Source organism: Poecile atricapillus, chromosome 1 (genome assembly GCF_030490865.1).
Source record: "Poecile atricapillus isolate bPoeAtr1 chromosome 1, bPoeAtr1.hap1, whole genome shotgun sequence".
NCBI classification, from domain to species: Eukaryota; Metazoa; Chordata; class Aves; order Passeriformes; family Paridae; genus Poecile; species Poecile atricapillus.
Window position 1 is genome coordinate 28,403,062 of NC_081249.1, and position 122,182 is coordinate 28,525,243.

At 40.5% G+C, this 122,182-nt stretch overlaps 3 protein-coding genes across 8 annotated transcripts; 2 read left to right on the forward strand and 1 right to left on the reverse strand.

Annotated features, from left to right (window-relative positions):
• Nucleotides 1–5,319: 5,319 nt before the first annotated feature.
• FHL2 (four and a half LIM domains 2) lies at nucleotides 5,320–49,769 on the forward strand. Of its 4 annotated transcripts, none has more exons than XM_058829266.1 (6): nucleotides 5,320–5,457; nucleotides 30,139–30,313; nucleotides 43,375–43,549; nucleotides 47,130–47,299; nucleotides 47,937–48,123; nucleotides 48,885–49,769. In XM_058829266.1, exons 2-6 carry the CDS (start codon nucleotides 30,158–30,160, stop codon nucleotides 49,034–49,036), a joined length of 840 nt encoding a protein of 279 aa, XP_058685249.1. In that variant the 5' UTR covers nucleotides 5,320–5,457; nucleotides 30,139–30,157; the 3' UTR covers nucleotides 49,037–49,769. The 4 variants fall into 4 exon arrangements, with proteins under 4 accessions (XP_058685249.1, XP_058685251.1, XP_058685248.1 ...); XM_058829265.1 differs by having other exon boundaries at nucleotides 5,352–5,457; nucleotides 30,134–30,313; XM_058829267.1 differs by lacking the exon at nucleotides 5,320–5,457 and adding an exon at nucleotides 18,884–19,204 and having other exon boundaries at nucleotides 30,134–30,313.
• Nucleotides 49,770–51,830: 2,061 nt separating this feature from the next.
• On the reverse strand, nucleotides 51,831–60,441 carry C1H2orf49 (chromosome 1 C2orf49 homolog). Its single transcript, XM_058855950.1, has 4 exons — nucleotides 60,247–60,441; nucleotides 58,225–58,391; nucleotides 55,510–55,882; nucleotides 51,831–53,343 (listed from the first exon to the last, which is right to left on the reverse strand). Exons 1-4 carry the CDS (start codon nucleotides 60,385–60,387, stop codon nucleotides 53,287–53,289), a joined length of 738 nt encoding a protein of 245 aa, XP_058711933.1. The 5' UTR covers nucleotides 60,388–60,441; the 3' UTR covers nucleotides 51,831–53,286.
• A 3,597-nt stretch (nucleotides 60,442–64,038) lies between these two features.
• TGFBRAP1 (transforming growth factor beta receptor associated protein 1) lies at nucleotides 64,039–96,824 on the forward strand. Of its 3 annotated transcripts, XM_058841340.1 has the most exons (13): nucleotides 64,039–64,354; nucleotides 65,328–65,467; nucleotides 66,873–67,574; nucleotides 74,456–74,650; nucleotides 75,636–75,790; nucleotides 81,439–81,521; nucleotides 87,152–87,493; nucleotides 88,851–88,908; nucleotides 90,212–90,355; nucleotides 91,309–91,455; nucleotides 92,618–92,777; nucleotides 94,346–94,779; nucleotides 95,401–96,824. In XM_058841340.1, exons 3-13 carry the CDS (start codon nucleotides 66,890–66,892, stop codon nucleotides 95,587–95,589), a joined length of 2,592 nt encoding a protein of 863 aa, XP_058697323.1. In that variant the 5' UTR covers nucleotides 64,039–64,354; nucleotides 65,328–65,467; nucleotides 66,873–66,889; the 3' UTR covers nucleotides 95,590–96,824. The 3 variants fall into 3 exon arrangements, with proteins under 3 accessions (XP_058697323.1, XP_058697316.1, XP_058697331.1); XM_058841333.1 differs by lacking the exon at nucleotides 65,328–65,467; XM_058841348.1 differs by lacking the exon at nucleotides 65,328–65,467 and having other exon boundaries at nucleotides 64,062–64,154.
• Nucleotides 96,825–122,182: the final 25,358 nt, after the last annotated feature.

The window sequence follows — 122,182 nt, forward strand, 5'->3', positions numbered from 1 at the left end:
TGTTTGGTTTTTTTTCAAAGTGCTTGGCACTTGTACCATCTCTCTCCGTCACTGGGACTTGCATTTACTTGCCAGGTTGGATAACATGGATGTGAGTGTCAAATCCAAGGTCACACCATGAATTAATGTCAGAACTGGGATTATTATTACTTATTATGGGCAGGCTTGTGATTACACCTATGCTTAAGGCAATCTACAGTTTCTATTACAAAAATCTGCTTTTGTGTTTGTGCATGCCAAAATAAAACTGCTTAGTCTAAAATTCCTGATCCATACAAGCAGCCTCATACTTGGAGGCAGGCGAAGCAGACTGGGCTCTTGATTTCTTCATTTTGCTAGCGGCAGCTCCTGACTCCTGCTGCTGGGGTCACAGCACTGTACTTCTCTGAGATAAGAGTTACCTCAGGAGAAAATTCCTCTCTTCTAAAAGGAGTCCTGAAACAATTTTTTGCATGTGTACTCGTACTCACTGGTGGAGTTAGGTAGAGTGGGGTAAAGGCATTAGTTCAAACAGGCAGGTAAGTGGGCAAACAGGGCACCAAAATTCAGTGTTACTGGGATTGCTTATCTCATCTGCTTTGAACTCAGGCAGTTACTTAGATCCTTTTGTCACTATAAACCACAAAAGATTTTATTGTTGTTAAGTGAAGCCTGCTTAGCTTTGTAAGGACTTATTTTGGTGGATGATGAGGGTAGATTTAGTTTGGGACTGAAGAAACCTTAACGTGATCCAAAAACAGCAGCTAAAGTATACTGAATGACTATTTCAGCCAAAATGGGAAAGGGCAGAGATGGGGCCATGAAACAGCTGCTAAGAGCAGTGGCCTTTTGTGAGCTGTTATATTTGCTGGACAGATAGGTGGAAGAGTGAAGAATAAATGATTTCTGCTTTTCCAGTTTTGTTTGTACTCTGAAAATATATCCAGATCTCCCTCTGGCTCAAGAGTGGTGATATTCTCTCCTCACTCAGGGCATTTGTCAGTGCTGTCATCAGGTCTGCAGAGTGAACCCTGAGGCATGGGGCTATTAAGTAGGCACAGAAAGGCAGCCTGGGGACTGGATTCATCTCCCTCAGTGTGAGTGGGACACAGGATGGAAAGGGGAGAAATGGAAAATCGCCTTAGGCTTTTCTTGCAAAGTTTGGTTTTAGAGGTTTTGGAGAGTTCTGACAACCACCAGGCCCAAGGCGTACAAGCTGCAGAGACTGGGCATGGGACAGAACAAACACCTCAAGTGTTTGGGATAAGAAGCAGCAGAAAATTCATGGAAAGAAAAGAAAAAGAAATGCTTCAAGGTCATTAAATATAATTTGCTTCTGTCTCAGCGTTCCCAACCCAAAACCTGTGGGAATTCGGACAACTGTTCTGGGATATATATATTCACGAGCACAAACTGCTGGCAAGAGGCAAGAAAATAGGCTAGGTTAACCTACATCTCGTCCAACAGAGGCATTTTTGTGGCACACTACTCAAAGCAAGGGCACTCTTGTGCTGAGTGAGGCACAGTTCACATAAATTCAGTGATCAGAAGTTAGCTGATGACAAAATTTATGTGAAGGAAAGTCTGGTGTGAGCCATCTTCTGTCACTAGGTGGTCAGCAGGAGGAGATGGGCACCTCCAGCCCCCATAGAAAGCACACAAATAACTGGCTTACATCAGATGCCAAAACCTTTGAGAGGTGAACTGCTGATGAGAGCATGCATGGAAAACATGCAGGTCACAGGGCTCTGAGTGTTCCAACCTGCTTTCAAGCCTGAGCATATCTTTGCAGCAATGACTTCTTCTTGGAGCTTCAGCTCGAAACACAGGGCAGGAGGGGAAATCAGGCAGAGATGAGGCCCTTGGAAATCACAGTGCTTTGCTACTTCATACGAAAGCACCTACATCTCACCTGTGCTCCATAGTCTGGGCACAACGGTGTCAGTGAGGACAGCTGCCCACCAGGAGGGAGGTGGGGTTGGGATCCTCCAGGTACTCCCCCAGGTGTGGCGGGGGCTGGGTGCAGAGTTTTATGTGCAGGTGTCTAATTTGGAAGGCACTGGTGTGACCTGTAGCTGTGAAGGGCTAGAAGAAGCTGACAGTCTTGCTTCTGATGTCTTGCTAACACAGCCGAATCCCCTGTTCACAACAGCGAGTGCTAATCCAGTCTTTCTCACTGTGAGGACCTGAGCGTGAAGTGTTCACAAAATATTGGCTACCAACACAATCCCCACAGGTGCCCTCTTCCCCTCTGGCTCTGCTGCTAAGTTTCTGGCAGTCAATATCATATGTACCGAACCCATGTCTAAATCCCCCAAATTAGATCAAAGGCTCAACAACATCATAACACAGTTTTAATCGCTGTGCTGCCTACCATGAACACAAATGTCTGAACAGCAAGGGCAGATTCCCATGAATATCTGTTAGTAGAGCTCTTCTTCTTTCTTTTACACTACCAGTGCAAGCTGGTTAGATTTTGGTTTGTTGAACCTATCCTGAACATTTATGTTTTCTTTGGATGCCCACACTCTGGCATCTTCTGTGACTTGCAGAGAATGGCAGGGTAAATCCTGATTGTGAGGGATTAGTGGTTAAACCTCTAACCTCACTGCAATGGATGGCTGATGGCACCTTGGTATGGTTTTCAAGGGAGCTGTGCTTTACTACTTGCAGCATTTCATTTCTAAAGCACATTTGGACTCAATGATCTTAAAGATCTTTTCCAGACTAAATGATTCTGTGATTGTAAAGCAGCCCTTCTTGTACATACACATCCTGTTGCCTTGGAGTAGGGAACTGGTTGAAATTCTTGATTTGCTTCCTGCCTGTGCCTCAGTCATGGAAGCATCAGGGCTATAGCCCCATGGAAATGGCAAGGGGGACTGTGCCAAGCAATGCCATCACTGCTATGGGATAGAGAGCCTCAGCCTCCATCCCTTTTCATAAAGCCTAAATTCCAATACCACTGTATAGTTGAGACACCTGGAGAAGTCTCTGCTTCTGACAATATCCACAGGAATACCTCTCCTCTTCTGCTAGCCTGCCACCTTTCTGTATCTTAGAAGTGCTGGTCCCTAGGTGTGGGGGCATTCTCCTGCCTTTCTGAAGGAAGTGGCTCAGCTGTTACCTGCTGCCAGGAGCACAGGATCAAGGCCTGACATGTTGCTGGTGATTTAGCTTTCTGGCAGCATCCTTTTTCAGGAAGTCCTTTCCCTGGTGAGAGTCCTCGAGAGTAAAGCAACACCCAGAATGAAACTGGGACAATTGAACTAGCAGGACAATGTGGGGTAACCAGTTTTAGAGCATTGACTCTTATCAGAGAGAAAAGCAGTAAAGTTTGCATTAGCAGATCTGTAATCCACCTTCTCTCATTTTTAGATTAAGTGTTCTGGAAGGCAACATTTACCCCAAGCTGGTACCTGGTTGCTGGATGTGTACACCAAATCCAAAAATGTTCTGCAGTTGGGCTGACACCTGGGGATTAAGGACGTCATTAGTGCCCAGAACATCCTGGACTGGGGCAGGGGACAACCATCATTTATCCAGGTTGTTTCTACAACATCAACCGGACCTTTGAATCATGGAAACAAAAAAATTGGCTAACATAAAAAGGTTGAGGCTTTCCAGAGCAGTCCAAACATATGTCTTAACTACCCCACTTTTGCTGCTTAAACAGCTTTTCATAACTGTTTATTGTTCTGGGAAATGTTCTGGAAAAGGTTGTTTACATGGTGGCTAAAGAAATATGAGGCAAAAGGCCACTAGATCTAGGAAGAACAATACTTTCTCAAGCAATCTGCGGGATATTTCTCTTATCTCCCTAACCAAAGTCTCTAGGCCATGCTCCTCATCCATGGTGCTTGGAAGCTAGGCATTTCTGCAGGGATAAAAGGAGATGTGTGAAAGTAATTTTCTGCCAGAGGCTTGACTCAGGTTGTCTAATCATTTTGCTTGGCAGAGGCTGGGGACATGCTGTTGCGAGCTTTTTGATGGTAGGATGGATGCCTCAGATGCCAGCTTCTCATTGGTTTGGAGTTAAAACCATAAAACCTGACTGGGCTCCACATCAAGCAATAAATCAGTTTGTCATGCCAAAAAGCCTGGCACACAGTTTGTGTTAGTATCCAGTCTTTGCAGCTTGACCTACACTTGCTGTCCAAACTGCTCAGAGACAAGCTGGGAGGTGACACTCTCTCCTAAGGACTATTGCTCAACCAGAGCTCTGAAGAAGAGAGAGAAAAGGGGGAGATGAAGGGCATGAAGTGTTCTTCAGGATCATGGAAGTAATAAAAAAATCAGCAAAGGAATTTAATCCCTTGTCAAGTACTGCTGATTCAGCCAGGGGGAGGAACAACCGGCAACCTCAGTTCAACAGCACGGTACTTCTTCAGATGAGTATGTTGCTGTGGAGAGTCATTTGCCTGCACACGGAGTCTGCCTGATGTTCACGCCCCACATCTTACAGAGAGGTTTTCCTTTTCCTCCCCCTAAAATAGTTTGTCTTTGTACCAAGGACCATGCCTCTGCTGCAACTTTCTCTGCAGAAGTACATTGAAAGGCAGAGATGGACCCCATATTGGCAAGGAGGTAGGCAGGTTGTAACCCCACCTCTACACTGAGCCTTGTTTAGACAGGTTTTCCTCCCCAGCCAGCAAGACTATCCCTGTGGGAGCTACTAGAAGAGCTTTTTTCCACCTCAAACATCTTGGTTTATTTTAATGTACAAGTGTCCCCTTCACCCAGCATCACACTTACCTTGCAGCAGGAAGGGTACGATAAGTCCTGAGCAGAAAGTTCACCCCTGAGCTACAGTCCGGCTGCCAACACAGACTTTGTGACCTCAGGCTAACCTCTAAAGCTGCTGCCTTTTGTAGTGAGGTGGTACTACAGCTTCCTGCATGAGGAGGTGCAGGGCAAAAACAAGGCAGGACACAAGACACAAACTACTCTGCAACAGGGCTGCACACCTGGCATGGACAGATGGACAGATTAAGGAGTGTTGGAGTTTGTTACATCCACAGAACAGTCAGCATGTCTTAAGGTGTTTCTGTCAATCCCAAAGGCCTGACAAATAATCTGATTGATAAATTGGAGTTGCTCATATCTCAGACAAAATATTGAGCCCTGAAATATTGCCATCTCCTCGGGGTGCCTTGCAGCACCCCCTGAAGGCACTCCCAAATGCAGCAAAGCCATGGGCTGGCACTACTCAAGAGCACAAAACCCTTTCCATCAGGGCCCTCATGCAGCTCTAGCTGTGATACCTTAAAAGGCTGGTTAGCACAGAGATGCTGCAGTCCTTATCTCCTGCCCATGGCTGCTGCTTTGGAGATATTATATTTATAGCTCCCCCGAAGCACAGATGCCCAACAGTCTAATTACGAAACATAGAGTTTGGGCAATGCAATAGGGGCAGGTCTGTCCTGTCCTCTCTCGTTCACAGACTCATGAGCAGAGGCAGCACTGAGCTGCAGCAAGGTAAGATAGTGTCTTGTTTTGGTTTTCACTGTCTTTTGAGCCCTTTTCTCTTTTCCACCTGACATTTGCCATCACTTCTCAAGGCTCTGCGTAGACATCTTGAGGGGAGTGCTTCTTTCTCAGGGGAAGAGTGCACTTTAAGATGTTTGTTCTTCTCTTGCTACCAGGGCACACACAGAGAGTCTCTCTTTGTATTCCCAGTCTGTTGTTGGGAACCAGGTGCTAACTAACAGCTGCTCTTTCATTTCTTCACTAAGAATATAGTCATGTTTTCATGTTCTCAAGGAACACAACCATATCTAACTACAGACACTTCCCTGAATAACAAACTGAATTACTTAAGGCAGAAAGATTTTAATTAGTTTTTGGAGGTTTTTTTTCCCCTCTATCAGCATTTTCTTCTTTATGTTGAATGCTTGGAAAATGAATAGATAGTGGGGAAAAAAAAGGTGGACAGACAGAAGGAGTATTTTACTTTTCTCCTATTTCAGACCATTTTCTAGTGGCCATGAAAGAAAAAAAGGAAAATTACAGGTGATGCTTGTTGATCTCGTGTTTTAAACAATTACTTGTTATGGATTACAGCAGTTGAGGGAAAAAGGAAAAGAAAGCAAAGCACTGAATCATAACTGTGTTTCAAAGCAGGAATTAATCAAAACTAGCCTGTAAAATAGCATTAGCAATAACTGCCAAATGCCAATTATCAGGATATTGTTACATTAAATTACTTTTAACCTCATCTCATGAGAGCATTAATTTTCAAATAAAGCAAATAAAAGAACACCTTGTAGGGAAAATAATATTATGTGTGCATGTGCTTGCATTTGCTTGGATGCATTTAGTTACATTTTTATTATAAATATTCTTATAACCAAAGGCTTTGAAATCCAAGGATCACAAAATATGACACAAAGGTAAGAAATATTTATTTACTGTTAGTCTAAAAGCTAAAGCTATCACACATTGCACTAGAGTTGGTTTACTATTCCATTATTCAAGAACTTAAATGAATGAAGGGCTTTTTCAGATGCTGAGTTCTTCATGGGCTTTGACAGGATCTCAGGTCTGTGGTATCCTGAGGAGCAGGACTCCTTAGACCTGACACAAAGCCAGTGCTTATAGGAAAGAGCCCACTTCAAAGTGTTTAAGATGGTGGCCAGATCCTATGTGAGGATTTCAAAGGCAGGAGGCCAGATGATTACTTGGTCTAAAGCTGCTAGAGATGCAGGGACTGGAGATGAGAGGTAGGTGTTTACATCAGTGCACTTGGTGCAGCACTTTGGTCTGGTCCCAGGGCTGTCTCTTGGGCTCTGCCATGACAACACGTGCCTAGCAGTGCTCCTGCAGGAAATGCAGCCCTGTGGCTGTGCCCAGGCCATTACACAGTCATAGCGTCTGAAATCAAGTGAACACATCCAAAACCCATCCTAGGGATAGGATTTGCCCTTAGACCATGTCCAGAGGGGAGAGCCCTACATGTCAGGTCAACAGACCAGCATAGGTGACTGAATCTCAGTGCCTGGGAGCATCCTGCTGTCCTATCTGATTTATGAGTAAAGACATGGCCTCTGAGGTTGCCCCCAGGTATCCAACCTCATCTGTGACAGGCACTCACTACTGTGGTTGATGACCTCAGGTAATATGTCATGTCTGGCTTAGCTTTCCTGGGTTATGCTGGTGTGGGCTGTGACAGTCAGTGTAGATAGTGCTGAGAAAACATGCTTAGGGACAAGTTTTCTCCACCTTTCATGTTAAGAACAGCACATTAGTGGAAGAATAAAGTAATGTAAAATACCAAATTATCTGCACATACATTTATCTTATCTTGGGGCTTACTGTCCCCACATGGATGCCTTGGAAGGCTTAACATCTCCAGACAGTGCAGCCAGCACCTCCACACATCTCCCTGCTCTCCAGCTGCAACTGTCTTGCCACTACACCATGGTCTGCTCAGATCTGCACAGAGCTCCAATCTTCTGCTCCCCAGCACTGGTGAGATGAGTTTCCTGTTACCTGGAGCCCAAAGGCAGCGTGTCCTACCAGAGAATGCACTGTTTTAGAGGGACACCAGTGGGACATGGCAGCTGCCTTCACTCGTCACAAGATCTTGCTATTAATCTAAGCTGATGTGCCTCCACAATAAATTGTGAAATAAAGAAATCATGTACAAAACCAGAATTTTTTAATAGCCTCACTTCTCACACACTAAGAATTTTCTAATGTCCTCAAATTCTTTGTCTATTTTCCAAGCCTCTGGCTAAAACAATAAAAATGAGAAAATTGTCCTGGTTGGGCACTTAGTGTTAAAATATTGCAGCCACCAGTGTATTGACAGTGTTCCCTTTTAAAAACAAGAAGCAGAAGCAGCATTCCAATCATGTAGAACAAAGCATTAGCTTTTTAAAAAACCTCTGTTGGCCAAAAGTCTTTAGCTGGAACAAAATGCAGGAACATACATACTAATGCTGTGATTTTTCACAGAATTTGAATTTGAAAGTGAAGTTAAACAAAAAGACCCAAAGCCTGTTTCCAAAGTGAAACCATTTTAAGGCAATCTCCAACAATAATACTTTGTTCTTACCTATGATTTAAAAATATGATTAATGGATGAATAACTTTACTTTTTCCCTTGATAAAAGCAAGCCATCACAACAAGGCAGACCTTTGACTGCAGCTGGCAAGAGGCTGTGAGGGGGAAGCCTCATCCAAACATTTCTTTAATACAGAAAATGTAAAAGGCTATTTTACAAGGAAGAAAGCCAGAGAAGGAAGTGGATGTGAATACTGACTTGGGGTGAAATCCTGGTCCCACAGATATCAATAGGAGTTCTCTCAGATGCATCCACAGATTACTTTAACAAAACTCAGATCACTTTCTTTTTCTTCTAATTTTAATAGTGCCATACTTGTGTAGATTTGTACCACAAAAGTGTATTTGCATATTTTTTCTTACCTTTTTCCTTCTTTGTGGCTATGTGCTGTCTAACCAAACCACAGACACTCTGACACAGTTGTTTTTCAGTGAGATGAATTATTACTGACTGCAATATTTTATCTTTGGCTTTATATCACAGTGAGTACAGTTTTATGCTGATAAATCTCAGGCTGTTTCAACAATGTTCATCATCTAATGCTGATCAGCTTTGAGAAGCATAGGTCATATTGCACCGAGTCCTAGTTTTTCTGAAAGCAGCTGGAGCAATTTTGCCTGGTTTTGCTCAGTTCCCTCTGACAAACATGGAAGGAGAACTACCATGGACATTGCAAAGGGATTCATCCACTTCATAAAACTCAAAATGTTTCTGCTGCAGGTTGATTTACTGGCTACTGTTAGGACACTCTTACCAAGAATTAGTAAAACTGAAAGGAAACTAGAAGAAAAAATATTCTCCCTCAATTTCATTTCATACTTTCAGCAGTATTTTTTTATGAAGCCATTTGTACAGGCTATCTTCTATAATATTCTTTCCTTTTCCTGCAGCGTCCGTGGAACTCCCATATCACAACAAATTAGAGTAGAGCTCTCCTTTAAAAAGGGAAATAAGTACTTTGTCATGAGAAGAAAATGGGCACATAAGTGGGGACAGAAGCTGTCTCACACACCCCATAAACAAAGCTAGTGGGCTTTCAGATCAGCATATTCCCTGTCAAACTGAACAGATTTTCACCAGTCTTCCTAGAAATTTGCATGCTTTCTGTAGGAGGGAAGCATTGACAGCATTGACTAGTGCTCCTTTTTGGTAGTCTGTGGCTAGGGAAGCAAAGCCCAACATGCCTTGAGATTACCATATGACAACAGAAATACAGGCAAGGCGCAGATGCCATCACACAGAAGCCCATTATCCTGTTATTTAACCCATTTTTTTTCAATGCTTGGTATTCAAATTCCCTATGCATGGTTTCCATTGCAACACATCTCCCAGCCCCCAGCTCTGGGTGTAGAAGGCAGCAGGACACTCAGGGGCCTAGAATACTAATTATAATACAAAGAGAAAGAGACAGCATGACAGTTTTGGTACAAAACAATGATAGAGAGGAAGTTCTCAGAACAAACTCTGTTGTAATTTTCAACTCCACCACATGAGCCCCAGTGAGTGAGCACAGGTCAAACATGTTACGTGTTTCGTGCTTGCATGACCTGCCTTTCACTGTTGAGTATTTCTTCTCTCAACATCCTTTTAGGAGAGAAAAATAGCACTTTTTCCTAATTCAGAAAAAAGAAGTAAGGGTCCTCTAAGGACCAGATCTGAGGCCAGCCATGCCTCCTTTCTGCCTTTTTGCCCTGTGTTTACTAATATAAATGTAGGGTGGATCTGCAGCTTACTAAAGGAAATAGCAAAGAGCACTGGCTCCAGGGCATGCTCATGGAGAAGGCTGGCAGGAGAAGCAGTGTGGGCATGGCTGTGAAAGTGCTATAAGCACTCAGGCAGAGCAGTCTGCCTTCCTCACAGGTCTTCCTCTGCCCTCTCCTGCAATGAAGTTCCCATTGCCTGCCAGTGCTGTGTCTGCTGCCAGACAAGCCAGCCCCTTCCCCACATTTTTTGCTGGATATCCAAGCGTTTGAAACTCTTGCAAATGAGGAGTCTGGGTTCCTGAAAATCCTTCTGGATATAAGGAAGAGTAAGCATCATTGTGGAGAGGCTTTTCAGGGGCGGACAGATGGGCAGTGCTCAGTCATGTAAGGCATTTACATTGTAGCAACTCAGCCAGGACTCACTGGACTTCATGGTTAGACATTAGGGGTAAGCAAAAGGACTAGCACTGCTTCATAATGTGAGTTCTGACTCCCCTCTAATGATTCATAAAAATTACTTATCTTCCAGCAAGAGACACTTCATCTTCAAGACAAGCCATTGTTACAAGTCTTTCCTTCGTTTTACTCACAACATTCAAATTTCATTCACATTAAGACAGCAACTCCACTAGACAGCCATGTGAATATAAACTTGGCAGGCACAAACAAAACCCATATGCCTATCAGGCTGAGAATGGATGGTATATTTTTTCAGCTCTATGTGAAGCGGTAGACACGAAATTCACATCAGCAACCAAATGATTACTTTAATCCTATTATTTAAAGGGCCTGAGCACTTATAGGGTTCAAAGTAAGCACAGGCCTAAGAGGATCAACAGCAAGGACTCTACTTCAAAGTGCACATTCTAAGCTCATATACTCAATCATAATATATGTCTGAGCCTACACCCAGACCCTCTCAGTTTATCTGTAGCATATACAAACAGTAGCTGGGAAGAAAAATAATTGTTACCATACAGAAGGATCTTTTTTCAAAGCAGAATGTCCCCAATCATGGTCAGACTGGAGAGAGTGACTGTTTCTACTTACATCAAAATATTGTGAGTCTGAAGTAATTTGGGAAGTGATTTGTAACTGTATGCTTCGTTTGAATATTAGGCAAGTTGAAGGGTTTGGGGAATGATAGGTCTAACAGATAACCAGTCCTTGAAGTCCTTGATGGTTGGAACAGAAGAGGCTAAATGATCTCTTTTTTTTGCTTCTGTGTTCATTGTGGGGAGCTTGGAGAGCTTCCTGCAGCAGAATTCTTCCTTATGGGTATCGTCAGAGGATCTATTTCAAGCTGAAGTGTCTGTCAAAGAGGTATGGAGCAAATAAACAAAATGAATAGGAAGAAAATGTTAGAACTAGATGGTGTTCACACAACAGATTTAAAGGGACTGAGGATGAATTAGCTGAAATAATAATTGCCCATGGCCTCTTATTTAAAACAGACTTAGAACTGAGCACCTGAATGTATCCAATACAACATCAGCTTTTTTAAATGCTTCCAAGAGAAAGTGGGAGAAATAGAGCCTGGTAATACTGAGAAATTTAGTAGAAATCACCACACAGGGTAGAGAAGATGGGTGAATATGATACACTGTGAGAAATTCAATATAGCTTGGTAAGGAGAAATCATGCTCTACAGATCCCTCAGGTTCCTATAAGATAAACAGCATGGAGATACAGGAGATCTTTGCTTGACAGCATCTGCTTATTTGACCTTTTCCATGTATTCACTAAGGGCCCTCACCATAAAACCTTAAAAGCAGAGTGACAGGATAAGAAGGAAGATATTTGCATGTATCATGTAAAATCTATTGAAAGATAGACAGGTTTTACAGCAAAGAGATTGATAGGAGATTATTAGTGGAAATTCTTCTAAGACTGAGGAACCAGATGAGAGAAAAGGATCTTAGGCAACAGAATGAGTGGGCACTACAGTAGCCTCTCAAACTGAATGTAGATGTGCATAAAACAGTGAATGTGGGGGGAAAACGTAACTTTAGATATAAAGTAATGGTTTTGTCTAGCTGGATGTGAAATTTAGAGGTTATAGAGGTTTACAAAAAAACCCAAAACAACAGAACACAAGCAGCCAAAATGCAAACTGAATGGTAAAGTTTTGGCTACATCACCTGAAAACCTAAACTGCCATATTGAAAAAGTTTGAGGAGGAATGATAAAACACGAGAAGTAGCATTTGTACAGACTGAACAGGTAGACTAAGGCTCCCTGGCCTAGGAGAGATGGCTGAGGGGAGATATGATAAAGATTGACAAAGACAGCATAGAACATGTAGCGTATGAATAAAGATCACTTTTTCATTATATCTCCAAGGGTAAGACCTAGGAGGCCTCAGATGAAACTGGTAGGTAATATGTTCAAAATTAACACAAGGAAGATGGTTCTTCAGCAACACAGAGTAGAGCTACCTGTTACTGGAAACTGTGAATTTCCTTTCAGGCAACCAGGAGGGAACTGCAAGTTCATGAAGTGATATTCAGTATGGATACTGCCTCCAGGTTGAGAAATCCCCAAGCCAAAAGTTGCTGGAGGCTGGCAGAGTATTATGAAGAGATATCATTTCATTCTCTTCTCCCTTTCCTCCCAAGACATTTCCCAAGAGCTGCATAACAAATTGGAGGAACAAAGTTTTCAGTGACTCTTATATTGCTATGGTGTGATCCGAATAACTAACTACAAATGACAAGTTCTGCCTGACACTTCATCCTTTACAGGCATGAATGTTAGAATGAAAACTTCCTTCCTCCCTTCCTCCCTCCCTCCCTTCCTCCCTCCCTCCCTTCCTCCCTCCCTCCCTCCCTCCCTCCCTCCCTCCCTCCCTCCCTCCCTCCCTCCCTCCCTCCCTCCCTCCCTCCCTCCCTCCCTCCCTCCCTCCCTTCCTTCCTTCCTTCCTTCCTTCCTTCCTTCCTTCCTTCCTTCCTTCCTTCCTTCCTTCCTTCCTTCCTTCCTTCCTTCCTTCCTTCCTTCCTTCCTTCCTTCCTTCCTTCCTTCCTTCCTTCCTTCCTTCCTTCCTTCCTTCCTTCCTTCCTTCCTTCCTTCCTTCCTTCCTTCCTTCCTTCCTTCCTTCCTTCCTTCCTTCCTTCCTTCCTTCCTTCCTTCCTTCCTTCCTTCCTTCCTTCCTTCCTTCCTTCCTTCCTTCCTTCCTTCCTTCCTTCCTTCCTTCCTTCCTTCCTTCCTTCCTTCCTTCCTTCCTTCCTTCCTTCCTTCCTTCCTTCCTTCCTTCCTTCCCTCCTTCCCTCCTTCCCCCCTTCCCCCCTTCCCCCCTTCCCCCCTTCCCCCCTTTCTCCCTCCCTTCCTCCCTTCCTCCCTCACTTCCCCACTTCCTTCCTGTCCTAATCTTAACCCTTAAAGGCAAGTTAGACAGGAATGACTTTGACATTGCCACTTCTGCCTTGGAAATGAGTTAAGTTCTTAACGTGTCTGCCAACTGCTCAGTTTTTCAAGCCTGTCTTTGCTCAGAAGTTCCTGAGGCCTCTGGCTGTCTGATAAAGTGAAATGGTAGTTTCAGATGTTGTTATTTATTTCCAGAGGGTGATAACAGCTATCAGGAACGCAGGCAGAAAAAGTGCGAAGGGGAGCAGAAGCAAATAATACACACAGGAGTAAGGTTTTGGAGAAGAAGCCATGAACAGTGGGTCAGTGGGAGGGGGAAAGACTATGGAAAGGGGATTTTGCCTAAAAATGCTGAAGTGTGCTGCTGGGAACGCCACAGGGAATGGGAGCTACTTTTTACAGAATAGCAAGTCTCTGGTGCTGTTGGAAACACAGAGTGATTAGTTTCTTGGAACAATCACAGTGTGTTTGTTTCATGCATCTGGAACAGGGAATGATAAATCATGATTATACTAAAAGTAATGAATCCTAAATTAAGGGGTAGTATTTACCAGCTCAGAAGACCAGCAATTACTGCAACCTCTGTAGTAATCTGACATCCCAGATTCCATCTGCAGGGGTAGGAAACCCAAAAGGTTCTTCCCATCTGTCATATTCAGGCCCCACATGGCAGCCAAGTTGAACCCAGAGAAAAGAAGCAAGAGCTCCTCTGCATAGGTCCTTGCACTATTGTCATTTAGTCATATGAAGACCCCTCACATGTTGTTGGGGGTTGTCTTTCTATCCCAAAGCACTTCCAAAAACATGCCATCAAGATCTCTGCCCTTGGTTACAGATGAGCAAACTATGGAGCTGAGGGGTTTAGCAAACACTTAGAAGCCAAAGAAATGTGAAGATGGCAAAGACCAAAATGTTTCATTCTAGTTTCCTTAAAATTAAAGGCACCACCTGTTCCTTAGTGAGGGGAAAGAATGAGAAATAATGCAGGGAAAGTAGATGAAAAGACTGTATTCCATAAGAATTGTTGTCTTCCACTCTCTTTGTTGTAAATCTTCATTATTTCTTCACGCAGTTCACAGCCTGGTGAGGGCTGTTCAGGATGGCTGCCCCACGTGCTACAGGCAGCTAACTGCTTGGGGAGTTTGATGGGCTGCCTCTAACCTGCAATGGCCTGTATAGCTTTTTATAAAATCCATGAGGTCCTGGGATAGATTTTCTGACAATACTGCTTGTCCAGTGAAGGACTTGTCAGTCCTGTAACACAGTGCCTCAGCTTTCCAAGCTTTTGGAAACTTATCTGTCAACAAGAGGGATTTTCCTTGGCAGATACCATTCCTTTAAGCCCTGGGTTGATGCATGAAGTTTCCTCCGGTTCTGTCTGCTTCTTCAAGCACCAATATACTTCTCCTCTGTGATCAAATTTTGTTCCTCTGCACATCAGTGATAAAAGCTGTTTGTCTACTCAGCTGGGAGAGAGGAAAGCAGCAGAAAAAGGGACACAGCTGTCTTTCTGCCTGGGTCATCCACTGCAAGCCCTCTCTTACATCTCAATTGTCCACAGAAGGAAGGGTATGGGAGCAATTACGCAGACAGTGACAGACCACATCCTGACAGGTGTCTCACTGCCATATCCACTTTGGGACATCTCTTTCAGGAGATAGATTTCTCTGAATGAAACTGGGGCTAACTGGATTGAAAGTCCTGACTAACTTAAAAAAAATAATGAAATCTTTGTCCAAACTGCCCAAAATGGTCTAAAATGCTTTCGTCTTTATCCCAGACCATGCTGTCATAGAGACACTTGTATTTGAGTCTCAATGATCTGTATTATCACATAGCATCATGTTATCCTTCTAAAGATAACTTTTCCTGTGGAAAACTGAAGTTCTTTGATGCTACTGAACCATGGCATCTTTCTCTAAATTCCTGAAGAAATTGTTTAGCACTGCATGTGAAAACTATTTAAACATATTAAGAAAGTAAACATGGAAGAATTTTTTTTTACAGATTAGATTGGAGTTTCTAAATGACTAATGTTTCCACATTGATTTAGGCTAAACATCAGTTATAGAAGTCTTGCATGATCCCAAAGCAGACAGACTTTCTCTATCTGCCTTTCAAGGGGTGGTTTCAATGGATTGTCCAAAGATGTCTGTAATTTCCTCATCAGAATCTGCAAAACTGATATTTCTTACCTGATGTGTCTTTCTACTTGAGGTTCAAGTCTCCTAGGGGAAGAAATGAAGATCAGAATATTGCAAAAAGCCTTGTGACTTGGAAACTGAATTGGGAAAGAAAATACATGGTGAAAATATCTTTTTATCCTTTGTAAATTCCTCATAATCTTGGGGAAAATACTTATCTGTGAGCATTTTATAAGAATGAAATTTCAGAGAGATTTCATATTGCCTAGCTGTTATTTTAGGTTTAATGAACTAAAATGCAACATCTGCACTAGTCTACACTCCTTCCTAAGTAGTAGTGCCAAAAATAGCAGCTCTCCTAAATGCACCCTCTCATATTCAATTGAAGCTTGTGTTACACAGACTCAAGCATCAAAAAGGGAATTAGTTGAATTCTGATAAAGTAACTTAACAGTTTCCATGATAAATTGGTGGAGTAAGGAGTCAGCCAGTAGCTTAGCCATTTTCAAACTTAAAAGTGTATTATTTTCCCCCTCCCCTGCTCTCAGAGACATTCTATTTCTCTGTGTCTCAAACTGGGGGAAATAAAAATATTCCACTTCCAGCTGTCTCTTTCTACTACTTTTCTTTGTTCATTCTTTTCAGCCAGAAAAGGAGATAAGTGCTGAAATTACAGTTATTCCAGCATCAGTCCAGTAGCTGAAGTGAGACATGAGGGCTTAGTAAAATCATTGAGAAGTCCTGCTATGAAAATGGTACTATTCCCATCTTTTTTCCTCATATGGAGGTACAGCATTCTACACATAAAATTAACCCACTAAACACACACACACACACCACTGAAGAACAAGCAATATATGCTATGTAAATGCCATATACATGAGGAAAATATAAATCATAGGATGTTTATAAATCACTGTGTGGTACTTGTATTTCCACTCTTGATTTAGGCTCCCTATTGGAAGCACTGCCCTTGTTTTCATTGCATTCTGAAGCCTTGAAGATGCCTGATCTCTGCTGGGTTCTTGAGAGAACCAATGAAGTAAAAATTAAATATAAAATACATATACTGAGAAATAAGAACTGGGTTACATAATAAATTTGTTAGTGAAAGGTCCTCTGCCCTTTCTTTCCCATCTCTCTGAAAATTAATGAAATTTGTGGCTCTCCCACCCACCCACACCTGTTGGATTTGATTCTGGTGGGAAAGGGGCTAGGAAGGGCTGCCAATCACTGATGAATATTTACTTGCTAGATAAATGTGGGGTGAGTGGTCCTGAAGGAGGGTAAGAGGTCTGGCACTCCCTATACCTTCCTTAGAAGTGTTTGATGGAATGCATACACCTCATTATGGGATGAGGGAAGGTGCTGCCTGGTAACCTTCCGCATCCCTTTCACAGCTTCAAATAGTCTTGAGGTGGCTGCTGAGTGTCAAGTCCCATAGTGAGCTCACAAATCAGTGGGTTTTAAATTGGCAGAGGTTCTTCTGCCTCCAAGGAGTCAGAGGTGATATATTAAATTAGGCAAAAATTACCTTATCTTCCTTAGTCAACCCAGACCTGCAACAGAAAAACTAAAACATTTCAGCCCAAGTCAGTATATATTTAAACATATAATTGTGGAAAACACTTGCCTTGTATGACAAGGATCATCAAAAAATCTCTGTCAGACTTTCTGCAGTAGCTGTCAATGGACAGATGGGGAAATAAAAATATCAGGAATATTGAAATACATATTGATGTTTTTCTGACACATTCAGAATAGTTTGTTTAGAAAAGTTTGGAATCAAATAGCCCAATTCTAATCATCTTCAAGGCCTTTCTCCTTTTCAGTGTACACTATTAAATTAGAGCTAAGAACAGTAACTAAGATGAAAATAAATAATTATTGTTGCCACTATGTAACAGTTTAACCTAGAAGAGAGAAACTATTCCTCCTAATACATTCATACTCTAGCTAGTCCTTGGTAAATTTCCTAGCAACTTACATGTGAGTTTGGCTGTCCTGAGCTTTATATTTACAGACAGTGAAGCTAATGAACAGAAAGATAAAATGTTCTGTCCAAGGGCATCCAGGAAGTCACTGATGGGACTGGAAACCCAGCCAGTATAGCTCTCCCAAGACATAGGTGCAGCTTCAAGGTAGCTCATGGGTTCAATGAAAATTTTTCACTCTCTGGTTTAATTAATTTTACAGTGCCACTGCAAATTCAAGGGAAGAATCAAGGACTCCCAATGTGGCTGGGGGGTGCAGCAGCTTTGATTTAAATAAGATTTAATTGCCATGGCATTCTTAATCCTGTATGTCCACTGTTGGTCCTCCAGGGCATGATGTCTGTGTTTTGAGAACTCAACAGCAAAGGCTGGATCAACTGACAAACAGATCATTGCTGGTCACCAAAATAACTCACACCTGTAAATGAAAGTTGGTTTCTTATAAAAGAACCAGGAATGGCCCCTCCCCACCATTTTATTCCGTGCTTTTCTAGATTTGGAGTAGCACTGAGACTAACCAACACATTTAACCCCCGTTTCAAATCTGGCTATATTTGGGTGGATAAGAGGACAGAAAGTACAGGGCAGGGTTCTGGCATAAGTTCGTTTTGCAGGAGAAACCCTTATCTAGCCCATGTCCACATTTACACCACCGCTGAGGCACACGCCAGAACCCAGTATCCAAAACTGGACTACCTGGCATCTTCTGGATGCAAAACAACAGTAAGACTCTCTTGGGATAATGGGCTTTACATATTTATCCTTCTGGTATCCCTTGAGGTTGGAAGCGTTCATATTAAAGCACCTCCCTTTGGCAAGCACCAGTCATTACTGAAGAATTACCCTGAATTGCCTTCCCAGCCTAGCCCTCAAGCTGCAGAGAGCAGACATCTCCCATGTGCTTCTCATCCAAATTCTTCCCTCTGGGAGGTTTCCCAGGACCCTCACTGTTTTGATTAGCAGAATGTGTTTCTGCTAGAATGGTTGATAAATGAAATTGGATTTTGTAGCAGGAAAAGTAGTTCCTGATTATAGCAGGATTAATAGTTCCCTCTCTTCTTACCATGTGCACGCTGGCAAGGCTCTCGGCTGGGTACTGAGCATGTGCTGAGACAGGCTGTTCCTTTGGCTTTCTCTTACAAAGAGATGGTTGGTTTTGGTTTCATTGATTTCCCCTGCTTTTGTTCGTTTTCCTCCTGATCATGGGGAAGCTTGGTAAGAAAGAAGGGTGAAGAGAAACTAGACTGGGGTCTGAATGCTCATAAAGAAATGCCTGCACACTTGGTCTTTGTAAAAATGTGCACCTCTCCACAAAGGAAAAGAGAGACAGGTTGTTTCACTCTTCTTTGGCAAGACACTCAGCAGGCAAAACTACCAAAGCAAATAAAGCCTGATGCCAATTTTAACCAAGGACTTTATTCTCTCAGCCCGGTGAGGAGCCTTACAAATGTTTGGTCTTGAGCTGCTGTTAAAACCTCTCCTTCTGTAAAGAGCGAGCTCTCCGATTTAGCAAAGCCGTGTTATTAATGAGCATCACGGCTTTAGAGAAACAAAGGCTGGAGGAGGGGAGAGGGAGCCTTGTTTTAGGAAGGGGGCCAAGAAAGACAAGATGTTTAGGAGGGGGAAGTATCGACACCCTTGCAATAGAGAAAGTGTCGAATGCCAGCTGCAGATCTCCTCAAAGAACGAGAGTCTCCGATGCTTTTGTGTCCTTATATGGTAAAATGATAGCGAGGGGTTTCACTGGGCTGGGGAAGGCAGCAGCCTCTTTCCACACAGCGCTGACTGCAGAGCTGCCATCGGCACAGCCGCTCTGTGCAGGCAGCAGAAAGCCCGGCTGGCAGTACCGCTGAGCGCTGCAGGCAGGCCAGCGTGCTCCTTGCACATCTGTTCATGGATGTGAGCCCCTGTCCCCGCTCCAGGAGGTGGCATTAACTGCCCGCTGCTGCTCTGTAAGTAAATATCCCTTTTTCCCCTTCCCTCCCACTACCCACAGAACATATCTTTGGAGGTGTCGCTTTAAACAAAGGGTGCGGAGAGGAGGAGGGGGCTGTTTAATATCCCAGTGGGTTTTTGGGGAAGGATGCGAGGAGAGAGGTTGCCGGTCCCCCTTTCTCCTGAGTGCGCGGGGAGGGGTGTGAAGAGGACAAAAAGACAAATTTCTTATCACAGCAATTACTGCTGCATGTCCGTCAGTAAAGTGACACATCAGCGAGCTGATGAGGCGCTGGGTCTTTTCATGTGTAACTATTTTTAATGACTGGATTGTGCTGAGTGTGTAATCCCCTGGGGAGGTGATAAAAAGTACAGGATGGGGTCTTAGATTCCTTACACCTCCGTGCAGTCCTGCTACCGAGCTCAACAAAGGAGCAATTTTGTACTGTAGCAAGAGCAGATACACATGAAACTAAGGTAGCCTCTCCTTTTTGCAGGCAGTGAGGACAGATTGTGTATGGGAAAAACGGGAAACCATCAGCATCTGTTTCTTCTTTTTCTGTGGAGAGAATAAATTAGAATACAAATCCCAATTAATAGCACTGCACTCCTTCTTTTTGTGCTTCTCTCTGTGTGCATGTGTGTGCAGCTACAATAACCCAGTCCTTACTGTATGCTAACGTGGATTTCCCTGTGTACATAATAAAGGAAATACTTTCATTGTCTGCACTGACGGCTGTTCCAAACTTTTTACTCCCTCCAAGGGATGTGGCTTTTATTTAGTTGACCAAATACCTGCATATTCCAGCTTTTCTGTGTAGAGACACACACAGCTTTGCTGAGTACACGAGACAATAAATGTTATAGAAATATACACACCAGCAAGTCAGTCAGCCTGTGATTGCCACTCCCCTGACTCCAATCTAGAGGTACATTAGCTAAGATTGCTAATTAACATTGAGATTACCAGGGTCAGTAACCATAACATTTATTGATGGTTATGAGTATTTATACGTTGTCTTGAATAGGAATTGTTCTAAAAGGGACTAATATAAGGCTGTGTTATTAGATAGACAAATGAATACAAATGTGAAAGAATACTACAATTAAGGTTGTCTCTGTGTTTCTGCCATGAACCCTATTTTTATCAGTTCATAAATTTATGGGACTCCCAGCTTTCTGGCTAAAATCTTCTGTGCCTTTTATCAGCCAGATAGTAAACTTTGAACATGATTGCCTCAGGCATTTGGATATGGAAGGCAAAGAAAAAAAAAAAGGTTGGTATTTGTTTCTTTTACAAAAAATTATGTCTGTTTTGTGCACCTGTAGACGTAACTGGGAAAGGATGGATTCTAAAAGTTGCTTTTTCAATAGAACCTGATCAATTCTTGGTCACATAGGGAGAATTTTTTTTTAAAAGGATACACTGTATTGAAAACTCAGCTCCTGAGATACCATAACATTAATATCTAAATCTGACCAGAGTACCAATAAAACTGTCTTTTACCCTAGCCATAGGTTAAAATGATCTCTGGCTTGTGAACCAACATGTGGTTGAGGTGACTGGGGCAGCTGAAAAGACATAAAATGCTGTTGTTGAGGATTCAACTTTGTAAAAGTTACCTGGGGTTCCCACCTGGCATCTCCATCTAACTAGCACACCTGACACTAGGGGGTGGACCAGTTATGGTGGTCTTTTGAAAAAGCCCAAGATGGCTAAAGTGATGGGATAAAATATAATTATTTTTAGTTCTCACCATTTTGTCAAATGTGCTCCCACAGAAATCAGCAGTGGTTGACAAATCAGAAAGCACCAAATAGATGCTTCCAGGCCGTTTGGATTTACAGGATAATATTACTAATTTTTGTGAAATCACTTTTATCTCACAGGAGTGGCTATATTGTGTCAGATATTGTTTGTCTATGTGAAGCTTGTACCATGTAGAGCATGTAATGGTGATTCCCAACTGAAGAACTCAGGTACAAATAATGATCTATTTCCCACTTCTTAGAGAAGTCTAGGGATAGCACTTCCCTGAAATCACATCTTTCCTGTCCATGCAGACATCAGCTCTCCCAGATTCTTGCATTAGAAAAGAAATCAGACAATTCCTTTGATCACACACAACACAGTCTGCCAGGATTCCATCATGCTTTGAAAGTCAGAAGCCAAAAAAACCCCACAACCCCAGAACACTGGTGACAAAATACAACTTCTACAATTGTAAGGGCTAATGACAGTTTCTACTGTACTGTAAATTCAAACGTTCATCCCAAAAGAAAGGGATGAGGAAGGCTGCAAAGACCTATATTCAGGAGAGACCTCTGGCTCAGTTCTCCAGGGCATTGAGCTCTGAGCCTCAGAGCCAAGCAGTGTGTTACCTGCTGGTGTCCTCACCTCCCTGCCTTGCCTCATCCCACAGGGGCCAGGATACTCAGAGTTAAGGGAAGGTCAGATAAGTGTTAACATCTTTGGCCACAAGTAATGCCTGTTGCTGCTGGCCAGCATGCTCACAGTCTTTCAAGGTCCCCATGGACCAGGAACATTCAGGTCTAAGTCTCATTCATGTTTCTCTAATGGGTAAATCTGTCCTGAGCATCCCTGGACACTCTGAATGGTGTAGTGTTGTAGGCAATCATCTTTCCTCACTTGGATACTGCTTCAGAGAGTGGGGGAATCTCATAATTTGCATTTTTAGACTGATTAATTCTAATGGTGTAGTTTTAATATTTAATTTACATATGCACAGTTATTTGTGATGCAGATTCACCCTAAGTGAGAGAGTAAAATGGCAGGGTAATGACAGGTTTCATGAAAATAAATCTTGGATACATTGACAGCCACTGAAGCATTAACATTTCAACAATATTAATTAGCTATATATAGACAGAGTTTGATTATAAACCACTAGAGCCTTCTCCTAAGGATGAACATCAAAATACTCATGCCAGGTGAAAAAGTTAGTTTTGTTCCTCTTCACATACCCTTCTATATTATATTGGATTATATCAACTAGGATGCTGAATGGTTTCTGTACATATAATAATATGCCATAAGAGGAATGCAGGTGGGCATAACACTGACATAAGCATATTCACTTCTCCCTTCTACAGGAAATTTTTGAATTTAAAGTTTCAAATATATCAATCATTGCAGAGAAAGGTCTAAAGTATCACTCTGATGGTGTTAGTTCTAGACCCTCAGGGTGGCTCAAAACCCACCACTGTTTCTTCACTTCATCTTACATAATAAAAGCAGTAAATTGCATAAAGTAATGACATACCTGTAAGCATTTACATAGATATATTTTGTCATTACTCTGAAGCACTTTGAGATTTAGAGCAGAAATGTCTCCAGAAACCAGGATATTGCCTTTGATGAATTCCACCTCTCCGTACTATGCCATGCAGTTCTCCATGGTCGATTCATCATCTTCCTTCTTCAGCTGGAAATAATCTTGCCCACAAAAAGATTGCCTGTGTCTATGTCACCAGGCTTTCTATGTCTTTGTACTTTCTTCTGTACATCTCACGCACTGTGGGTACTTTGGCTCAACCTTAGCAGATGTCCTCTCTGCTCTCTTGTGCCAGTCTCCAGCCACAAACCTCCCCAAAACTGTGTCTGACTGGTTTCACCCAGGTGCAATCCATCTGGTTTGCTAAGATGTATCCAGCTGAACAGGTGCCCCCAAGGTTTACACAGCCTCCTTTGCCAAGTTTTGGAAGGCCAGGGACATGGCAGCTGAGCAGGGAAGTTTGGATACCTCACAGCCCAGAGGCATCCACTGCCACAGCAGTTTTATACAGCAGCTGTAAGACATGCATTAACTGATCCCCCAAACCAGGCATGCCAATTATCTTAGACACAGGGGGGCTTTGTGGTCTTACCTCAGTAAGCAGAACCAGAGCTGTGCTGCTAGAGGCCAGAACAAATAACAAAGCATTCTTCTTCCACAGAATCATCCCTACTTTCCTTCTATCCTTTCTGTAAAGAAAGAAACACAGGCTATTTGGGACACTGTTCTGGTTTTGTGCCCTGGGTAGTAGTATGAAGGATTTCAAAAATACAGAAAAATTTGGAAACATGACTGCATGGTGGCACATGGCATTTCTGGGTATTTTTATCTTAAAGACTAATTTCTCTGAGATTAGCAGTGTTCGTGTCAGTAAGAGAAAGCAATCCTTTTCTAGGAAAAGAAACCTTTGTTGGAGTTTAGTGTCTGCAGACATTTAGCTTAAACACTACTTTTGCAGGATAGTACCAGAAATAATAACAAGGTTTATTAGTCTTACACTATTTTTCTCCTCTATCACTTTTGTTATCTGCTTAAATGCTCTTATTAGAAATATAAACTTTTATGCTTATGCAGGATCAAGTACTTGACCTTTCATTTGAGCAAGCTTTTTGCTTATTTTGCAAGAGAAAGAAGGAGGACAGCAATTTCAAAAGGCTTTAAAATAGAAAATAAAAGCAAGCCTTTCCACTTGAACTGTGCTCCTCTTTGCTGTGGCAGATTTAAGTCATGCTTCATGTTTTTTCAATACCCTTCTTTTGCAAATGAATTATGTGCAGGAATATGGGTAAGACCATAGACCCTCCAGTAATTTCAGTATCAGCTGGAGAAAACAAGAGAGGAAACCCTGTGGGGTACACTTTCAAAGTGTCATTGCTCAGTTTTTCTGTGGCATTTGCAGATATTACCACTGGTTCTTGCGCTGCCACTGCTGGAATGGCTCTAGACTGGAGCAGAACTTTATTGACTGCCAAACACAATAAACCACACAGAAACCACAAGTGGAGTGTTCCTTCTCCACTGCTGTAATTGGGATTACTTTGCATGAGGAACCTTGCCACACAAGAAATATTTTCTATTTCATTTTTTTATTATTTATGTTCTGCTAAGGAGTACAATCTTAACGAGCAAGCTATCCACTTTCCAGGTCATGATAGGCTGACTGTGCAATCCAGGCAGAAACCAGGTATGCTTTGGTTATCTGCATATGTTAATGCAGTCTGTTGGGTCAGAAAATTGCTCTAAAGAGATTTAAAAAAAAATGTAAAAAAGAGATCAGAATGTTATACCATACGCAAAATAAGTCAGCCATTTCCAAGGAAGGTGAGTCCTTGGAAAAATCCAAATATAATTTTGAAGAATATTTTAAGGTAATTTTATTAAAAATAAAATACTTTTTCTTTCTTTTAAAATTTACCATCTAAAGGCATGACTGGGATATTTTACTTGGGGTGGATTTTTTATTTTTTTTTTTTTTGTTTATTATTATTATTATTATTTTCAAATATTAAACCAAATTTTCCTGGCATTTGATGAAGAGCTTTTCTGACATCTGTAAATATCTACTCTGAGCTTAAGAAACAGCAATGAACACCTTTGTAACCAAGTACTTTTAATATCCCAACTTTGATGTGGACAGTGGTAAAGCACTGGGTTTGTTAACAGGGCTGTTCTGGGAGAGAGATGATATATCATAAGGGTCTTGTTTTCTTGAAGACAGGGTGCCAAATTCTTTTTGTTGTGCTTACTTCAGGATTGCAAGAGAAAAAGTCTTCTGCTTTCTTCTCAGCTTAAAAATTTAAAAGACAAGGAGTGCAGCCACATCTGCCTAAACATCCCTGTCTCATTTACAAGCTAAGAATAAACCCCAGACCACTTGTTCCTCATAGCCTGGTTAGCCTTTTCATTGGCCATCTTTAGTGTAAGGCAGCAAATGTCCTTCTGTGGCCCATGGAGGGAGACCTGCCTTTTGTGCATCAGCTGGCTTGGCTTCCCCGTGGCCAGGAGCTGCTGCTGAAGGGTCACAGCTCCGAGCAACTCAAAGCATCAACACTCGTCCTATGGCCAGCATCACCTCCAAGCACTCAAGTTCCAACCTTTGCTCCATTGTGACAATGTTTGTGGCACTCAGTGAAGAGGGTAAGATACATCTGGAAAGCCAAACAAAGAGGGCTACCAGCCCTTAGTATGTTTTCATAAATCCAAACACACAGGAGTGCTTTGGGTATCTGTGGTGTACATCTACCACCAGCTAACTTTTTTACAATGCAGTTCAGGTGAATTCTGACCATACATAACTTTCCCCCAACCCCTCACCTCTCATCAGTATTACAAGAAAATAGCTATTTCTTATTTTTTTAGGGTAAATTTTAAAAAAATTAAATTAGGTTTCCCTCTTTTCCCCTTGCATGACCTTATGGTCTGGTTTGGAAAGATGCTTAGTTCTCCCAAGAGTGTTTTCCTGTTGCTGCAACAAGGTGATAGATAATGAATGTGGTAAGAGCAGCTAAGTTACAGGAAAAAAAAATCACCTTTTGCCAGAAAGGCCAGCATAGTTTGAACTATCAGTTCATGGTTATAAATAAATCTTTTCATTTTAGCCATTGCAGCATTAACATAAATTGTTTCCAAATGCTCTAGACAGGCATGGCTCATGTCACTGGAGTTGCCAGACACAAATCTTCCTTCTCAGGGGAAGAGAAATAAACACATAGAAAATTCTCCATGGGTACTCTCCTTCTGGAAAAACAGTCAGGTGGGAGAAGTGTCTGTACATCTTGAAGGAAGAGTTTTTGTTTCCTGTGCAGGTGGACAACACAACACATCAGCCCAGGGGCACAGGTAGAGAGAGCCCCAGCACTACTGACCTAATTAAGTCAACAGCAAGGCCCCCTTTGGCATCTACAGGGGCTTAATTCTGTGTCTCCAGATGCTGTTACAACAGGAGATCAGAACTTCACTGAATAAACTAAACAACTCCTACATGTTTTAGATAGTTTCCCTTGGCCTCTTTCTTGTGCGTGTGCATCTGCACCTCCCACTGCTCAACACCCCCTAAGAAGATTTGAAGTAAGAGATGGACACAATAGCATTAACTAGGTTTACAGACATAGCTGAAGAAGCAGGCAAAGTCTGCTTTTTCAGTAGTCAATAGTGTCATGGGATGGGGGAACACTGGATAATTTCTTAATGACATGATGAACCCTAATACTTATGCAGTAATATGACAAATTTAGGAATTTCTGCCAGTAAAATGAGACTGAGCTAATGGGGAAAGAAGAGGAAAGAAGCATAGATTTTGAGTCAGTCTACTAACTTTTTTGGTAATTTTTCTGCCAATTCTTACTTCCTGTGAGACACAGTGTGGGTAGTAATAACATTTGGCATAAGATGTAGCTTCTCTGTTGGGCATGCGACAGAAAGCTCTTTTCCTTTTGGAGATGTACTTGTTATGTCTGATGCTGTAGGAGGGAGACTGAATGGCAGAAAAAAATCAGTTTCTCTGTCATGATTATGTTAAGAGCAATCTGAAAAAGCATAAGTATAGAAGGACTAACGTGATAAAATCTAAAGCACTTTTACCACAAAGAGCTATAATAATGATGAGCCTCTGCCCTGCAACACTTTATAGTCAACAAGTATCAAACACAAGAGAAAGAAATAGATCAATGGCAAGGAGGTTGAATTGCAATTTGTGTCCATTCACAGCTGTGCAAGTCTCCTGTTTTGTCTTTTTTCCCTTAAAGTCCAAAACAGTGCATAAAGCCTGCGGTAAGCTAAACATGAGGGGATTTTATATAACAGGAATTAATGGACTGGCAACGTAGAGAACCACGTGTTCCAAGTGACAGGCAATAATGTTGCTCAGGTATTGAAAGATCACGGTGAAATTATTTGTTTGAAATTCCTTCTAGTATTTAGTAGATAGGACCCATTATTACCTCACATTTAAATCTCTCTGGGCAGAAAAAGCCCGGTACAGTATGCTCAAAATACCACATAGTAGATCAGTCCAAGGTCTGAATTTAAACAGCCTGGACATTTTGGGATGCTTCACCCTTACTTCCAGCTTACCAAATGAAACCACATGAACCTGAATTCCTAACTTTAAGAGCTATTGGATCCAAAATTGGTCCCAGATCCGATAAGAGATTCACATAACTAAAGCCAAAATGCAGATCTTTTTCTTTAGGTTTCCCAGATCTCTAGAGTTGTTCCTCAAATCTCATCTAGATCTGCCCCTGCAGTGTCTTCATAGAGCAGAGTTCATCCCTAAATCTGTTCGAGATATAGAAATGAGGACTGCCTCTCTGCTCAGGGTGAGGGGAACAATCCCCTGGGGCAACCTTAGAGCACATTTAACAAAACAAGATCCCTTTCAGGATAGGAGGGCAGTGCCCAGGTATTTTTTGAAATAGTGGCAGCAACAATTAAATAATTGCTGAATTATTTTGAATTGTTATATTATTGCATTATTATATAAATTAATAAATACATATATTACATAATGCTTGCCTCTGCTGCTGTGAAATGCACCCAGAAGACAATACAGCACTCAAGAGGGAAAGTCCTGTAACCAAGAGACAGGAACGTCCACCTCTAAGGGAGCAGTCCTTCTTCCAGTCCCAATGCATTTCTGTATTTTACATTTAGCAGCTTTGGATTAAATGGTATAAACCTGTAGAGGAATCACTCCCTATAGTTTTTGCTTTTGCACATCATGACTGCAGAGAGATTTTTCACTCTTCAGTATCACACATCTACTTTTAAATCAGGGCTAGAAGTTGTTCTGAAGAAGGGTGACAAATGCAAGTTCATAAGTGGTTTCTGCTCATATTTTAACTTAGCAATAATGTATATTAAATGGACAACAAAATTCAATAATTTAGAAAAAAATACCTGATATAGTTGGTAAAAAGTACAGATTTCTGTCCTAAATACAGACTATTTGAACAAAAGCTACCACTCCACTCAGACTTAGTCATGTGTCTACACATATAATTCAGTGTACATTGGTCTGACTCCATTCATTTTGCTGAGATTACTCCAGAAGGAAACTAAGTCCTGACTAGTCCTTTGCCAGGAAAGTCCAAATCTATTATGTAGTTTAGGGGTGCAAACAGGCTCAAAACAGAGAGGATAATCCATGATAATTTTTTAAATGTTCTGGTAAAGACTGCAGGTGTACTTCAAGAGAAGACTAACTTGCTGGAAGAAATTGTTAAGGAAATCTCCCTTTGTAGTGTCCCTGTTCTCTTGCCTTATGCTCCCTTTGCTGTTGGAAATGGGCTGGAGAGGAGCTTTGGGTAGTCATTGCACTGCTCTCTCCAGCACAGCCTCTTACTTTCTGTCTTCTTATCAGTCCTATGATCCTCTCTACTCCTTGAGGACAGAGAGCGCCCTACATACTCCCAGTTCCCCTCTGGGATAAGAAAGATAATTAGTTCCTAGACCATCTTTAAGGCCAAATCAGTTGCACTGCTTGTGCTGGGTTGTCATAAGCACAGATGACCAGCTGCCAGGATTTGTGCTTCCTCCAAGCACATTTTGGGGTTTGCTAATTTGTCTCTCCTTAGTAGTTACTTGGAATTCATAAGTCTTTCCAGCAGTTGAGACATCACTTACCTACTTCACACATGTAAAAGCACTCACCCCTCAGTCTGTGCTACCAAATTCAGTAGTGGATTGACCATTAATTAAAAAAAAAAAAAAAAAAAAGCTTTTGAGTTATCAAAATAAAATTTGTCCATTCAGACAGCCCTAAAACCTTCATCACATTCCAGCTAGACAGAATGAAAGATAATAATGAAAACTCAAAGCCTGGAGGAGAACTCAGGATCTCAGAACACCCTATGGGTGGCTCCCACTGCCAGAGGGAGAGGACAAACTCCAGAAATCAGCAACCTGTGCCAAGAACAGTAAGCAAGTAACATTTTGTTTAAAACTGAGAGTTGAAGTTTGCAACAGGACTGCAGCTGCTGTAAATGTCACTTGTGCATGAAAGACAGAGGTAGCCACTTAAGCTATCAGCACTCAAAACATTTGAGGATTTATAGATCAGATGTGGCTGAAAGAAGAGATGCAGCCTGGCAGGCAGTGAAGACCATGCAGTCCAGGCGGCACATACTTTCTGATTGGGAGATTCCCTTTCCTAAGCAGGCAGCTATGCCCTACTCCAGCTGTAACCTCCAAATAGATTTCAGGTGTAACACATGCTGCAAGCCTCAGGTTAAGAAAGAGGGTGATGACTGTAATGAAACCTAAAATAAATTGTCCCAGGCAATAATAAATATTCATCAAAGGCATTTGTGTCATCTTTGCTTATGTGTGTATGCAGAAAATGATAGAGATATAACAAAACCTGAGGAGCAAACATCAATTGTCCCTAATTCAGACAAGCTCAAACATCTCATACAGTTTCTTCTGCTTACTTTTTCCCTTCCATAATCATTGTTTGACATTTGTCTGAGCCAGGAAACCTGAAAGTCAGCCCCCATTTGTGTTCCAAAATACTACAAATGTTGGATAACTCCTTCAGTTGCACTAGAGGAGAATTAGATAGACAATCACTGACCCAATGCCTCCCGTGCCCATAGTCCCCTACATGAGCAGAGATGGGGGGTTGGTGTCTGCCTGTGGAGGAATGACTGCCAGACAATGACTTACTGAGAATGCAGAAAAAGAAGGTGTATAACTGTGGTGCCTGATAGGATGTGCTTGACCAAAATCTACTAGCAACATAAATTTTCTTTTGCCTCATGCAGGAGATATTGCTTCTGAAGATCAGCTGGATCATCCTCTTAATGGGCTTTACTCCCTCCATCCCCTAGAGAAACACCTTCCTGTTGCAGACCTATAGGTCAAATTCCATTTACAAATCCCAAGACAATTCTTCAGACTCAGGGTTTACTCCTCCCTCTCATCTCTAACACTAGGTCTGGTCAAAGATGGATCACCAGATGGCTAATTTAGATGGGTTTCACTGCAAAATTTATAGCCCAGTTTCTTCCTATTGTGCTCCTTTATTTGACTGAAAGTTGGAGTAAAACTGAGGTACAATGTGATAAACATTGAGAATTGACAAACCTTTCCTGGGGGATCGGGTCAAGCATAGCTCAGTCTGACGTGTGCCTGTTCCTGTTTTTGTGGCAGGACAGCTGGACACCAGGCACCAACATGACTGAACGCTTTGATTGCCACTACTGCAAAGAGTCTCTGTTTGGTAAGAAGTACATCCTGAAGGAGGACAGCCCCTACTGTGTGAAATGTTATGAAAATCTTTATTCCAACACCTGTGAGGAATGCAAAAAACCTATTGGCGCTGACTGCAAGGTATGTCAGATTTGTGTCTTGTTACAGAAATCTTGACAGAGCAGCCTGGATACAGAGCTCTGAGATCTGGAAGGATCCAGCCTAACAGCTACACAGGGGTTTCTTTTGATGGGAGAACATGTTCTCTGGACCTCTGTATCTGTTTTGTATTGTTTCACTCAGCAAACCCTTCTTTACCTGGTATGGTAATAGAAACGCTCTCCTGTAAAGCACTGAGTGATCTATTGCTCTGATGTAAGAAATTCTCTTTAATTCATTGGCAGAGCCTTTCCTCAGGGCCAGATGGGATCTGAAAGGGTGACAGAAGCTGGTTGTGCCTAACTTTTGGGTCAGAGGGAGCTAAGCCACCGCTGGCTTTGCAGTGACCACACTTGTGTGGTCATCAAGAGACACTCAAGCCAAGGTGCTAACTTGGAGGTCACAGAAATCTAGCTAGTGCTGACCCGAGCAATAAATCAAATGGAGTTAGAAAAACTAGAATTTTGATTACAGAATGATAATAGTGGAGTCTAATTAAAGAATGGGATGGTGTCTTAGTTTAGGGCAAATTAGGGAGGAAAACTCTGGATGGGGATTTCCCCAGGGAAATGCCCCTCCCCACCAACCGGTCCGGGAAAGGGAAAAAATTTCTTTGGAGAGAAGTGGAAAAAGCTGTTTATTTAACAGAAAATTGAATAATATTAAATAATAAAACCTCTTGCTGTTCGATGGGATGGCAAATCTAGGAAGAAAAGTCCTTTTCATGTGGTGTGTAGCTCGGCTTGCTCAGGTTCTTATCAGTCCCTCCAGCGCTGGAAAGTGCCGAGGCCCAGGCCCTGGTGGGCCACAGGCGTGGGCTCCCGGGGTTTAGCTGGGTGTTCAGTCCAGAGCAGGCTTGCACAGATCCAAGAAAAAGGAAAAAAAAACCAAAGGTCCGGGGAATTCTTCTGCCTCAGCTAGCTAAAACTAACTAAAAGCCAGGGAGAAGCTCTGTCCCGCTGTCTGTCTGTGCTGCAGACAACACAGTCCAGGAGCGAGATGTGTGGGAGTTATATTTTCTTTAACACAAACGGCGGCTTCTTTTTCCCCCTCTTTTGCTCTCAGAGCCAGTCTTAAAGGTACAGAGCTTAATATATAACATAAACCAGACGATTGGGGATACCAGTATCATAAAGTCACCCCAGGACATTCCACCCCTTATCCCCATATCGTCAACTTATTATCAAAATTAATATATATATATATTTTAACTCTACAACACATACATTATACAGACAAGGGAATTAATTCACGATCTTCACCCAACCATCAGATCTCCCTGAGGTACACATTGTGTTGTTCCATCTTTCCGCATTATCCACCATGTGCAACCCGGTCCCTGAGCAAAAACAACCCCACGAATGGGTTTGTTTGCACTCGAAGTAGAATTGATCCAAACTGTCTTTCCTAACAAACCTCTGAGATGTACCGCTGGGACTTTGTCTCTGTCTACTATATACAGGGCCTCGGACTGGGCTGGGCCTGCTCGGTTGGTGGAACCTCGGGTGTTAACTATCCAGGTGGCCTTTGCTAGATGCTGCTCCCAATTTTTGAAAGATCCCCCACCCAATGCTTTCAAGGTAGTCTTTAACAGTCCATTGTACCTCTCCACTTTCCCTGCAGCAGGTGCATGGTAGGGGATATGGTACACCCACTCAATGCCATGTTCCCTAGCCCAGCTGTTTATAAGGTTATTCTTGAAATGAGTCCCATTGTCTGACTCAATCCTCTCAGGGGTGCCGTGCCTCCAAAGGACCTGCTTCTCAAGTCCCAGGATGGTGTTCCGGGCTGTAGCATGAGGCACAGGGTAGGTTTCCAACCATCCAGTGGTGGCTTCTACCATCGTGAGCACGTAGCGCTTTCCTTGGCGGGTTTGGGGCAGTGTGATGTAGTCAATCTGCCAGGCCTCCCCATACTTGTATCTGGACCACCGCCCACCGTACCAGAGGGGCTTCAACCGCTTGGCTTGCTTGATCGTGGCACACGTCTCACAGTCATGGATAACCTGGGAAATACTGTCCATGGTTAGATCCACCCCTCGGTCTCGTGCCCACTTATAGGTGGCATCTCTACCCTGATGGCCTGAGGCGTCATGGGCCCATCGAGCTAGGAACAACTCTCCCTTGTGTTGCCAATCTAAGTCTATCTTTGACACCTCTATCTTTGCAGCCTGATCCACCTGCTCATTGTTTCGGTGCTCTTCATTAGCCCTACTCTTGGGGACATGGGCATCTACATGACGGACCCTCACAGACAGTTTCTCTACCCTGGTGGCGATGTCTTTCCACTCATCAGCAGCCCAGATTGGCTTTCCTCTGCGTTGCCAGTTGGCTCTTTTCCACCTTTCCAGCCATCCCCACAGAGCATTGGCTACCATCCATGAATCAGTGTAGAGATAGAGTTTTGGCCACTTCTCTCTTTCAGCAATGTCCAGGGCCAGTTGAACAGCTTTGAGTTCAGCAAGTTGGCTTGATCCACCTTCTCCTTCAGTGGCCTCTGCGACCTGTCGTGTGGGGCTCCATACGGCTGCTTTCCACTTCCGGTTCATCCCTATGATGCGACAGGAACCATCAGTGAACAGAGCGTAGCGTGTTTCTTCTGCTGGAAGTTGGTTATATGGTGGAGCTTCTTCAGCCCGTGTCACTTGTTCCTGCTCCTCTTCATCAGTGAGATCAAAGTTTTCACCTTCAGGCCAGTTTGTAATTATCTCCAAAATCCCAGGGCGATTTGGGTTTCCAATACGGGCGCGCTGCGTGATGAGGGCGATCCACTTGCTCCATGTAGCGTCGGTGGCGTGGTGGGTAGAGGGAACCTTTCCTTTAAACATCCACCCCAGCACTGGCAGTCGGGGTGCCAGGAGGAGTTGTGCTTCTGTGCCAATCGCTTCTGAGGCAGCTTGAACTCCTTCATAGGCAGCTAAGATTTCCTTCTCTGTGGGAGTGTAGTTGGCTTCGGACCCTCTGTAGCTTCGGCTCCAGAATCCCAGTGGTCGGCCTCGAGTCTCCCCAGGCACTTTCTGCCACAGGCTCCAGGACAGACCATGGCTCCCGGCTGCAGAGTAGAGCACGTTCTTCACATCTGGTCCTGTCCTGACTGGGCCAAGGGCTACTGCATGAGCGATCTCCTGCTTAATCTGAGCAAAGGCTTGTTGTTGTTCAGGGCCCCACTGGAAAGTGTTCTTTTTGCGGGTGACCAGGTAAAGAGGGCTCACAATCTGACTGTACTCAGGAATGTGCATCCTCCAAAAACCTATGGCACCTAGGAAAGCTTGTGTTTCCTTCTTGTTGGCTGGTGGAGACATTGCTGTGATCTTGTTGATGACATCAGTAGGGATCTGACGCCGTCCATCTTGCCACTTTACCCCCAGAAACTGAATCTCACGAGCTGGTCCCTTAACTTTGCTCTTCTTGATGGCAAAACCGGCTTTCAGGAGAACTTGGATGATTTTCTCTCCTTTCTTAAAGACCTCTTCAGCCGTCTTTCCCCAAACAATGATGTCATCAATGTACTGCAGATGTTCCGGAGCCTCACTCTTTTCCAGGGCAGCCTGGATCAGTCCATGGCAGATGGTGGGGCTGTGCTTCCACCCCTGGGGCAGTCGGTTCCAGGTGTACTGCACTCCCCTCCACGTGAAAGCAAACTGAGGCCTACATTCTGCTGCCAGGGGAATGGAGAAAAATGCATTGGCAATGTCAATAGTGGCATACCACTTTGCTGCTTTGGACTCCAGCTCGTACTGGAGCTCTAGCATGTCCGGCACGGCAGCGCTCAGCGGTGGAGTTACTTCATTCAATGCACGATAGTCCACAGTCAGTCTCCATTCTCCTTCAGATTTACGCACAGGCCAGATGGGGCTGTTGAAGGGTGAGTGGGTTTTGCTGACCACCCCTTGGCTCTCCAGCTCTCGGATCATCTTGTGGATGGGGATCACAGCATCTCGAGTTGTTCTATACTGTCGGCGGTGCACTGTCGAGGTGGCAATTGGTACTCGCTGTTCTTCCACTTTCAGGAGTCCTACTGCAGATGGGTTCTCTGACAGTCCAGGCAAGGTGTTCAGTTGCTGGACACCCTCTGTCTCTACAGCTGCTATCCCAAATGCCCACCTAAGCCCCTTTGGGTCCTTAAAATACCCACTTCGGAGGTAGTCTATGCCCAAAATGCACGGGGCCTCTGGGCCAGTCACAATGGGGTGTTTCTTCCACTCATTTCCAGTCAGGCTCACATCAGCTTCCACTAAAGTAAAGTCCTGTGATCCCCCTGTCACACCAGCAATAGAAACAGATTCTGCCCCTACATATTTTGATGGGATTAGGGTGCACTGGGCACCAGTGTCAACCAAGGCCTCATATTTTCGTGGTTCAGATGTGCCAGGCCAACGAATCCACACAGTCCAAAAGACACGGTTTTCCCTAGCCTCTACCTGGCTAGAGGCAGGGCCCCTCTAAGCCTGGTTATCCTTCTTTCCTTGGGTATATGTCTTGGAGGTTCCTTCAAGAGAATCAGACATGTCATCATCATACTTGTCAGTTTGACTACAGGCTACTGGAGCGGCTTTCTTTTTGGTGGAGTATCCCCCCTGAGTCTTGCTGTCTTCTAATTCACGCACTCGTTGTGCCAGAGCACCAGTAGATTTTCCATCCCATCTTTTCATGTTTTCTCCACAGTCACGTAGGAAAAACCACAGCTCAGCTCGTAGCTTTTTCTCTCTATCTGGGGAATTTCTGCGTTGGGTCCCGGGGCTCTTGGACTGTACTGCCGAGACTGGAAGAAGATCTTCCTTGAGTTTCTTGAAATTCTCTTCCATTTTGTCTTGGAGGTTTCGCATATCTGTTCTCACAGCTGCAATTGTTGCCTGCATGGGGCCATGCACGGTATCTGCATATGTTCGAAGTTTCTTCGCCATATCCAGCACAGTCTCCTCTCGGTCATCCCGCTTCATTGTTGCTAAAGCAGAAGCGTATTCTTGTGGCCCAAGTCGAACAAGTTTTCGCCACATCACAGATGTACATGGCACCAAATCTGGATTTCTAGTACCTAAGTCACCCACGAAGACAATCTCTACTATTGCCATTTCTCTCAAGCGCTGAATCCCTTGTTCTATGGTTTTCCAACGAGTTTGCTGTATATAGAGATCGTCTGCACACAGATATCTTTGTGCCACACTTCTTAGGACCCGTTCCCAGAGACTGTAAGGGTCAGCCCCCCTCATCACTTCTTGATCGATAACCGGATCATGTGACAGGGATCCCAGATGCCTCGCTTCAGTGCCATCCAGAACTGTAGCCTCACCTGCAGCATCCCACAGACGGACTAACCAACTAATTATAGATTCATCAGGTCGTCGAGTGTAATCTTTTCTCAGGCCACGAAGGTCCTTCAGGGAGAAAGGTTCACCAGCGCCTTCTGATTTCTGATCAGTTGCTGGTCTTGAGGGTCCTTCCCCCTCATCGCCATTATCATCATCTACTGGCCGATCGGTTTTGGTTTTGAATTTCATACCTCTCGTGGTAGGAGCAACAGACACTGGCTTAGGTTCACTGTCTGGTGTGGCCACTGGCTTAGGCTCACTGTCTGGTTTGGCTGCTGGCTTAGGCTCACTGTCTGGTTTGGCTGCTGGCTTAGGCTCACTGTCTGGTTTGGCTGCTGACTTGGCTGCAGCCTGAGTGACTGGGGTAGCTGCTGATTTATCTGCCTGCCCTACAGTATCTAGCAGCGTGCGATAAGCATACACTAGGGCCCAGCTTATTGCAATGAAATTTTTCTTCTTAGAATCATCACAGCAATTCTCTTCCAGATATTTCCCTACTTCATCTGGGTTCTGAATTTGTTCACGTGAAAATTCCCAGGCTGGGGAATCGGAAAATTCCTCCAGAGTTCGGCCAATTCTTTCCCATTCTCTACTCCACTCAGGATTTTTCACACCTGAGCCTACTTCTGGGACAGGGGTTTCATTGGCTCCTCTGGATATCTCAGCCCTCACTCTAGAGAAGTTACAGGCCGTATAGAGGAAGCTTAACAGCTGAACTACCAGGAAAGTAGTATCCTTAACACTCAGGGGAAACTGGATATTCTCAAAGAGGGACATAACAGATTCAAAGGAGAAAAAGGAAAGAAAAGGCTGAAAAGCCTCATCCCCTGCTCTTCCTCTAACAAACTGGGTACAATTACCAATAAACTCCCAAAATGTGCTACTGGGACTGGGAGGCAGGGTCGGGCGAAGAAACCATAAGCCAAACATACCTGACAGAAACTTCAGTAGTTCTATAAACTTCCTACAAATAATTATCACCAAGCCCAGCACAATAACCATTCTAATCCATGCCCCTCTATTGTGAAAGAGGGAAAAGACAAGTATTAAAACCTCAAAAAATTCTAGGGACCAGATCGACATGAAGGCTTCCACCCCGAGAGATATTATGTATCCAAACAACATGGCTACTGACTGCTTTATCTTAACACAGAATAAATACAACCAAAAATACAACCAACAATCAGTACAGGTTTTTCCACTTTCTCTCGCCCCGCACTGGGCGCCAAAAGCTGTATATGTCTTAGTTTAGGGCAAATTAGGGAGGAAAACTCTGGATGGGGATTTCCCCAGGGAAATGCCCCTCCCCACCAACCGGTCCGGGAAAGGGAAAAAATTTCTTTGGAGAGAAGTGGAAAAAGCTGTTTATTTAACAGAAAATTGAATAATATTAAATAATAAAACCTCTTGCTGTTCGATGGGATGGCAAATCTAGGAAGAAAAGTCCTTTTCATGTGGTGTGTAGCTCGGCTTGCTCAGGTTCTTATCAGTCCCTCCAGCGCTGGAAAGTGCCGAGGCCCAGGCCCCGGTGGGCCACAGGCGTGGGCTCCCGGGGTTTAGCTGGGTGTTCAGTCCAGAGCAGGCTTGCACAGATCCAAGAAAAAGGAAAAAAAAACCAAAGGTCCGGGGAATTCTTCTGCCTCAGCTAGCTAAAACTAACTAAAAGCCAGGGAGAAGCTCTGTCCCGCTGTCTGTCTGTGCTGCAGACAACACAGTCCAGGAGCGAGATGTGTGGGAGTTATATTTTCTTTAACACAAACGGCGGCTTCTTTTTCCCCCTCTTTTGCTCTCAGAGCCAGTCTTAAAGGTACAGAGCTTAATATATAACATAAACCAGACGATTGGGGATACCAGTATCATAAAGTCACCCCAGGACAGATGGACAGAACAGAGGCCTTGCTTGCTTGAGTTATGCACTGCTACAACACATAGAAGCACCTGCCTGGTACAGATTAGGTGTGATGACCTGTGTTTCTTTTAAATTAATTAAAACCACTGGAGCTCATGCCAGTTTCAGCCTGCCTGAATGGGGGCAGAGGAGCCATCCAGTGAAGTGTTTGTTATACAGCTACCAACAGATTTCATCCTCTTGCATAAAATTGACCTGTTCAAAGCTGGGCAAGATTTTCACTGACAGAGTAAGGTTGCAGTAGAACTGCAATTTGCATTGCATGGTCACAAGATTCTTCACTGACCCAAGGATATCTGATTTTTGATTTTCCACTGCTGATCTGTACCTCTAGGAAGACAAACTAATTCCCATTAGTGATACTATCACTCAATAATTACTTCAGAGGTATAAAAATATATGCTTACTCAGATTGGAAAAAATAAATGTCTCATACCTTCCAAAATGATCTACAGTACCCTATTAGCAAATCAGTAGGAAAGTCCCTTTCAGAAGCCTTAGAAAGGTAAATATGTTTCACAACCAAGACAGGGAACTGGCAATAATCTGTAAGAAGGTATAAAATTACCAGCTTTCCTACAGCTCATAAATATTCAGGTTAGAGATGAGATACAGCTGGCCTGGCCTGACCTGAAAAAGCAAAATATTCCTGCCTCATTCCAGAATTTGCTTTTGTTTTAAGGTCTCTTTCTAATCCCCTGAGAAGATATTTCCATGTGCTGATAGTCAAGAATTTAAAAACTTGGACCAGCTTCAACAAATCTTGGTCAAAGTATTCAGGAATTAATCGGGCTGAACTTTTCAACCCAGTTTTATGTATTTAGGGAGTGTGGGTGTTATCCGATATACTGCTTTGCTTTGCTTTCAAGTGAAACACACTCTAATATCAGATAGGAAAAAAACAGAAAAAGCCCCAACTCTCTGCAATCTAAGAATATTTTATCTATGTAAAGAACCAAAACTATATGTGGAAAACACAACTTAGAGATAGTAAATAAAGATTTCTTAAAGAGCTATAAATTGTGCCAAAAGCAAACATGTCATTTTTTGTTTCTGTGCTGTTTGTGCCTGTCCATGCTTCATGCTGTAGCTTTGGAAGCTGTTGAACAATTTGAAGCAAATTCTGACAGATGGATAAAAGTTGAAAGTTAAATTCCTGCAAGTTTACTGGAAAAATCCCATGTTTGAGTAGAAAAAGAGATCCTATGAATGTTCTCATTGAGAAGAAAACTAGAGCACTTTTTCAATGACTGTAACAGACACTATAGAACACATTTGAGAGAGCCCTTACAAGTGCCTCAGCCACAAGATAAGTTTCAGATGAAGTGTGTGCACTGTATGACTGAGAATAATTCACCCATGAAACAGTCACCAAAAAAACAGGCTTCTCCTCATCAAACTGTATGAATACATAGGTATATAAATACATAAGAAATACATGCACACACACATATATGTATGCATTTTTACATAAATCTTTTTACACATTGCATTTACTTTTTCGCCTGAACAAAGAAAAGAAATTGTACTATGTTTGGGAATGAAACCAATGTGTTTACTGCACGTACAAAGCGGACTCAAATGTATTTGTTTGCTCATCATAACCTAAAAATGTAAAATTTGGAATAAAAAACCTAATGGAGTGACAGTGTCATGAGAAAAGGCCACATCCAGGCCTTTGCATCTGGCAGTGGCATCCACACTTACATCCACATTACAACCTGGAAAATCCCTTCTTGGCCACCATTATCTACACAGAGAAAAGCTGCACTGAGAACCTGACGCTCGTAATTTCCTTCTTTCCCACTCTCCCAATTACAGTCAAACCTCCTGTGGCTGACAGGGTGACAGCAAAGTGAAACCACAGGTGCTGAGGACACCTGTAACACTCGAATTCTGACAGCACTGGATTCTGAGAGGGTGACATTGATGCTGGAGTTTCACATTGTGTTTTAGCTATAGCACAGAGAGCCTGCAAGATAGCAATGCTGTAGAGAAACTTACCTTGAATTCAAGTCAGGGGAGAATTTTCTTCACTATCTTTCTAGTTTTTAACGTAGTTTATGGGTAACTGTGAACATAACTGAGTAATAATTAATTTGTTCTTTATTTTAAAAGAACAAGACTTTCCCCACCAAAAAAAATCCCTGAATGACACCTTGGGCATAGACCATTTCATTAACTGTCTATAGTTCATGCTTACAAAACTTTCACAGACAAAAGCTTCGTATACTGAGTGGTAGGAGACACCAGCAGGCAGTATGAAAACACAATGCCATTTCTCTCACACGTATTACACATTATCCATGTACCAACAAGATATGGGAGAAATTTTCCGTTTCTAGAAAAAATTGGCATTTTATTGGCTAAGTCCCTGGTGAATGCTCACCATACCTACAGTTTCATACTTATTTCTGGAAATCCTTACATCTTGTACCCATTTGTTTAACCACTGAAGGGTTACTTTTAATCCTGTGTTTAATGCAGTCCACAAGTTTGCCTTGGCAGGCAGAAGGCAGTGAAAACTGTCTCTGTGAAATGTGAAAATTAAATTATGAGTGGATTGTGAGATACAGCTACTGTGTCAGCACGCAGGCCAAAAATGGCTCAAAAGGGTCATTCTAACACATTAACTAAACAAAAAAAAAACCAAACAAGCAAAAAACCCAACTCCAGTAATGAGGATCAGGAAAGGAAAAATATAATTATTTTTCTCATTTTTAATATTTCAACCCTGCCCCAACATGCAACACTTTTTCGGCTCATGACTGAATCTCAGGCTAGTTGTTGTAAAGTGAAATGGTAAAAGAAGTGGATACCTTAATATCTTCTCATACATGTAAGGGGCTGAGTACAGCAAAATATCACTTGTTTTTATCTTTTCTCAACATACTTTTATAGGTATGTGCCAGCCTAACATACTTAAGTGTTTTGCTACAGGGTATGTGCAGCTAAAATCTGCACGACATCTAGTTGGAGTAGCCCATTTCCTACATTCAACCTTCTGAAAAGACCATCGTGGCAGGCAAAAAAGCCATGAACAACATATACAGTTACTGTGCTACTAATAAGCTCTCTAATCTCCTACTTCCTACTGGGTGCCTGTTGAAACCCCGTTGAAGAGAAATGGTAGTGCATAATGGCTTCAGTTTGCTTAGACTTCAAAAGCCTGAGGAGAAGACAATATAAATGCAGGGTATGAGGAGCCCACGTTTAACCCAGGTAACTGGTAACCCCAGTCTAAGGGGTCTTCTGGGTTTTTTAAAAGACACACGCTTTTTCACATGCAGTCCTGCCCTAGAAGCCAAATAAACCATGCTGGAACAAAACAATACAGAGTTATGGAGAAGCTGTAAAACTTGTTCTTGCCAATGTTAAGAGTTATCTTGTTGAAGTTTCCTTTGTGGGTGTCATAATGAAAATAAGTGAAAATACAACAGGAATTAGTTGCATATCACTTGTACCTTCTGCTGGGATGGATTTATTTGGGTCACAATCAGCTAGCATAAACTAGAACTCACATGCCTAGACTAAACCTGATGTTCTTTCAGCTTAACAGAGGAGCAGCCTGACATTAAGAAAGCTTTAACTCAGTTTTTGCACATGCTTTTCCAGTGTAAAATTTGCTCCAGGTCAATATACCTGCAGCTTATGGACAAGTGAAAGTCTCCAGTAATACTTACAACATGCTGAAATAGACCAAACCTCCTTTTCAGTGACCTAAGAAGACTCATGAGGCGTAAATGGTTTTGTCAGTACCTTGAACTTCCTTGCTTTCCGATGTGACAGATTCAGAGAGAGAAAGCAATATCCATTTCATCAGTCTAATATTCTACTGTCAAAGCCAAAAATCTTGGATTCTCTCTACATTCAATGACAATAGTTATAGTAATCCAGAGTAGCTAAAGATTATTCAATCCACTTTTTATGTTGGGTACTTTTTGTTGTAGCTTTGCTTCATGACTTCGTCATGACTGCTGTTGTCACCTTCCCAGCTAATGCCTATAAAATCTTGCCATCATCACTGATTCAGGGATCAAATCTTTCATCATTGACACCTAATCTTTGTCTTCATTACTCCTCTTCTAAAAGACATGCACTTTCTTCAGGGTATAATTTCATTGATAAAATAAGCATACATCAGCACATATATTTTGAATATTAGAAAATAGCTTGCTGAAAATTGCAAAACCAGGAAGTGACAGCTAGTGAGGAAAAATAATCAAATACATCATGTTACAAGAGGAAGAAAATCAAATCTCTTGTTCTACTTCCTAAAAGGCAAATTTCAGTTCTTTTGAAAGCAGTGTATATTGTGTTTTTTTCTGTTGAAAGATAATATGAGACCAGATTTAGGCTATTTGACCTCACCTAAAAAGAGGTCTTCCTAAAGAGAAGAAAAAAACCATAAGTAACTTTCAAAGAAGATTGGTTTGAATTTGAAATCTCAGAGATGAAAGACACATTGGGTATCAATTGTTACTCACAATGATTCAAAAAATTTAGGTGAGTACCTAAATGGTGAGTACAGATGTCCAAACAGAAATGCTTAATTGCATGGTCAAATTCTGACAGAATTTGAAAGAAGTTTAACAAGTTACCACATATCAGCTGAGCTGAATGAAACTGTTTCAGTGTTTCCTGCTAGCTGTTTATGAGAACAAGGCTCCCAAAGACACAATATTGGTTTAGGTTAAGCTAAATCTGTGGTATCTTTTGTTTGTTCCTGGCTAAGATTGCACACTTGAAGTTACCTGTGACTGCTCTGACTGACATAGTACAGTTTATGCCAGATCAGGTACGAACCCTTTGTGATGCTTCACACAAGTGAAAAATTGGAATTCATTATTCTACCACTCACTCTTTTCCTTCAGTTAACCCAATTAGTTTAGTGCCTGCAATAAATACACAGTAGATCTTGAGCTAGAACCTGAGAACTTATTTTGGCTGAATTTTTATGCTCCCTATTCATGACAATTGTAGCCTGTCACACTCCCAACCTAAACCAGAGCCTCTGTATTTTGGGGTAGACACTGTTTCTTGTAATCATCCAAGCTCTATTTTGTTTGAAGTCCAACGACATAGTTCAAGTGTTACATGAACAGGCCACCTTAATTTAAATGCTAAAAAGCACAATCCACCCTTTTAGGTTCCAATTTTGAGAAGGACTGTTTCTTTTAAATAATAAAAAGAACCACTGTGAGGAGTATTTTAAATACTAACACACCCACGCTAATCCCTTGGCCAGAACTCTGGATCACTGGATGCAAGTACAATGTGACCTTGTACCTTTCGGTACAATCCACATCTGAAATATAGGTAAACCAAAACACAAGAGTCAGTAAAAATTTATTGTAGTGAAAAAAACCCAAAGAGATCAGACTCATTCCACCCTTGGTGTAAATCTGTCAAAAAAATACCAGAATGCAATTGGGAAAAAATATTTCTATTCAAGAGTAAATATGAAATGAACTAGAAATCAGCAATAGTTAAGGCAAATAGGGGAAGTCTATCATTCCTATCCTAACAAGTTTTAATCCAACTCAAAAGCAGGGCTTTATTCTCAAAGGAAATATCTAAGTGAAATTAGCTGTTCCTCTGTCACATACAAAAAGGGTTACCTTGAACTGAAAAAGGGTTGACAGTTGTCATGAGCTGCTCTTGGTTATCACAGCAAAATAAGTTCACCTTCACCAGAACATTTTGTTTTCTTCAAATTAGCCCCAGTCCTGGCTGGAGTTCAGATTTGGATGTGTTTGCATGCTCTGAGCTTCCAGTTGTGCAAACTATTCATTCCACTTACTCTGTGGTTTTGGATTTCCACAGGATCTGTCTTACAAGGACCGCCACTGGCATGAAACCTGTTTCCAGTGCTTCCAGTGCAAGAATTCATTGGTGGACAAACCTTTTGCTGCAAAAGAGGAACATCTACTTTGCACTGACTGCTACTCCAATGAATACTCCTCCAAATGTAATGAGTGCAAGAAGACTATTATGCCAGGTTAGGATGCTCATTTCTTTGGACTAAATATCAACCCCAAACTCAGCAACATTTGTGAGAAATGTTTCTCCTTGACTATTTCTACTAAGTCATGCTGAACTGTGTAAAAAACTGGTGAGGGTGCATTCTAGGCCACTTCCATGACCAGAACATGTCATGTTCATAATGGCTCATGGAAGAACTTTCATTCAAATGAAACTTTTTTTGTCTAATTACTCTAAATTTAGTTTCTCTCAAACAGATGAAATATTGGTCAAAGTGCCTCTGAGGTCTTTCTTGAGAACAAAGATAAGAAACAGGAAAAGAGCTATTTTCTTTCTCAACATGAAACATGAGGTTACAGTAATAGATTGATAAAACCTGGTCTTCTCACATCAATACTATAGTATTCTGTGATGATTTGAGGGCTTTAAAGTTGAAGTGCTATCACTGCAGAAATAAAATGTTAAATGGCAGTTTGAAGAATCCTCGTACACACTCCGGAATGATTAGTAGTTACTTTGTCAGCTCGTTCTGACATTGGTCGTCTTAGATAAAAGGGGAAAACCACAATATTTTGCTCCTGGGGTGTAAAAATGAAGGCTTGATGATGAAATAAGACAACAATATTTAAAATCAGATGAACCTATCTAGCTATGACTGGGTTTAGGCATCTCCTATAATTCCATATGCACCCATTTTGCTGACACAGCAATAAAAACTGACATGCTTGGGAATAGCCAGTGCTAGTTTTAAAGCTGGAACTACATGACACAAAAAGTCCACTCACATCTCAGAAAGCCAGTTGTATCCTGGACTGCATCCAAAGCAGTGTGGGCAGCAGGTCAAAGGAGGTGGTTCTGCCCCACAACTTTGCTCTTGAGAGATCCCACCTGGGAGCTGCATTCAGCTCTGGGGACCCCAGCACAAGAATAACATGGAACTGTTGGAGGAGGGCCACAAAGAGGGCTGGAGCACTTCACTTATAAAGACCAGTCAAGAGAGTTAGGATTGTTCACCCAGAAAAAGAGAAGGCTCTGGGGAAACCCAGTTGCAGCCTTTCAGTACTGAAAGGGGACCTTTAACAAAGATGGAGACAAACTCTTCAGTGGGGCCTGTTACAATAGAACAAAGTGTAGCAGTTTTAAAGTAAAAGAGTGTTGACTTAGATTAGGTATAAGGAATAAGTTTTCAATTATGAGCGGGTAAGGTAAAACACTGGAACAGGTTTCCCAGAGAGGTGGTGGATTCCCCATGCCTGGAAAAATTCAAGGTCAGTTTGGATGGGCTTCTGAGCAACCTCATCAAGTGGAAGGCGTCCCTGTTTACTGTGAGGGCTTGGACTATATGTTCTTTTCAACCAGAACTATTCTACAAGTCTATGATTCTATAATTTTATGTGCATATATATTCTTAGAACTGTCCATTGGATTCATCACCTTGTCAGTGATTTACTTAAAGGATCTCTTTTTTGCCTACGGCAGCTATACATTGATCTGTAGTAATGGAGGCTGGATTCAGTGACACAGAATCCCTTCTTCCCTTATAACCCAAAAGAGAAGAAATTAATTTTTGTAAGCTTTACAACTACCCACTGGTCTCTAGCTGCTTACCCAAGATAGCAGAGATGCCACCACATTGGAAGAGCAGTACACTCAGCATGGTTTTCCTACTCAGCACACCGTGGTACTACAGGAGCTACAGCAGAGGAGTATGGTCACCAGTAGAAACATAATTCATTTTGAAAGAACCAGCAAGTGGTTGGATACCCTTTATGGAGACTGTTAATGCTAAACTTGACCTTTGCTTTGAGCCACTAAATGTAAAATGTAGATTTAATGAAGCTTAATCATGATGTGCCCATATAGGTGATTACAAGCTTGGTCTTTCAGTCCTTCTGCAAACTCAACTCATGCTGGCTTCAGCCTAGTAGCTAACAAAACAGGGCTCTCCCTGCCTTGACAGTGACAACAGCAGCCCAAAGAGCAGAGCTGAAAATGTGAAAATAAAATTCTAGACTATTAAAAAAAAATATCCACATCTCATTTCTCCAGAATATTATTCTTTCAAGGACTGATTTGTTTTCTCCTTGACGTGATGTAGGAAGTTACCAGCACAGAGAAGGCAAAATTTGTAGAATGGAGCAGAAATATTCAAGAATGTAAGCACCAAAAAGAAAGATAATTAATATTTCACTTACTACTGATTCAAATCAATTAAAAAAAAAATAAACCACCAAATGAATCCTGAAGTATGCCTCTCAGCAGAATTTAATGAGATCATAAAAGAAGAAAAATATGCAACTAGTAAACAAAGATGAACTGCTAGAGAAGGGGAAGAATGGTGAAACTTCACCCTGCAGTAATAGGGGTGGGCAGAATTGGCATCAAAGGCATTAGTGTGGTTTTTCATCATTAGCCAACTCAATCAGCTTGTCAGTCTTCCAAGTATTTGACTTCATGTTTGCTGTTACAGGCTCCAAGAGTGATGCAAAACTGCAGGAACAACATTTGTTTGTTTATCCTTCTGGCCAGTATAAAATATTCTAACTCAAACTGGTACATAGTATGGTAGATAGGAAACCATACCTTGTGCAAAGAAATTTATCCATATAATAGTTCATCTCCAATTTCCTGGAATGGCTCAGGGTCCACCTGACATACCGTGGACTGAATCTGCAAAGAACACTGTCTGAACCCTAAATCTTTGTTCTAGAGGAGTGCATTTATTTCCTAACTACCATACCACTTTTCTGATTTTCAATAAAGGATTGTTTAAATTCCACATTTCAACCACATTTTCAATTCAGCTGAAAACAGAGAGAAAGCTTCTTTCTTACTGAAAGGTTCAAGAGACCAAAAATCATTTAGGATAGGTGTTGCTGAGCTGGAAACCATTGCAATGCAATGTTCTCAATGAGAACAAGAGAAAAAGCCCCTGAGCAGGGAATATAGGAAATAACCCATTGTCTCAAGATAGTGACTATATTTTATTGGGAAAGGAGGCAAGATGTTTGCCAAGAATGGCACGCCCCATCCCTGGCAGTGTTCAAAGCCAGGTTGGATCAGGCTCTGAGAATCTGGTCTCATGAAAGGTGTCCCTGTCTATGGAAGGGAGTTTAAAACTATATGATCTTTAAGGTGTCTTCCAGTCCAATCTATTCCTTGAGTCTGTAATTAACCAGGTACCTTGCTGCTATTTGAAAAAGAAACAAAACAGATGTGGAATGAATGAGGTCAACCTTTAACGAGGAATGGCCTTACCTCCACTCAGCACTAACAGCAGCTTACACTGGTTTCTGTCCCATTCACTTGAATCTTCCGGTGCATTGGAATTCATTATTTGCCTAATAATGCCACAAAAAGCTGTTCTAGGCTATAGCTATTTGCAATAAATGTTTCTCTTTGCAGGAGAAGAACCACTTGCTCTCCAAAAACCTAAAATGGTACCAAATGTCATGCAAAGTTGGTAGGAACATGAAATAACCTCTAGATCATAGCTGCAATTCTTCTTGACTGGCAGTCAGCTGCCCAGCAATCAAGAGTTATGAACTGAATCTATCTCACCCAGAAGTTCAGCTGATGCTCTGGTCTCATTACAGGTACTCGGAAGATGGAATACAAAGGCAACAGCTGGCACGAGACCTGCTTTATCTGCTACCGCTGCCAGCAGCCTATTGGGACAAAGAGCTTCATCCCTAAGGACAATCAAAACTTTTGTGTACCGTGCTATGAAAAGCAGTTTGCCATGCAATGCGTCCACTGCAAGAAGGTAGAGTTCTTATTTTGCTTACAGGTAACCTAAGGCATTGAAGTCCACCCCATTTTATATCCAAGTAGGCAGAATATCTCATTTTGGTATGCCTAAAAAGATTAAGTCTTAACTGGTTTTAAGAGATGATATAATTTCAGTTCCACTTGTAAGAGAAAACTTGCTGACATAGTCTGGAGAAGCAGAAAGTAAATACTTCATCTGAAATATGAAATAAAGTAGTGTTTCCCAAAGAAAGTAACAGGGAAGTTGAAGCACATCAGGTAATTCCTTCACCATGAAGAAAGGAACAGGTGAAGGAACAGCAATGAGACAAACTCTAGTATGTGCATACGAAAAACAACATACAAAGAGTAGCTTGAAGAACAGAGTACAACTGAGAGTGAGATTTTAAAATATATGCAGAATAAAGTACTTTTAGCATGGGGCTTCTTTTTATAAATAAGGAAATTACAAAAAAGCACTTCCATGATTTTCTCAAGGTCAACTCCAAGCAAAATTATAATCTTTCTGTTGCTAAGCCTTCTTCTCCTCCTCCCACCCACTAAAATGTCATCACCCTTCCTCTTTACCAAATCATAATACAAACCTGCCTCTTTTAAGAAAACACTTTTTTGTCTTTTTTCTCCTGAAACAGGCTATCACCACAGGAGGTGTGACCTACCGGGAGCAGCCATGGCATAAGGAGTGCTTTGTGTGTACTGCATGCAAGAAGCAGTTGTCTGGACAGCGCTTTACCTCCAGGGATGAGTTTGCATACTGCTTGAGCTGCTTCTGCAACCTCTACGCCAAAAAGTGTGCTGGATGCACAAACCCAATCAGTGGTAGGTCTCCCATGGTTGGTGCCTTTGCATTTTGTGGAAGTTTTGTGTATTGAGTTGCTACTAAAGGCAAAACTAAACAAAAAGTCTGACCTAGTACAAGAGATGCCCAACTAAACTTTTTCATGGAACTCCAGCTACTGCAACTACTCCAGCTCCTCATTTTTGAGGTTAAGCAAAAGACAATTACTACTAAGAGGCATTTCTCCTTTCTCCTTTTTTTTTTTTTTCATTTGTACAACTTCAATATACCTGATGATAACTGCCATAGCCTCAAACTCTGGAATGCTTTTTTACTAAACTGCTTCTTTTCCTGAGGAATTCTTCCTTCAGAGCTCTGAATCAAGTCATGACACATGACAGACTTCTTTTTTAATTATCTAAATGCACCTCTACAAAACATAAATTATGCTCAGGCACCATAAAACATTCTGTAAAAAACTACCAAAATTCTGTTCAGAGGCAGGTGCTTTGCTTTTCTTCTTCTGTGTGTTGCAGGGCCATCCCTTGGAAGTTCATTTCTGCCATTATCACTAGGGATAAGAGCCTTGCTCATTAACTTTGCTGAAAGCAACAGAAGTATTTGAGGATGAAAATATTAGTCACTAGAGAATAAGGGTGGCAAAATTAGCACAGCAACAAACAGATTTGTCACAATGGCATTTTGTCACTGCTGTATGTCGGATGTCCATGTCAGTCTGCATGACCTGATGGCTGACCTGCTATTCTCTTCTTGTAACAGAACGATTTTGCTTTTCAAACAGGACTTGGAGGAACCAAGTACATCTCTTTTGAAGAACGGCAGTGGCATAATGATTGCTTTAACTGTAAGAAGTGCTCCCTTTCACTGGTGGGTCGTGGCTTCCTCACAGAAAGGGATGACATCCTTTGCCCTGAATGTGGAAAGGATATTTAAAGCTCAAACTAAGAGGTGAGGAAGAAGGGAGGAAAGCCGTGCTCACAATATATAGTCTGAAACACATGGATGTTCAGAGTTAGTTTTGCCACTCTGTGTCTCACTGTATATTAACATTTCTTAACATTTTTCTTTATACTCTCCAAATCTGGAGGGAAAACAGTTTGAAAATCTCTAATAGCAGTGTCAGTGTTTAAGATTTCTACCAATAGCAGAAACTAATGCAAAATTCATGATGTAAAACTATCTGGCTGTTTTTGACATAACATACTATTTCTAAGGTTTTTTATTTTATTTTTCCTAAAAAATATTCCAGTTACGAGCAAGTGATACAGTTCAAGGATTACAATGGCCATACACAATACATTCATAGGTGGATATTCAGGGTGAAGCCTTCAGCCCACTGAAATCAATGGAAAAGGCCATTCAAAAGGCCTTTCATAAGGCTGGTGTAACCCCAGTGTTCTTGAGCTATGTGACTAGTGTGTTCTGTCAAGTCCGTAGAAAGACTGCAAAAGTAGAGTGTGTTTCAATGTACATGGATTTGTGACATGGCACAAAGAGATAATGATGAAACAGTGGAAGTGGGAGTGCTTCATGACATACACATTTTATTGCATGTCTAGCTGATCATTGTGTGAAGTACAAGTTCTGATTGACAGTGTCAGTATCACAGTTAGTTGACATTACACTGCACATTGTATTTTTCAAAATAAAATTATTTAAAACAAAACTTTGATTCTGGCTTAATTGTATTTACATAATATTTACAAAAATGTTTTCACATTCTGAAGAAACACAATGCATACAAACACAACCCTTTTTGCACCCAGTTTTGTGGGGTGTGAAGTTCATACAATTCTCAGAAGGGCCCTGCTGTACAACATAGTCTTTTACTAATTGAAGTCAGCGGGAAAACTATCAGCAAAAATGAACAAGTGTGTGTAAACACACACTGAAATGACTGCAGCTGATAAAAGTGTGTTCATAGGCTCTAAACTCAAGCCCAAAATATTTTTCTTCTCAGCAAGCAAGGAGGTCAAGACAACTCAAAAGGCAGCTATCTTCCTGAAAGTCAGAAGTTTAACTTCTAGTAGGGCATGCTTTAATTTTGTTCTCTATTGGGATACATAATACCTTTTGTTGTAGCATAATTTCTGCTACATGTTTGCCACCACAGCAACTGTCAGCAACAGCATGCTGGCAGGACAGTAACATCAAAAGGAAATAATACAAAGGAAGAGAAACCTTTTCTCAACTTCAAGAAATATGGCCATCTTATGCAATGTACAATCCCAGTACACCTTCCAGATGGAATTCATTTGTGTTCAGAAGAAGGAGGAAAGAAATATGTCACACCTCCAACAGGAATCTTCAGATGTGAAATTAAGATTTAGGAATATACTTACTCTGTGTGCTACTGGGCAGGGAAAGTTTGCTCCTAGCTTCTGCCACCACTCTTGAGTTTGTCTCTTTGTACCAAGTGCAAAGCACTCACAGGTCATTCCCTTTTCATTAATTCAACAATTGAAATAGATGAATCAGATCAGATTTAGTTTATTGCACACCGTGAAGAACTTGGCTGGCTGACATTTTTGAAGTGCACACTGTGCTAATCAGAATTCAGTGAATGATTAAATTCCATTCCTTGGTGATTTCATTCTATGATGAAAGCTGTAACAAATAGCCACAAAAAACCCTCTTTATCCATACCTCCAAAATGAGGGCAAAGCCCTCTCTCTCCTCAGGGGTCTGCCAATCCCCCAGCACACTGCTGCTCTGCTCTAGTACTTTGCTGAGAGAAGAAAGATTCCTTTGAGCTAAAGGGGTAGTGGCCCTGTACTTGGCACTGATGAGAAGCCACATCTTGAGTCATGTGCTCAGTTTTAGGTGCCTCACTAAAATCAGGACAGAGGTGCTGGAGAGCATCCAGAGAATAGCAATGGAGCTGGTGAAGCGGCTGAAGCTGGGAGTTGCTTAGCATGGAGAAAAGAAGGCTGAGGTGTACAACTGCCCGAAAGGAGATCATAGCAATGTGGGGCTTGGCCTCTTTCTCTCAGGCAGCTTGTGATAAGACAAGGGGAAACAGCCTCAGATTTTGATAAGGGAAGTTCAGGCCAGGTATTAGGAAAATTTTCTTGATTGGATGTGGTAAAACGGGCTCCCAGGGAATGGTGGAGTCACCCACCATCCTTGGAAGTATTCAGAAAACATGCAGACCTGGCACTTTGTGATACAACTTAATGTGCACGTGGAATTAAGTTGAAGGTTGAACTTGATGATCTTGGAAGTATTTACCAACCCTGATGATTCTAAGGCAGTAGGAGCAGCACAGCTTGTACCTTGCCTCCCAAGTGGTACAGCAGATGGTAAAATGGCCCCAGCTTTGGGGGAAGGTAGGAAACATGGCAAGGCTGGAAAGCATCCCAGCCTTTCCTCCTGGAAACAGGACTGCTACCATGCAAGAGCAGCATCATGCTATTATTCCAGTGCAATTCTGCATATCCCTCCTTGACACATACCAATACACATGTGCTCCCATCAACTGGAACTACACAAAATACATCCCCGACCCTAGACCACTGACAAGAAGCCAGCCAAAACCAAAATTCCCATCAAACTGTTGCACAAGTGCAAAAAACAGCATTTCACATGATACTAACTGTTGCTACAGCTGCAAAGCAGCTACTGACCATTTTACCCTCTAAGTACTGATCACTTCAAGTCCACTGAAATATAACTGTATAAAATGAACAGCTTAATTACCTCACAAAAACAAGGCAGCACTGTTTTGTTTGCTTTTAATTTATTTAAATAGGATAAGGCTACTTAAAAGACAAGTCTTTACATACAAAATGTACATTACATTAAAGTTTGCTGTACTCAAGTACAAAAACTGCACAAGTGTTTAGTAAAAGGGAAGGAGCACACCATTTCAAAACACACATTCTTACCATTTTACAGCATTCGAGAAGTGCCTTTTACATCATAACAGTGAATGGAGAACTTCTGTAAAGAACTAAGCTAGTTTTTGGTTTCAATATAAACCAGTGTTAAAAATGGAAACAAGCTTTCAGATCACTACCAAGCTTCTTTTACCGGGTTAATTAAATGGATTAAGAAGCTGATTCTTTTTTCCTTTTACCAGGTCTGGGAGCATTGTTATTATTCCTGTTTACCATCCATATCTAAAACTGATCTAAACTGGCTTCACTCTGAGCCAATGAGTTTTAATAGAAATGTTTTCATCAACTTAATTGGATTTTTGCCCTGTGAGGCACTACCAACAATCCAGATGAAACACCAAATTTCACAGAAAATCAAAATCCATCTTAAATTATCAAACAAAGGGAAAACAGGTTTGTAGGTTTTTTTCTGGAGTGCAATTATGTGTGTTATTCTCTCAAGGTACTTCTGTCTTCCTATTCACGTCCCTCTCCAACTGTCTGTAAACTGACAAAACACTGGTCTGCATTCCACTGGTTTTCCCCATATTTTATAAGCATGATTGTAACCAGGAAAACAATCAAATTTGCTACATTGGCAGATTTTTACACTTACGCATGTATAAAACATGCCTGTGTACTTAAGAGAACATGGCACTAATCCATTCACTACTTCCTCTCGAAGTTTCATGTCAAACACTCTAGTCACAAATTTCCATCTGTGCATTCCTTGTTTCATATATCAAGAGAAACTTCAATTTGAAGTAATGCTGTTAAAATAGTTCATCTCTTATTACCAACCTAACTTGCACTGCAAATTCTACACTCCTGTGCAACAAAGAGGAAAAAGATTATCAGCAGAATGGCCAGTTTTCTCACCTAAATTAATTACCTTTTTAAAGCCAAGAAGGCTCTAGAGATCACTCTAAATTTCAATACCTATTTTAACTATTTAACCAGATGTGGAATAAAACTGAATCTTAGTGAAACAATGTGTGAATCACAGTGACATGGAGGAGATGAACTATAATAATCTTGAAAACTAAGAGTGGGGGGTTTAGTATAGTGTAATATCATTACCTTTTAAAGAAGTAATTAACTACTTTCAAGAGTGGATACTTTTAAGGTGACTGGTGATAGTGATTCCAGCTTTACAACAGGGAGCTGTTAAACTTATTAAAACTTCACAGCAATCTGAATCTCTGTAAGTTTGTAAATCTTAAAACCATTTTATTTAAACTGTTTAAATATGACCTATCTGAAAATATGGAAGCAATATTTATGTTTCAAGCACCATTAGCTACTTCATGGCCATGTAACATGCTGGATTTTCTTCTTTGCTTCTGAAGGCTTTAGGTCATTCTGGAATACAAGAAAATATATAATTATTCTTAGAGATATTGTGCAAATAGGAGTCAGTCATTAATCTACATATTTCAATCTGGTACTATTACAGTATTCAACAACAGGCTACTACAACAGCTTTCTATTGCCATCTTGTGGAGAAAGCTAAATATCACAGAACTTCTCTGGTGAAGATAAAAAATAGAGCCTATGAATTTAACTACCTGCAATTCATACATGTGTTTTGGTTTTCAGCAACCTACAATTAAATATTCTTAAACATTCAAAAATTTGTTTTAGTTATGCAGCTTAGAAATGGGTACAATTGGAGTTTCAAAATATACTTCTGAAGTTATTTCAGGTTGTCTTCTTAAAATACATGTTGAAGTATATGTTGAAATGGAATTGTGTAAGGAAAAATCCTCAAATACACAACTAGGAAACCAATTTGCTTTTGTCAAATAGTAAAAACATTTAAAAAAAGAAAAAGAAAATTTGGTCTTCCTTTGTAATGACCTGGATAAAAAGAAGAGAAATAATTGCCAAAGCCTCAGATGAACTCATCTTTCAAGTCCCTCTCCCCAAAGAAACCTGCAAAAATCAAGAAATCCCAAAGCAAAGCATGGCAGATGAAGTGGTGAAATAATTCCCGTTCACCATCTAAAATAATAATAAAAAAAAAAAAAATCTGAGACATTAGAGCTTTAATAGTTCACATGAACAGAGTAAAGACAGGTTTTCAAGGACATAATCTCTCTTCTCTTTTAAAAGACTTTCAGTGTTTGTTTACTTACAGGAATCCTGTGGACTACAACCACTGAAAGGTTTAAGGGAATTAGACCCAAAGATAACAGGGATGGTTCTGTGCTATTCATTAAATTTTTCTTTAAAGTCAAGGGACAATGACTTGCTTGGAGCCACAACTGTCTTTACTGTCACTACACTAAAAATAGATCAGGGTTTACAGCATCTGCCAAGTACACTGATTCTTCCTGACAGCATCACTTACTATTCAATAGCACATTCTTTAATTTCTGATGGTAGACTAACATCCATAGAACACACCTGCCTACCCTCACATGTCTAACCAGCATCAACCAAGGCATGACTGAACTCACAGGTATTAACTGGAACAACCTAAACTGTTGCTAACTGTAGAAAGTCAAACGTCAAAGGTCATAGTTTCTGAGTGTCAGTCATACAGTGGTGCTTAAAAATGTCATCATTGTGCCTACAGAACATTTAAATTAAATACAAAGAAGTTGTGAGGTATACACTAAACAAGTTTCAAAAGCTCTGTAGGTTCAGATCTGACCAATAATATTTGGAAGAGTTTTAAATACTGAAAGAAGTTAGTAATACTGGTAGTAGGAAGCACACCTCTCAAGCATAAATTCCATTCAGAGCCTCAGCCATGATTCTTTTAAAAGCTGCTACAGCTATCTTTCACAACAGCCACATATTTTGGTACTCGTGTTTAACAGAAGTCTGATGGAATGTACCAATCCACACAGCAGAATATTATCTGCATTCTTTCCTTAAAGGAAATAATACATTATTACTTTATTTATTAATATTAATATTTTTATTAATTAATATTAATGTTTTATTGCATCTCATGAGGCAATATTGAGAAAACAAAGTTCAGTGTCATGTCTTGGGAAAATTCTCATCAATGTAGCTGCACACTGTATATCTAAAGCTCCCCCTGCAGTTCAACTGAGAATAGATATTTCTATTTCTTCCTTTGAAGCCCACATTTATTCCAAATATTCCCATATTCCAGTGGAAATGTGAAAACTCCTTCATTTGTGTCATGAAGGAACACAACACAAATGTTAAGACCTATCCCTATATTGTGGCATGTTTTTAAGAGATGGCCCATTGCTCCTTGCTCACTGACAAGCCCTGTAATCACACCACTGTCAAAACTAACCACTATTCTTTGTCCCCATCTGGCACTCAGTGCCATTACCTACACAGAAGCCTCTTATTGACAAGAACAAATTTCTTTCGTTCTGATATTTCCCAAACTAGCTACATTTTTATCTGTTTCTAAACACTCAACTATTACTCCAAAATAAAATCATCCTGAAAACTCTTGCAAAGCTCTAACTTTGGCTCCTGTAAATCTCATTTAAAAACAAAAAAAAAGCTGCAAAACAAGATACTGCACAAACATACCGGCAAATCAGATTCCTCTTTTGGAACAGACCTCTTTAACTTCACAACAGTAGTTCCTGCTATTGGAGACAAAGGGTAAACCTTCAGACCAGTCAACACACTGCTGTCAGTCTTTGAAATATTGTTCTGCTGAGCCTCGTTATTCCTTATGCCCAGTTTAGCGTCCTCTGACAAACTGGAAGCTGAAATGTATGTTGAGGCATTTGAAGGAACTGATAATCTTCTAACTGTGTTGGTGGTGCTTCCAGCTGGAGGAGGCTTCAGGCGATCGGCAGCTCCATTCTCCGTCTTCTTCACCTTTATGCTTGTACTTGTTGAATTGCCATCAAATACAATTAATGGCCTTTTCCTTAAACCTTCCACTGTTGTAACACTGAAAACACAAATCATAAAATTCTCAGAAACATAGGTTAGGTGATCAAAAAATAGTGTATCCATTACATGAGTAGCAAAAATTAATTTTATCCTACCTAAAGTAAATATATATCCCAAAATATTAATATTAAACTCTGAGATGCTGCAAACTTAAATAAAAATAAATATATTTATATAAGCTTACATATACATACATAAATAAAAATAAAAAGCAGTAAAAGTCACTTCCAAAATATAAAGGCACAAGGGGCTGTGTGAGGACCAGCGTTCCTCAGCAAGAAGAGCCGTGTGAGGAACTATCTAAGCAGACAATTACAGTTGTACAACCAAAGGCACTATGCTTCTATCACTGTAGCTGTTCTGGAGATAACTACAGAGATAATAAGTGTTAAGTATTTCAAAATATGAAAGGGTGTCCTGCCTTACCTGCAGGAACAGCATCTCATATTCTGATAAGTCTAAATTTTGCTATTTCCACTCTTAGTCAAAATCATAATGTTAAGGTAAGTCCAAAAGATTGTTAGCCAAGGAATGAAAAACATTAAGCAAAAATCCCACACCTTTTTAAAGTAAGATTTCTTTGAACAGGAACCCTAAGTAGATCTAGTGACATTTTTTTAATAGTTTGTGTCTTTAAGCATATGTGTAGTCAGAGCAGGCCAGTTTAGTCACCACTAATTAATGAAAAGGAATACTAACAAGCTAATATCAAAACAGTATTATCAGAAAACATCTTGACTGAGAAGAAATAAAGTACAAAGTTAATATAATTCACACTATATGAATTCAGAGTTTTAAAAATGCAATGCTCAATAATGACAAAGTATTTGGAAAGTTCACATTTAACAAATATAAAACCCAAACCACCATTAAGAGATATAATATTCCTGTTTAAAAACTTCAGTTTGCAGTTTTGATAAAAAGCTCTTTTGCACCTATTTCAGCACGCTAACAGTTTCCTACCCAAACACTAGCCTCACAGTTCCATCCTCAAGTTTACAGATGTAAACAAACAGAGATACTATAACCTCTTATGCACATGGAAAATAAACCTGACAAAAGACAGTTCAGTGTTTTAGCCACAGCTACAATTAAAAAAAAAAAACTAAAAAAACACCTAAAAAATCCCCAAATCACTTGAAGGAATTTGTTTAGCTCTTCACAGTTAGAAACCTCAGTAAAGCTAAAAAATACTCAAGACATCAACAAGCTGTAATACTGAAAAACTACAGCAATTTCCATCCACCTTTCCTTAAGATTTACTGTTGAAGGTATCAGAACACCACTCATGCATATCACATGTCAAAGTCTTGGACAGGGGGAAGGTTGACTGAAGAGATTCAATAAAACAAACTTTTGAAGATGATTTTGCTTTCTGAGCAAATACAAACAGAAAGATTTTTAAAACAAGATGGAATACTTCTTTCAGGAAACAAATGTTAGTTTTGAAACAGACACATAAAATTGCTGCAGCATGCACCTCTCACTCTAGATAGACTAGCTGACCCCTGTCCAGGAGCAAGAATAGTTAAATATGCTTTTAGTACTTCCCTTACATACTGCAAACATGATTATTAATTAGTAATTATACAGTGAAACAAAAAATATTTCTGTTCTCCTCATTATAAAGTACTTTGAAATGTACCAATAACTCATTATCAACACACGCTGGGGGATGAAGGAACAATACCAATTCCCGGGGATCAATACAGACAGGGGGTGAAGGCATTTAGAGTAGCCCTGCTGAGAAGGACTTGGAGATGCTGGTGTATGAGAGGCTGGACATGAGCCAGCAATGTGTGCTTGCAGCCCAGAAAGCCAAACATCTCCAAAGCACAGTGGCTAGCAGGTCAAGGGAAGTGATTGTGCAACCCCTACTCTGCTCTGGTAAGACCACACCTGCAGTGCTGCATCCAGATCTGGAGCCTCTGGAAGAAGGACATGGAGCAGTTCCAGAGGAGGGTCATAAAAATGATCATAAGGAAAGGCTTGAGAGAGTTGAGGCTGCTCATCCTGGAGAAGAGAAGCCTCCAGGAAGACCTTACTAAGCCTTTCTGTACTTAAAGGGGATGTGTAAAAAAGACAGTTCTGTGAAAAGAAGCACTGTAAGTTAGATAGCATTAACAACATTTAGATGACAAAAGGAAAAAAAATTATCTTCCCCTTTTTCTATTTTTGCAGTAATGGAATCTAACACTTCTGACACAGGGAAACTAACATGGCATTCTCTGTAAACTGTAACAATATCCAAAAGCTCTACAAGCTTCATTCACCAGGCAAAGATTTAACTAAATGCATTGCCCTAAATTGTCCAAGTCTGGCCCAATAAAGCTAAATTACCTTTTATTCTCACTTTTCAAGTCATTTTGCTGTCTTTTCTTTTCCATCATTTTCCCCCATCTACTTTTTGGCAAGTCACGCTGAGGCAGGGGAATGGCATGTTGAATGTAGAGATCAGTGAGCCCATCTTTGTCCATCTTTACATCATTTTCGACTAATATATTTTTCTGTGGGAAGAAGACTTGTTATTTTTATGACAAAATAAATGTTCAACCATCTGAGTGGCATTATTTCTTATCTCAAAACCCACTGTAAAGTACTGTACTAGGCCAGGGTTCCAGCAGTAAAGGGGTGGCTGGGGTGATCAGATTGGGGAGGCCATGAATTGCTCAGTGACAACAACAGCCTGGTCTCCTACCTTCCTACTGTCAACTTCCTTCATTTTCTGTGTGGATTACACTCAGCCTGTCCCTTCAGTGAGGCAATGGGAAACACTGGATGATTTGGTCAGTGCATAGTGGTTTGTTTTTCCACCACTTGCAAGTGCACTTCTTCACAGGTTTCCTCATGTGCCTCTTCCTGTGTGTCCTTTGGAGTCTCCTGCCTCAAAGTGTCTGCTGCTGTTTTAAGTGCATTTGAGCACAGATGCCATGAGCAACTCTGCTTCAGATTCTGGGGTGTGATCATCTGCTTTCTTCAACAGTGTGAGAGACATATGGATCCAGCTGTGGGCAGTTATTCAACTTTGCACACACAGGTTAACCCTGCAACCCCTCTCTACCCAAAACACTGTATGTTTTCCCAAGGAAAACAACAGCCAAAAAAGGGAAAAGTTATGATAGACCTAACGGTGATGACTGATGTTTTCATGCACTCTTAAACACACTTCCCTGAATCCAACTACAATACCAGAGCTCTTTTTCACACTTCTAGAAAACAGACAACTAGAATGTAATGCAAGTGAAACTTTGAGATGCAGAGCTGTGCTTTCTTCCACGGTTCCCAAAGAACAATGGAGGTAAGTTTCATGCCAACATGAGGAAGAACTTCCTTAGGTTAAGGATGGCAGAACAATGGAACAAGCTGCCCAGGGAGGTAATGGGTAATGGAGTCTCCCTCTCTGGAGACATTCAAAATCCATGTGGATGTGTTCCTGCTCTTGTTGACCCTCCCTCGGCAGGGGAGTTGGACAAAATAACCTCCAGAGGTCCCTTTAAACCCTAACTGTTCTGTGATCCCAGGAACCATCAGTTAGAACACCAGTTTTCTTTCTAATTGTGTATCAGGCTGCGAACATTTCTTGGTATCTCATGCCAAATTTATGGAATGAGAAAAAAACTCCACTAACATCCTATAAATCAAGGTCACTAAGAGCAGGTCAAGCCTCTGCCACTACCAATTCTGGCAACACTTCATGACTTCTGATGTTAGTCTGAAACCCGTACATATAGACCACAAAGGCATATGAAAATTCTGAGCTTATACAAAACCCTGAAACTTTGATTACTATTGTTTCATGCACCTGGAATTTTCAGCCAAGGCAGTAACTAGCATTCCAAACAACATCAACTGTAGCTTTGTATGGTCCTAAAATGTTTATAACTCAGAGTCAAACTCAATTATTTTTCAATTATCAACTATCAATGCTTACACATTAAAGCATTAGCTTGACTGATTACATAGGCTGCATTTCTTTAACTCCCAGAATCACACAATTATTAGTGTTGGAAGGGACCTCTGGAGATGAACTAGCCCAACCGACCTACCAAGGCAGGGTCACCTACAGCAGGATACACTGCGTATGGACACGGCAACTTTAACAGTGCAAAGCTCATCCTTCCACGGCCAGTTTTACTGTATGCAGACGCTGCCCCGATTTGGGCAAACTGCTCTTTAACAGCCTCGGTGTTCAAACACAGCCCCTTTGTAAACACGGAGACATCTCCCACGTCAGAGCCTCCTCTCTGCGAGTTCGTGGTGTCCAGAGCACCGGCTTGGTGCCTGCTCTTCCCTGAGCGCCGTGACTCTCCTCGCCCCGCCTGAGGGGCCGCCGCTCCGCCCGGCCCGGCTCCCCGGACGCACCTGCCCCAGGGTGAGCCGCAGGAATTCCTCCGAGAGCAGCTCCGGGTGCAGCAGCAGCAACTCCGACTCCGAGCGTCCAGATCCCCGCTCCTCCTCCCCACAGCCGTCGCCGCCCGCTCGGGCTTTCCCCTGCGCCGCCATCTTCTTTCCCCGGCGGCCCCTTCCCGGACTCCCAGAATCCAGCGCGCGGAGGGAAACGCGTTCCCAGAGGAGCCGCGCGCCGCGGTGGCGTCACAGGCTGGAGAGGGACGGCCGGGACAGCGGGGACAGCCGGGACAGGGGGGACAGCGGGGCCGGGACAGCGGGGACAGCCGGGACAGCGGGGACAGCGGGGACGGCCGGGACAGCGGGGACAGCGGGGCCGGGACAGCGGGGACAGCCGGGACAGCGGGGCCAGCCGGGACAGCGGGGCCAGCCGGGACAGCGGGGCCAGGACAGCGGGGACAGCCGGGACAGCGGGGCCGGGACAGCGGGGATGCGCCCTGCCGGGGCGGCACCGATCCGCGGAGCAGGCGGGTCAAGGGAAACGCACAGAATGCCACCGAATCACAGAATATTCTGAATCAGCAAGGATCATCGAAGTCCAGCTCCTGGCCCTACACAGGACAGTCCCAAGTATTACACCCCACGTCTGAGAGCGTTTTCCAAATGCTTCTTGAACTCAGGCTTAGTGCTGTGACCACTTCGCTGGGCAGCTTGTTCCAGCGCCCAGCCACCCTCTGGGTGAAGAACCTTTTTTTTCCTTATCCAACTTAAACCTCCCCTGACATGGCCTCAGGCCATTCCCGTGGCTTCTGATCACCAGAAAGATCAGTGTCTGCCCCTCATGAGGAACCTGTAGATTGTGATAAGGCGAGAGACTGAAAAAGCTCAGTCTCCTCCAGGCTGAACAGACAAAATAACTTCAGCTAGTACTCATACGGCTTCTACTCAAGGCCCTTCACCTTCGTGGCCCTACTTTGGATGCTTTCCAATAGTTTTATGTCTTTTTTGTATTGTGGCACCCAGAACTGTCCCCAGCACTCGAGGTGAGGCTGTCCCAGCTCAGAGCAGAGCAGGACAATCCCCTCCCTTGCCCAGCTGGCCATGCTGTGCCTGATGCCCCCAGGACAGGGTTGTCCCTCCTGGCTGCCAGGGCACTGCTGGCTCTGTTCGATTTTCCATTGACCGCCAGGTTCCTTTCCATGGCACTGCTGTCCAGCCTCTTGTTCCCCAGTCTCTCCATACATCCAGGTGCAGAATCCAGCACTCGCCCCTGTTAAACTTCATACAGCTGGTGATTGCACAGCTCTCTAACTTGTCCAGGTTTCTCTGTAAGGCTTCTCTGCAAGGCTTCTCTGCCCTTAAGGGAGTTAGGTTTTGCTGGTAAGGTGAAGTCACAGCCCAGCTGATAGCATGGAACCGGGAGAACATCTATTTTACTGTCATTCTGTCAGCATACAAGAGGATGAACTCTTTGTGCTGCTGCATGCCGGAACTTTGCTTCGGAATTAAACATGATCTCCGTCCTGCCCATAGCTGCTTGATAGGCAACGGCAAAAGTTGCTTTGTAATTCCAAAGTACCGTAGCTGCCTGCCCATTGAAGTTTGTTACCCGCTTACATGTTTAAAAGCAGAACAGGGAATTACAAGTGGTTACATGAGTAAATAGCCATGTACTTGTTACAACATAAAATTACAAGGTAATTTGAAGTACTTAATGCATTTTACAGAATTGCAAGGCACAGGCAACAATGTAACACAATAAAAGTACATCCACCTGGAAGGAGTTGCAGATACGTGGTTATGTATGTCACATTACAGCTGCACATATGCAGCACTTCAAAAGGCATAAATTCAAGTTTTCAATATTAAAAATCATTTAAGTGTACAAGTAAGTAGCAACATTATATCACATGGCTTCCTCAAAAGTGTCTGCTGGCAGTATATACAATTTGTTTCTTTGTGCTTTTTCTCTTCAGGGCACCTGTGTCCGAGGGGAAACCCAGGCTGGGTGCCAGGGCTGCCCAAAGCACCAACCTTATAGTTCTCTGCCCAGCAGGCACACAGCTATAGACTAGTTCTATTTTAATTTTCTCATCCATTTCTCACTTCAGCCAATTATGTCAGAAAATCAACTGAACTCAAGTAATCTTGTAAATGAATATAGCTTCTAGGGTGAATGTTCAGCCTGTATTTTGGTGCTTATTTCAATGAATGAAATTACTTTATTGTAAATTACACAGATCATCTCCCTCTCTCTAAAGTGCCTTGTAAGTTCTGTCTGACAGAAATATATCCTTGCTAACCAAATTACTTGTGCACTGTGATTTTCTTATGTTACTGTTTACTTTGTAGGCATTTGTACCCAAAATTATAGTTCCTCTTTGATTAACCAAAGCATGTCCTCTCACAGTAAAGTTTTGAAAGGGATGAAATGTAAACAGTCTGATAAAGATGAAATGTTTCTTTTCCAATTGCTGCAAAAATAATAGAATTTTAGTGAGTTATATTGCTTCCATTTGTTAATGATCCTATTGCATTTTGTACTAGAGATATTTTTTTGCATTTTTTTGTCAATGCAATAGGGTGATTTTAAATAAATGATAACCAGGTACCATTTTCAATAATTTTTCTTTTTAAGATTTTACAGTTAGAAAAAGAATGCTTTGCATCAGTTCTGATACATTCCTCTTTACTTTGTTCATTAGCTGTATATGTTGTCCCAAAATAGCTTCTTTCACCCAGTGTGCAAGAGGACAATCCACACAGAGAATTGACATATTTGAATTATTTACAGTTCTGTGCAGAAAGACGTGATGGGTGGCAAATACACAAAGCCAGCACGAAGACCATCAAAATTTACCTTTTACATATTTTAGCAAACAAAGACACTAATGTTCATTGGCTATAAGTTACATAGTTCTTTCATTAATTAGTCTTCCATTGGTCAATGATTCCCTCGCTTCTCATGCTAATTAGCCCACAGGCTCATTCTTTCTCTTCTCTTGAGCCAGTGGGACTCTTGGGTCGGTGACCGTGAGTCAGTGATCGCAGCTCTCTCCCTGACAGAATTACCTTTTACCCAGTTGGAGCTGATTTCAGCGGAGTGGATGAACAGGCTTTGTTAGTTTCTTCCTTATCTTGAGAATTCTGCAAATATTTTTGTGGCCCATAAAGTCTGCATTCTTTGTGTCCACTATCAGTAGCACACCCTTCTCGCCAAGCTTTGTTAACCTCCTCCTAGGTCACTGAGGCATGTCAAACTCTAAACTTTTAACACAGCAATTCTACCGAAAAGTAATGTGTCTTTTTAACACATAATAGTTGAGAGTTTATATATATATATATATATATATATATATAAAATAGTAATAGTATAAGTCTCTTTTAATATATGAGACTTATACAATACGTAAAATACTATATACAAATAACATTACTGCAAGTCTCATATAATAGATATGAGAAATACTATTACTAAATCAAATTTGACTGAGGGCACTTTCTGGGAATCTGAAGAAGGCACCTCTCATATATGTACCTCTGTGTATATATACATATCCCAAGGCTTTGGACTCTCTTATGTATCTATTTTCTGTAAGTAAGTAAATAAATGAATAAATAAGTAAATTACTGCTCCTATAGATCAAAAATAGCTGTATTAGTCTGTTCTCCCGGCTGCAGAGTTGTAGAGCTCCCTGAGGCGCGCCCGGGCTGTTTTCCCGCACGTGACCGGACGCGGCCTCCCGCCGCTGCCGGGCCCGGTGACGCGAGCTGGGGGCGGGGCCGGCGCCGCACCGGAAGCGGCGCGTTCCCCCCGCCCGCCGCCGGCGGATCCCAGCGCGCCCCGAGGCGGCCCTGGCCGCCGCTACCACCGCACCGCGAGGCCTCGGAGCGGCGGGCCCGGCTCCGCTGTGCGCCGGCAGGTGCTGGGGGAGGGCGGCGGGAGAGGCCCCGTGCCCGGCCGGGCGGAGGCGGGCGCACCGGGGCCGGTCGGTGGCGGGCCTGGCTGCGCGCGGTGTGTGTGAGGGGACGGGCGGCGCATCCCGGTCCTCCCGAGGGCTCGGGAGAATTGTATCCACGGGCTGGCTAGAGCAGCCCGCGCAGGGTGTGGGAGTGCGTGCAGGTGAGGGAGCGGTGCGGAGGTGAGGGAGGCGGGGTGTTGCTCTCCAAGGCCGGGAAAGCACAGTGTAAGGCAAGGTTATTGCTTAACTGGAGCGGGGGAGAGCTGCTTCCCACTTCTTGCAGGAAATGAGTGCGTGCGGGGTTATTACTGCACTTAGCAATCAGTGTCTGCTAGACTGATAATTTTCTTGACCATTGTTTTATTTTTCTTTGACAGCAAAACATCCCCATTATCTTGTTTTCCAGACTTCTGAACATCTAAATGTAGTATAAAAAATACTATCTGCAACTATGGGGTGGCCTATTCCACTTCAAAGGAACAGAATATTCTGCAGAACCTGTTCATTTACAGTGCTCACTGGCCCCTAAGGTTTCATAAATGAGAACAAGATAAATGCTAAAAAAGTTATGTCCAGGTCACGAGTGTTGGCATTGTTTATTCCCAAAAGCTTTTTCTCACACCTTTTTTTTTTTCTAGAAAGAATGTTTTCTTTTATTTGCTACCAGACTTACGTAGTACTATGGATTTTTTTTCTTTTTTTCTTCCTATCCAGGAGTCATGTATCTATTAAGATTTCTTTCCTACTTTTAATTTTCATCAACTTTGGTTTAGGAAATTATTTTTGACTTTTAAACACATCTTGGTCAGGAGCAAAATTCTACGTTTCTGTCGGTGGCACATATTAACATTTTTACTTTGGGCTACAGGAACATTGAATAAGTCCTTGGCAAATTCAGGTATGAAAGCTGCCTGAGCTCTGCACATGGTAGCAGGCTACACACTGGCTGTTAAGAACTGTTGAGGTTGTTTTTGCAGTCAACCTTTGGACAGCCCTCTCTAACTTAAAATGCTGTGTTTCTTTTGATCATGTTGGAGGATAAGGTGGCTGTGTTGCCAGACTTGCATTATCATTTTACCCTTGTTTATTTCTCTAGTGATTCCTGAGTTTGTTTGTTTGTTTGCTTTATTCAAGGTCATAACACTAATTTGCACTCCAGGTGAGGATGGAAGTTGAAAATGTCATGAAAACCCAAACTAAAATATTTTTCTGAGAAAGAACCCCAAAAAACCGAACTCTGAAGCCTTTGGCACTAACACTTACTACTGTATTTGGTAATATGGTTTGCTTCTAGCCATAATCCTAGTTTTATATAGTTTTATTTCATGGCTACCTGCAAGTTGTGTAACTTATCTTTTCTGACTCAGTTATAGAATTTTTTGACTATAGTTTTTAGTGTTCTCTTGCAAAAAAATAAAGGGTTTTGTTAGATGTAATAATTGGAAATAAAATTTGTTTTGACCTTGTTTAGTTTCAGTTTTGTTTACAGGAACATTTTGATGATGTTGGTTTCTTTGTTGGTCCACAGAGATTTCATTTGATGTTTTGTATCACCACTGTACATGTGGACTAGAAGTAATTGTGTATGTTTGAGGTGTTTAGTGTTGTGTCTTCTTCTGCCTTGGCTAAGTGACCATTACAGACCAGTCATGACAAATTAAAAGGTGATCAAACAGGGTCAGCAGTTTCTCATCTGCTCTTCTTTGGAGTATTGAGCACAATAGTCTGCTGCTTTTTTATAAAAATAACACAAGTCTGGAGTATAATATAATTGCATGGACTGTTTTTAAAACAGCATTAACACTATTATCTGCTTCACAAAATCTGTCCCTTGACGGCACTTGATTGGAGAAGGATAGGTATAGTTTGTAGACTAAATATTAGAAGTGCTGGTTAGCACTTAAAGACAGACTTTTGGAATTATTGTGGTAGTGGAGAACAGAAACACTGAATTTCTCTGACACTGCATCTTGAGCTTAATGAATGCTTTATGGGCCATGCGCTCTGCGTATGTTTAAAAAATACCCAAACCAATGTAGAGACCCAAACCAACAACTTTTATTATGAGTTGGATGATACCTTGTCTAAGTTATTATTTAACTGGCATGGAAAGTATGTATTCCTGATTGCTAGATACTAAGGAATGTATAATACGTGTTAAAATGGAATATACCTGTGATACTTTGTGAAAAAACTAGGTATTACTAGGCCTAGAGTGGAGTGTAAAGCAACATGACATGTTAACTAGTAGCACTAAATGCCTTGTGGCCTCTCAGGAAGTCTAAGACCTGAAGCTTCTCTGTTTTCATGTACAGGTGATAGAAACCAGTGCATGACAGGGTTTTTAAGTAACTAAGCACTGTCAGTAACTTCTTGTCATACCAGTGTCTGAGAGAGCCAATAACATGCTGGTTACTTGTGGAGAAAGCATCACTTCAGTGTAGCTGTGTGCGCTGTTGTCAGTCTGTTTCAGAATAGGTTAGAAGTGGAAGCATACAATTTGATTAATTTCTGTGGTTATTAATGTGCTTGCTCTGGCTTGTGTATTCAGGTTGGAAGTAGAGTATAGACTTAAAAAATGCAGTAGTTAAATTTTTGTATCAGTGAATGTTAAATTGCTGTCTGATATTTGAGTCCATGTGCAGAGGTAAATGGTAGTGTTTTTTTCTCTTTAATTAGATCGCCCAGAAGACACAATGAGCGTTAAAGCTTTCAAGCTCGTTTCTGCTGTTGAGCGGGAGATGTTAATGGGAGACAAAAATTACATCAACATAGAGTGCATTGAGTGTTGTGGGAAGAACCTCTATATTGGAACCAATGACTGCTTTATCTATCACTTTCTCTTGGATGAAAAGGTATCAACAGCTGGAAAAATAACTTTTGCTGCCACCAAGCAACTACACAAATACCTGGGTTTGAAGAAACCTGTGAGCGAGTTGAAAGCAGCCTCTGCCCTTACCAGACTGCTTGTGCTTTGTGACAACACGATAACACTAGTGAACATGATCAACTTGGAACCTGTCCCCACTGGTGCTAGGATCAAAGGAGCTGTGACATTCACACTGAATGAAAACCCTGTGAGTGGGGATCCTTTCTGCGTTGAAGTTTGCATTATCTCAGTCAAGCGTCGGACCATTCAAATGTTCATGGTGTTTGAAGACAGAGTCCAGATAGTGAAGGAAGTGTTTACTCCAGAACAACCCTGTGCTGTGGCTGTAGATGGTTACTACTTATGCCTTGCCCTTACTACACAGTATATAATTTTGAATTATAATACTGGCGTCTCCCAGGACCTGTTTCCTTATTGCAGTGATGAGAAACGGCCAATTGTGAAAAGAATAGGCAGACAAGAGTTTCTGTTGGCTGGCCCTGGAGGCCTAGGTGAGACTAAGGATTTTAATTTTTTGCAATTTTTTTAACTTCTCTTTATTTATCTAAATTTTTGAAGCAACGCTTTACTAATTAAGTGTTATGCATAATAATGATGCTTTCCTTCACAGGTCTATATTGGAATGCTGAGATAAAAAGGGGAATGGTAAATTTTTGATACTTAGTACTATTATAACTATAATGCTATTATAACTGTAAAAAACCACACCAAGTGTTTTTTTAATGCACAAGATTTTATGATTATTTTTATTCTAAGCATGTGTTTTATTTTAATCAAAGCTTCATTTCATTGAATCTTGAAGCCCTTAGCAAAAAAATTGTTGGATACAAAGTGAAATTTCAGAGATTGGCAGCCTGTAGTGACTAGACGGGGTGGGTTTGTGGAGCCCCACATTGCTACAAAATTGTTCAATTAGTGTAGATGAATTAATTTTTTCCTCTGTCCCTATTCAGAGGAGCTCATATGAAGTCCATTTTATAGATTTTAACAGATTCACAAGAAGGTATGTTGTACTACAGTGTTAGTAAGAAATTTTACTGGAAGTAAGTTGCATCCTAACTCTATAATGGTAAACACTGTCCTAACTGGAGGGATTATCAGATACTACCCAGTTTTTATGCTTCCATTTTCTTAATGTATTTAGTGTTTTTCAGCTTTGTGTTACATAAAATGATAGTTTATGTATTGCAAAGTTAGATCATGTGAAATCATGCTCTTGTCTAAGAGATGATTGTAAGGACTACTGTAATCTGTCTAAATCGATAATGTGCTGTGAGGTCGGTATATGCTTGGTACTCTCGAGCTTTTTTTGGAAAAGCTGCAATGTCCCAGAGCTGACAGACCACAGGCAGAGTGCATTCATGCTGTTTGCCATATGACTCTCCTTTCAGGAGACACAGTTTATGTATTTTTACTGAAACATTAGGAATAGCATGGCACAAAGTTCACAGCTACTTAGGTTCTTAATTCGGGTTTTCGCTTTTTAATATAAATTCCAAAGAAAATCAAGTGTGCAATGTAAATTCCAAAGAAAATCAATTGCTTATATTGAAATTTTGCTTTGTGACCAGAATGCAAGACGTACATCAACTCACCAGCTTTCCTCTAAAGAAGTAGACTCTTAGTCGAATTTCAGTTTAAGTGAGTTAAAGATGTTCCAAGATGAACTTGGGTTTTTTTTCAGATACAGGGCTTTTCTAAGTCACTTTGGCTGCCCACTTCCTATTAAAGCTCTAAGTTGTTTTAAATACGGACATGTATTTTTGTATATTAACAATTTTAGTAGTGCTAGGAAAGTCGAAATTTGTGAATTAGCTGATTTTCTCAGAAGCTTCCATTCTTACTTTAATTTTTAAAATTTTTTTAGGCATGTGAAACCAGATTCCATTCAAGTAATTTCTCTCTTTTTTTTTTTTTCTTTAATAATATAATTTCAAAAGCATAATTGCATCTCGTTAGGAATCAGAATTTTGTTTAATCTGACTTTTGCTTTTGTCAGGTGTAGTGTAAGAGAGTTACATGAAAAAAAGGTTACTTATAAAGTCCAACATGCTTGTGTAAGTAGAATGTCCTGGGGTTAAAATGTCAAGTACGGGAGATCTTAAGCAAGTGCACTTTGCTGCTGTAAACTTGCTATAAACCACTCTTTTCTTCATGATACAGGCAAAGTCTTTCTTGTCTTCTCAGAGACCTTTTAGAGTATTTGCTATCAATTGTATAGTTTTTCCTTGCATAATTAAACTCTTTTTAGCTTTTGTTCTCTATCCCCTCTCCATTGATGTTTTTATTAAGTATTATCCATCTTGCTGGTCTTCCTTGGTAGAATTCCTAGTGTTAACACTTGTCTCTTTGAAGTTATGAAGATGGTTGGGCACCTTTGTAGATACGTAGATAAGTGTTGTGTATCTTGGTATCCCAGGTGGGTCTCTGCTGTGGAATGCATGGACTTGAAAAGGCTTGATGTAAATCTTCAGGTCTAATTTTGATTTGCTTTCGCATGTCTCATTGATCTGGACATGCTGATTTGGCACTCAGTAGAGCATCAATGCTAAGTTCAGCTTCATTTGCAGAGGTGGAGATATTCTGCATTAATGAATTTGGCTTTAGAGTATTTGTAGTGATATTCATTTATATTAATTTTCTTTTGAGTTAAGACTGGAACTTAGATTGGCAAAAAGCAAGTGCTCAAAATAATGATAAAGTAAAACATTTCTGAGTTAACTGTGTATATAACCTTTTTCTTTATCTGGACACTGGATTTTAAACTGATTGTTAGAATTGTTCATACCAGATCTTCAGCCATTTGATACTTTGTTGTCTTTACTTGCAGTTAGTATTTAGATTGTTCTTTCAAAAGGAGGAGGAACTTCATTTTTGGTGCTTCTTTGTGCTATGCAGTAATTAGTTAATTTATTATTCAAAAATCAGTTATTTCTGATCTGTATGAAACTGCTTACCAAAATTCAGTTTTTGAGTTTGTGAAGCTCTGGTTGCATGTTTTTAATCAGATACCCTGCTTTACAGAGGCTTTAAGTGTTTAAAATTACAGCCATCACTTCTTGATATTGGCACAGGATATGCTTCCCAGCTCCAGCTGGAGCAACTGCGCCAAACGGTCTGAGGTATTGACTCAAGCTGAGCTCCCAGTGGAGGGTGCAGCTCCTCACACCTTGAGCCGAACAAAATGGCTCCTGCCTCTTGCTGAGACTTGACCAAGTAAAAATGTTGTCCTTGCTCATAGGAGGTGTGTGCTTGGTTGAGGATTTCTGTTGCCAAGTAAACAAGATGCAGTAGGAGGAGGTCAGCAGAGTATGTGGCAACAGAGATGGCAAAAAGGAAATGGAATCTTCTCCTGGACCCAGACATGAGCCTTCAACCTCCAGCTGTACAGAGGGGAAGGACAGGCTGAGTCTCTGCTGTTCTATGATGGCAGACACTGGAAACTTGTGACTTCTAATAACTGGAAGAATTCTATTTCTCTGCTTGCTGATCTACATCTATACAATATGCTCAGCGCTTACAGTAGCAGATAAAAAGCAGCAAGTTCTGTCCAACAAATCATCTGTGCTTGTACAATGCAGTAGCACCAGGAGGAATTAACAAGTAATGGTAGTGGGAGAATCCCTCATATTGGAGATGGGGGTTTTCTCATCAATTCTGCTGGTAAGGAAGAACTTAAGTAGAAGTAGATTGTGCAGATCACCAACTGATTGCAGAGCTTGTGGTGATGGGTTTTGTCTTTTAGGACTATGGATCCCTATTTAAGGAAGAAATGGGATCCACCAGGTCAAGTGGGACAAAACCATTTTTGCCAACTTGACTGAGCAACATGGTGAGTTGGATTTAGATTAGGCATGGTGGTGATGGTGGTAGGCTGTGTTGGCAAACAAATCAGGTCAAGTTGGTTTGATAAGAGACATCATAAGCAGCAGACAGAGCTGAAGAGATTCTGCTTCAGGCATATGCAGAGAAAGAAGTCTTTATAAAGCTATATGGTAGCTTTATAAAACTATCATGGTAGTGGAAGCTCTCTCACTTTTTCTGGGAAATCAGCACAGCTGTGTGGTAACAGCTAAGATCTTCCTTTACATGGAAGCAGTAGGAAGATGGGTGGCATGCCTTGGAACAAAGAAGGAGGCAGATGGGAGTTTATGGATTTGGGTTAGAGAGCAAACTAACATGGGTGAGCAAAACCATTGTGGTGAGTGCCTGGAACAGACCACTTCATCAGGAAAAAGATGTAGGGAAGGCCTTTAGGGAACAGGAAGAACTCTACATTTGCAGGCCCTGTTTTTTAGGGTACACTTGAACCACTCCAGTACCTTCTAAAGGGGCAGCACAGCAGGAGACAAGCCAGGAGTTTTCCAGAATGCACTGATGGTGACTGAGGAGATGATGGAGTGTGCTCCGTTGAACATGAGTGTGTTATCAACATTGTTCTCCTACTGAATCCAAAACACCAGCTGCTAAGAAGAAAATTAACTTTATACAAAACCAGGGCAGAGGTCAATGTCCTCTGGCATTGACTCTGCTGAACATCCTTAAAGGGCAACAAAAAGAGCTTGTACAAGCATATCAGCAGCACAGGAAGGCTAGTGGAAGCCCACTGTTAAATGGGGTGGAGGACCTGATGCCAAAGGGCATGGAAAAGGCTGAGTGCTTAATGCCTTCTTTGTCAGTCTACTGGTATGACCTTCTTTCAGGAATTTTCAGCCCTTAAGAACAGTGGGAAAACCCATGCTCAGCAGAGAAGGATCATGTTATGGAACATTTAAATAAACTGGACAGACAAATCCATGGGACCTGATGGGATGTTCTCATGAATACTTGAAGGTGATAATCAATGTAATTGTGAGGCCAATTTATTATCTTTGAGAGGTCATGATGATCAGAGGATCTTCCTCAGGACTGGAAGAAAACAAATGTTTTCACTCCTGCCTTAGGTGATCAAGAGAAAGGAACCTGGGAAGTACAGCTGGCCATACCCTGATCCTTAGGAAGGTGATCTGAGAAAATCCTGGAAGCTGTTTCCAAATATTCAGAGGGGGAGAATGTGATTTGAAGTAATCCATGTGGATTTAAAAAGGGGAAATTCCCTGACCAGACTGTCTTCTGTGATTAGGCGCCAGCTTGGCGAATGAGGGGAGAGCTGTGAAGCTCAGCAAGGCTTTGTTGCTCTCTGCCATGACATCCTTTGTAGACAAAACAGATGAAGAATGAGCTGGAGAAACAGCTGAGGTGGATTGAAGGCTTGGCTGCTTGGAGTGCAATTGGAGGCCAGTCACTGGTCTTGTACTCCAAGGGGCCAATGCAAGGTCAATACCACATCATTTTAACAACATGGATGGTAGGGAAGGGCACACCTTCAACAAGTTTGCAGATGATACAAAATATTTCTGTATGTCTTGGTGCTGAAAACACCAAACCTGTAAAAAGAAAGTGTAGCTTTGTTTTAGTAACTCTTGTAATCCTAGGGTAGTCTATGCAATTTTTAATATGGAATTGATTGCTAACTTTATCTCAAGTTCCATCAGATGCATTCCTGTACTATAAAAAGGCTGTGGTTTCTGTTTGTAGTTATGTTTATTGTTATCCTTAGGTGAGAGCTGGATGAAGACAGAAAATGCATCATTCTGTCACAGAAGCTCTGGCTATTGAAGGCTAGAGAGAAATTGACTTGAGTGCATACCTTCTCACTTCCATAAAGGATTTTTTTGATTACCTGAAAAAGAGCTTTTTCATTTAAAAAAAAAAAAAAAAGTGGCTTATAATTATTTGTGTTGGAACATCACAGAAATAGAGCAGCCTAAAAATTAGTCTTTCGAGTATAATATGCCGTAAGTTTACTACTAGTTAGTATGTATTTAGTACAGGTTTTCTCCCACATTTTGAAGTGGGATTATATAATGGAATAACAACTGAAAAGCCTTTAAAACTGGACAGTACATTTTGCCTGACGTAAAATTTTACTTCTGAGTCATAAGAATATCAAGAGGTATAGAGTAAATATGGAATTATATATTATGACTCAAAGCATATTTTCTGTAAGGTGCTCTGGTTGAAAAGCTGGTCATTGTAATGAAAAAGAGCCCTTAGTCGAGGGGAAAGGGCTGATAATTTGAAAGCTGCTGTAAGGGATCCAAAATCTTGGTCTCTGCGCTGTAGTTCTGTAAAAGTCTACAATCTTCTGTTTTCACTGTTTTGCTTTTTTTTTCTTTTTTTTTTCTGAATTCCAAGGAGGTCCTTGTACCCAGCTTGCCTTGCCTCATTATCCTCTGTTTGGAAGAGATTTTGTAAATTGAATAACATAATCTTTTAATCTCTTCAGTTCTTTAGAGCTCAGACTTACTCTGCCAGCTGTCAAGTGGCTCACTGCTGCCAAAGATCAATTTTCATGGGCATGTCTTTTTAATGGCATGAGAATACCATCAAGGGGTATGAATTCATATTTAGAACAGAAGTTTACACTGTGCTAGTAAATCTTTATGGAAATAGGCCTGAAAATTGAGACTAAAATTTCTCTTCAATTAATGTCTCAGAATTGGGAAATATCAAGTAGCATGAATAGAACCAGTGGCATGTAGTCTTAAATCAATTTAAGTCTATTAAGCTAGAAGAAGAATGGAGGACAGACTAGACATGAGGAAAGGTAATGACAAATAAACACTCTGCAAATTAAGTGCAACTTTAATCTGGTTATTCTGAAGACAGCATAGGAGTTATCACTGGGATAATAGAAAGTCTTTGCTCTGTGCTGCTTTATAACAGCCTCTGCATTTTTTCAAGTGATTTAAAACACAGATGCTTCACAGGAAGTGACTCACCCCAAGGAACTGGGCCCTTGTTCTCTGAAACTGTTGGCTGTAGCAAAAGTGAAAAAGTATAAGTAAACAATTGTGTCCACTAAAATGTTCTTTAGACATTGGACACTACAAGAACAAACACATCTGCATTGCCAGATAAGTCAGGTGGTGCAGATCTGCAGCTCCTACTAAGACAAGATTGTTTAAAGGTTGGTTCTCAATAAGTGGTACTGTTCTGAAATGAATTTAAACTCCATGGCATAATTCCTTTAAGAAACTTCTTAAACTTACTAAACTTGAATTTCTTGCTAGCTTGTTTCAGTATTCATCTTAGTTTTTGGCATTGTCTGTTCCTGTGCTGAAGGAGAATGAAAAAAATAAAAATTGAACTGAATTAACCAACATATCTCTCAGGTCCAGGGAGGTGTGATATGTTGTCATCATGCTGCCTCGTACTGCACCTGCTCTGAGATTTTCCATTGCTGTACCTTGGTACTCATGCTTTGTGCTGTGAAAACAACAGTCTTCAAGTAGCATGAGCCTCAGGCTTTGTTTTTCCCTTTTTGTAGGCATGTTTGCTACTGTAGATGGGATTTCACAGCGGGCCCCAGTGCACTGGTCAGAGAATGTGATTGGGGCAGCTTTGTGCTTTCCTTACGTGGTTGCTCTGGATGATGAGTTCATTACGGTGCACAGCATGCTGGACCAGCAGCAAAAGCAAACCCTGCCTTTTAAAGAAGGTCACATTCTACAGGACTTTGAAGGTATTAAAAAGGACACTTTGTCACATCAGTAATTCTGGAACAACCGCTGCAGTCACTTGGGTTTGTTTTTTAAACAAAGTATCTAACAATTATGTTGACTTGTTTTGTTGAAACTTTTATTATTGTAAATGATTTCCTGGTTAGATTCCTTGCATACTTCAGTAATTCAAAATTCCAGACTTCTAACAAAATGTATGCTCATTAAATGTGCTGTAATTGTCAAGTTAATTGTTGGGTAGGAGTCTACGGAGCTAGAGATTTTTCTTGTAACTTGATTATTTTTTTCAAAGGAGCAATGTTAATTTAATGCTACAGCTCAGTAATTGTGACCTACAGATATTTGTTCATTGACTATCCTGACAAAATTCTTACATATTAGAAAGGAATACAAAAGAAAAATAATTTTTTTTAATATCTGTGTAAGAGATTTAAAATGGGATCTTTCACATAGAATTGTTAAACAAAAAAATGCAAAAGTTTCTATTGATCTGTTCTTCAGTTGAGAACTCCTAAGTGTGGAATATACTATGGTACTACTTTTTTTTTTTTTTTTCCCCAGGAAAGTTACAAACTGTAGCACTGTGAACTGTATATTACTTTCTAGATTTGATGTCTGGCTTAACATTTTCAAATATAAGCCTGGAGAAATACCTGTTAGTTAAAAGTTCCTACTCTCTCAAATCTGGACAATAATTTCCGTGGCCTTACCAGCTTAGTTCATCATGAGTGATTCTAGCCAATTTCTCTTACTTGGAGTGGAACAAAATCTGCTGTAACTAAATAAATTTACCATATCTGTGTATTTCTGAGGTGGAATTCATAGGTAAACTGTACTATCGAGTAAATATGATAGCAGCAAAGGTCACTTTTGGAACTTTAACACTTTTTAGGTTCTTGTATCTTAAACTGTGTATTTTAAAGCTTATTTCTGAAATTGCTTTTTTCTGTAGAGGCTGTAAATTGAATATATGTTTGTTCTGTCCAGGAAAGGTGATTGTTGCTACTAACAAGGGTGTGTATATCTTGGTGCCACTACCTTTGGAAAAACAGATTCAGGATCTTCTAGCTAGCCACAGAGTGGAAGAAGCCCTTGTTCTAGCAAAAGGAGCTCGAAGAAATATTCCAAAAGAGAAATTTCAGGTCTGTCCTTCCTTTAATTTTCATGAAAATATAAATTTCACAGTGAGGTCATGTATTCCATTAGTAAAGTGGTTGGAGAAGGTGGGGAGGAATTTACCTTGTAGAGAAGTTGTAATACCTTTTATGATTTCAGCCTGAGGAAATAGGTATTCTGCTAAATTGTTTTGTACTTGAAGAAGCTGTGACATTGGCAGGGTTGAAAGCTGTTGTTTTTCTGGGGTTTTGTTGAATTTTTTCAAGTGTGTAACTTGAGAGAATTGAAAACAGAGCATAGCCAGAAACCTAGTGGCAGAAAATCCAATGGATACTTCCTTGGTACTAGATTCAGTTATCATTTGCTATTGCTGTTTAAAAATGTATACTTTATTTTAAATTAGAATTTTGAAGTTTTACTTTTTTTGTCGAAGATTCTCACTGCATCCCAAACTCCACAGTAGCACTTAATTTCAAAGTTAAATGATGGGAAATCTTAAGAAAATGCATCTTACTGCCAAGCTCTTACAAGTAGTGCTTGTACTGCTGTGTAACTTAGATTTAAAACTTTTTGTGTGGTGAAGTATCTTACAAACTCTTTGATTTCTGTGTTGACAAAAATTTGTACTCATTCCCTTCTACCTCTGATTTATATTGCCATACATATTCTACTGTATTTGCTCCTATTTAGGGACTTGTAAAAAGCTGCATGACATCTCTACTCATGTAGTAGGTGAATGAATATTTGTCTTAGTTTCTTTCTTACTGTAAAAGCAAAACTTGATCTGTAACCTGAAGAAAATCTGTGGTTTTCCTTTTTTTAATATACTTTGGAGCATTTTGTTGTCATTAAAATAGTTGTGGTTTTTGGGGTTTTTTTTGCATTATTTTTGTTTTGTTTAGAAAGGTGTAAAGTTTGAAACATGACTGGAAGTTACAGGATTGCAATGGTTCAAAAACGATCTGACTATTAGGTTCTTTTTTTTTTTTAATTTAAATTTCAAGAAGATAATAATTCCTTTTCCTTTCAGTTTTGGTCAAGGCCCTTGAAGGCAATCATTAACTAAAACTTTCATTTTGATCCTTAACTCCTCTCTTAAATAAGCAGCTGGGAGACTGCTGGAATTAAGAAGCTTGTTGAGAAAAGTGTTCCCATCCTTTTGTGAAGGTCCAACTACCTGAAAGTACTTGAAGCTGAAAAGTATTTAGGCAAATAAAGAGTTCAGTTTCCAGGATGTTTCGCTATGCATCTTCACTTACTACTTTGCCCTTCCAAATCTGTTTAAATAAGCAAACAAAAATCTCACTGTGAGGACAAGATGCATGATCTAATCAATGTCTTCTATGTGTGATGACCTATAATTTTCCAATGATTTCTTTACAGTTTATGTAAGTTTAGTGTGGGAGATGACTTTCTGTATTTACAGGATGGACTACAATTGATTATGTAGAATCTCATTTCTCCTCAGTTTTCTTGCATCTAGAATTTTTCAGCCTTTAAAATATGTTACTTTCTTTCCACAAATATCTTAAGTGCACAGGGTTGGTCTTCCTGAAATTAGTTTCCTAGAATATTTTGAGTTCTTTCTAACTTGTTGTGCTTTTAAGGGTGTTCAGTTACTTCAACTCTATGCTACAGTTGCAAACGAGAAAACATAGTACTTGCAAGCAAAATATCCTGTTCTGTTTCTGGGGTGTATTTGCAAACTGATATTAACCAATTACCAAATTCTTGAATTGATGGAGTTTCCCACTGACTCCTGTTAAAATGACTCAGCTTGGCTTAGTTGTTGAGACATTACTGCAGTTTTTCAGAGCTTGTCTGTAGCTGGAAATGTCACGTGTTGAGTTTGCTTTCTAAGGTGACTCTGATACCTGGTGTTGTCATTACAGGTTTATTGCAGGCACATCAGGATTTCTTTACTGTAGTCTTGTGTAATAGAAGTCTGATGGACCTCAACCAGACTGAATGCCTTACATATGTTTTTGCAACATTTCTTTGACATCCTTTAACTGATCACACAGTCACTCATTTCTAACTCCTTTCTGAGAGCTATCCTCAGATAATACATATCTATTAAAAAGTTGGTATTTTCTAATAGGTATCTTCTGGTATCTACTTTGCAAGCATTTCTGAATTCTGAGCAGCTGACACTTTAAAGCCTTATATTGCCATTTTGTACAAGCAGTAGGATGGAGTGCATAGGGTTGGCATTGAGGCACTTGATCCAGCCACTAAAATCTATCCATACATAACAGTGATTATTATTGTCTGGTTCATGAAGTATAGTGTTCCCTTTGCCAGATGATGTTTTAGCTCTGCAGTTTGCAATGGCTGATGCCATCTTATGTGTCACTTGAGCTCAGGGCGCTGCAGGGCAGATCTTGAGGACATGGAGTTTTTTCCTCTACAGTTCAATACTCTGTCATTGCATGCATACATGGGTGCATGCTCTCCCTCTGTATAACAGCATAAATATATATGTATTTATGCTGGTAATGCAGAATAATAGTGGAACAGCAACAATGAATTACTGTACTCTCAGAATTATTTGTACAGTCAATATTTAGTTATTGAAAAGTAGCAGGTCATGCCTTAGGAGCTGTAACTTGTTATTTAACTTGTGGTCCCTGCAGACTGCAAATTTAGCTCTGCCATAATAGATGAAAATTTCTTTGTCTTAGAGCATCAGGAATTCCTGCTAAGTAAAAAACTCTCAGTAAAAGTGTTCCAAGGAGATGACTCTGCCGGATGTAATTTTTGATGGAAGAATACAAAGGCCTTTCTACCATGCTACCATGAAATGACTGAATACTACTTATTAATTTTTCAGGACAGCTGACGTTTGCAGAAATCATGGTTGATGGTAGTGAAGACCTTGGTTAGATTGACAGACATCTTGCATAGGTATTTTTTTTTTTTCTTCCTAATTCTTTTTAGTTTCAAAAAACATATTAACTGCACCCAGATCTGACCAAAAGACAAAGTGGCTTTCTAGAAAAATTCATTTGGACAATGTAGTTGGTATTTCTCACCATTTTAGGAAGGATTTCTTTAGCATTTGAGAGAATTAAGACTTCACTACAGCAGTCACAACTTCAACAGTCATCTTTTTCCTATTGCTTTTTCAGATGTGAATTAATACAAAACCGATGTCATGTTTTTATAGCTACTGTTTTTTATGTGAGTTCAATCAACAGTGCAGAATTTGCCTAAAGAATTGCAAGTTCTACTGTGGTTCTTGAGAAATTATAAAGGACTTCAATAAGGTGTTGAATTTTGACTGGGTGTAGCTTAGTACTTTTTTAAAAGAAGCCTGCTCCAGATCTGACAAGCAGATCTGGAAGAACTGAAGATTTTTTTTCTGTCATAAGCAGAATTTAACTGTATGTGTTTGGTATGTAGGTCTAGTCCATTCTTAAAAATCTGTGAGCAAGGGAATATTGAATTTTCCACTATCTGCTCTGGTTTGTTCCATAATCTTTATCTTAGGACATCTTAATATCTAGTGTTTATATTGTCAGCTAAAAATCTACCTGGGTACTGCCTATCTCATCATTGCATCTTAAAAAAGTTCAGAAAGTGTCTGTCTGTAGATATATACAATTTTTTCTTGCATGGCTTTATGGGGGAATTGACGATATATCAACATTTAAATGAAAGTGAATACCACTTTATCAGTTCAAATTTAAAACTGGTTCCTTCAGCCTATAGTTACACTATCAATGAGCTCTTTATCACTTTTTGTTAAAAAGATGTTGTACAGACTAAGCTGTGCAATTAAAGCACTGCTTTCAGTGAGATTAATTCAAACTTTATTACAATATCATAATTGACTAAATATGTAAATTTTAGTGATCACTCTATTGCAAAAATTGAAAATAGGCTTTTCAGGGGAAAAACCCCAGCTTATCTACTTTTGATACTAATCAGCGGGGTGAGAAGTCTTTCTCTGGAAAGTCAGGCTGGATTTTAACGTTTTTCTGGTGCCATGAGATGCAAATACTTGTGGAATTAAATCATTCAGCAGTGTCCTTAGGAAGGTGACCAGGTGGGTATTCATTGGTTCACAGATTACTGTGTATTGATGTAAAAACACTGTCAGAAATCAAAAATATTTTGGCTATTTTATGAGTCAATACCCTAAAGAAGTTATACTTCATAACTCTAATTAAATTCTCTTTTAGTTTTAGTTAACTCTGTTTTTAATCATTACACTTGAATGTAAAGCATTAGTTAATATAAAGGTGTCATGAAGTATTGTTTGTTTAATTTGATATTGTTATATTTGTCTGACAAAACTGTGCCTGATAACATTTCTCTCTGTCTCTCCCTTTTCTCCTATACTCTGGGGAGGCAAGAAATGTCCCACAACCTTACAAAGCATTTTATAGACTAGTTAACAACAGAGATGAAGTATTTCCAGTAGACAAACCTTTAGTAAAGCATGTACAGACTAAGTGGACTGAAGCCAAGCTTTTCTTTTGGTAAATCCATAACCTTTTAATCAAGGTGAAAAATCATCAGTCAGAGTATCAATCCACTGTATTTGAGGCCTCGTGCTCTTCAGCAATTCCTTCCTTGAATACATTCCTATTGTATTGTACTTACTCTGGGTATTTTTGTTGAAATTTTTTTTAAAAGTCTGATATTAGTAACAGCCTTCATGTACAGCGTGAAACATTAGAAAGCTGTCTATTCATGAGCAAATTGAAGAAAAAACTGAGGACATGTGAAGGTAGCTGGATGTATTTGCCAAAATACCAGTGTTGACATGAATGAGAATGCTCTGCAGAGCACAGTATAGATTCCTTGCTTTAAGTACTACTTCTCTTTTGCTGTTGGAAATATTCTGAGCACAGTGATTTCATCTTGTAATTGTTAGTTGGTTGACCATTCAGATTTAATAGCTACCTATCATTTACAGTAGTTTTTGTGTTTTCTTTCTACTGAGCTTCATTTAGACATTTTCTGTCTAGGTGTGACCTTAATATTAAAGCTTGATAACAAAGAGGTTTCCATATCATGGTTTACTTGGTTTTTAACCATATTAGAATATTATTAGATAGGTTGAGCTGTTTTGGAAGAATTTTTTATTAAAAAAAAAAAAAAAAAAACCAAAAAACAACAGAAAACTGGCAAAAGGTCAAAAATATGGCCATCAGCTGGGTGGGGATGAGACTATGGGAGTAGTCAGCAATTTTGTACCAGAGAGATGAGACACGAAGGAAGTGGCTGTGTGTGGTCAAGTGGGACCATCTTTATTTTTTGTGCTTACTGAATCGTGGGGAACTTCAAAGATAACCATTGGTTTTTATGTTTGCAAATAACTCAAGAAAAAACTTAAGGCAAGTCAGTGTGATGTCAAATAAGTCATTATTTGAACAAGAAAACTTAAACTTGCTCTTTGTTGACTTTGCTTTTAGTAAGTACTCTTGAGCAGTGTAGTGTTCACACACTTGTGGAAGAAACTGAGTCTGGGCAGTAGATTCAGTATATTCAGGTACATAATTTAAAATGTAGAGGATTAAGGTTTATTTTGCTTTTGACTTGTCAGGTGTGGCTGAAGATCATTTGTTTGGTGATTTACAGCAGGTAGCTATTGCAGTAGTAACTAGCACTACATAAATACAAATATAATAAACCTTTTTTTCCCCCTCCTTCTTTTTTATAGGTAATGTACAAACGAATCCTGCAGCAAGCAGGTTTTATACAGTTTGCACAGCTTCAGTTCCTTGAAGCAAAAGAGCTCTTCAGGTAATTGTGTGACAAGAAATTTAATAATTTACCTTCTTTAAGGAGTTAGTGTTCTTGGTTTGAAAAACTTAGTTGCTTGAATGCTTTTTCATGTAGATGTGAGTTCACTGCAATAAAATGGTTTTGTTGGGGTTAAGAAGAGAGTTACATTGAAACAACTTTATAGCTGAAGAGTTAATGCAACTGATTTATTGGGGGGATGGTAACATATAGTAGCATTAACAATTTGAGTGTTGTATGTATGGAGATTTTTCTACTTTATGCCCATGAAGGTCAAGGCTTTATCACTGAGTCTGTGCTGTGATTTACAGCATGAACATTGCTTTGTTATTTTTTTTTAATACTTTTAACAAAAGGTATAATTTAAATATTAGTTACAATTTAAGCATTATTGACACAGTTGTACTAATTTTTATGAGGATGATGATAGTGAATTTTCTTTAACACTTGTTCTGCTAGACCTTTTCCAGAAGACAAATTTGTTCTTGAAGTTTTGTACTAACCTTGCCGATTTAGCCATTTCAGCAGTCACTTGTAAATTGACCTTGATATTCCACTTTCATTCAGAAAATGCTGCTTGTTATCTTTGTTCTACCTGATAATTTCATTTCTGGTAGCCATGCCTCATTCCATGATGCGGCACTGTCTGTAGTTAGTGGAATGCATGCTGACCACATAAAATAACTCTCCTCGTTATCTGTTGAAATTTGGTTTTAACTGCTTTAAATCTGTTTAGAGTCTATGGAATAGGATTAAGGTTAGACACTTTCAGTATATTGTAAGTGTGTTTACAGTGTAAGAAAGAAGTTGTCCTTGGATTTATGGAAATGCATTGAGGAAGGTAAAGCTTTGAGGAATGTTGCTATTGATGAGGGACTTTGCCATTTTGCCTCCTGCTCACCAGTATAATGGGAGACACTGGGCTTAAATGAGCAGTGTACACTGAGTGAAGATGAGGTAATGACAGGAAAGGCCTGAACAGCATTTAGTGATAATTTGTTCTGGCCATAACCACTTTGTGTATCACCTAGTAATTGTCATTAGTGAGCAACTTGCAGTCTTTTTCCACCCTTACAATCTTTCAGACAGTTGTGTATCTGACCCCTGGGTTGTGTATCTGAAGCAGAAGTACATGTGGTACATAGTTAAGAATATTTTAAGAGCAGTGAAAAGAGAGAAATGTATCCTGTGAGTGGTTCTACCACCTTGTGGAAGGAGCCAAGATTGCTTATGCATCTCCATCTAACTATCAGTCCATCTGACAAATAAGCTTTAATGAATAGGATTGTGGGAGCTCCTCTATTGAAACAAACATGATTCATGAGAAAGTGTGCTGTCCAACCAAAAATTTTGCAGCTGAGTCAGCATCCCAGGGTGTTCCCTTCCTCTAAAAGCTGCAACTCCAAAGCAGAGCAATAGTTCTGCTGATGAATGAATTGCTGATGTCTGCGCAGGGAAGAAAGCCAGAATAAGTTTATATGCTTTTCTTCTGTCCAGCCATACATAAGCTAAGCAGACTGTTTCGGTGACTCTGAAAAAAACTTCTTGTAGTCAGGTTCCTTGATTTTCATCCCTGATGAGCGCACTGATTTAGAGTAACAGCTGGGTGTGCCCCAATACAATCTCAATCAATCTTGTTCATTTTAAACTTACTGATGCTCACAGGCAAAATGGGAAAGATAGTGGCAGTCTGTGAAAACACTTCCTCCCATCCCAGTGTGTTGCTCTGCAGATGTTTCATTCTTGTCTTAGAAATCGCTTCAGTCTTAATGTCAAAGGGAAATTTGGTACCCATCTGTGAAAAGAGGGATTTAAACAGTGAAACAGGGTAGCAGCAGTACCTCAGAGATCTTGGTGTGATATATGGGCCTGCTTCTGGCTAAATATGAAGTGAGATTGTCTCACTACTTGGAAAATATCTGACAGTTACAGCTTAGCAGGAGGAATTATATTGGATTAAAAGTCTTCATTTTCTTGTATTGTTACCCTTCTTGCATAACCTTGTCAAGAAACAGTTATATCTTATGTTTAAATTCATAGTTCTTAAAGACTGGAACTTTTAAGAGAAGTAATTTGCCATGTTCCTTGTGGTTAATGCTGGTGCTTCTGAATACTGAAGAAGGTTGACAAAAAGGAAGAATGTGGTAGCTTTATTGAAACTCATAGTTCAACAAAAGGAGGATAATTTTCTTCAGCTAGAACCATTAATCTTAAAACTGAGTCAGAAGTAGCAGTAGGGCGTCTTTGGTCTGACAAATGCTGTTGTAAGCAATAACAGAATTGTGATTGTATTATGTAGTTGTGATTTATAGTTATGCTATTTCATGTTGCTATCATTAGAGTTATACCAAACAGTGCTTTTTAGGAGGTCATTTGCTGAATTTTCCATGCCTTACTGAGATGTTTGGCAGCTGTCATAGGGAAAACAGTTCTCTTCAGTGTTTACTGAACTTTGCTCTTTTTAACAGATAAAAATATGAACTCCTTACACAGTATTTCTCACCTTGGAAAACCTGTAGAGAGAATTTAGGTATAAATTTCTCCTACACTGAAAAGGTTTAAAAAAATTCCTGGTAGTTGTACCTGGAGAAATAAAAAGTGATGTAGGATTTGTATCTTGAATATGATTCAAGAATATAAGCTTCCAGTACCGCCAATGGGATTTAGGCAAAACAGCTAACACTGTAGGCTTCTTTGGCATCTCTGCTATCTGTAGATAGGAGGATCTGAATACCTAAGTTTCCTGAAGACTTGTAGATTCTTCCTGTTCCATTGTTTCTATATATAAAGCCCAAAGAGAATTAATGCAGAATTGCTCAAAGGGAAGTTGCCTCACAGCACTCATGTCTCAAGAGTTTATTTTCTGCTGTGTGTTAAGTTCCTATCTGTATTTTGCTGAGCTTGAGATGCTAGAAGCTGAAGGCTCCAGACATGTTTTTCAAAAGACATGAGTTCCTTTGTAGCTACTCTAAAAGGGTTTTGTCCAGATGTGATGGAAGGATCCAGAAGACATCTACAAATCCCAAGAGCCATAAGCCTTGAGCTGAATGTTAGCCATTTGTGCAGGTGGGGTCACTGTTTAGTATTTGGTATTTTTCTGAAGAAGCTCATGGAGGATGTGGTACTTTTAAGGAGGCTGTTTGATTACTGCTTACCACTGTTGTGAGGAGAACAAAACTGTACAGTTCAGCTTGAGATAACCACAGGTGATTCACAAAGCCTAAGCTTTGGGCTAGCCAAAGTTGAAAGTGGATTCTCCTTTTGGAAACAGATCATCATTGAGGCCAGAATCTGTGAAGTCAGAGGTAAGGTAGCTAGCTACTTCCTCATGTAGGAAAACTTGGATGGTAAGATTAAAGGACTCAGAAGCTACTGTTGAAGTTGAAAAATGTTTTAAAACTTATTAAAAATGGCATATTAAATATAGCATTTTTTAACTTCATCCATTTCAGTGGTCATAGTCTCCAACGCAAGCTTAGGGTCATCTCCAGATACTTGACAACATAGCTAGAAGGGGAATTGATGTTTATATTTGAATTTCTCCAGATTTATTCAAACTTCTTTTTTCTGAACAAATTTTGAGCAGCCTGTGGATATTAGTCAAATTATGGGTTGGCTTTAGTTCTAAAATAAATCAGGGAAGATTCATTTGGATTGGAGGGAAAAGAAATATCCTCTTTCTTCAAATAGGGTTAATTTTCTAGTGTAATGCTTCTCATATAATATATTACATCTGGTGATCCTCAGAACTTGAAATTTCAGAGTAGTTGCAGTAGTTAAAACTGCAGTTAGGTTACTGTAATAAGTTCATACTGAAAACTCAAATATTCTTGGAACCATCAGGTCATGCCACTGACAAGAACTTGCTACTTCTTGGTTATTCTGTCTCTTATCATAATGTAGATCTAAGAATTTCAAAGCCAAATCCCAAAAGAGGGATTAAAAGAAACTTCAGCTGCAGAAATCTGTGAAGTAGACCTGAATGCTTTACCCTTAGTTAGAAGTGGGTCTTTCTAGTGTGGAGGTGGGTTTTACGCTGTAAGAGATCCCTGCATGAATTGGGAAAATCTGCTGTTCAAGCCTCTCCTCATGGGAAGGCTTCCCATTTTTGTCTGTTGTAGTTCTTCTCTATTGTCTGTGTTGCTATTTCTGTGCTTTGCAGTCACTAGGATCTGGAAGAGAGGATGCTGCTTTTAAATTTGGTGTTGCTGCTGTCTTCCAGAATTTATTTCTCCTGGTGTAGATTTTTGTAGCCAGAGGACTTGTATTAACTTGAAAGAGAAGTTCTAAAATAGGGATTCTAGTTTAAAAATATTTAAAAGTTGTAAATGGGGATTGTCATGGTTCCTACTAGTTCACATTTCCTGGGTGGTTTTGGAATTGTGTCTCTGGCAAGAAGCGAACGATGCTGGGCATGTCTGTAGTGAAAGGATGAGCCTGTTTATGATGATCTTTCACACTTTATTGCCTGTAGAAATCTGCTGCTTTTCTACTTCTGTGTTATCATTTGTTTATTTTTGGAATTCATTCCTATTAAGTTGTGAAGAGAAAGTATTTGAGTTTGCTGATCACCTGCTAGATCAGAATTATTTTTAAAAAGTTTTTTTGCAACAAAATAACTAAACAGGTTTCTTCTAGAGAGCTGTCAAGATTATTTTGATTTTTTTTTTCAGCAGCAGTATTTCCTGCACTTCAGGAATGTTAATTTTTAAATGTGAATTCTGAATAAAAACTTTGACAGTGAAATAAAATATCCTGATGTCTTGCTGTTCTTCTAAAGCAAGGTCTGGAATAGGATTCACTCTATCTGTGAAAATTAGAGATTGTTTGGAAAAAAAAAATATATTCTCTCACAATATGAATTCCTAAAAAACTTAAGGAATTTCAATCTAGGCTGAAAGAAAAATGTTTTGTGTGCCATATCTATGTTACAACTTGCTGCTGAACAAAAGTATAGCATGTCCTCACACCGGAAGTGGAAAAGCCACTCCAGAGGAGCCTCCATGGAGGCCACCCAAGGCCTCTGCCTGTACAACAGACTTAATGGTAAAATGGATGCATAATCAGTATCTGTGGTTTGCTTACAGAATCTCTGTAAGAGAGCCAAATGAGGAATCTGGTGCTTTTCAGGGTTGGGGAGAATATTTTCATCATGCAAACAGGTTCTGAAAGCTTTAGTTTTGTACAGGAAGTTGCTGTTTTCTCCAGAATTGCACTGATACAGTCTTTGTGGCTTGCCTGAAAGGGTTCACTTTTGCCATTTTTTAAAGTTTTTGTTTGTTTGTTTTTGGTTTACTTTCTGCCATGAGAAGGCTAGCTCCCATAATGTATGGATAAAGTCTAGAGCAGTCCTGGAACTGCTATAGGGCAGTTCAACTGATTTTTGTGTATGCCAGAGAACAGCTGTGAAAGGTCAAAAGCAAAAGACTGACTAGTCTCTAAATTCTCAGAGCTTTCGAAGTCTAGAGGAGGAAGAAGAATGATAAAGATATAGCAAAAAAATATTACAAAAACTGACTACATGTTAGTGTGGTGACTCTAAGCATATGTGAGCACACATATTTTTTTTTTGTGCCTATGTATACTTTTTCTTTCTTTTTGCTTCATCTAGTTTGACACTGTAATTGCAGAAGCGGCCAGCTTGATGTCCGGGAGCTGATCTCTCTGTACCCCTTCCTGTTGCCTACTTCCTCTTCATTTATCCGGTCTCATCCCCCTCTGCACGAGTACGCGGACCTGAACCAGCTGACCCAAGGGGACCAGGAGAAAATGACAAAATGCAAACGATTCCTCATGAGTTACTTGAACGAAGTCCGTAGCACTGAGGTTGCAAATGGCTACAAGGAGGATATTGACACAGCTTTGCTCAAACTGTATGCAGAGGCAAATCATGAGAGCCTGCTGGATCTCCTGGTTTCAGAGAACTTCTGTCTTTTAACAGATAGTGCTGCCTGGCTGGAAAAACACAAAAAGTAAGTGATTTTTTTTTTTATTATTGCACCTTCTAGACCGGAGAGAAAATTGCCTTAGATGCTCTTAGCTTCTAGAACAATGTGTTTGAATACTTGTAGTTCCTGTGCTTACACTTGTCCAGAAGACATCTCAGTATGAATTAACATTGTTAGCATGCAAAAATGTCGGTGAGAAGCTATTACTTGACAGTCTTAAGGTAAAGGAAATGCATTCTGTCTTATCCTGGTAAATGCAAAATTCTCCATGAAAGTTTCTGTATCCAACACAAAAGTAAAGAACTGGTACAAGTTTGGGAGAAAAAAGTGGATTGCTTGCCCTTGTGATAATGGGAGAGTGGAATGGCTGCAGTAGCTATACACAGACAGAATGAAAAGATGCCTTAAAGCCTGCATTACCTTAGGTAAATGCTATTAACCAGTTAGTGGCTTTAAAATTGTAGTTGCTTATTCAGGGAAAGAGCTCTTCTGAATTGCAAGCTTTCTGTGTTCCACTGATTGACCAAAGACTGATTGACTTAAGATGACTGCAAATTACTTCAAACCAGAAATGCCAGCAGGCAGAGAATTGACTCTCATTAAGCAGGAAACACTAGATAGTAAATGTGTAAAATACAATCTCCAGCCCTAGGTAGTATTTCTATTTTGGTTTTCATTTTCTTTAGCTTTAAACTGTCTGGTGCAGTAGTAGCAACTATAGTGGTGAGGAAGAGTCTTCAATTGTGGTTATATTTGGGGTGATTTCATTTATTTCAGGTGTTTTGTTAAGACCTTTTGTTAAGTGTGATTTGCATGGCATACTCTTGCAAGTGTGAATTGAATGAATGTTAGACCATTGTTCTGTGAGGACAACCACTACAGAGCTTGGCTGTTTTTTTCTTAGAGTACACAAAAACCACTCTGTAGTTGCACTGTACAAAGCTCTTCTTTGCCTGACCTGACTCCATGCCACAGTAAAGAAAAAAGTTTCCAATAATAAAACAGAGTTTCAAGTAAACGCAAAATAAAATATGATTTGATGACAGCTGATGAACTATTGGAGGAATAGTTACTTGGAGGCATGTTATGTCTGTACATAGGATTGAAAGAATGGCATGGGAAACATCTCTAATTGGGCACATACTTTCTGTAAGTTGGATCTATTATCTACAAACTGTCCTGGGGACAGCAGTGATGGAGACACTTTTAAGGCTGAACATTACTCCTTTGATTCATAAAAACAGCCTACAGGGACTTCAAGTGTAGGCATGGCCATGTACATGTCATTGTAAGCTGTTATTTGTTCTCTGTGCTAATCAATTGATAATGAAATTAGTGGAAAAGTTCTAGCAATTTTAGTATTATTTTTTCTGTCTTACAGGTATTTTGCACTTGGTCTCCTGTATCACTACAATGGTCAAGATGCTGCAGCACTTCAGGTTAGAATAAAGCTTTTAGTGTCATCTGTAAACGATTCCAAAATCTTTTAGCTATGAGATAAAAATCTAAGGTCTTAATTTATCTGTTTGAAAAGTTGTGATGTGTGTGTGTATGAGAAACTTGAAACTTATGCTAAGACTTCCTTGAATAAATTAATATGCTGGATTTGAAAAGTCTGTAGAGCTTACTGAAGTTGACAGCTATTTAGATGCTTGTGTGAGATTTTTCTAAAGCAAAATGGTACCTACCAGAACATGTTTATACTCCTCAAAGATGGACAAAAGTCTAAAATAATCAAGGAATCACTTTAAAAGATATTTATGGGAGTCAAGGAGTATGCCCTGTGCTGATTGATCAGTATACACACAGTAAAAGAGCATTGTAATCCCATGGCAGATGCTGACAGCAGCTGAGAGTTTGTCCTTTCCTGGTGGTGACGAGTGAACACATTCTGCAAGACCTGTGGGTTTCAGATGGGTTAGTAATCCCTTTGGGGACCTTCCATCTGATGTCACTAATGCTAGGAGTGGCCTGTGCACTGCAGAATAAAAAATTCTTTCCTTCCTGTCTTCAGAACTTCATCTAGAGAAATCAGAATGCTCTTGATATGTCTCAGATCATATCCAGTATTCTTTAAGTCTGCCTTATTTCGTGTCTTTTTGAACACATTAATCACAGTAACCTAATCAGACGCCTTCAGATCACTTATATAAATAGTAATAATGGCCTGAGAAGGAAACAGGTAAGGGCAACAAAACCACATTTGTCATTTGCAGGAAATCTTGGAAGAATTTTGATGCTGCAAAAAGCAAGGTTTATTGCTAAGCTGGTTTGCTAGTTGTGGCACATTTTAATTCCAATTATAATGTATATAAAAATAATATCACATGGTACTTGTAGTTCTTCAGTCAAAATAAAAGAAAAGCAGAAAACCAGTTTTTCTTCTAAATTGCTTGTATAATTTGCTTTTAATTTTGCACACACAGAGCACATGAAAAGTATACCATACATTGGAGAAAAGGATTTTTGATAAAAGCTTTCTCTGTGATTAGTGTACCTCCTTTAGGCACTTGCAGAATGAGAGCCCACATGATATGGGGTCTGAATTGAGTGAATAGGGCAGCTGCAAGAGAAGGGTGTGATGGCAAAAGTGAGCAACCAAAGATGTTCCTTGCAATTGGTGATCCTGTCAACTCTAATTCTTCAAGACTTATATTAAGTCTTCTAGTAACTCACATAAATTTTGAGCTGGAAGAGCTAGTACATGTTCTAAGCACTTTAATCTGTGTGTTTTTATTACAGTTATGGGTGAAAATAGTTGATGGAGACATTCAAGATTCTACACGTTCAGATCTCTATGAGTACATAGTTGACTTCCTTACGTTCTGCTCAGACCAAGACCTAGTGTGGAAGTACTCTGAATGGATTTTACAAAAAAATGAAGAGGTTTGTGATTGATAGACTTTTCACAGAACATCGGTATTTCCCTGCAGTGGTGTTTGGGTTTTCCTTAATGTTGATTTTTTTTGATAGGTGATTGGACCTTTTGCAGAATACTTAATGCCAGTTAAATAGTGATCAGCTTAAGAAAACTTGCAGGTTTCTCAATTCATCCCTCTATTAGCAAATGCTAGTGATAATTGCCTCTTTTTATTCTGAAAACAAAGCTCAGGGCATGAAAAATACAGCATGTCTTCTGTTTTCTTCATATTGAGTAAGATAATTTTCAAATCTTAAAATAAATAAAACCTCTGGCAAGTTAGCTGTTGCTGCTGCTTCTTATTTTAAAGTGGGGGGTATCTGTGTGCACCAGGACATGGAACAAATAGCCTCCATTCAAGACAAAATTTAATCGCTACAAGAATTAACTTAATCTGCCAAAATTTAAAAAAAAAACTTGTGCGATGTTTGATGCTTTATCAGACAGTCTGTGCTGTTGGAACTTGTCACTGCTGGATTTATATTAATTTAAGCATAGCTATTTTGTGCAGTAGTAGATTTCTAAGCTTTTGGTTTGGTAATTGTGTAAGTCTCTTGCTTCGCAAGTATCATCACATGTGAAAAGGCTTAGAACATTCTGGCCTCTAATTCTAGCTTTCCTGTTGCAAAGGCTGAAGTCTCTTGTTCTGTTCTGCAAATCCATTCAATATTTTTTGTGGAAGTTATGCCCAAGCCAAGGTTTATTGGCTGGACAATGTACAGACTACAAATTGAGGTAGTGTAGATGAGAGCGAGTGAGATCATGATAAGCGCAGAGTAGTGTAATCCTGTGGTGTTGAGCAGGGTTTTGTGTTTATCTTCCTGAATAATGTACCAACAATAGTGCTGTTCCTTTCTAATTTAAAATATTTATTTAAGTGGTTGCCATTGAGTTCCTAAATGCAATTAACTCTTTCTAGGTTGGTGTACAGATTTTCACTAAAAGGCCTTTGGAAGAACAGGAGAAAAACAACATTAATCCAGATGATATCATCAGTTGCCTTAACAAATATCCTAAAGCACGTGTCAAATATCTAGAACATCTAGTACTGGAAAGAAAAATACAGGTGAGTTCTGTGAGAATGCTAAAAGTATGCATAGGACTCAGGATGCAGATTATGATCAACAAGCCTGAAAATGGTCAATGTCTGGAAGAAACAGGCATAATATGAAGTCTTTCAAATGTACTTAGAGTACATTTGAGTACACTCAGAGAGATATGAGTGTTTTTAAGACTAAAATAAAAGATGAGGGGTGTACACCTTCATTATTTTGAATTTTTCAGTGTTTGTGTTAGCAAGACAATTGCTTATGTCCCCTCAGACTTAGTGGTGTTTTTTTTTACATCTGGTTATTGCATACTTTTCTGTTTCATTGATGAGGCTCAAACCTTCTTCTGGTAAGATTATAGAAAATCATCAACAAGTTGAGCAACTGATGATCCTATTGCACTGTGGCAGCAATATATTAAAATTGCTGGTTCAGTGTTTTACAAATAAGAATGTTTTATTCTGTCTTTCTGGAGAAATTTGAACAATTAACAATCCCATTAAACCACGCACCACTCACTAGAAGTAAATTAAGGAAATGAACACTAAAAGAACTCTGGAGAACTGATGGTCAGTGCACTAATTCACATTCTTCAAATGCACACCCAGTGGTTTCCCCTTCATGGTGTTGCAGGTGCTACACACTATGACTGCTGAATACACTTGTCTCTGATGTCATGGATATTTCCAAACAAACTTTTTGAGTTAAACAAAGTGCCTTGTAGAATATTAGTGAAAATATTTGATGATAAAATGTACCTGCTAGTAAAGGCTGGGTTATAAATCAATTTGACTTTTAAAAATTACCAGATTATTGTGAATGATTTAGTGAGAATGTTTAAAACAGTCAGATCATCAGCTTGTTTTAATGAATATTGGATAATGGATAACAAAAAAAGCACTGTGCCATCAGAGTACTTTTTTACCTCTGGTGGCTTTGTCAAATTTTACTGCAGAAATAGAAAACGTCAAAGAACGTGCCTGAATATGAGAAATCCTGTATTTACAATGTTACAATTTTTGAGGCTGCTCTGAAAAAAGTTATCTATCTGTATGGACAAAAAACTTTATGATTAATTCAAATTAATTTCTGTGATTAAGTAAACATTCATCACTGTTATCACTGGGGACAAGAGATCGTCTTTGTAAACTGAGCTAACTTTGTTCTATTCATCTGTAGAAAGAAAAGTATCATACTCATCTAGCTGTCTTGTACTTGGAGGCAATACTTCAGCTAAAATCTGTGACCACAGATAATTGTACAGAAACAACTGAACTGCTGTTGAAACTGCGCAGTCTGCTTCAGAAATCTGATCTTTATAGAATTCGCTTTATTTTAGGTAGGTTGTGTGTTGTCTGTTACAAATTCTGTATGTGATTTCCAGCTGGACACAAAATAACACTCCTTTCAAGGATAGAAAACTACAAGATCTCAAGTTTCTGTGTTTGTTTGATAAGCTGCATTTCTAACAGGCACAGGTTAATTTAGAAAGCATATGTGTTGGTGTTGTCCTTGGTCTCCATAGCTCCAATGGTACATTTGGCACTGTGCTAGAGACAAGATACCTTCAAAATAGTCACCTTCTTTTTAATGATGAGCATGGAACTTTTGCATGACATAACATGACATGACAACCTTTTGCAAATGAAAGACCTACAACTTTATTTTTTCAGCAGCCTGCTCCTAGTGAACAGAAGTGAAACTTGGAGGAATCTAATTACCAAGGACTTGTTTGTTACCCACAACCCTGAAACTCACTCTGGGCTTCATGTTAAATAATAATATGAGCACCTTTTAAAGTGAAAAGTGCAATGTACATGTTATTGTTGGTATATGGCAACAGTTGAGTGAAATACTTTCTTTTGTCAATGCTTATAATGGTTAATTTTTAATGTTTCATCCACTGGAATGCAAACATAAAGTGCAATTTAAGCAAGCCAAGTCTTTACATTTTCTCTGGTATGGAGGATTATGGCTGAAGAGTGATGGAATAGTGGATGAAAGGGAAGTGACTTGTTATTGAACTGAAAGATGTGAAATGATTTTTTGAAATTCAGTGGAAAAAAAATCTAGTGTATGGGGAAATAAAAATTGCTGAGTAGCAACTAAAATAATTTACTGAAGTTTAATGTTTCCTTGCCTTTTCAGGCAGCAAAATGGTATATGATAGATAATGTACAAGTAGAGCACAGTCATTGAAACTCTTGTTCTTTTTCATCTTTTTGTCAGTTTTTAAACAAATCTTTCAGGGCAAGAGTTACCAAATGGATTATTCTCTTGAAATCCATGTGCTGCAAAATAAAGGATTTCTTACATGACAATTCTTACGTTACATGAAAGTGAGATCAATGCAAGCTAGTGTGTTCCTCCCTGATAACCAAAACATTTTGGTGAGAAAAACATTGTATTTCCATGCATTTTACATAGGCCTATGCCAAATCTTTATCACCTTTATAGTAATTAGATTATTTTCTACTTTATTTTGAAATGCCAGATGAATACCTGCCTATTGCTGACACTTAAACTTTAAACTGGATTAAGGGTTTGTAGTGTCCTTTCCTTAAAGGGAAGTGCTATTTGATTTTTATTGTCTCTTTTGGAGTTTATTCTGTGACCTCCTATAATGGGAGAAGCAGAGGTTAAAAATATTGCAGCTTCATCTTACAGTTTATTGTACATGGTAGCAGTGTCTGCTGGAATTTAAAAGGTGTTAGTGACAGTGGTTTATCACTTGTTATTTAATAATTTCTTTGTCCCATATTTTGTGGTGTTGTTTTGTTAGAGATGTTTTTCCATACATCTGAGCATTCCTGTGCTTCCAAGCATCTGCCTTCCCTATAGTTCACTGGGAGAGGGAGCAGTTTTCACCTCCACTGAGCAAATACTGCCTTGTTTCTCATTTAACAGACAAAATCCAGGGCACAGACCTTCATATGGAAAGTGCAATTTTATATGGGAAACTAGAAGAACATGAGAAGGCTTTGCATATCCTTGTCCATGAGCTGAAGGACTTCCATGCTGCTGAAGAATACTGTGTGTGGAACTCTGAGAACAGAGACGTGCAGTACAGGCGGAGGCTTTTCCATATGCTGCTGTCAGTGTATTTAACTCCAGGCACTTCGGATTGTGCGCTTGTCATGGCTGCTGTGGATCTCTTGAATAACCATGCTACAGAATTTGATGCGGGTCTAGTTTTGCAGGTGGTGCCTGACAGCTGGTCAGTGCAGCTCCTTTCCCCATTCCTGGCTGGAGCAGTGAGACAAAGCATTCACACAAAAAGAATGACTCAGGTGGCACTTGGGTTAGCACAAGCTGAAAACTTAATCTACAAGCACGAGAAGGTAGGTTACTGGGGTCCTTTTAAGTAAAAGCACTTTGAAGCTTTACAGTTGAGTCCTTTGATATACAGTAATCCAAAAAAGTTTGAAGAATTAGCACAAAAGCTGTCTTCATGTCCTTGGCATTTTTTAGGGTTTTATTTTGCCATGACTACTAGATTCAAAATTAATTGTATGTTTTCTCTGTAAAACGAAAGACAAAGTAGGGGCCTTGAAATAGGAATAACCTTGGTAGCTTCTGTGCTGAATATGAAATGAATCTGGGATTTGCAGATTAACAGAGTCCTTGCAGAAACTTTAACAAGTGTGAGTTAGCATTTCTTTCACTAGGAGGGAGTGTCAGAATTTCCAATTCAATTTTTTTACAGTGTCACCTGTCAAAATTTGCTTAAAAAATTATCCAGCACTTAGTGTTAGTTGAAACTTTTTAGTAGGTTTTGTTAATGGTAGATTCAGTTGTGAAGATTTCTTCTATTCCTATCTAGGGTAGTGTTGCTTAGAGTTCACAGGAGATTCTTAAAATTGTTTTTGTTTTATCCATTTGGTACAGTTGCAATTATGCTTCATCATTTCCCTCCCTTTCTTGTTAGATTCACATTTGGAATTTTTTCCCCCTCTCTTTAGGTTAAACAAAAAGGAGCCCCGATTCTTCTTTCAGACAAAATGGTGTGTCAGGTGTGCCAAAATCCTTTCTGCGAGCCTGTGTTTGTAAGATACCCAAATGGGAGTATGGCCCACACGCACTGTGCTGCAAACAGACATCTCAATTCCAATGTGACTCATCACTCTCCCAGCTCCAGCAATCAGACTTGAAATATTCCCACAGTTCCCATGACTTATACCCCCATTGAAAGTGGGCTGGAAAGAAAAAAGTGCAGCTACTTTAAGTATAAATCAAGATGGACAGCTAGTTTTTGGGTTAATGGGAAGATTTCCACTAAATATGAAATACTGCTACTTATCTTTTTGATTTCTAATGAATGTAGATAGAAAATTCACTACCAGACATGGAGAGGTGCAAATAATGGGCTCTTCTGTGAATAGAAGTAAACACCTAAGAGAAAAGGAGCCTTTTCTTCACAGTGAGGATGAATGTTACAGATTGAAGGCAAATAGTTATTTTAGGAATTGTCACTTTGCACTGACTGTGGTGTTGATAAATTTGTGGAGGGGAAGATGGCATCTGTTGGAGTTGGAAGTCTTGAAGAGTGATGGGACAAGATTGGCATCATGCAGCTTACTATGAAGACAGAGATGTGCATCGATTATAGTGCTTGCTGCAGCATGTCTTCCTTTGGGCTGGATTATCTTCCCCAGGATCACATTATCAACTTCAGTTTCTTTACTCTACAAAATGTTGGCTTTTTTATGCACTTTTTAGTACCTCCCTCCCTTCCACTGGCTATATGGAATTTAAATGTAAGCACTGCTCTGTTAGGTTTCTGCTCCTGCAGTTACTGTAATGTACTAAGTGGAAACCAATAGCCTCAATTACACAGGTGAGCTTGGAAGAAAAAAAGAAGAAACATTGTCTGGTTAGACTGTAGTCACTTTTATATGGGGGAAGAGGCCCTGGCTTTAATATTGATTTATTTATTAATATGCAAATATGCTGTACATACAATTGAATAAATTGATCTAATCATTCTAGCATTTATTTGGAGGATTAAGATGTAGCTGATACATAAGTGTACAGATTGTGTGCTAAGTGTTTGCTATAACATAACTTAGGCAGGTTGGAACTCCACAAAAATAGGTTTTAGTGCTTATGGATGACTTGGTGCAATCAAAACCACAGAGAGAAAGCATAAAATTGTAAGAAATCTACAAAAATGCACTACAGGAGTACTGGGTTTTTTATATTCTACTAAATATTTGGTAAACTAAAATTTTTCAAATAAATAACACAAACCCCTTACTTAACTGGCCTCATATGTATTCACATTGCCGTTTAACCATTTTAAAGCAGTTGATTTAAAAGATGCAGTTTTCCCCAAGAGAAGTTAAAAAAATGACAACTTTAAATAAAAGTTAAGTACTGCAACGTGAAAGTATTTCTTTTAATTCTCTAAACCTCTAAAAAGTACCAGGCTTACTGACCACCCTGCAGTTGAGTTAGTTGACTGGTCCCTGTTTCAGAATTCCAAAGCAGTAGAGGCTTTCAGCAAAATGGAGTGTCTGCTTGGTCCTTTCTAGAATCACAGAATAAGCTGAGTTGGAAGGGATGTATCAGGATTATTGAGTCCAGGTCCTGGCCCCACACAGGACCCCCTAGAGTCACACCATGTGCTTTAGAGTGTTGTCCACATGCAGCCTCCTTGTACAGAAAGGCTGGCTTCTATGTACAGTGCTGCCTCCAAAAATGGCCAGCCACATCTCATCCAGGGAAAAGATGCCCATCTCTTCTCACAGAAACTTCTGGGGTGAAAGGGAACTTAAAGAACATCTATTCCAAGCCACCTCCCACTGGAACAGGTTCTTCAAAGCCTCATCCAACCTGGCCTTGAACACTTCCAAGGATAGGCTGCACACATCCTCCTATAGGTTGCTCTTTTCCCTGAGCAACCCGTGCCTGTGCTTCACCCTCACAGTAAAGAATTTCTTCCTGATATCTGATCTAAACTTGTACTCGTTCAACTTAAGGCTGTTCCCTTTTGCCCTATCACTACATGCATCTGTACAAAGTCAGCTCTTCAGCTCCCTTGCTCGTTCCCTTCAGTTTCTGGAAGGTGCTGTAAGGTCTTCCAAGAGCCTTCTCTCCAGGCTGAACAGCCCCAGCTCTCTCAGCCTGTCTTCATGGGAGAGGTGCTCCAGCCTTGTCATCATCACTGAGGCCTTGCTCTTGACTCATTCCAACAGTTCAACATCTTTCTTGTATTGTGGGTCCCAGAGCTGTAGAAGACGTGTAAGCCACATTTAGTGAGAGGTGCTTCAAAAGAAGTCAGATATGGGCATTTCTGACTCAATTCTGGCATGAATGATTGTGCTGTGGCACTGATATAAGCAGATTCTCTATTGAGATTCTCTGTTGAATCAGATACTCTCTTGTAGTCATGGGTTTTGAACACTGTATGTACAACTGACAGTAATGGTGTAGAAATATTTGTAGTCCCCTGTCCTCAAAATACTTGCTGATAAGAGTGGAAGTGATTTTTACAAAAACCCTATAAACCTTTTGTGTACACTAGCATGCATTTCTTAAGAAATACTTTCTTTTGCTGCCAGCATCTTAAGTATGCTCTTTTTATCTATTTAGTAAGGAGGTACTAAAGCAAAAACCCCTCTCCATGATTTAGAGTAATTCTAGCCACTTAGTAATGATGAACTACTGCTGCAATGGAATAAAGATCATATAATTCCAGACCTCAGGAAAGTTCTCATGAAGTTGCATGAAAATGTATGTCTATAAAAGATTAAACAATTCTTTATTAATAGTATCTTTTTGCAGGTATGTACTTTGGCTAAAATGCAGAAAAACCAATAATTGTACATACAGAACAAATACAGAAATCAGGATAATGCAAGCTAGCATTTTTGCAATCAAAAGTGTAATTAATATTTAAGCTGGGGGCATCTAGTTCTTTTAAGCCCAGTCCCCCCAAAATGTAGACTGGAAAATTTGATATTGGATTCAGATTTGTTAAGTTTTACGCCAGAACTCATTTGAATCAATTAATATGGAAATCCCACAGTGACTAAAGGAATAAGCAGAGAAGTGTGAGGCTGAGGCAGAGCAAGAGCTCAGCATGGAGGTGACAGGTGGATGATGCTCTTCCTGTGTGTATCCAGCACATGAGCAACTGGGATAATTCTCAACCAGAGATGTCAGCCCCCATCAGAGTGCTGTGTGTGTTCTGCTCTTTGTCACCAGGAAATTTACAGAAGGTCTGCATTCAAATTTCTTTAGGCGGGACAACTGAGCACTCCTTGGGTAAGAGAGCTTCATTCTGGGGAGCCTGAGTTTGTTCCTTCTTTTGTTTTGGCACTCTCAGTTTGATGATTCTTGGTTTTTCTGAAATTCTGGGCCAGCACTGCTTCTGTGCTAAGTTATGGCTGCAGCAGCATGGAGAGAGTGAACAGGGAAAGAACCATATTTGGGTATTAATTGCTGACTGCATATTTGAAGGAGGAGAGGCAGGAAAGAGGAATATTTCTCTGACTGTTCTTCTAGTTTGGAAATTAAATGCTTTTTGGGAGTTAAAGCTTGATGTGATCTTTTTATCTCCAATTAGGGAGTGTGGTGTCTAAGACCTGCCCTTGGAGAGTGGAGATTCTGCCAGAATATTTATCCTTAATTTAGCTGTTGCTAAATAATTTGAAATTCATCTCTCTCACTTTTTCCAATGAAAATCCTCCAACTTTGTATGTGTGAAAACTAAAACAGTAGTACAGGTTTTTTTTTTTAAATGTGACGCTCTGTCTGTGATTCAGGACATAATAAACGAGATTAGTCTCTCACACTGATGCCTCTGCAGATACCAAGACATGTTTTTCTAACGTGTAACCTCCAGTTACTGAAATATTGCAGCTCTGTTTTTTAGCCATCCACTGCTACAGATGATGGTACATACAAAAAGCACTTGTTAAACTTTCTTCTGCACTTTCATATCTCCATGCTTCCTCATGTAAAAATTACCTATAATGTGTATGTCATCATATGCTATTTTTCTCTCTTTAAGTCAGTAAGAGGGAAAATAAAAAAAAAAATTGCTCAGAATCTCTCACTCTGTTCAAAATAAGATTTGGCTGTATATTCATAAGAATTCAGTTACATCTTCATTTCTTTTGTATAATTGTCACATTGAGATCAGTATTCTTGTAATATTGTCAAAGCCAGGAGAAAATAAGCATTTGGGGTTTGTTACACAGAGCACACCACAGATACCTATGAACTGACTTGTTGAGGCAGCCCATACTGAGGTGGCTCAGGTGTGCACAGGAGTCCAGGTTACACAATGGGAACTTCTTCTTTGCTCCCCTTGCTCCCAATCTCCAGAAACTTTCCAGTCTTTGTTGCCTGATTAATGTCACTCTTCTAGCACTTAACTGACATGGGTACAAATCTTGAGAGGTTTTGGGGACTCCTGAGCAGATCTGTCTTCAATAAAATGTCACTTTATTACCCAACCACATGAAGCCCTACTAATGTGAGCTGTGGAAAGGTGGTTGTGGGGAGGGAGTGTGTGTATGTTTTCTGAGAACTTTATTACATGTTTAAACACACAAGCATTATCCTGACTGCTGAGTCTTTATAACAACATCTGTTCTTCGCAGGACTCCTGTCCTGAACATTAAAAATATTTTGGTTTATACAGTTCTATCAAGAGTAATTTTTTATTTTATAACTCTTCCTGGTTTGCTGCAATCTCTATTCAGCATGGCTCTAAGTGTTTTATTAACATCCTGCTGTTCATAACAGGCAGCAACTAATACATTTTCATTGTGAGCTCTCTTCCTATTGCCTATATTAGCTAATTAATTTTTCTCTTGCTGTACAACACTTTGGGGCTTATGCCTTGTGAACACTGGTAATTAAATGTGCTGCTACTTTTTAAGGGAAAAGAAGAAAAGTTAATAACATTCTGTAACGTATGATTGATTTCAAAATTGAAGTTCCCCTGCAGTAAATTTGTTCAGATGGAAGTTTGTACTGTTAAGGCTTTTGGACTTAGTGGTTATATTGGTGAACATACATAGCAGTATGTGGAATGTACAAATGTATAAATATGTTGATTTTTAATAAAATAAAATCTTTTAATTATATTTGTCATGGATTCATAGATACATAAACTCTGGAATGTGATCATCCAAGTGAAGGGAAAAGATTATCTATGGATAAATAGAGGATTCATCAGGGTGACTGACAGAGGGGTCAGGTCCCTCTCATGTGGAAGTGAGGCTGGTGGTTACATACTGTGCAGAAGGCAGCGGTGTTGGTGTTCCTCATCTTCCTCCTCAGGCCTAATGGCCCTGGCTTCAGGGCCAAAGCACCAGCTGCTCCCCAGTTCCAGCAAGAGGGACCAGAACCACCACAGTGGCACCGTGCACTGGCAGTGCTGCAGGCACCTCCTGGATGCTGAGATCAGGTTGTGTGCACGGCTTAACTGGGATCCAGAGGGGCAAAAATCCAACAGTCAGAGCTTCAGGAAAAGGCTCTTGTTTTGAAGTTCAAGTCTGTGATCACTTGACAAGTTTTCTACAGCCCTATCAGGTGAAGTTTATTCCTTTGAATGAAGTGAAGGCTGTGGGAACATTGATGGGTGCTCAGGATGCTCTTCCAGAGGGTGTTTGGGATGCAAATGTTGAGTGCAGCATGATACTGGAAGGAATGAAAAATTAACAGAACAAGCATGATTTTATTAGCTAGCAGGAAATTCACCCTGGAGAACCCTGGTTTGCATTTCCCCATCCATCCATCCATCCATCCATCCATCCATCCATCCATCCATCCATCCATGGAAAGGTAACGCAGAAAGCATTAAGCCCCAAATCCAGCTGTGACTCCAGCACATTGGGATTTCATCTAGTTTTGCCTCTAGACAGTGGTTAGAAAATGGTCCATGCTAATCATCCAGATGGCAACTCCTTCCAAGACAAATAATCAATAGAGTATAGCCGAGTTTAGGCAGAAATGAGTCCCAGAGGTCGGGTTCATTGCAACAGCTGTAGCTGCAGGACAGCATAGGGGTCAGAGAGGCCAGGGCTGCCAGAAGAAAGCTGATGGCTGAACACATGGCAGGTTTTCAGTAGATAACAAGGCTGATTACGGTGCCTAAAAATCCAATAGCAGTCATGAACATCATTACCAATGCCTATAACTGCCAATAACCCCCTGAAGATATTGTCCTGTAACCATCTTGTGAACATGGTATTTGCATTGAGTGGGACCTGACCATCTCTTTGCATGTTAAATCCTGGAACAATCTAGACTAGTTGGGTTCTTTGGAGATGGCATTGTTCAAGCCCAACTTGATGCAGGGTCACCCTGTGTCACGTTACTTGTCTTGTTTTAAACCAGGGTTGGCAAGCTTGAAACCACACTGGCGAGGGTCCAAGTGTCTTCTTGGCATGTCTTTGCCAGAGGCATGTATTGTTTAAATATCCAAAATGCTCTCTGTTAAAGAAAGGTAAAAGGCTAAAAGGTACATTTGTCTTGAATAAATGGTTTAGTTTGTTTTTTGGGGGGTGGGGTTCTTTGTGTTTTTTGTTTGTTTGTTTGGGTTTTTGTTGTTGTTTATTTTGGTTTTAGTTTTGGGGTTTTTTTCAAATATTACAGAAAGACTAAATAAGCAAGGAATTTCTAAAAATTAGCAAGTTACTGGTGACAGCTTCAAGATTATGTACTTTGTGCCTCTCTAACCTAGAGAAGTATATTCAAATAAAAAGCAAGTTCTTTATATCTGTTTGAAAGTCACAGACGGCATGCAAAGATGTTTCAATCCCTTTAGTCCCTCTAACATACAAGGTTACTCTGCAGTGTCATAGCAGAAAGCTCCCAGTGTGACAGAAGTAGGGGTTTTCTACTTGAATCACAAGCAGTTGAAGATGGGGAGGGAGGAGTACAGGATGGATTTGTATCTGCTTTTTTAAAAGATGTCGTTCACTGGGGATTTGTATTTGCAAAGGAAAAGAAGGTTTTCATTTCTGTCCGTTTTTGATCCAACTTTAGGTTTTAAGTTGTCATAGCTCATTTCAAAGCATCTCTGTGGCCTTTTGTGACACACTGATTTGTCAAGCAGAAGTTTTAGTGTTCCTGCTTCAAAACCTTCCTGAAATCTCTTGTTCTGGATAACAGCCACTCAGTATATCCCCTCCAGATAATTCAGTCAGTGTGTCAGGAGTAATTCTCAGTTGCTCATTCTGTAATGTGAATGGCCATACAACTGTGCTGGTGTCATGGTTTAACCCCACCAGCAGCCAAGCCCCACACAGCCCTGTGTAAGCCCTGTTCAGAAATAACAAAAACATCTCTATATTATCAACCCTTTGTGCAGCACAAATCCAAAACATAGCCCCATACCAGCCACTGTGAAGAAAATCAACTCCATCCTATCCAAAACCAGCACAGATGGTCAAAACTAAAAACTACAAACTAAAGAAATCTCAATCCCAAAGGAGGGAGGAGTCTCTTGTTAAGCTGCTGTTAATTATCAATGCCTCAATACCCTGCGCTTTTGGTTTTCCCATCTGCCTGATATCAAATCACAAGAGTGTGTAGTGTTTCATACAAATAATCACTTGTGCTGATAATTTTCCTCCCTGTGGAAAAGGGGAAGATTTTCTTGATTGAAGCCATGCCATGACAAGATTTGAAGGCAGCCAAAAAGAAGACCTGACAGGGCTTTTTTCCAAAGCAAGTGCCCTTAAAAGCACAAAGAGGGCTCTGAATCCAAAAGCCAGGCCTCATGAAATCATGACCTAGAACAATTTTAAAATGGAGAAAGCTCAGGAGTTGAGTAGTGAGAAAGTTTTAGAAGATTGCAAGCAAATTCCCTGCTTTGTGTCTTGTCAAGTCAGGCTGACTTTGGTCAACGCAGAACAAACTTGAATGACTTCCTAAATTGCAGAGTTCCCTCCACCCAGCCCCTTCTCACTGCCGTAGGAATGAGCCACACTCCTCCAGCTCTCAGGGGCTGCCAGGCTGCTCTGTCCCCAGGCTTCTGTTGGTCCCTGGCCACCTTCTCTTACTTGCCCACACCTTGTTCTTCCGTGTCTTTCTGGCTGAGTGTGGCTTTTGGGGCAGTGCAGACTGGGCCCTGCCTGGGGCGCTCCCTCTGCCTGGCTTTGATGACTTTTCCCCTCCAGTCTTGCATCAGCTTCATACAGGTTGATATTAGGCTTTAGCAAAATGCCCGAAGATAAAAACGAGGTAAAACCAAACAGGGATTCCTGACCTTATTAAACAAAGTTGCATTAAATTTTTTCATACACCCACTACTTTAATGAAGTCTCTATGGTGAAACATTGTTTTTAATGATTTTACTAAGGAAGCAATCTAATACATTGACTTACTGTTTTAATATAAAAAGAGTGAAGGCATTTGTAAGCAGTCCTGTCACATTCTGTCCAGCTCTGCAGAGGTCTGAGGAGGCCAAGGGGACAGCCTTGCTGCCTGTGGACTTGCATCATTCAATAAATAGCAAGTATCTCTGGTGGGGGTAAGCTGCGGGATGTGGAGGAAAAGATGAGCCCTATCCATATTTATTCATCATGTCTTATCTAGATACTCAAGTGCTGCATAACCCAGCACCTAAGTGTTGTGTGCTACCTGCAGCATCAGGTCAGCCCCATCATCATCATCAGAAAACTCATAAAATGCCTTGTTCAGGTAGACTCAAAAATGAAAATCATAAAAAAACCTTGCAGCTTTGATATGCTTATTTTATGCATCATTACCTGCCGTAGTTTTACACAACTGTCCTCCTGCTGTCAGAGCACTGGGAATGCTCTGACATACAAAGAGGTTTTTTTCCTGTTCTTTGAAACATTTAAGGGAAAGAAAACTGTACCCAGGGTAGAAAATGACCTCATTTCTCCTTGAATACTGTCATGCCTTCCCTGTGAAGTGACAGGGGTGGTTCTAAAACTGTGCTCTCACTGACTGCACTTTCCAGTAGGCGATAGAACCACAATGTAAAGAAGACAGGCAGCACTAGCACAAGTGTGAGTCCTCACCGGTATGACCAGTCCTTGCCAGTATAACCAGTCCTCTCCAGCATAACTTTGCTCCCTGCAGATGCTGGGTGTTGTGGAGGGAGTGAAGAAGCTCCAGCACCGTGGTGGGCACAAAAGTCAGAGACAAACATGCCATGGGCTCAGCTGCACAGCAAAATCTGCTGGTCCCAAGGCTGTCCTTTACTCATCCTTTTCTGATGGAGGATTTCTTTGGGCCAGGCCCAGCAGCAGGTGGGAGGCTGGGCACTCAAGAGGAGACATGTAAAGTACTTACACTGCTCTTCCTAAAGTGCAGTGACAAAGAGAAGCATCAAAGATGGGTACCAACCTTAGCGCCACACACCCTACAGCAGAACAATAACAATATTATAAAGAAAAGAAAGATTGATTTACAGCATTCAGCTGACTTGGTGATGTCCCAGACAACTGCTCTTGCACTTGAGCTGTTTCTTCCATCAAATTACCCAGTATGGCCTCAGAAGCAACATGGTCACCAAAGAAATCCACATAATAAAAAAGTCTGGCAGCTTTATCTTTCATGGCATAAGGAGGCAATTCAGGCAGAGGCAAAGTTTATTCAGGTCATGCTTGTCATTCTATGTGGATTCTTACCAGAAAATTTTAAAACCTGAATATGTGCCCCAAAAGATGAGTACATTTTTCCTCTCATGTAATCATGAGAATAAATTTTCAGCTTTAGCTGGAAAAGAGCTCTAACACCATGGAGTTATGCTATCAAGAAGCCCCTCTTCTTCCACCCTGCTCCTTGCCCTAGTCACCTTTGGGACATTTCTATTCCATTTTCTCCCATTACGGTATTTTAAAGTGTGTGTTCTATTTCCGTTCCTGCACAGCAAACACATAAAGCTGATTAATTCAGCCTTTCTGAAATTATGCACACTGCATCAATATAGTGTTTCACCCCTTAAATAGTGTTTAAATAAAAGGTCACACTACATTCTCCTATCAGTAGTACTTCAGAAACTATGAAAAAACCCCATACCCACAGAAAATGTCAGAGGTCTTGTCCAAGTACCCTGGGCTTACAGGCCTAAGTTTAAAAACAAACTTGTACCTGAACAGTTGTCAGGACTTTAAGTAGCTACATTTATTATTTAAGGTTCAGCACAATTCAGGTTGTTTTTTACAGAGAGAAGAGAGAACAGCCACAACAGAGCAAGAGAAAGGAAAGAAAAGGCAGGGGAAAAATAAGACTCCCTCAGTGCTCTGCTTTTAGGTAGCTCTGCTACCTTCAGGGCTGGAGGCACCCACATATGCCACCAGGGCATTGAGAATGGTGGTCCAACGAGCCAAGTGAAATCTCTCCCTCTTTTGTCTCCTCTCTTCCCCTTTGCTCATCCCAGCTGCAAGTCTTGAGCTACACTCTCAAACAGAGTGGTCCTCTTGTCACTCTGACCTCTCTGTGCTGATGGTTGGGAAGGGACAGGGACCTTACCTGACTCATGACATTTTTGTGCACAACCATAGCATCACTATCTCAGTGATACGGCAAAGTTATACCAAACAGATTCACTAGAAAGGTTACTTATTTACAACTTTAAAATATATACAAAAAGGACAATAAAGAGCCTACTTAATGATCATGAAACAGATTTAATGCCATTTAATTACTGCACCTGTACGAAAAGGCAGAAGGAAAAATATAATTAAACTCCAGAATTAGAAAGAAGGGGAAAAACAGTCTAATAATAGCTACTTCACCAATAAACATAAAGGTTATAAGTGGAATCCCCAGAATTTCAAAGTCAAAATATATTTGTAAAAGTGAAAAGGTTAGAGGCAGAAAAATAATAATCAGGCAGCAAAAGGTAAATAATCCATTAATCACGCCCATCTGTTGCAGCGACTGAGCGAGCAGGATGCAGGTCGGGCTGCGGAGCAGCACAGCCAGCCCTGCTCCGGAGGCACCTCCGCCTGCAGCAGCCGGGAGCTCGGCCGCTAGCGGGAGAGAAACACAGCCACTGCAGACAGGCACTAGAAACCGCTCCCCTGGGGAATGCTGCGCTCACAGGGCAGAAGCACATGGGAAGAGGCAACACTCAGCAGGCTGCGGCTGGACAGGTGCCTGTGGAAGATCACGAGGGATGCAATGGAGAAAGCTGTAGGCAAAGGAGGGTTAGCCAGCCTTTAACCACGGACGTGACAGCTTCACTCTGCCACTCACCTTCTCCAGCTTCCTTCTTGCAAAAACAATTTTGTGTCACTGACATGATGAAAAAGAAGGGTGTTGACTTTTCACTGAGGTTAGCAGTGTGCTGCGTTTCCTTTGGATACATTTGGGGTTTAGGTCTGTAAAACCCATTGATGACCCCTGACACCTTGTGCAGAGCGGTGCCAATGGACAAACTTTTCAGATCCATGAAGGAAAACAGACTCCACACTGCTTCATGCCTCAGCACAGCATTGTCTGGCACCACAGCACAGGCAGGGATGGGCACAAAAAAGAAGCTCCCCCACACCTCACTTCCCACATCTGAGAACAGCTGCTGCCCTGGTACCCACATTACTGCATCCCTGAGCGGTGACCTCCAGGTTCTGTGTCTGTTGAGGCACTCTGTTAAAATGTGAGGTGTCTGTTGAAATGAGCCACTTTATTCTGCTCTGAAGCAGAGGAGGTGTGTGTTCTAACGTGAGTGTCTTTCCTGAAGTGGTCCTGAGGAACATTTGTTCCCTGGTCATTTGAATAACTCTGTGTTTTGGCCCAAGGTGTGGAACTGCTGCAATGCTCATTTCGATTTGTGCTCAGGTGCTTTCCCTGGCAGCCCAACCTACTGTGAAACACCTTGCTCTGAGGAGGTTTGCAGATCATGTGTTTAACTTTTGGATGTCAGAAGGGATGAAATGCCACCACAAGCAGAGATCTACTGAAGCAGTAAGGCAGGAAAAAATGTTACCAGAAAGAAAAAGGATGATATTGAACAAGGAGTGAAATCAGGTCATTCCTGTTAGATCTTGCTCACTAGGTCTTAGAGAATAATGCCTTTGGATGAATTAGAGCACGTTTACAAAAATACTTCCTCATGCCTATTTTTGGTCCAAACTCACAGTAAGAAAGCTGATCCTTTCATAGAATTGCAATGCTGAGATGCACAGAGAATGTGGTTTAGCAAAGCTTACTTACATGGAAAAGCAATGTGAATTTACAGTGCTTTGATAACCATCAGGGAGATTTTTCTCTGAGGGAGGTAAACATCTGGACTTGGGAAGTGAAGGTCTTTGGCACAAGAGCACACTTCGGCAAGTGTTTTTTTCCTGCAGAAAATAGTTCCTTCAAGCACTCTAAGCAATGTAGAATAAAATACTTCTTACATCAAAATTCTCTGGACTCTTGAAACATGAAAAATGTGAAGCTGATTTTCATGCCAGTTATTGGGCTAAAAATATGCACAGGGAGCAAGTGAGAACCATTTGAAGAAACATTCTGAGCTTAGACTATAAATTAAACAAAGAGGAAATGGGTTTGTTTCTTGAGGAAGAAGGAATTTAGTAGTTGTCCTGTAATTCTAACTGCAGAGACTTGCTCCAGAAGAACCACTCCACTGCAAGAACACATACCAGGCTGCTAAAGGCCCACAGAAGTAAATTTAAATTTTTAAATATTTGTTTAAAAAGCTTTTAAAAGATACTTTAAAGTTCAAGCTTTTTGGTGTTCAGACTAAGAAGCCTGCAAGAATGTCAAATTAATTGCTAATGGCTGATTTAGATCCCACTACTAGCACACAGACATATTTGTTCTCAGTCTAGCTCCTGGATATTCTCCTTATCAATGCTAAAGGCAGATGACTGAATTGAAAGCTGAAGAGAAGCTTCATTTTTATCTTGCAAATTAAAAAACAATATGTAACCAGGAGGTAACTCAATTTATCTCCATTTCACCTTCAGTTACAAGCAAGTCTTAATTAAACAGGCATCTTAATTCAGATGGCATTAGAAAAATGATTTAGAAAAAAAATCATTTAGATGATTTAGAACAAAGAATCTTGCCTAATTCAAGGAGCTGATGTAGAAACTCTAATAAATGAACTAATAAAAAATATCACGCCCACTACCTTGAAAGTAAGATTTTTTTAACTCTGTATTAGCATTGCTGCACTAAGCTGGTGCTCCATTCCAGAGAGGTGGAGCCATTGGAGATTACCATTAATTAATATTTTAAAAATATTTTAAATTGAAGATTCAGAAAAAAACCCCAAACCATAATCTATTCAAAATACAGCTGGATCATACAGACCTGTGAAGGAGCTATGTTAAAAATGTCATTATTAGAGAGCCAGAGGTGAACCTTTGGTGTTCCACTTTGCTGTAGGGTGGCAAAGTTGCTACAGTGACCATGGTGAAAAAGGGCCAATAAACTGCAAGAACTGTGGTTTCCCTGCAAGGTTCAGATGACAGCTTCACACACTGTTCTGTAGGACAGAGTGCATTTGATGTGCATGTGTGTTCCCTTTCTCACACAAATTAATAGAAAAATATGTGCTGAACCAATTTAAGAGGAATCTGCTCTTCACTGAAAAATTCATTTAAATAACGGAAAGTTCAACATAAGCAAAGTAACATGGAGAAACATTTTTTTCCATTTTTATGATCACATGCCATAAAGAGTACATATGATTAATATCAGTGTAGCAGAAACTTATTTCTATGGTGCTTTACAAGTACCCAACCACTGCAATTTCATATTTAACAGTAATTCCTAAGCCTACTCCTCTACCTGTGAAAGCACAGCAAGTCACTTTTTGTAGCTCTGGTCATGTCTTCTGGATCCATTAACTTTTCCCACTTTTCTACCACTTCTCCCCAAGTCCTTTGCCTCTGATGCAAATAATTCCCAGTGGAAGATGCCCTATGATCAAAACTGGCTTTTAATCCCTGAATAAGGGCCCATGCAAATGAGATGCTCAGCAAAGTAAATCCAACCACTAAAATAATATTGTGGAAACAGACCCCCATAACCTGCCTTTGCTTTTACCCACCACTTGTCAGACATGATCACAACAATAGCAAATTAACTTTAGGGAAAAAAAAACCCTGACAGGGCAAAGATACTTGGGCAATATTCAAATGAACCACTTAACCTTTTGGAACTAAAAGCTTCCTGCAATAATGACACATTAGTCATTAACTCAATATGTGCTTTGTTAAATATTAGACAAGAGCTCACATTCAATTTAGCTCTCACATGTACTCAGTGACAAAGAGCCATCTGTGTCGGCTACAATCTCCAGGATGGGAAGTGAGCTGTGAATGGCACTCCAGCCTAGTCAAACTCTGGTGTACTGGGGAAAAGTACGCAGCAGCCAGTATAGCAGGGGGAAAAGTGATCCAAAAGGAGAATAATCCTCTTCATGAGGCTATTCACCCTCCTCAGTGCCACCAATCCTGCACAAGCACAAAGAAGAACTGAAATAAAGGAGTTGCATTTAACTCCTGGGCAAGGAAAGAAAAAGCTCTGCCCAAAGCAGGGCATTGCCCGTGATGCCCCTAGGGCTTCACCAACAGCATCACCTCATGCCTTAAACTGGCAGCTGCCATTCACCAGGTCACTGGATGGCACAAACATCATACCACAGGCAGTGCTTGCATGTGCCCCTGAAGCACTGACTTCCCCTGAAGCTGGGGAAAAAAGGGGAAGAGAATGATGACTTTGAAATTGTTTTCCCAGTTAAGTATGTGGACAAAAAAGCTGCATGAATTGAATCTATATATAAAGTGTTTTAGCTCCTCCCCAAGTAAAGGAGAAAAGGAAGAGTAGATTTACTGTCTGTCAAAAATTAATTTTTGTCTTCTTGTATTCAGTGCAGAAAATTGCTGAGTACCCCCTTTACCCACCAGTTCTCACTTCCTTAACCCTTCCTGGCTCCCCAGTCACCTTGACTGACAGTCAAGGTTGGCAGATAAAGTCTGCTGGGCTCCGTATCTTCTCCTATGCTTGATAACCAGTAAAAAACATCCTGACAGACCTCTGCTGGTCGCCTGATACTAGCCCAAAGCACACTAGCAAGTCCTCAAACAAAAGCCCTCCAAAATACTTAGGTCTAAATTTTATTTACTGTATTATAAAAAAAAAATCAAGATGAGCTTCTGGGCTATTAAACACCCCATTTCTTTGTTTTAAATATATGTAGTTGTTATTGTTATTGTTATTGTTATTATTATTATTATTATTATTACTTGTGTTAAAAAATATTAGTTTTCTGTCATCACGCGTGTTTCAGCTGCCTGAATTTTTCTTCTTGTTCCACAAGAACTCATGAAGTGTTTTAGACAGCTCCTGACCAAGACACAGTACAAGTGTTATCTTGTTTAGCTTTAATGATATTGCTCTGGGCAAGGTCAGATATTTCATATTGTTCTGTCAAGGAAAGAAAACATATAAGCAATAAGATCTGAAAGGTTTCAGGCCTCCTGGGAATCCTCCCTGTAAAGTTCACTACAGCAGAGTCTCAAGAGGAACAGTGACAAAAATATGTAGCAAGAGAAACAAGGTTCTACAGCATAAATTTATATTTTCAATTATTTCTACAACTTTAGAGTCAGAGAAATGTTTTTACTATTTCTACTGATCCCTCTATAGAAGGCTTCTCAAAATAGCATTTGAAAATTCAGAGGATTCTTCAGCTTTACAAGTTCCAGATTTGTGACATGTATCCAAACAAAGCAGTTCTTCCTTAACTCAGTTAAGTGTCTGGAAATGAACTAAGTTCACTTAGCTAGATTTACAACTAAATCCCTGTACTGTGAACCATGACTTCTGTATATTTAGGGTTTCTGAGCACGTTAAATGCTCCCTTCTTTCCAAGCAGAGAAACAAGCTCTACTGAATCTTGGAAACTACAGAAACCTTGCAGTTGCAAGCCATGGAAGTTTTCAGCTGGTGTCTTGTCCTTCTGCTGGAAGATGTCAGACAGAAACATGCACAATAAAAACACTTGAACACAGCAAGAGATCTGCTACAATTTGTCCTGTATTTGTTACTACAAAGATTTTTTCTCAACTACTTCTCTATAATATCTTGCCAGACACAGTGAAGAACTGAGAATACATTGAATGCCAAAACATAAAGCTGAACAGTTCTTGTCACAGTACATTATGATATGATGATAGTGCTTTTTCAGAATTGTTCCATTAGAAAAGCTATTCTAAGGGGAAAAAATCCGTGGTTAGCAGTCAAAATATTAGGAAGAATTCTAAGTAAATGACGCCTTTAAAAGTCTACTAGAATAGCTATGGAGATAGCACACATATGGAATGAAAAAAACCCAAAACTAAACAGTACCTGGGTTTGACTGAAAGATTCAATCTGTGTTAGTACTGTATAGGTGAACAGGAAAAGATACATTTTTTAGAAATATTTGTGGATTTGGACAATAATATACAGGGCTAAAGGTAACTAATAAAATGAATCTGTAACTGAGGATACATGCTTATGCTGAGAAATATAAGCATGCCCCAGCCTGATAATGAGAAGCTGTGGAAACATCAATCCAACTTCAGTCATAGCCATTGCATAGTCTGGAAACAGGACCTGAGACAAATGTTTTACCATAGGTTACCAATGAGCACAATGAATTTTAAAAACTCACACCACCTGATGCCCATGAGGGGTTATTTGGGCTATGGTGACTAGTTTTACAGATACACAAGTCCATTCCCTGTTACCATAGCACCTGGCATTGAATTCAGAATCACAAATACTGAATCTCTATAGCAAAGAAAAATCAGCTCCCAATAGATTTCCCTATTACCTGCAGATAACCACCTCTCCTTTCTGGAGAAAGAAAAGCAAAGCTGTACTGTCAGAGCCAGCACAAGATGGTTCTTGCATGGAGAGGTACTGCAGGGTCGCATACCAGGGGATCTACAGACACCATCTCTCTGTGTCATTAATGCCTTGCAAGCTCTCATGGGGGCACTGCCAGCCTCAAGGTTAAGGTCTGGTCAGGAGCTTCAAGGGTGTGAAACACTGAGACTTGGAAACTGAACATGGAGCTATCAGGGCAGAGCACTGTCCCACTGCTGTGGGATGTTGCTGGTCAGACACTGTGGCTGGTACCCTTCCATCGACCTTCTTCATTCAGGGTATTTCAAGGGAGGGGAATGGATCAGAATTCTGGCTATTATTTCGTGTCTGGATATTTTCTCCATTTAACAAACCACCACCCCATGCATGTGTGAATTGATTATGGTATAAATGTTACTACCTCAAACTATAGTTAAATCATTGTTACATTTATACTGAACCATATTGAATTGCTTTGTAAATGCTGAAGTACTCAATGATTAAGTGCTGCTCACTCCTTTTGCAGCCTTGTCTTTGCATCCATCTTCTTGGCACTCTTACTTCCTTTGCATTCCTAGCTTCCATGCAAATCGTTCCAAATTGCTTCTATCTAACTTTATCATCCTATGGATGCTTTAACGTGTCTAGTAAACAACAGAGTGAACCCTGCCATCAAACTCTATAAGTCATATTTTCACAAATTCATATTAAACCCTGCCTTTGCCAACACCTTTGACAGTGTTTCTTTAAGTGGCGAAATCACTCATTCATGACAAAAATTTACTGCAGTAAGCTCAAACAGGCCCAGAAGAGGATTCCAGCTTTACAATGAGTTTGTTGCTCATTTCTGAGCTGCTCAGAGGTGGTAACCAGCAGCAGCAGCTCCAATCCAGACATGCCTCCCTTCCCTGCACTGACACTTCCAGGAAACCTGTCCAGAACCCTTCCCAGGGAGCACTGCTGGCCAGCTCCAGGGCCCTGGGGCTTGGTGGGGGACTCCCACAAGGGTCCACTGGAGGAAAGCAAGCTTGTCTATGTACAAAACTACATATAGCTGCTGGGTACATCTGGAAAGGGTTTTCATCTACCTTGGGACATTCTTGCTAGTCCTCAAAACTTAAAAAAGTGGGTTTCAACTTTGGCTTGAATATGCAATATGTATTTTGTCAATGAATGCACAACACATATATATGATTTTTTAATTTGCTTTTATATATATATATATGCATATGCACATATATGTAACCATAGAATTGTCATTAATGACTGATTCCTACAGAGAAGCAAACTAGGCATTGCATGGATATCTCATATAATTGTAACAAAGTTTTTCCAGATTTGGGGAGGGAGAAAAGGAGGAGAGGAGAGGGGAGGAAGAGAGAAACTGCATGTGAACATTTTTGTTTGGGGGGATTGAAGGCATTTAAGGGACCTTTACAAAAATCACATTTAAGAGACCTCTCGTTCATCTTGCAAATAGTACAAGAGCTTGCAGGAAATGATAATTATCTCCTACTACCACTTGCTGGTACACTATAAAATATTCTTTTAAAATATCTAATGCGTTGAGGTGTGTCAAGTAGCTTTTTCACCACATGATGTGTGATAAACAGGATATCTCTCGTAATCAGAAATCTAAAGCACGCTGGATGTAAAGTTTAAAAGAGCAGTGTTTTTCCTTAAATGAATGTAATCAATGTGCTTATTAGTTTGCTGCGGCAGAAGGAGGGAGTGGGTGGGTGTTTCAGAGTTGGCACATGTCTATTTGGCAACAGTGAATAGCCTGAGTGTTTATAAAGAGAGCTCTGTGGAATCCCTAGATTCTGCAGATTTTCTTACCAATTTTGTCTCAGATAATTAAGGATTTTAAATAATAAAAGAAAAAGTTAAAGAGGAAGTATGAGCTCCAGCTGGATCAAATAAAAAATAATAAAAAAGAAAGAAGGGTGTTTAAATTCTCAATATTGCCTTAAAACTAAAAATCAGCACTAAGGCACAATTTGGCTCTTAAAAGTAACTATGGAAAACTGGCACCTGCTTCCTCAACAGATCTCCTCCCTGGGTGTATCCAGAGATATATCTTCTTAAACTAGTGATTTTAAAAAGTTTCTACAGCTGCTGGACCTGCAAGACACAACCCATAAATGGGACAGGACTGAGCTAGAGATATCCTGGCCCATACCTGGCCTAACTCCATCACTTCACTGACACTGCAAGCAACAACCCCAATGTCTTGAGATCCCACCCTCTCCTGCAAGTAAGGATAAAATGTTACAGCAACCCTAAAATGAAAAAGCATATGTAAGTATGAGGAAATGCAGCTGAGTTGCTCTCTGGTCACGCCTAGGAGTAACTGTGGCAGACCTCCAGCTGGACAAAGCTTCTCTTCCATGCCTGACCAGCAGGACAGCTGAGGCTTAGGCATGGCATCACCCGTAGGAGGAAACTTCCCGCTGCAACAAAGTGGCCACGGTGCTAGTGCCTCTTTCATGCACACAAGAGCCAGCTCTGGCACCAGTGCTGACTTCAAGGAGGAGTGGAAGACACAGAGAAAGGATATAATTCAGTTTTGAGGAAAGGTACACTGCCACCCCAAGCAGTGGTCACTCATGGTGTCTCCAGCACTGTTAATGGTAGCAGAAACAAAAGGTCTGACCTGGCCTCCTGCCCCACCTTTCCTCTTTTCTGTAGCTCAGCCTCTCACCCTAGAAACACAATTCTCTTTCATCTACAGTTCCAAAAAGCCACAGGCCAGTTCTGAGCACCAGGTAAAAGCTGTGTAGCCACATAAAGTACAGTAAGTCCCAAAAGTCAGTTGAACTGAGCCCTCGGGGGTCTTGTGGCTGACTTGGAGCAGGCCAGGAGGTAGTGAGCACTGCTCTTTGACAGCAGCACCTCTGGTGCCATCAGACACAAGCTCAGGACACAGCATGAGGGCTGCAGCAGAAGCTGCAGGCTGCCTGAGAGCAGCCATGAGGATGGACAGACAGGGCCAGGGTGACTGACATTAGCATGCTCATATCTGGATTCTCTTCCTAAAGCTTGGACACTGTAATGAGCTGAATAGATCTCCTGTGCCATTGCCTCTGTTCAGGTATTGCCAGATGCCTGCAGCTCATGGTCAGGCAGTAAGGAATTTTTCCATAGTCACATAAAAGCTCTGGAAAGGAGCAGGAGCTGAACTATGTGCTTGCCCAGCATCATAACAGCTTTCTAACTGCAACTTTATTCTGAATTGTTCCAGTCCTCATAGCTAAGTCATAACCATAGCACAGTTATCAAATTAGCTCAAGGAATTATTTACTTATTTAAATTGGAAGGAATTACATATCTTCCCTAGCTCTAAAAGATGTAAGTGTATAATACCTGGACGCAAGCGTGTGTTCATGTATACATGCATGTAATACACTGATCAAATATTACTTTATTATTAGGTGTTAACATCTGGTTGCCCACAATCTGTTTCCGGCTTCTACTCTGACTAAAAGAGATCAATACTCTTGGGCCATCTATTATTTTACCAGTTATATTAAACTAAAAGCTAAATCACATCAGCAGCAACTCCAAACAGGGAAAAATCTGTATATTGTAAAGATGTTATATCTCATTTTGCCCAGTGAGTGACTAAATTAATTAGATTATATCCAATAAAACAAAATTTATTTCTTAAAATGTATACCTACTAGGTGCACTTTGCCCTTTTTTTCTTTTTAAAATTTACTATTGAAAAGTTACACTGAGCCACTAAGCCATACAACACCAAGGCTATGTGTAATCTTAATTCAGACATCACAGGTCTCTGCCAGACTCCCACTAGGGAGGGTCCTTCTCTCATGAAGGCAGGTCATTCTCAAACACTGGCATCTTCCTCTTTCCCCCCAAAAAGAGAGATCATGTGTTTTTATAACCTCTCCAAGAGCCATGTTCATGCACTGGTATCAGACCCAATGTCCAATGCCAGTTTAAAGTAATCTTTGCTTAAAAGCCACTGCACTGAGGCGTCCCTGCCTTAGAGGCATCCTCCCACCTGGGGAAACACTCTCAGGGATTCAGCAAGAGACCCCAAAAGGCACAGCAAGGCTTGCAGCTCTCTCAAGGTGTTCAGCACTCGATGCCGTATTGAAATGGGTGGTCACAGCTTCAGAGACTTTGCCTGCCTTCATAGCCTCACCAGACTTTTCTGATCAACAGCTACAGAGCATGGAGGAGACTCTTGGCTAAAGATATTTCTGTCTGGTGGGATGCAGAGGGAGAATGGAGAAATCTCCACCTCATTCCCACTCCAGTGAACTGGAAAATCTGAAGGAGTGCAGCCCATAAACCACACTGTGCCACAGTTCACCAGAGAGATCTTAAATCCTTAAGAATGTAAGGATCTGATGTAAAGCTTTCCACTGACTTCAGACCATGTCCTGAGTGTGGCACACAGTGGGATAGTATCCTTAGGCAAGTCCACAGCAATGCTCATCTGGAAGAGTCAGGCTGAGGCAGGAGGTGTTGCTCATCCTGAGCTTTGGGGTACATCCAAAGCCCCATCCCGCATCCTTTCTCAGCACACATAGCATCTGGATTGAACATTTTAAATTGTATCTTTCAAAGCACTTTCCCAACTATTCAGCTTTGGCAGTGACCGTTTTGTCATGAGATTTTGATTACCCCTACCATTTCCATGACCATCTATTATAAATAATGGCCATGCACAGAACTGTGTAGGTGAAGCACATTAATTTTGATACTGCTCTGTGATGGGGGCATGCGAAGCTGCTTCTTTGGAAAGGTCCCTCCTCCCCTCCTATTTTGATTTTTCTGCTTCTATGCTTGATGACTAGCAATAAAAATGGGTAAACAGAGATCCAAGGGAAATGAAACTACATCTGCAGAACATTCAGAGCCAAAATACACAAGGTGGATAATTTGCATGCTGTATGTAAAAAGTAGTTATGCAGCTTTCTTCCTACTCTTTATATCTCCATAAAACATAATAATAGATTTCTAATTATACATCCAAATAATAGGCAAGCTGCAAGATGCAGGGAGAAAATTAGAAAGGGGGAAAGAAACTAACCAAAGGTACAGATGTAACGAGGGTAGTGACATTTCTATAAAGATGCTTTAATGGTTGTTGAGTAGTCATTTTGAAACAGAAATTTTTTAAGTGTCCTAATAGGAGTTTTGATTTTCAAACAATTTGCTGTGCAGTTAAGTGATGTCAGACTACAAGCTGCAATCTACGACAATGACCAAAGAAAAGCTGTTTTCACACCCATCACAATATATAATTGATTCTGAAATTGGCTTTCTACAAAAGAAACCAATCAGATTTATGCCAAATTCAGGCAGTGGATGAAGTCTTGACTTTTGATGTTAAACATCTGATAAACTTTATGCTAACATAACACGCTATATTAAATGTTAAGTTCCTTAACATAAAAATAAGCTCACAGTGGATCATGTAACACAGCCAGTGTACCCTTTTTACTGGCAAATAAAATCAGCTGCATTGCTGTATGGAAAGGGCACATCCTCTGCCCACACACAGTGTGAGAGTTCCAGCCAGCAGTTTCTCCTTCCCACAGTGAAACCCTTCCCAGACATTGTCCTGCCAACCTCAGAGCAGGCCAGCTGCCAGACTGGGGAGATCTGGAACCCCATCCTCCATGGATGAAGAGCGATACCCCAAAGAGTTGAAACACTAGACACCATCACTGCATCAGTGAGTGCCACAGCTTCCACACTGAACAGCAATTCGCCACCTGAGGTGGCTCCTCTCCTGATGTGGCTCATTTCCTAGGGCTCCTCCAGGCTTCAGCAGCTGGCAGGGTTGGCTTGGAACTCTAAGTCAATTGCCCCTGACTCTCTACAGCTGCTCTCAGCTGTTCTGCCTCTTGCCCAGTTTTTGTTCCATACTTTGGAGTATCTTCTGTTTTGCACGTTCCTGGTCTGAGGCATGAGTCTTTCAGAGGGTAATGTGTATGCTTTGCAAACTCAGCCCATCAATATCAGCTCCATCAGCACACCTGGTGCAAGCAGCTATCCCTGATGAATTAAGGCAGAGATCACACAGAAATCTGGCTGTTAGAGAAACAAAGAAGCAAATGTTCTTCTAATGAAATTTTCTAAATATCGTTTTCCTTTCTCATTTTGCCTTAGTCAAATAAAATCATAAGGGATCTTCACAACTTGAGTACAAATGAGTCTTTCAGCTTTGGAAGCATGATTTAGAGAAGAAAATAATCTGCCTGTTTGCTTAACCTCTGAAATGATACAGAGTCCAGAGCTAATACAGGAGGAGGAATTAGAATAGGTCTCAAAGTGGCTTTCTTACAGGGAAGGAAACTCTTTGAGGGAAGCTAAATGTTAAACCTGTGTCAGCTCTCCTAGCAGAAACAATAGTTACCAGAGATATCTCAGATGAAAGATGCAGGACGGACCCCTGTGGGATTGGCTCAAAAACATCCAAGAGATGTCAGCATGCATGTCAAGGTCTCACCAAAGAACATGCTTTTTAATTCCTAAGAACTTAACTGCAGCTGAGTGAGGAGAAAAGCAAATTCCTCCCTACCTTGTAGGTGACGTCATCCATGGACAAATTTTTACTAAATAACAGATCCTAGATCTCTATTATGTGAGCAGGGGCAACCCTTGCTTCAGCATTGCTGGGGTCCCTCCCCACCAGAACAGTACAGCCTCACTGAGAGCTTTCTGAGCCTCACCTCCCTCTCACAGCAAGCCCAGACAGCAAACACACCAACAGTGTACCTGAACTGCAACACACCCTACAGCAGCTGCCTGGGGCTTTCCTCAGCTGTCCCCAAAGTTTATTACTGAGATGGGGGTGTCAAGCTCAGGTTGAGCTTGACAGGTGACACGTAGCAGAAAGGTGTAAGATCCTGACAGCCCAGTTGTCCTATGATTATATTTATTATTTGAGCAAGGATATTGTGCAATCACATGCTTGCATTCTCCTTTTGCAATGAAGTTGAAGGAAGCAGATGTTTTGTCTCACAGATGTTTTGTGTCACACAGCACTGTCAGTATTCATGTCACTGCCCTCTCAGGCATTGCTGTTCCTAAGAGCACTCAGTGAGGATTTTGCTGGCTCACCTCACACTTACAGAGATGGGCATGCCATGCTCAGACCAAGTGTGAAAAGAATTTTCTAAGACAGAGACACAAGGTCCTTTACAAAGCAATGACCTCTTCTTTCTCTGTTACACTGTCTGTAGCAATATTAGCATTTTATTGTTGACAATGGATAATCTACACCCATTCTTGCTTTGTAAAATATCTTCCTGTAAAACCTCAGTTGATGTTATATGAATACAAGTTTAAACAAACAAAAATATCCTATTGATATCTCCAGTACAAAAGCATTAGAGCTGCCACTGCCCATATGCAATCTAGTACCCAAAGAATTAGGTATATATGGCCAAAGTTTTAGTGGTACCACCAATCTAAATCCTGCAGGGCTGCTCTGGGGCCTGAAATAAGGACTGTACCAAGACATGTTGTATTTTTTTAATAATTTCTGCCCTGGTACTGTTAGTGCAATCATTTTTTTCTTAGCATTGTGTTAGTTACAACAGTTACTAAGTCCAGTGTTACCTGGAAAGTATCAGGACCAGTTCTGGAACCAAGGAGAGTTTGCTTTTGTTCGACATCAAAGGCAAATCAGCACTTTAGAAAGATTAAACCATCTTGTATCTCCTGCTAATTATTTCTCAGTCTGAAATTGCTTCTGTAATGTACTAGTCTGCTCAGGACATGTGACAAGCACACACTACTCTGCTTGTGTTGTTTATTATGTCAGTATCATCAGCATCTGAATGTGACATTTATTGAAATGATAAACAAACAGTCAGGACACACCTTGAATGCCTCGAAGATTCAGTGTGTTGAAATACACTGTGCTGTGAGTGGAGCACTCAAGGTTTTCTTCCTTCCTTCAAACTGAGCAAGTCCCCAGCAGAGCAGAAAAGTATCCATCACAGCTGATGTGGCTGGAAACTAGGAGAGAAATGACAGGTGGACTGGAATTGCCCACCAGAAAGATTTCAACATTTTGATATTTAATACTGAAAACTAACAGTGAAGGTGATTTCTGACCCAGTGGCTGAGGGCAGATGCTAAGCAACGTGAAATCTAAACCCATTACTGACCATTTGTTTGCTTGTTTTGTTCTGCTCCCACACTGTTTATGTGGGCAGGTACATGGGCTGTGATTTATGTTTACTTGTTTGTCTGGACATTTAGTAAGATACTACAACCTATATCCACTGTGTGCTAGCGCAGCATAAAAAAAAACTGCTTCCAATTCCACCCCATTAAATTTTATCTGTATAAACTAGAATACTGAGAAAATTAATTTCAATATTTACAAGAATTTTATGAAACTGTACAGACAAAACACAGTTTCAATAACAAATCTCCCTCCCCTTAGCCAAAACTGATTTCTGGGATTTTATTTAAATAATTGTATTTATTATGTTATATTTATTATAATATTTATTATGTATAAATTTACATATGTATACATTTTGGTATGAGACTTTTAAGGGTAGGTTTAAGTTGGACATAAGGCAGAAATTCTTTACAATGAGGGTGTTGAGATAGCGGAACAGGTTGCTCCAAAAAGCTATGGCTGCCCATCCCTGGAAGTGTTCAAGGCTGGGTTGGATGGGGCTTTGAGGCATTTGGTCTAGTGGAAGGTGTCCCTGCCCATGGCAGGGAGAGTGCAACTAGATGATCTTTGAAGGTCTCTTCAACCCAAACCATTCCGTGATTTTTGATGACTGGCACAATGTCATAGTACCATTTCCAAGATTTGAAGAGCAGCCGGTACTTCTTAGCATAACGTACTATTAATTTGAAGCTATTACTTCCACACTGAAATTAGATTGCTAAAAACAACTATTAACTCACACTTATTATTTCTCACTAAAACCTTTTCTCTTGTCACGAAGAAATAAAAGCAACTTTGGAAAGCCAATTCGATTACACCCCCTTGAAACCCAACCCATTTATTCTCATATTAACCTGCGGCTCCCGGAGCAGTGTTGATGAGGCACATTCCTCCTTCCTTTCTTTCCCAAGTACCCGCATCCCCCGCCCGGCTGTGCATTCTGTTGCGAACTGCGCCACCTCGTGGCGGCACGGCAGCATCGACCGCAGCGGGGCGCCCCCAGCTCTCCCCGCCGAGCCGGGGAACGGGACAAGGACCAGAGAGCGCGGCTATAAACATCTGCCATTTGTCTCACCGGCACTTCGGCTGTCTTAAAGCAAAACCAGCAGCTTGGTGGACAGCAACGAAAACAAACAAACAAACAAAACCCAGCCTGAATGAATCACAACATACGTTGCCCAAAAAGCGAGGAGGGCTTATTTCTTTTTGCCAACATTCAAAAAATATTTTAATGTTCGGTGTATAAGCACAGGACACTAAATTATGAAATCTTGTTGGTGGGATACATTGGCCCACATTGCAAGTGTTCAAAACGGAGAGCTAAGAAGCATGGCTTGAACACAGAAGCCAGGTGTTCAGGGCTGCTCCTCTCAATAGCTTTGGAAATGCAATGAAGTAAGAGGAGTGGGAAGTTAAAATAGATTATTCAAATTGATGAACTGATTCTACTGCTGTGCTGCTGTCACAAACAATTAACAACCTCGAAAAATTTCCTTATTTGGTTCTCCCACATGACAATTGTTCTGATCTCTGCAAAAGGGAGTGAAAAATGGTAGTTTCACCTTTTCATCAGCTTTAATACTACAGATATTATAGTCTTTCTTAATACAACTGTTTAACTCCCTAACTCCTAAATGCTGACACATATTGCAGATAATTGAGAGAAGTTTCATACAAGTGAAAAATGAAAAAAACAAACAAACAAAGAAACAAACTGTACAATTCTGGGTTGGCTTTGTTTTTCTCTT

What these genes read in the sequence shown, in the direction of transcription:
- C1H2orf49 (XM_058855950.1), bottom strand. Translation starts at nt 60,387, where the DNA reads ATGGCGGCGCAGGGGAAAGCCCGAGCGGGCGGCGACGGCTGTGGGGAG. An exon ending in TGCGGCTCACCCTGGGGCAG is followed by an intron (nt 58,392 to 60,246) that starts GTGCGTCCGGGG and finishes TTCTTCCCACAG; the next exon opens with AAAAATATATTAGTCGAAAA. An exon ending in TTGAAAAGTGAGAATAAAAG is followed by an intron (nt 55,883 to 58,224) that starts GTAATTTAGCTT and finishes TTGTGTTTTCAG; the next exon opens with TGTTACAACAGTGGAAGGTT.
- TGFBRAP1 (XM_058841340.1), top strand. Translation starts at nt 66,890, where the DNA reads ATGAGCGTTAAAGCTTTCAAGCTCGTTTCTGCTGTTGAGCGGGAGATG. An exon ending in CATTCTACAGGACTTTGAAG is followed by an intron (nt 74,651 to 75,635) that starts GTATTAAAAAGG and finishes TGTTCTGTCCAG; the next exon opens with GAAAGGTGATTGTTGCTACT. An exon ending in TAGAATTCGCTTTATTTTAG is followed by an intron (nt 92,778 to 94,345) that starts GTAGGTTGTGTG and finishes CTCATTTAACAG; the next exon opens with ACAAAATCCAGGGCACAGAC.
- FHL2 (XM_058829266.1), top strand. Translation starts at nt 30,158, where the DNA reads ATGACTGAACGCTTTGATTGCCACTACTGCAAAGAGTCTCTGTTTGGT. An exon ending in CAAGAAGACTATTATGCCAG is followed by an intron (nt 43,550 to 47,129) that starts GTTAGGATGCTC and finishes GTCTCATTACAG; the next exon opens with GTACTCGGAAGATGGAATAC. An exon ending in AATGCGTCCACTGCAAGAAG is followed by an intron (nt 47,300 to 47,936) that starts GTAGAGTTCTTA and finishes CTCCTGAAACAG; the next exon opens with GCTATCACCACAGGAGGTGT.